This window comes from Delphinapterus leucas, chromosome 5, assembly GCF_059928025.1.
Source record: "Delphinapterus leucas isolate spDelLeu-1000000601 "Yukka" chromosome 5, BTC_Dleu_Yukka2, whole genome shotgun sequence".
Classification (NCBI taxonomy): domain Eukaryota; kingdom Metazoa; phylum Chordata; class Mammalia; order Artiodactyla; family Monodontidae; genus Delphinapterus; species Delphinapterus leucas.
In genome coordinates this window covers 112279422-112423600 of record NC_143133.1, presented here as the reverse complement: position 1 = coordinate 112423600, position 144179 = coordinate 112279422, and the positions used below count along the sequence as shown (strand labels likewise).

Sequence of the window (144179 nt, the reverse complement as noted above, 5' to 3'; positions counted from 1 at the left end):
TGAAATGACTCTTGATCCCTGGTGATTTTGTTTGTCCTGAAATCTACTTTGTCTGAAATTAATTATAGCCTCTCAGTCTTCATAAAATTTATGTTAGCATGGTGTATATTTTTCTATCCTTGTACTTTAATTTACATGTCTTTATTTTTAAAGTGGGTTTCTGGTAGACATTGTATAGTTGGGTCTTGCTTTTAATCCAAGCTGACAATCTTTGCCTTTTAAATTGGGTATTTAGCCTAGTTATACTTAATGTAGTTATCAATATCGTTGGTTTTAAATCTACCATTGTCTTGGTTTGGACTGCTATAACAAAATACTGTAGACTAAGTGACTTACAAGCTACACGAATTTATTTCTCACAGTTCTGGAGGCTGGGAAGTCCAAGATTAAAGTATCTGGTGAGGACCTGCTTCCTGGTTCAAAGACTACTGTCTTTTCACTGTGACCTCACATGGTGGAAGGGGGCAAGGAAGCTGTCTGGGGCCTCTTTTATAAGGACACTAATCACATTTACAAGGGCTCCACCCATATAATCTAATTGATCACCTCCCAAAGGTCTCAACTCTAAATATTATCATATTGGGGATTAAATTGCAATGTATGAATTTTGGGGGGACACAAACATTCAATCTATAGTAACCATGTTCCTATTTGGGGTTTTTTTTTCTCTTTTTTGTTACCTTTTTCTTCTTTTCCTTCCTTCTTTTGGATTGTGTGTATGTGTGTGTGTGTGTGTGTGTGTGTGTGTGTATGTGTGTTTATGGTTTGATTTTATCTCTATTATTGGCTTGTTTTTTCATTTGACTTTTTTCTGGGTTTTGTGGGGGTTTTGCTTTTGTTTTTTGTTTAGTGATTTTTCTGGGATTTACAGTGTACATCTTTCACTTATTAGAGTTTACTTTCAAATATGTAATTTTTATACGTAGTATAAGAACTTTATAGCAGTATATGTCCATTCCACACCTCAACCTTTGTGCTATTATTATAATACATTTCACTTTTTCTTATGTTATAAACCCCACAATACATTACTACTTTTACTAATTATCATTTAAAGAGATTTAAAAATTAGGAAAGAAAGCTAGTATACTTATTCATATATTTGCCATGTCTGGTGTTCTCCATTCATTAATTTGTAAGATCCATATTTCCATCTGAAATAATTTTTCCCTTCTGCTTGAAGGACTTCCTTTCTTATTTCTTGTAGTGATAATGTGTTAGTAATAAATTCTCTCAGATTTTATATATATGAAGTCTTTTGAAAGATCTTTTTGCTGAGCTTGTAATTTTTTTCCTTTGAATACTTTAAAGATGTCAATCGTATTATTTTTTTTTTATGAGAAGACTACTGTTATTCTTTTTTTGCTATAGACTGAATTGTGTGGTTCCCCCACCCTCCAAGTTCATATATTGAAGCCAAATGTCACTGTATTTGAAGATAGAGCATTTAGGAGGTAATTAAGGTTAAATGAGGTCACAGGGGTGGAGTCCTTATCCCACAGGATTGGTGGCATTATAAGAAGAGGGAGATCTCTCCCCTTCCCCACGTGTATGTACAGGGGAATGGCCATGTGAGCACACAGCTAGGAAGCTGTCATCTGCTAATCAGGAAGAGATTCCTCACCAGAGCTCAACTATGCTGGCATATGACCTCAAACTTCCAGCCTCCAGAACTGGGAGAAAATAAATTTCTGCGGTATAAGCTACCTAGTCTATGGCATTTTATTACAGCAGCTAGAGCTGACTAATATATCCTAATTCTTCTATATGTGATATTTCTGTTTTCTCTCTATTAGGAGTTTCCAGAAATTCGATTATGATACGCCTTAATGTAGTTTCCTTCATGTTTTCTGCTTGGGGTTGATTGAGCTTCTTGGATCTTTGGGTTTATACTTTTCATCAAATTTAGAAAATTGTGGCCATTATTTTTTCAAATAACTTTTTTGTTCCCCTCCCCAACCTACCTTTTCTGGGACTTTGATCACAAATATGGTAGGCTGCTTGACCTTGTTCTACAACTTACTGGTGCCCTGTTTGCTTTATTCCAGCCTTTTTTCTCTCTGTTTTATTTGAATAGTTTCTATTTCTAGGTCTCCAAGTTCACTGTTTTCTTTTCTTCTGAAGTATCTAATCTGCTGTTCATTCTGTCCATGTTGTTTTTTGCCTCAGGTATTGTATATTTCGTCTCTAAAAGTTCCATTTGGGTCTTTTTTTATATCTTCCCTTTTTCCCTTCTTATGTTTATGATTTCCTCTACCTTCTTGAATATAGGTAGTGTTTTTATAGATAGTTTGATGTCATTTTCTACTAATTCTATCATCTGTGTAATTATATTTTATAAATATATTTTGTCCAGTTTTATATTTATTTAAGATGGGGAAGTAAATTTGATGCTTATTATACTATTGTGTTTAGAAGCTGAAGTCTCTAATGTTGTTGGGACAACTGTTGAAAGGAGTTATCTGTTTTTTTTGGGTTTTTTTTGGGAGTTATCTGTTTTATGTCCTCAGGGTATGGGCAATAATTAACCAACTAGGAAAATATTAAAACTTATCATTGATTTCATTCCAACTTGGTGAAAACTGATGTTTGCTAGAATTGAGAAAAAGCTATGATTAAATGATTAGAAAGCAGAAATTGATTATGTTTTGAGGGCTCTAAATTTTTGCCTTAAATACAATAAAACATTTTTATATCACCATTCTTCTTCTTATTTTATACACCACCACAGTCACTAAATTCCCATAAGGTTGATGCCATTTCCTACATTTGTACTCTTGTGTGCCTCAGAAATATGCCTGTACTACTAGAAGAAGTCTTACTGGTACACAGAATTGTACATGTTTTCTCCCTAAAACTATCAGGCCTATTTCATTTTTGTAACTGTAGTTTCCCATATTTAAATTCAAGGTGACAGAATATTCCCAGGAAACCACAAATCACTGTTAATGCTTGATGTCTGTTTACAGAGGATTCTATGCCTTTAGAATAAAACTTGCAATCTCATATTTGTAAAAAAAAAAAAAAAGAAGTCTTACTGTTAGCTGCTAGGTGTTCAGATCTTCATTTGCAAATGCCTAGCATAGTTTCCTTACTGAAATCCCACAGATAGAGTTTCCGAACTCTGGTTAGTAGGTATATCCCCAAATTGATAAATGAAAAGAGAGCTGTAAAAATCTTCCCCTTTTGCACAAAGCTCTATTACTTGGTTATTTGAGATTAAAGTACTTGCTTATTACTTGCTATATGGTAACTTCTTTGGGGAAAGGAATATGTCTTGTGCATGGTTGTATCCACAGAGACCACACTGGGCATATGGTAAGTGCTGTGAATATTTGTGGAAATAAGTGACTAGACTGCTGTTTATACTGGATGATGACAAGAAGCACCCTGATTGTTTTGCTATTATCTCTCAGAGTCTACACAGTTGTTAATTCCTACATTTTCAGCTGAGCATCCAGAATATTGAAAGGCAATAAAAATTACAAAGTACAACCTTAGGTATTGAAGGTTATAACCAAAATGTGTTAGGGGCCCTTCTGCAGTGGCCTATGAAAGCCTTGATGCAAAATTTTAAAAGACCAGGTTACTAGCACAAGAATGAATTCCCAGAGGTGAATTCTTACTTAAAAGTAAAACTTGACTCTGGTAGTATGAATTTTCATGGAAGCATACAAATTTAGCTCATCTTAGTTAAGATTATATTCCATAATTGAGTCTTCCTGTTACATTTTGTGATTCTATATTTCACAATTAAATTTTACAGAGGAAGAGGTAGTAAATATTTTGGCACAGTCTTAAAATGTTTGTGGAATTTTACTTGTCAGCAGCTGGCCATTGCTGTGTACTTTGTGTCCTTTGAGCCAAGCCCAAATTTGAAGGAAAATAACAGATGTCAGTTAATTATTTTCCCGCATGCATGTGCGCACGCGTGCGCATGTGTGTGGTGTGGCTGCCTTCAAAAGACATCAAACATAGGCATTGCTCTTTTTTTTTTCAAATTTATTTATTTATTTTTAACATCTTTATTGGAATATAATTGCTTTACAATGGTGTGTTAGTTTCTGCTTTATAACAAAGTGAATCAGTTATACATATACATATGTCCCCATATTTCTTCCCTCTTGCATCTCCCTCCCTCCCACCCTCCCTATCCCACCCCTCTAGGTGGTCACAAAGCACCGAGCTGATCTCCCTGTGCTATGAGGCTGCTTCCCACTAGCTATCTGTTTTACATTTGGTAGTGTATATATGTCCATAGGCATTGTTTATTGATGGTCATCTTGTTTGGTTCCAGACTACTCGATGGAAAATAAAATAAAAAATAAAAAGAATCCTACACAGGGCATTTGGAAAACAGTTTATGACAAAAATTCCAACAGCAATGTTCATCAGTAACCAGACCATACTTTGTATTGCATGCTTTGGGAATAAACAATGAAGCTAGGTAGTTATGTGAATCTTAAATGACTAACATTAATATGCTGGATGACGTAGGCAGTTGGCCAATTGTTCTTTCACTTTTGAAAGCTTGGTTCCACTATATTCTGTAGGTCATAGGTGTAAATAAACAGAATGATTTCTGCATTCAATTTATTACAATTGTCTGTAATTCTAGATTCTACAGTTACATTCATTAGAATAACTATGTAACAAACAGTTATTTTTTCTTTTTCAGTTTTAGAGACTTGCATGGTAAATATGTAACAGATTTTTAAATCAGTATTTCAAATTGGTATTCAAAGACAACTAACTAGCTGATAACTCAACAATACACTTAACTATAATATTTATATACGCAAAGCTACCTTAAGTGATTTGCCACCCTTGATTCACAACTTGAAACAGGGCAGGATCAAGGCTAAATGAGCTATGACTGTGACATGACGAGTTTTATATTTTTCAAGTAAGCATCAGATGTTACTAAAATTAGTGTGTTCTACTTTAAAGTGGGCACCATAAAAGACTACACACTTATTTTAATTGATACCACCATTATTTAATGCATTTTGACACTCCTTCTTTGAAATTGTGTTTTTAAACTACAAAAAAGCAATATTAGTATTATCATCTTACTTTTACCCCAAGTATAAGTACATAGGCTCGTCACTCACACCCATGTATTTAATGTGTTTGGCTATTTTCCTTAACCATATTCGTCTTAAAATTTGGCCACAGTGAGCACATAAAAAGGAATGAACTGCAGATTCCAAAGAAATTTCTATTTAAAAAATTTGAGCACAGACATCATAAGTAAATGTCTTCTCTAGAGAACCCCTTCACACTCTGGATATTTATGTTGTAGTGTCTTTTAAAGTCATATGTTAAATACCAATTAATCAGAAAATATTTATTAAATACGCTAGAAAAATAATATGGCATGCTGTAAAGTATTTGGTCTTTTGAGTCAGATTAACTACTTTGCACCTATTCAGTTATCTTGATAAATTATTTAACCTTCAAATTTCAGTTTCTTAGTTTGTAAAATGAGAGTAATAATGCCCACTTTGCAAGGTTGTCCTGAAGATTAATAAAGATGAATTACTCCAAAACATCTAGAACTCAAAATGTATTATAGGTCAGTTGCTTTAAGAAGGTATCTAATTTTAGCCTCAAAACAACCCTTTCTAGAGATTATGTAATGATCAAGGGATCAATCCAAGAAGAAAATATAACAATAGTAAATATATATACACCCAAATAGGAGTACCTAAATACATAAAGTAAATATTAATAGGCATAAAGGGAGAAATTAATAGCAACACAATGTAACATCCTATCAATGAACAGATCATCCAGACAGAAAATCAATAAGGAAACACTTGCCTTAAGTGACACATTGGATAGGATGGACTTAATAGATTATATGTAGAACATTTCATCCAAAAGCATCAGAACACATTCTTTTCCAGTGCCCATGAAACATTCTCCAGCATAGATCATATGCTAAGCCACAAAACAAGTCTCAGTACATTTTTAAAAAACTGAAATCATATCAAGTATATTTTCTGACCACAATGCTATGAGACTAGAAATCAACTACAAGAAAAAACTGCAAAATACAGAAAAATGTGGAGGCTACACAATATAATACTAAGAAACCAATGGTCACTGAAGAAATCAAAGAAGAAATAGAAAAATACCTGGAGACAAAAGAAAACAAAAATACAATAACCCAAAATCCATGGGATGCAGCAAAAACAGTTCTAAGAGGAAGGTTTATAGTAATACAAGCCTACCTCAGGAAATAAGAAAAATATCAAAAAAATAACCTAACCTGACACTTAAAGGAACTTAAAAGAATAAAACCCAAAGTTAGTAGAAGGAAAGAAATCATAAAGATCAGAGCAGAAATAAATGAAATAGAGCTTAAAAAACAATAGAAAAGTTCAATGAAACTAAGAATGTGTTCTTTGAAAAGATAAACAAAATTGATAAACCTTTAGCCAGATTTATCAAGAAAAAAAGAGAGGGCCTAAATTAATAAAATCTGAATGAAAAAGGAGAAGTTACAATTGACACTCCAGAAATACAAAGGATTATAAGAGATTACTACAAACAACTATCCACCAAAAAAAAAAGGACAACCTACAAGAAATGGGCAAAATCCCAGAAATAAACTATCTCCCAAGACTAAACCAGGAAGAAATAGAAAATATGAAAAGACCAATTACCAGTAATGAAATTGAATCAGTAAGAATAATCATAATAAACCAACTTTCAACAAACAAAAGTCCAGGACCAGATGGCTTCACAGGTGAATTCTACCAAACATTTAGAAAAGAGTTAACACCGATCCTTCTCAAAATATTTCCAAAAATTGCAGAGGAATGAATACTTCCAAAGACCATCATCATCCTGATACCAAAATCAGACAGATATTACAAAAAAGAAAATTACAGGCCAATATCACTAATAAACATAGATTAAAAAATCCTCAGCAAAATATTAGCGAACCAAATCCAACAATACATTACAAGGATCATACATCATGAAAAGTGGAAGTTACCTCAGGGATGAAAGGATGGTTCAATAGCCACAAATCAATGTGATACACTGCATTAACAAATTGAAGAATAAAAATCATACAATCATCTCAACAGATGTAGAAAGATTTTGACAAAATTTAACATCCATTTATGATAAAAACTTTCCACAAAGCAGGTATAGAGGGAACATACCTTAACATAATAAAGGTCATATATAAGTCCACAACTAACATACTCAACAGTGAAAAGCTGAAAGCATTTCCTTTAAGATCAGAATAAGACAAGGATGCCCACTCTTGCCATTTTTATTTAAATAGTATTGGAAATCCTAGCCATAGCAATCAGACAAGAAATAAAAGGAATCCAAATTGGAAAAGAAGAAGTAAAACTGTCACTGTTTGCAAATGACATGATACTATACGTAGAAAATCCTCAAGATGATACCAAAAAACTACTAGAGGTCATCAATGAATTCAGCAAAGTTGCAGGATATAAAATGAATATACAGAAATCTGTGGCATTTCTATACACTAAGAACAAACTATCAGAAAGAGTTATTAAGGAAACAATCCCACTTATCATTGCATCAAAAAAAATACCTATGAATAAATCTAACTAAGGAGGTAAAAAACCTATACTCGGATAACTATAAGAGGCTGATGAAAGAAATTGAAAACAACACAAACAGATGGAAAGATATACCACGTTCATGATTTGGAAGAAGTAATATTGTTACAGTGACCATACTACCCAAGGCCATCTAAAGATTCAATGCTATCTGTATTAAAATACCGACAGCATTTTTCACAGAACTAGAAAAAATAATTCTAAAATTCGTATGGAATAAAAAAGGACCCTAATAGTCAAAGTAATCTTGAGAAAGAAGAACAGAGCTGGGCTTCCCTGGTGGCGCAGTGGTTGAGGGTCCGCCTGCCGATGCAGGGGACGCAGGTTCGTGCCCCGGTCCGCGAAGATCCCACATGCCACAGAGCGGCTAGGCCCGTGAGCCATGGCCGTTGAGCCTGCGCGTCCGGAGCCTGTGCTCCGCAACGGGAGAGGCCACAACAGTGAGAGGCTCGCGTACCGCAAAAAAAAAAAAAACTTTCTTCCTGCTCCTTTTCTAGTCTGTACTCCCCCTTCCCCCAAACACTCACTGAACTGCTTTCTGACACTATGGGTTCATTCATATCTTTTGGAAATTAATACACATGAATATGTATATTATATATATTCTCTGGGGGGGGGAGGGTTGGAGGTCTATTCATGTTGTTGCATGTATAAATAGTTTATTACTTTTTGTTGCAGTGTAGTGCTCCAGTGCATGACTGTACCATAACTTGTTCATCCATTTCCCTTTTCATGGACTCTGTGGTCTTTTCAGCTTTTGGCTATTACAAATAAAGCTGCTATGAACAATTATGTACAAGTGGGCAGAATGCTCTCTCTAAGAATGTCCTCTCATTTCAGAATGGACACACGCTTTCAAGTCTCTTGGATAAATACCTGAGAGTAGAAGAGCTAAATCATATGATAGGTGTCTGTTTAATTTCTAAACTGCTTTGCAAAGTGGTTGTACAATTTTACATTCCCATCAGCAGTCTCTGAGAGTTTCAGTTATTCCCTATCCCCACCAATAGTTTATATGGTCAAACCTCTTAGTTTTAGCTATTCGAAAAGGTGTAAGACTAATAATGATTAACATGATTTCATGTACTTATTTGCCTTATATGTTAAGTGCATCTGTTTCAAATCTGTGCAAATCTTTTGTTCAGTTTTTAATCTGATTGTGTGTTTTCTTACTGTTGAGTCTTGACAGTGCTTTATATATTCTAGTTACAAGTCCTTTATTAGATGTTAGACCCCACAAAGATGCCCATGTCTCAATCCCCAGCATCTGTGAACATATTACCTCCTATGGCAAAAAGGACTTTGCTGATGTGATTAAGGTTAAGGACCTTGAGACAGGGAGCTTACCCTGGATTATCTGGGGGACCACCAGGTACTGTTTCCTCTAATCTTTTCAGGTGGTTCTTTCCCCAGCCTTGGTTGGTTTCCTCACAGGCATTCATGCAGTCTCTGGAGTTTTCTCTCTGCCCCATTTCTCTCTTCTCTGTTTCTCTGTTTTATGAACTCTAACCATCTTGATGTACCTGGACCCTCAATTCCATCTCCTCAGCTCAGAGAGTGCCAGGCTCCACAGACACGGGCTTGCACTTCCTGCTCCGCAACCTGGAATTTCTCTTAAATCAGTAAATCAAGGCAATTGCAAGGCCCACCTTTTTGTTTTCTGTGCTTCAATGACCATCTCCAGCATTCTGAAAAATCACTGTTTCATATATTTTCTCTGTTTTTTTGGTTGTTTCAAGCGGGAGGGAAATTTGATCCCTTTTTCTTCATTTTGGCCAACAGTTGAAATCCAGTTTCTAGTGTTTCAAAGGTGCAGTGTCACAGCAGAACTGCAGCCTACTTCAAAGTGTGTATATTTACCTTATTAGTCCAGAATAACAAAGAGGTACCTTAGATAAGTATATAAACCCCAGCAATTATGTCTTATTCACTGTTGCATACTTAAGCATCTATCACAGTTTCTGGCCCATAGCACATAGTAACTGCTGAATAAATATTTTAAAAATTAACCATGATCAAAGTAAAGTGAAAAGATATTGTAGGAACACTGTATTCAGATGTTGCCTCACTGACTTCTGAATTCTGTTTTTGTATATGCTTGACTGTTAGTCTTTCTTACAGAGCCAGGCTTTCTCCATGTATCAGGGAAGGTATTTCCAAGCAGCTATATTTGCACATCCTTCCAGCTATGTGACTCTAGAGATAGGACCCCTTCTCCTTCAGTTCCAAATGGAAAAATCCTAGGGAAGAACCATAAGCAGCCCAGATTGGATCATATGCCCACCCATTTGCCAAGGGAAAGCAGAATACTGTGTTATTTTTTTAACAAAGCACTTTTCGTATTAAAAAATATGTCATTTACAAAAATTGTAGAAATGTTAGACAAGTAGAAAAAAGAGAATATAAGTATCTCATCATCTCTAGAGAGACAGTATTAAACTTTTAAAACATTCCTTTTGGGAATTCCCTGGCGGTCCAGTGGTTGGACTCCACGGTCTCACTGCTGTGGGCCCAGGTTCAATCCCTGGTGGGGGAACTAAGATCCCACAAATCGCGGGTCGTGGCCTAAATAAATCAATCAAACATTTCCTTCCTTTTTACAGATAATTTTTTTGGAAAGTGGGGGAGGGTCAGCAGGTTATTTAATGTGTCATTTCAGTTTCTGCTTCTGAATGCGTGGTTTCATTCTTTCTGAGGAAGGTTAGATGGAATTGGACCCCATAATTTACCTGTAAACACCATAAGTCTATGCTTTAGTTAAACACTAGAAAATAAGGAAAGAGGAGAGGAACAAGTCAACCTCTTTGCCTGTATTGAGAAATGCTGTCTCTTTAAGAAACTCACAAACTATTTTGTTCCCATTGCCACTCTTGACTCACCTGTGTTAAGAAACACCTGTATACCTTCAGGGTAGTCTCTTCTGAACACTTGTATAAATTAAGATTTGCCTTTAGGGACTCCAAAGTTCTAGGTCAAAAGTTACATTGAAAAGGAGAGTCTCAGCAAATCAGCTCTAGCAATTCTCAAATGGCATATACTTTATGATACAGGTTTTAAAACAAACTCCCCATTTCATCTGGATGAGCCATCCACCAACGTTTTTGAATATCTACTTTGGGCGTAAGACTCTACATGCTGCTTTGGGGAACATAAAGAAAATGGATACGTGATTCTCACTCTTAAAAAGGAAACCAGCCATGTAGCTGGGGAGTCAGGTAAAATGGATTTATCGGCTTTACTGTGAGTGTACTCTTGGAGACAGGCGCTAGGATTTTAAAGCCACACATCCCAGTCTGACAAACATTCAGTTCAACAAACTTGTATTTTATTGCCAATCACCATGTTATTCACTGCACTTTTCACAGAGGGCTAAGATATGACTGGCACAATGTCTCTCCCCCCAGGGCTGTTCCTAGAACATAAAGTACCTCTTAACAGAGGAGATGGAAATCTCATCCAAATCCCTCCAGGTGGGGCTTTACAAAAATGTGTCCCCTTCTGACTGACCAATTAGGAAAAGGTGCCCCTCTGGTTGGACTAAATACAAAAATGTGCCCCTTCTCCTAGAGCCCTGGGCTGAGCAGAGAGGAGGTTGGAATTTGGACACTGCCTGTTCTCCAGTGGTACAATCTACATGAGGAACCTGCAGTTCCTTATTCTTTGCCCCTTACATTTTTAAATAATAAGCAGTCCTAATTCTTTGAACCAGGTAAATAAGGGTCGCTCTTAGAGCTGTAGAACGCTGTTACCTTAAGTTGTTACTGTGACTTCTTGTTAACCCCTTGGATTTCCTTTAGATTCCCCAGCCTTGGTGCTGTGCTTATTATTTCAAGAGAGATAGGTACCTCTTCTTTTTCCACATGTTGTTGGATATGATGGCAGAAGATCTAAAGGGCTTGTCATAAGCATTCCGGGGCAGCTGGAGTAGTTTTTGCCAATACATGCATTTCAATGCTATGACTTATGGGCAAAGACAAGAGGGTTAGAGTATCTTTGAGCAAATACACAATCCTCCAGTGACCCCTCTGGCAATACATCAGAGGTTCTGCAATATAGCTCCAGGCAACAAACTGAGGCCAGCCAGAATTGATGGGGGAGTCTCTGCTGTGCTCAGCTTTTAAAAATACCTGCACTTCAGTGCAGCACAACTGGCTTCTGCTTGAGTGCATGGGCCTGATTGTTATTCAGGCTGGGCAGTCCTCAGGAGTGCTCTGGGGAGATCACTATTGTCTGTAAAACTTTCTTTTGAGTCAGGGTTGTCTCAAGGGTGTAACAAGGGTGTTCCCATAACTGATTCCAAATAAATGAAAGCTTAGTTCTAAGAACATTCAGCCTTTTTACAAGCCTTGTTATAAATTACCTGGGATTTGTCAAGACTACTAATTTTACTAAATTTGTATCTTGAAAATAAATATTGTTTTGTAGTGGTATCATCTTTAGGTAGGAAATAATGGGGTTCCTGGCCTCCTTCAGGTCTGGTATCCAACAGCTTTTTGGAAAGCATGAGATTTTCCCCTCTTTCATCTATACTTGTTTACTCTACTCAAACTTCACTAAATAAATGATAATCTTACCAAATGAGAAAGATAATTTAGGCTCCTAGAAAGAGGATTATGTTGTCTGTTGCTGCAGTATTTGTACTGGTGGGAAGTTGGAGGTAACCTCAGGATCTACTGCTGGGTAGTGAATGTGCACAAAAGAATACTGTGCAGGGGTTAGAAGCAATGACTTACATGTACACGTAGCAACATGAGTGGGCCTAAACCACATACTACTTCATGGAAAAATGAAAAGCAGCGGCATGTATCATCAAAAAGTCTACAGGGCTTCCCTGGTGGCGCAGTGGTTGAGAGTCCACCTGCCGATGCAGGGGATACGGGTTCGTGCCCCAGTCCAGGAAGATCCCACATGCCGCGGAGCGGCTGCGCCCATGAGCCATGGCCGCTGAGCCTGCGCGTCCGGAGCCAGTGCTGCGCAACGGGAGAAAAAAAAAAAAAAAAAAGTAAAAAAAGTCTACAAATAGGGCTTCCCTGGTGGCGCAGTGGTTGGGAGTCCGCCTGCCGATGAAGGGGACGCAGGTTCGTGCCCCGGTCCGGGGATCCCACATGCCGCGGAGCGGCTGGGCCCGTGAGCCATGGCCGCTGAGCCTGCGCGTCCGGAGCCTGTGCTCCGCAATGGGAGAGGCCAGGACAGTGAGAGGCCCACGTACCGCAAAAAAAAAAAAAAAAAGTCTACAAATAATAAATGCTGGAGAAAAAGGAACCCTCCTACACTGCTGGTTGGCATGTAAATTGGTGCAGCCACTATGGAGAACAGTATGGAGATTCCTTAAAAAACTAAAAATAGAGCTACCATATGATCCTGCAATCCCACTCCTGGGCATATATTGGGAAAAAAACATAATTCAAAAAGATACATGCACCCCAATGTTCATTACAGCAGTATTTACAATAGCCAAGACATGGATGCAACCTAAATGTCCATCAACAGATGAATGGATAAAGAAGATGTAGTATATACACACAATGGAATATTACTCAGCCATAAAAACGAATGAAATAATGCCATTTGCAGCAACATGGATGGACCTAGAGATTGTCATACTAAGTGAAGTAAGTCAGAGAGAGAAAGACAAATATCATATGATATCGCTTATATGTGGAATCTAAAAAGATACAAATGAACTTATATCAAAAACAGAAATAGACCCACAGACATAGAAAACAAACCAATGGTTACCAAAGGGGAAAGGGGTTTGGATTTAATACATACACATTACTATATATAAAATAGATAACCTACTGTAGAGCACAGGGAACTATACTCAATATTTTGTAATAACCTATAAGGGAAAAGAATCTAAAAAAGAATATATATATATATTATATAATATATATATAACTGAATCACTTTGTTGTACACCTGAAACTAACACAACATTGTAAGTCAATTATACTTCAATAAAAATATAAAAATTTACAAAAAGAAAAGAAAAGCAGAGGCATGTATAGCACAATAACATTTACATAAATTAAAAATACGTGCATACAAGACAACAATACCTATAATTCAAAAATACATGCAATAAAAAAGATAATATCCCACAGACATTAAGAGGGATGCCTATGAGGACAGGAGAGGAAAGGAATAGGGAATGAGAAAGGATAAATAGCATAAGAGCAGGACCTGGCATTGACCAAAGACTAGCTCAACCTTCTGTTCTTAATGATCAAGAACCATGACATAATGTGATTTCTACTTTTCTCCCCTGGGGAGTTTCAGAAGAATAAGTTGGGATTCCATGAATCTGTATTTAACAAGCATTATCTTTATGTCTTCTGATCAGAAAAGTTTGTGAAACATTGTTCTAATGTCTAGAGCAATCATTGGAGGACAGGATGAGAGCCTCTTATGAAAGGTGAAAATGCTGTAAGGGACAGGCACCCAAGGTAGAGAAGGGAGATATTTTAGTGCACTAGAACATTTGGGGAAGGTGTCAGTCAGGTGCTGGGAGGTCTAATGTTCTTTGTAGGATGCATAGTATGGAGAGTTAGAAAGGGGATATGTTGGCATTCTAGAAAAGGGTATTGAGCCAAGTTTCAGAGGTGGGCGGTACAGAATGAGGCATTTAACGCGAAGGGTGCATTTTGGATTGGCATGAAGAAGACGGGTGAACAAAATGGCTGAGGAAAGATTATGAAGGACTTTGGAAGCCAGGGGGGAGGTTTAGACTGAGCCCAGAAGAACAACAGACCTTAGAGGTCATGTAGAAGAAAGAAATCCAAGAAAGTAGTTTGAGGAAGAGTAGCCAGAGATAGCAGGAAAATGCAGAGGAAGGAATTTCAATAGTGGGTCAACTACTTGGAATGCTGCTGAAATGTTAAGTAGAAGGAGGACTAGAAGGTCTCCGTCAGACCCCAGAGCATGAAGGTCGTTGGAGACGCAGTAAGAACAGTTGTGCTGAAGTGGAAAAGACAGGGAGGAGTGGGTGGAGATGAGTGAGGCTTTGCTCTTGGCAGAGCCCTGGGGAAGTCGCCCAGTGCAGAACCGCTATTCGGTGTGTCCTTCTCTGAGCACCACTGCGCTCAAAGGAAGTAGGACAGGTCTCCAAAGTTCATCCTCACAAGAGAAGTGAATTGAGGCAGAGTGACAGGGAACCGGGGCTGGAGAGAGGCTGACTTGCACGGAGGGCACATGGTGGGAGCAGCACCGTTGCCTGATGGATCCTGAACCTCGGGGCCAGCAAAGCAGTAGGTGGTAGGGAGGCTGGGCCTCTCTGGAGGAAACGTTCTCCAGTGTAGGCCCTGTGGCAGAGACTGCCAGCTATCTTGTTAAAATCCATTCCATCTTTTCCTGCTGGACATACAACTAAACTACCTTTCAGCCTCTTTCAGCTGGTTGTGGTCAATGTGAATGGGAGTTCTTGGGCAACTCCTGCCTCATTTGCTTAGGAGAAAGCTCCTAGCCCTGGATGTCCACCTTTACACCCTTCACACTGCCTGAAATGGCAATGACTAGATTGACTTTGGAAGCCAGACGTTGAAGACGACAGCTCCACTGTGAGCCTGGGCCTCTGGATAATTGCACAGAGCAAAGGTGCCCAGGAGCTCTCATGGTCACCTTGACATTGTTACGTAGGAGAGGAATAAACTGCTTTGTTCTTAAAGACACATTGTTGAGTCTCTTATTACAGCAGCTTGGCGTGTTATGCTAGTAGAAAATTGGCAGCCAGCACATGGTGAGTGTGGTACCACCAAGACAAAGAACTAAAATTCTGTTGCATCGGCTTAACAGGCAGGTTGCAGGTGGTCAGAACATAGATATCGCATTATTCTGTATATGCAATATATGTAATTTAAAAGTTTAAATAGTTTAAGCAGGAGATTTGTTTCTTATCAAGACCTAATTAAAACTGAAGTTCTCTTCTGTTAGTAATGTACTTACTAATATATTTATACAATTTGAAATGGACCATGCAATTTTTTGCTTTTTAATTTGGTACTCATATGTCGTGACCATGAAAATACACTACAGCCTGGACAAACCTTCTCTGGAACTGCACTGCAGTCCAAGGCTCTTCTTCCCTTCTCTTCCCTCTTTTCAATTCCCTTCCCTCCATCTCCTTGCTACCCTCTCTCCTTCCACAGATATCAGACCTGCATCACGGTCTGAAGGCTCTTCCTGCCTTCTCCTGCTACCTCTCCCAATACATCGCATGTACATCTAATCTCATCTTAGCATTCGTTTCCCAGTGGACCTGAACTAAGGCAAGTGATCATGGGAGTGGTCCAAAAACCAGGCAGTGAGATGGAGATTGGGGGCTGGTTTACTCACTGCCCAGCAGGCAAAGACGATATCATCCCAAATGACAGGTGGGGCACCCTGGCCCAGGGTGGAGGCTCAATTGTTAAAGATGTTAGTGGTGATGACCTGGGGAAATGTTCCAATGTAGGGAAACAAATGTGCAGGGCAATGATTCAGACAGGCATGGAATCTGACAGAGCATAGCATACAAGCAAGAGGCCCTCTTCACAGGGAAGGATGTGAGAGTGAACCCATGGTCCACTAGTCCATGCATACCATCATCCAAAAGCAGCCAGCCTTATGGAACACTGGAATAACCTTTTCAAGTTATTCAATGCCAGCTCTAAGACAATACTCTGGAAGGGTTAGGTACCATTCTCCAGGATATAACATATGTATTTAATCAAAGAGCTGTGCTATGTCCCCGCTAGGAAGAAGACATGGTCCTAGAAACCAAGGGGTGGAAGCATAATGACCTTACCATTATTCCCAATGACTCACTTGGGATTTTTTCTTTCTCATCCCCACAATTCTGGGCTCTACAAGGTTGGAAGATCCTAAAAGAGACCACTCTTGGAATCCCACTCTTGTAGGGGACACAGGAAGGTCCTATTGAACTACAAACTTTGACTACCCTGAGTACCCTTCGTACTCCTTTGACTAGGGACTGGCAGGCGATAGGTCATTTGGCAGGTAATTGACCCCAATTAGGAGGAGAGGAAGGCTGCTACACAGTTTGGTAACTGTGATCGGATATATGCAGCAAACCTAGTCTGGGAAAGGTATGATTGCCAAGAGTTCAGACACCTCAGGAATGAAGGTTTGGATAATCGCTATCAGGTAAGCCACAAATATCCGCTGAGGTGCTAGTGGGGAGTGAGGGGCATTGGGAATGGATAGTAGAGCAGGTGGAGGATGAGCCCCATTATGGCCCTGAGTCCCCCCACAGTGATGGAGGCTGTAGTTCATCTCATTAACCAATCACTTCTATGTTTGCCCCAGAAAGAAAGGCTCATGGAAACCTTGGAGGAATTTCTTTCTGAACCTGCACGGAAAAGTAGATCTGTGTGGCACAAGGGGTGACTGTGGCAGTCTGAGAATTTTGCTACAGGGAGCATCAATGACGGACACCCCAGCTCCTGCCCCTCTGGACTCGGCACTATGTTTGTTCTGAGGCAACACTTAGTGCAGACCATTCACAGCCAATGACCGAGCACAGTGAGCCCTAATATGGACTAATTCTGGTGAGATATGGGACTCTTCCAATGGGTGTCTCGGCTTAAGGGCTCCGCATCTGCCTGGCTGAACCTCCTTGGAACTTCACTGGAGTCTGAGAATCTTTCTATCTTCCTTCCTTCCCTCTCTTCTCCCAGAACTACATCACAATCTAAGGCTCTCCCCTCCTTCTCCTGCTCCCCCACCCCCAAATAAATCTTTTCACATCTACCTGGCATCTGTTTCTCAGTGGACCTTAACTACACACAATGGAATAAAACGGATCAAAATTCCTATCTTTGTAAGCCATGCCACAAACTATACAACTATGTGAAGCTGTACATTTTATGCATCTCATCTTCCTGACACATCTGGTCTTGTGGCAGATCTAGAAGTTACGGATGAAAATCACTACCACCCTGGTAAAATGGCCTGAAGATATAAGTATTCCAATGATGAAACAGTTTCTCATATTCATAATAGTCAATGTACATATTGTAAAAGTAATTTGATTATATATTGTAAAAGTAAAAAGCAATTATAGCCCAACATAGTATGGTAGCAATTTTAAAATACATTAAAAATTCTCTTATGTATGCCTTAATTTCTGATTATTTACACTTTCCAGAAATATTGATCATGCCAAAATACAAATATGATGGGAAGTACCCTAGAGAAAACCCAAAATAATTATTTTATTATTCTCTTATACATATCATAGCAAAACTAAAATCTTTCATAATCAAAATCACATGGAGAAAGAAAAGTAACACAATAGACAAGAAAATATAAGTAATGAAAATGACAACAATAAATATAAAGATGACTAGGAGAATGAGAATCCAGACACTCCTAAAGGGAAAAAAAATTGGAAAGAAGATAAAAGTAGTAGTAAAGAAAAAACAATTTCTTAGTTAACAGGGAACATGCAAAGATCAGCAACAGCTTTATTTTGTTGAGAGACATGATCTTTCAATTTGGTGATATAGCGATTAGTTAATCAATAGTGAATGAAATTATTAGAGACACTTCCCCCCCAAAAAAAATCAAGATCCCAATAATATATGTAGACAGTCATATAGGATATACAATGAACAAAAGGAATGCTTCTCAAACAGGTATTTGAAAAAATTTTAGAAGTGATAAAACTGTTGTGAGATGCTGGCTTACTCCAAGACTAAAAATTAAATGTTTTGTTTTGTTCACAAACGTTTTTCAACAATATGGATATACTTATGTCTGACACATTTTTCTGACTGAATGTTATATGGAGAACCCCCTCAAAAGTCATTTGGGTTTCACAGAGCAGAAGAAAGCAAGTTCACCTGGATTGCACATAAATCAAATAAAGATGTACTGAACAGATGAACAGACCAGGAAGAATAGCCAGTAACTGTGGTTATTTAATTTTAAGTGAAAGAAGTTTGCCTTTCAGACATCACGAAGTAACCTGGTGTACTTTGAACAATGGAAATTTCGTGGACTACATTAAACAAATTGCTAAACTCGATCCTTTTTCCCCGTGGTCATATGGAAATGTCAAAATTAAAAACTCAAGTGATCTATTTATCCAAAATAATTTATGAAGAATTCGTAAAAACAGTGTGGAAACATGTACAAAATGAAACAGCAAATTCAATAAATTAACCAGACAACAGATACTATTCCATTCTTGTAGATGCCACAACAGATGTGACAAGTACCAATCAGATGGTAATTGTGTGACACAGTTAAGATGGGAAACCCTAAAAACTATTTTTAATCTTTTTTGCCAACTGAAAATCATCTTTCTGTTATTTTATTCAACAAGGTAGGATTCTGGACGATTATAACCTGCCGTTGAACAACAGCCATTGTCAGTCTTAGGGCAACACTTCTATTAAGCACGACCTAAAACATTAATATGTTTGCATATATGTCGTGTAAGGCTCATTCCTTTTATATCATTTGTGTTTTGCAAAGTTATGTCTTTCCAATTTGCCCCAAAGATGGACTGTTTTAAATATGTAAGCTGTTATGGAACTGTGTTCCCCCCCCCAAATTCATATGTTGAGCCCCTAACCCTCAGAATAAGGCTGTATTTGGAAATAGGGTCTTTAAAGAGGTGATTAAGTTAAAATGAGACTGTTAGGGTGGGCCCTAATCCAACTGACTAACATCTGTATAAGAAGAAGCAATTAGGACACACACACACACACACACACACACACACACACACACACAGAGGGAGGATCACGTGAGGACACAAGGAGAAGACACCATCTGCAAGCAAGGAGAGAGGTCTCATCAGAAACCTTCTCTGCCAACACCTTGATCTTGGACTCCAATACTGTGAGAAAATAAATTCTGTTGTTTCAGCTACCTAGTCTGTGGTATTTTGTTACGGCACCCCTAACAAACTAATGTATATGCTAACCTGGATTTTTCTTTAAAGAAACTAAATGTAATCATATGGTCTACCTCCTATAGGGTTGTTCAAGTCTTGCATTTTAAGGATAACCTATATTTTCAAAGATTTGGAAGAGAGACCTATATCCAAGTCCATTTTCCTTTTTGAAAAATGTTTATTCAAAAAATTGATACAGCCAATTATGCCATTTTAATTGCAATTTGTATAGACATTTGGAACATTAAAAATGCTTGATTTGGGCTTCCCTGGTGGCACAGTAGTTGAGAGTCTGCCTGCCAATGCAGGGGACACGGGTTCGTGCCCCGGTCCGGGAGGATCCCACATGCCGCAGAGTGGCTGGGCCTGTGAGCCATGGCCACTGAGCCTGCGCGAACAGAGCGTGTGCTCCGCAACGGGAGAGGCCACAACAGTGAGAGGGGCCCGCGTACCACAAAAAAAAAAAGCTTGATTTGGACATATACGAAGGGTATTTTCTTTTGTCATCTATAAATTTATATATTTAACAACAGAAGTAAAACTCATTTAAAATTACTAGAATCTCTTACAGTGATAAAGATGAAATCAATAGGAATTATTTTGACATAAAGCAAATTGTAACCAAAAACTTTTCAGGTCATACCAAAACCCATAATGCATTAAGAATTATAGAGCCATTTGTATGTCTCCTTTGGGACAATGTCTATTCAGCTTCTCTGCCCATTATTAAACAAGGTTGTTGGTGGGGGTGGGGGGGGTGGGGGGGCGTTGAATTGGATGAGTTCTTTAAATACTTTGTATATTAACCTCTTATCAGACTTTTTCCAAAGAAGACATACAGATGGCCAACAGGCACATGAAAAGATGTTCAACATCACTAATTATTCGGGAAATGCAAATCAAATCCACAGTGAGATCACCTCATGCCGGTTACAACAGCTATTATCAAAAAGGCAAGGCATAACAAGTGTTAGCAAGGATGTGGAGAAAAGGGAATCTTCATACACCATTGGTGGGAATGTAACTTGGTGCAACCACTATGAAAGACAGTATGGAGATTTCTCAAAAAATTAAGAATAGAACTACCATATGATCCAGCTATCCCACTTCTGGGTATTTATCCAAAGAATACGAAAACACTAATTCAAAAAGAGATATGTACCTCTATGTTCATTGCAGCATTACTTACAATAGCCAAGATATGGAAACAACCAAAGTGCCCATTAACAGATGAACGGATAAAGAAGATATGATATATATAATATATACTATATAAGATATGATATATATTATATATTATATATGCACACACAATGGAATATTACTCAGCCATAAAAAAGAATGAAACCTTGCCATTTGCAACAACATATATAGCTCTTGAGGGTGTTAGGCTAAGTGAAATAAGTCAGAGAAAGACAAATACCATATGATTTCACTTATACATGGAATATAAAAAATGAACAAACCAAACAAAAAACAGGCACACAGATACAGAGAACAGAGTAGTGGTCACCAGGGGGTAAGGGGTAGGGGGTGGGGAAGGCCCAAAGGGGTAAAGGGGATCAACTGTATGGTGACAGGTGGAAACTAAATTTTTGGTGGTGACTACACTGTAGTTTATACAGAAGTAGAAATATAATGTTGTACACATGAAACTTACACAATGTTATAAAACTGTTACCTCAATAAAAGGTAAATTTTTTAAAATAAAATATTTTTTAAAGAAAGAAAAATAGATTCATTTCAAACAGAAATAATGAATAGGTTCTTTGATTGTTTGGAAACACATTAATGAAGATAATGATACATAAAAATACATGGGAAAAATATAAATTCCTGCTGATTTAACAAAATTCTGATATCATCCAAGATACTAATATAAAATTCATATTGCTCTGCCTAAACAAGTACATCACTTTTCAGTGACAAACCACCTACTGAGTGTTGTCAATTCAAAGATTATTGAAAATTTGCCCTGCACTAGAAATCTTGAAATGCTCTGATGTCTTATAGCACATACATGAAAGAAACTGAATTGAGGTTTTCCCAAATTAGTCAACAATAAAAATAGGTGAGACAGTGTTGATAATGAAAAGATGAATAAAATCCACATACACTTAGAAATTAAAAGCAGACTATTAAATCATAGTTCAAGTATCAAAATTAAATTTTAAAACACTTAAAAATGAATAAAACAAACATAACTTGCAGAGTGAGGTAAAAATGACCCTTCAAATGAGGGAGTGTTGTAGAAAAGAAGAGTGATTGAAAATGAATGTGTTAAATGTCCAACTAACAAGTTAGAAAAAACAGGATAAGCCTGCAGGAAGGAGATAATAATGATAAGAGCAGAAATGAACAAATTAGAAAACAATTACAAGAGAGAAAATCAATAAAACCAAAGTTGGTTCTTTAAAAATATTTATTAAAAGGTCAACCTCTTGTAAAATTGAGCAAGGGAGAGAAAGAGAAGGTGCGCCCAAGTGATCAATACTAACATTGAAAAGATTGTATCTCTGTTGTATGCATGGTTATAATATTAAAAGTACTATGAACAAGCTTATATTAATATAAACTTGAAAATAAAGACAAAATGCAGAAATCCTTAAAAAAATATATCCCAAAAAGTGACTCAAAATAAGTATGTACCTATTATATATGCAATAGGCAAGTTTTACCAAACTTTATGAAATAAATAATTCTAGTCTCATACAAACTTAGACAGAAATGTAAAACGGGGGAAAACTTAGGAATGCATTCTATGGGGCCTTTTTTTTTTTTGCAGTACGCGGGCCTTTCACTGTTGTGGCCTCTCCTGTTGCGGAGCACAGGCTCCGGACGCGCAGGCTCAGCGGCCATGGCTCACGCGCCCAGCCGCTCCGTGGCATGTGAGATCTTCCCGGACCGGGGCATGAACCCGTGTCCCCTGCATCGGCAGGCAGACTCTCAACCACTGCGCCACCAGGGAAGCCCTCTATGTGGAATTTTAACTTTGATACTAAAACTAGAAAAGAATGGTATAAGAAAATTATAGGTCAATCTAACTTGGGAACATGATGCAAAATTTTTAAATAAAATATTAGCAAACTGAATCTATCATGTACAGAAAAACAAAATATACCATGACCAAGTTGTATGTTTATCCCAAGAATGCAAGAGTGCTTTAATATTATAAAATCTATATATGTCAGTTACCACATAAAATATATTAAAGGAAAAAAGCCATGTGATCATTTCAACAGATGTAGAATAAAAATTGTATAACAGTATCACTCATTTTTATTAAAATCCCTATCAGATTAGAAACAGAAGAGAATTTTCTCACACGAATAAAGGATAACTACCAAAATTTTGTATAAACTATCAGTTTAAGTGGGAAACATTGAAAATATTCCCTTTAAAATCAGGAACAACACAAAAAGTTCCACTGCTATTCAACATTGTGCTAGAAAACCAAGCCAGTACAATAAATCGAGAGAAAAAAATGGGATACAAGGAATGGAAAGAAAGGAAGAAAAACAGTCATTTTTCACAGATGCTATACAGACATAGAAAACCCAAAAAATCTATAGATAAATTATTGGAATTATGAGTTTGATGAGGTAGCTGGCCAAAAGATCAATACACGAAAATCAATTGCATTTATATATACCAGTCCACAAAGAGCAAATGGACTCTAAATACCCATTTACCATGGCAACAACAAGAACCAAAAATACTGAAGAACAAATCTCACTCCAAAAAATGTTTACAATCCTTATGGATAAACTATAAAATGTTATTGAATGACATTAAAGTACTAAAAAAATAAGATCCCGTATCCATGAACAGGAAGATTCAAATATTCTAAATATGTAAATATGCCCCCAAGTTGATCTATAGTTTCCATTTTTAGCACAATTAAAATCCCTATATTGCTTTTGGTGGAACTCGACGATCTGATTCTAAAATGCATACAGAAGAGCAACATGCTAAGAATCATCAATACTTCTGATGAAGAGGAATGAGGTGGATGTACTTGCCCACCAGATATTAAGACATCATCAAACTTTAATAATTAACACAGTAACGTTTTGGTGCAAGAATAGACCAATTGACCAGTGGAACAGAATAGAGAGTTCAAAAACAGGACATCTGCTACATGGCAGAGGTTCTAAAGCAGTTCTGTGGGGAGAAGATGTGACTGTCAGTAAACACGTTACCTGGTTATCTGTAAGTAAGGCTGGTCATCCATAAATAAAGTTAGATACCTACTGTCTTTGTCTGCTAGGGCTGCCACAAAAAAATACCACAAACTGGGTGGCTTAAACAACAGAAATGTGTTTTCTCACAATTTGGAGTCCAAGATCAAGGGGTCAGCCAGTTTGGTTTCTGATGAGACCCATGCCCCCCCTTGGTTTGCAGGCAACACCTTGTCCCTGTGTCCTCACATGGCCTTTCTTCTGTGTGTGCATGCTCTCCTGGTGTCCCTCCTTCATCTTATAAGGACACCAGTCGTATTGGATTAGGGCCCCACCCTTATGACCTCATTTAACTTTAATTGCTTCCTGAAAGGCCCCATCTCCAACACAGTCACATGGTGTGGCAGGGGAGGCGTTAGGGCTTCAACATATGAATTTGGAGGGGACATAATTCAGTCCATAACACCTTCTATGTACCATTAGAAAGAAAAATCTGTTCCAGATTGATTGAGGACTTAACTGTGAAAAACAAAACTTTAAAACTTATTAAAAGTGAACATAGGTGTGAAGTAACAGTTTTCAGACATTGGACATCAGGCGGCACAGGTCCACCATCCCTGAGAAAATGGAAATTAACAAAGTAAGCCCTGGAACTGTCCCAATATAGTGCCTAAAGAAAGTTTCCAGGTCACAGTGCAGGAAGAAGGAACCCAAACAGAGCTCCTAGAGTTAAGGAGACAGCGTTGAGGATTGAGGGAGGCCAAGGCAGCTGGGATTTATGGGTAGAGTGCCAGAAAGATGGCTGGAAAGAGAGCTCTGGAGATGCACAGAGGTTTCGCCTTGGACATGCAGCTGATTATTGATCAGCTCATGCATGTGCTGAGAACCAGGGAAAGAATACCAGAAAGGAGCAGTTGGAAAAATTCCTGAGATCACACAGGGCAAATGCAGCCCAAATGGAAAAACCTCGTACTATACAGGACAACAGAGTACTCAGAAAAGTACTGCTTCAGTAATGGGGCTAAATTAACCATAGACTAAAGGCTGCTTTGGTCCCACCTAGACAAGCTTAAAGGCAAGCTTTGAAAAGACAAAACTATTTCCAAGTAGCTTAACTGCGTCCCAGAATAAAGTTCAAGACTACCCAAAGGAATATAAAGGTATAATATATCCGGCTTGCACAATATGGAATTCACAATGTCTGGCATCTAATAGCAAATTTCCAGGCATGCAAAGAAGAAAAATATGCCAAAGCAGAAGGAAAATATGATCTATAGTGAGAAGAAAAACCCATTAATAAAAACAGACCCAATGAAATGAAATACAGAATTAGTGGATAAGGATGTTAAAACAGCTATCATAATATATTCCAAATAGTCTAGAAAGTAGAGGAAATCATGAAATGTTAAGAAAAGACATGAAAGAGGTTTTTTTGAAAGACCCAAATAAAACTGCTACAGATCAAAAATACAAAATCTGAGATGAAAAATACACTGGATGGGATTTTAAAACAATAGACATATTTTAAGAAAAGATTAGTAAATTTGAAGACATGGCAATAAAAACTATCCAAAATGCAACACAGAGAGAAAAAAGGCAAAAAACAAACAAACAAAAAACCCCACAGAACATCACAGGTGTGTGACAATATGTAATCAGAGTCCTGCAGGAGAGGAGAGAGGACAGAAAGGGGACCATCAACAGGAATTGAAGAAATAATGGCTGAAATTATCCCAGATTTCATGAACTATATCAAAAACTTATTCCAAATTTAATCCAAATACCTTCAATTTAAGAAACTCATTGTGTCCATGAATGAATGCATGGATAAAGAAAATGTGATGTATTAATACAGTGGAATATTATTCAGCTATGAGGAAGAAGGGAATCCTACCATTTGTGACAACATGGACAAAACTTGAGGATATTATGCTAAGTGAAATAAGACAGAGAAAGACAAATACTGCATGGTATCACTTGTATGTGGAATCTAAAAGAAACCAAAAAAAAAAAAAAAAACCCAAAAAAGAAAAACGAGCTCACAAATATAGAAAATAGATTGGTGGAGGTGGGTAGTGGGCAGAATGGGTGAAGGTGGTCAAAAGGTACAAAACCTTGTTTGTTTTAGAAGCACAAAAATAGATATTTCAAAATTTAAGTCCTGGGAATATAATGTATAGCACAGTGACTATAGTTAATAATACTGTATTGTATATTTGAAAGTTGCTAAGAGTAAATCTTAAAAGTTCTCATCATAAGAAAAAACAGTTGTAATTATGTGTGGTGATGGATAGTAACTAGACTTACTGTGATGATCATTTTGCAATATATACAAATATTGAATCATGCTGTACACCTGCAACTAGTATAATGTTATCTGTCAATTATATCTTAATATTAAAAAAAGGAAACATTCAACAAAGGTTCCAGTGGGTTCTTTCTTGAAACCCTTCAAGACAATCATTAGAAGTTGCAAACACAGAGAACCTGATTTTTTTATGCGTTCATAAAAAGACAGCAGTTCGTAGTTAACTGAGGGCGGGGATATACAGAAGATTGGAAATGGCGGTGTTTCCTCCTTCTTCAGGATAGACTGCAGGTGATTTAATTCCAGATCATTGATGATTTTAGACTTGGAACAACTCCCAGACATCATTTTATCTGTGTCCTCTGGTTACACATATAAGAACTGAGAACCAAGGCGTTGACCAAGTTAAATGACTTGTCCAAGGTGATGTAAAATGTTAGTTACAGAATTGCCACTAGCATTTAAGTTCCTTGATTCCCAGTCTTGAGTACTTTCCAGTAAGTCAGAGAAAAAATCTTTTTCTTTTTCTTTTTTTTTTTTCACTAAATCCCGGTACCCTGGCAAACCACAGGGTACTCCCAATAAACAAACAAATATTTTTGACCGAAATACTTCCAGAGACGAGCCATGAAAATGTGAATATGTTTGGGGGTAAAGAATAGTTTAACTGGAGTGTGAGGTTGATTGAGGAGACATGAGGGAGAAGACATAGTGTGGTTCTCAACTCATGTTCTGGGGACCTGGGGCACTTTCATAGGGTCTGTGAGGTCAAAACTATTCTCCATTCATACTTACATGTTATTTCCCTTCTCACTCTCCTTCTCTCTAAGTATACAGTAGAATTTTCCAGGGGCTACATGACCTGGGATATCACAACAGATTGAATGCAGAAGCAGATAGGAGAATACAGCTGCCTTCTATTAAGTCAGACACTCAAGAGATTTACAAAAATGTGAAACAATGCCACTTTTCTCACTATTTTTTTTTAAAAGTTATTTTTTTCATAAAATGTGTTATGTTAACATTATGTTACCATGTTTGTTACTATTATTTTTACATATATAAGTAAATATTTAAAAATTTTTTCAGTCTTAACTTCCAATAACAATAAATAGTGACAGATGTAGCCCGTGTAAATGAAAGCTCTTTGGGGTTTTCAAGAATTTTTAAGAGTGAAAAGGGATCCTAAAACAAAAAAGCTTGAGAATCACTGTTATAGAGGATTTCTAAAACTACGTTGAAGAATTTGTCTTTCATTCACAGGCAGTGGCTTTCACTGAAGGGTTTTGAACAGGGAAGTACAAGGTTAGAGTTAGGCTTTGGGGAAGACTTATCTGACTTATCTGTGAGTAGATGGACAATAAAGAGGGGGGTGAAGATAAAACAATCAGGAGGCCATAAAGATGCTGCTGAGAAGCAGTGAGATGGTGGGATTAGGTAGAAGAAGCAGGCAAAGGGATATAGCAGTAGGATTCATGAACGAGACAACTGATGGGACGCCAGGGGCACTGGAGAGGAAAATGACCAATGTGTCCCCTAGTTGACCAAGAGAGTGGTGGTACCATTAACAGAAGTAAGGAAGTGGGGAAGAGTCTGTGTTTTTAGGTGGTGTGAGTTTAGGCTCTGACACTTTAGCCCTGGGGCAAAATTGTGAATCTGACGAGCAGATAGCTGGAAATGTGGAACTGGTATTTGAGAGAGGTCAGTTCACGTTGGATATGTGGAGTTGAGTTGTGTTTGAGATTATGAAGACATTCCCCAGGGAGACTCTGGGAGAGATAGAGATCGGGAGCAAAAGACCCAGAGGGGCAACAATAAGGTGAGGGAAGCTCGGATCCTAAAGGCAGAGGAAGAACTTGGATTTTGCAATGTCTCAGAAGCCAGGAAGGGAGTGTTTCCAAAAGAGAGTAAATGGCACCCAGAAGCCTATAGGGTTGGGGGCCTAAGGGAATTTCTCTGATTAAGAGATGTCTCCGGAAATTTGAAATGTAATTTTATTGGAGTGGTGGATGTGGGTCAGATCACAAGAGGATGCGTGTGGGCTGAGAAAGTCTAAAAAGAAGTTTAGCAGCAAGAGAAGAGAGTGAGAGAAGATGGAGCCCACTCAGAGAATGGAGAAACTCTCTGAGGATGAAGATATTCAGAGAAAGAGCAGAGATCCCAGATAAGCTCACTCTTCGGAGTCGGAAAGCAGTCTAAAAAAGAGGAAAAGTATTGATTCGTGTCTAGAAAATGAGTGGCTAGGATGTGAAAAAAGAAAGAATGTGTGACAGTGTCAAAGGCAGCGGAAATCTAGGGATTCTATTCCTGCCAACAACAAAAACAAAACGCAAAAAGCATCTAGGTAGAGAAAAACTTCGGGAGCTTTTACAGTAGTAAACTTTCAAGAGCAGTTTCCTCTGAAAAGTAGGACTTAGGGAGATTTTATTTTTGCATGTTCTTCTGTACAGTTGGAAAGTTTTCAATTTTTAAATTATGAGTTTGTATTTCATTTAAAATTAAAAATATTCATGCCTCATCTAAATGAATGGGGTGTCCTGGATTGTATACTGGGACAGCCAGAGGACATTAGCAGGAAAACTGGTATTTAGTTAAGAGTAACATATTGATGTTGTTTTCTTAATTTGGAAAAATGGACCATGATAATGTAAGATGTTAACATTAAGGGAAACTAGGTGAGGAGTATAGTCGTTCATCAGTATCCCAGGGAGATTGGCTCCAGAACACCTGTGGATACCAAAATCAGCAGATGCTCAAGTTCCTTATATAAAATGACGTAATATTTGCACATAACATGTGCACATCCTCCCATATACTTTAAATCATTTCTAGGTTACTTGTAATACCTCATCTAATGGAAGTACTATGTACATAGTTGCCGGCTTGTGACAAATTCAAGTTTTGCTTTCGGGAAGTTTTTGGAATTTTTTAAAAAATATATTTCCATCCACAGGTGGTTGAATCCACGGTTGCAGAACCCCCAGATTCAATGGGTGAACCATATTATAGGAACTCTCTCTACCATCTCTGCAGCTTTTCTGTAAATCTAAAATTATTCCAAATGAAAGTTTATCTTTCAAAATGAGTTCATGAAACCATGAGTAAACAAATACAACCGAAGCACAGAATTCTGTTAGGAAAATAGTGGCGAATTAAGATGAATGGGTGGGAAAGGGGTCTAATCGTAGAAGACGTTGCATGCCCGGCTAGAGATTTTGGACTTGGATTCTGCGGTCCATGTAATGTCACTGAATGTAGGAGGATGGTGAGGTGTTTGAAGGAGAAAGGAACAGAGCAGAGCCTTGAAATGGGTGCTCTGTCCCCAGAGAGGCTTGAATGTCATCATTAGTTTGTGCTTGTTCAACACCAGGCTCCCTGAAAAGCAATTCAAATAACACAGTAACATTTTCCCTATCATACTTTCCTCAGTTATTAAAATGCTAATGCTGTGTTAAAGGGAACCAGAGAGCACAGAACCTTCCAGAGTCCATGGAGCAAACTCTAAATTAAATGGAACCAGAACACATAGAGCCTTCTGGAGTCCACTGAGCAAACTGAATTAAATGGAACCAGAACTCACCGGGAGGCTCCAGGCTCAAAGAACCTTCAGGAGTCCACCATGCATCTTTCCCCCGTCAGGCTTGGCACTCAGGTTGGTCACCGCCGTTGTGCTGGGCTGTGCTCGGCCGTCCTCGCAGCCTGGCTGCTCTGACCCCTCCTGCAGCCCTGGGGCTGCTGACTCTGCACTGTTTTGCGTTGCTGCCTCTCACTGCAGTGCGGGCAGGAGACGAATTCTCCTCCTCACTGTGGACCACTTGCTGGGCCACTGGCATCACCTGGATCTTGTTACAGTGCCGAATCCTAGCCTTCGGCAGTGGATGGTTAGAGAATCTGCATTTGACAAGGTTTCTCAATACTGCAGCTACATAACCAATCACTCTAGACTGTAGGTGCTAAAAACAGTCAACATTCATGATCTCACGCCCTTTCTTGTTATTTTCATTTATTTTTTTATTGAAGTATAGTTGATTTACAGTGTTGTGCCTATCTCTGCTGTATGGCAAATGACTCAGTTATACACATACAGAAATTCCTTTTTTTACTATTCTTTTCCATTATGGTTTATCCCAGGATATTGAATATAGCTGCCCGTGCTCTACAGTAGGACCTTGTCGTTTACCCATCCTATATGTGTGAGTTTACCTCTGCTCACCCCACACTCCCAATCCTTCCTTCCCACGCCGCCCACCCGTCCACACCCTTTCTGAGGGTCAGGGGGCAGCTTCACTGGACGGCTCCGGCTCAGTCCTTCCTAAGGCTGCAGTAAGACTTGACGGAGGCCTGCCTGGGGCCCGAGGGCCCACCCACTGCCCGGCCAGTTAATGCTGATGTGGCCAGAGGTGACAGCTCCTTGTCATGGGGCCTCTCCAACCCACGGGACAACTCGAGGGTCCTGACAACATGGCAGCTGGGGTCCCACAGCAAGTGGTCCAGGAGAAGCAGGAGGAAGTCCCAGTGCCTCCAAAGTCACCTGTGTCGTTACACAGGTTGGCCTCGCTCAGACGGGGAGGGACAACTGAGGCCCTGACTGCCATCGGGCAGGCTCACTGAGACCGACGTGAGGCTGCCCACCATGCCCGTTACAGTTACGGAAGCACTAGCTTCTCCCCGAGCTCACAGCCCTGATGCATGGAGGCTGGGAAAGTTTTTGAGATTCATTGGTGCTGGTGGCATGGGGCCTCCTCAGGGCAGTGGGCTGCTCGCTCCGGCCAGTCCTGGAAAGGCCTCGCTGGCCCCCTGCTGCAGACGCCCGTCGGATGAACACACTGCAGCTCACTGACCCACTGACACTTGGGGCTAATTGAACACCATGGTGCCCCGTGAGCCCCACTGTCTCCCCAAGGAGTTGAAGCGACTCTCTCTCCCACCAGCATCTCCATTCCTCCACATGCCATCAGCACTTGGTTTTGTCCAATTTCTATTTTTTACCCCTTTGGTGGGTGTGAAATGGATGTCGTAGTTTTCATGTGAATTTCCAAGGTTACTAATAAAGGCTTATTAGCCATTAGTTTGCCGTGAAATGCCCATTTTTCTACTACACTGTTTCTTTCTTGACCATTGGTGTCCTTTGTATATTTTGGATATTAATCCTTTGCAGTTACATGTGTTAGAAAAAAATTCTAATGCTTGGTAAAACTACCGGATTCTGGGGGAGATGCAAATGGCTGATTCACTCTCCCCCAATGAGCGTTCAAGCCCTGAACGATGATTACTTGGCCTCACTCAATAGCCATAGTCTTGGAGCAGACTTTTTATGGAAAATTAGTATTGGAATGGGGTGCCACTTCTACTCTAGAGCCAAGAACAGTCCCTTGGAGGTTATTGCTTCATTGTAGAGAAGGATTTAAAAGACCCTCAAAGTTATGAAAATGTAAGCAAACAGGCAATCCTTGCCAGTGAAAGTTTGGGCGTAGGTGTAGGTGTAGGTGTGGTTATGTAAAATAGGTGTGTATTTGTTGCTTAGCAACATTTGCCTTTCTCCTTTAGGTGCAAGGGGGAGATCCCTTGTTGGGATGTGCTGAGGTGATCCCATGCAGGGGGAGCGAACCAGGCACCGCAGGGAGGCTGGCACTGGGTTCTTCTCCAGCATGGCCCACCTGGCACTGCTCTAAGCATTAGGGGGAAATGGCTGAGCGTGTGAGAAAAGAGAAGTGTTCTCAGAGCTCAGGGGGACGCTGCTGGGGTGATGGGAAGAAAAGAGCTGAATCAATAGGAGTATCTTAGCAACCATGAACAAGTTTCCTACCATCAGAATATGCAAGACCACATGTAATCTCACGTGGCAGAGTCCCAAGCCACGGCATTAGTGAACTGGTCACGTTTCCTGGTTTTCTTTCTCTTCCTGGCTTCTTGCAGTAGCACGGATCTTCTTTGAACTAAGTCCGTAGTATTCCTGCCCAAGGAGGGTGGTTGGGGGAGGCCTTGGGGAATAAGAGGACCTCCCGTCACTGAGGGCAGGTGGGTGCTTGAGCAATACACTGAATAAATAAAAGTGAGGTGATTGTGTTTGTACTCCAAGCTAGTAGCTGTGGATTATTCCAGATACACCGTTGACATGGATTTTTACCAAGTGAGTCATTTCCCTTACGGTCTTTCTCTAAATTTCTTAAATGTATTCCCACAACACCTGCAGTTAAGCCCAGTGTTTCTTGGAATATAAGAAGCAAAGTACACAGCCTACCCCTGAGAAAAATGGACCCCGAGGGTAATAGTGAGGACTTTGAGAAAGGAAATCTGCATGTGCTAGTCTGATTCTTTATGCTTCTTCCTTACGTCCCAGCATGCTGCCTGTTTGAAGCCATCTCACAAGGACATTTGCAGGATCTGCTAGGTTGGCTATTCCACGAAAGCAAGAGTCCTGCTCTGCTTATTGACCTATAAGAGGGACAGGTAGAAGCTCAGTAAATATTTATTGAACAAACAAATGCATCTAGTGAGCTAAGGGGCATGAAAGTATCTAAACACTACAATGTACAATTGAAGATGGATGAGTGTTAATTTCTGTCCATTGAAAACACTACTAGGGAGGGAGAAGTTTCCTCGGGAAGGATTGGTGAGAGGAAGGAACACATTAATACAAACACACTGGGGAGAAAGCTTGTGTGATGGGGGGCTTCAGTCTATGTCCCTCAGAGCTAAACTGAGCCAGAGAACATTCGTTTACTGATGAGTATCCCTACCAAGAGGAAATAGAGAGCCTCAAAGAAGGGGAAGTAAATCTCAATACCCTGGGCCTGATGCCAGATAGTCCAGCACATTAAAGATGACAGACAAAGGAGACAACACCTTAAGACCTATTCCAGACTGTAAATTTTCCTCCCTTTGTGGGTTAGCCGGTGTTCAGTAATGTGTGTCCAGGAAGTAATAGAGAATGTGGGGAAAGATGTTTTCTGCTGTTCTCTCTGTAATTCTAGGAGCCACACTGTGAGGCTTGAGGTCTAAGTCATGTGATGTCTAGACTATGTGAGAAGAAATGGGACGATGGTAAGATGTAACTTATCCAAGGATGCTTGTGGCTGAATGTGTACACGTGTACTAATGGTTTGATTCCCCCCGGAGTGGCTGAAAAGGTCAGGGTAGCCTCTACTTACTGGGAAAGAAGAATATTTTATCTTTGATTTTTAAAAATTTTTTAACTTTGTTAGGAAACTCTATTGTTGCAGGTTTCCTGGGACCTTGTACCATGCTTTTTTCGTTTTGCTAATGTAGAAAATGATCTAGTAAATCATCTGTGTCTTGCTACTTGTAGCATGGGAAGAGTTTTAAAAAATGTAGAATTTTGAAGAGGCACAAGGTTTCTCTGGCCTGAAAAGCTTATACCTAATTCAGACAAAAGGGCTTTCTGCAAAAGTTAGAATTTCAAAGCATGACAGTTTGAAAGACTGAAAGAGCTACAGGTTCCAGAAATCTTGAGTGGAAAAACAAACACATTTTGAAAACTTACTCATGCAGGGCTGGGTTCTCATTACTGTAAAAGTAGAGGTAAGACAGTGGGCAACAAAGTTTTACAATTTATATGCATTTCCTTGTTAGCGAAAGGACCATTTGCTTTATAACTAGGTAAAACATTTCCATGGTTCCAAAACCAAATTCACAAATAGGGTATTTTCAGAGAAATCTAATTTATATCCCTGTTTTTACCACCTTATCCTTTCTCTCTCTTATATGTAACTTAAAAAAACAAAAAAACCCCCAAACTTTTGGTTTATCCTTGCATTATTGCTTTGTTGTGAGGAAATATCTATAAATATATATTCATAGCTCTCCACTTTCTTGAAATAGATATAACATACTATACATAATTTTCTCCACCTTACTACTTATTTATTTATTTTTTGCGGTACATGGGCCTCTCACTGTTGTGGCCTTTCCCGTTGCGGAGCACAGGCTCCGGACGCGCAGACGCAGCGGCCATGACTCACAGGCCCAGCCACTCGGCGGCATGTGGGATCTACCAGGACCGGGGCATGAACCCGTGTCCCCTGCATCGGTAGGCGGACTCTCAACCACTGTGCCACCAGGGAAGCCTACTTATTTATTTCTAAATTTTATTATTTTTTTGGCCACACCGTGTGGCATGCAGAATCTTACTTCCCTGACCAGGGATCGAACCCATGCCCTCTGCAGTGGAAGCGCAGAATCCTAACCACTGGACAACCAGGGAATTCCCTCCACCTTACTTTTTCACTTAACCAGATATCCTGGAGATTTCCCCATGTAGCATATAAAAAGTAGTCCTGATTCCTTAGTTCAGCTCCAAAGTATTCCATTACGTTAATTCAACTAGTCCTTGAAGAACAGATATTTGGGTTGTTTCCGATCTTTTACAAAGCCAAAGTTTTTGAGAATGAAGGAATGACTAGTTGTGTCCAACGAATCTGAGCCATCCAATAGAAGATATTAAAGTATTCACTGGATTTGGCAATATGAAGGTCAATGAAATCTTAACCAGGGCTAAGATGTATACACACAACCTACCCAGCAGCATGCAGAACCTAGCTTAGCAAGGATAGTTTCAATGTCATGGTGCAAACTGAAATCAGATTATAGTGGGTCACTGGGTGAATGTGAGAAAAAGGAGACAACTGGTAGTATAAACTTCTCTTTGAGGAAGTTGGACAAGAAGGGACACAGAAGTGTAACTAGATAAGTATTTGGAAACAAGAGGGGTTTTATTTGGGGGGGGCTCTATTTTATATGTTTATGAACGTTTGTGCAAATATGTTTGTAGAATAGAAGATATCACAGCATGTTTATTGTTTGGGGAAGGAGCCATAAAGAGAAAGAGTTAAAATGAGAGGAAAAGAAGGTGTTGATTGCAGAGAGATGTTGTCATTCTTCATTTTTGAAGAGAAGGCTCTTAAGGTTGTTGGAAGTATGGTTAGAAAATATAACATGTAACAAGCATCTTTTTAAAAATACATTTCCTGAAATTTATAGGAACTCAACTCACCATGAAAAGGCAACTTTCACTGGCCTCATCCTTGTCCCCTTGAAGCTTATCGTATAAGAGGCATTTATCCTTATTACAGCATTCTATCCTTTTTGGTCCATCACTACCACTACTGCCTAGTCCAAGCCACCATCGTCTCTTGGGACCACTGTAGTAGCCTCCAAACTGGCCTACCTGCTTTCACTTGTAACCTTTTTGTGGTTCCCACTTTTCTACAGAGAAGCCAGGAAAATATAACTCAGATCCTGTCCTCCCCTGCTTTAAACCAGTCAATGACTCCTTATGGCAGTTAGAAAAGATTCCAAAGTCCTTATGAGGGTCTGCAAATGATGATCTGTAACTTCTTCAGCCTCCTTCTCATTGTTCATAACTTGGCTCAAAGGCACCTTTTCTGGCTGCCCTGCCTAAAACAGAACACTGCCTACCCCTTAAAGTCACTGTCTGTCACAGCACCCTGTTTGATTGTCCTCATAGCTTAAATGATCACATCTTCACTTATCTTGTGTTCCTTAGTTCATTGTCTCCCCAATTAAAATATGTGCCAACTGAAAGGAAAACTTCTTGTTCACTGTAGTAAACCCAGTGCCTTAAACAATGCCCAGCACACAGTAGCCACTCAATATACATTTGGTAACTGTATTAATATTGTTCTTTGACTTTTGCAAGGACCTGCTATAGTAATCTTCACATCCTTTTACCTCTTGTTTTCTCTCCTCTTATTTTACCCAAAGCATTTCAATTTAACAGTTATGACTTTGGGGAATAAATACAACTGCAGAAACTTTGAAACGGACAAAATTTGAGTTTGAACTCCTTAACAACAAAATGCAAATTTCAGGAGCTTTATGTAGGCAAAGTGGAGTATCCCTGAGTTAACTGGAAAAAAACCTGATCACCTTGTCTCAAGTGGAAAAGTGCAACATGAGCCTTTCTTTTGAAAGATGAGATAACTCAGTGTATATGCTGGTGCAGAGTGGAAGAATCCTTTAGGAAACCAGAAGGGTATTTTTTGTGAGGGAGTGACCCCTTCTATCTAGTCGTACAAATAAATTACAGCCTGTGGCTGTCCCACTATGGTAGTGCCTAAGACTGTCTAATTTGGAGGTAAAGTATTAGCAAGCCAATTTGGCCACAGATCTATGGCTAAATATTCCAAGCTACTTTATAGATAATAAAGATGGTGTTTTGAATTCCATCTGCCTGACTTTGGGGTTTGGTTATTATTTGTTTCCATACTCAGGAGGCAAAGGAAGTGTTATTTGTCAACCATCCTCCCAAAAACTCCTGAACAGACAGTGGCTCAAATGTGGTTGATTCAGTTGGATACCCAAGCCTTAGAGATAGATCACTACTGATCATTGTTTTTATTTTCAAATAAGATTCTTCACCATAACCGCTACAGTCAGGTAACATTAGCTAAAGCAAATCATAAAAAGCAAGATTTTTAAAAGAAAAATGTCTTGTACAAGAAAAAGCTTTATTATGTTTATACAATGGACTCTAAAGGTGATAAAACAACACTAAAAATTCCAGTCATAAAAGATATCATCCAAAGAAATAAAAAGTTAAAGGAAAGTTTAATGCAAAATTTCAAAGGCTTCTCTTTGTCAGTCTTGTTAGTTTATCACAAGAAAAAGATAAAGAAAAATCTAAAGGTACATTTGGCAACTCTAATTTATATGTGACTTTGTTTCTGGTTTTCATTTCTAAATACCCTAAGTTGTATTTTGGAGGTGAAACCCCTTAGATGGGGTCGTGTTCACAAGCCCTTGAGATTTACTTTTCAGTTTCTGGCGCAACTCCTGAAATCATTCTTCTTATTTTATCCCTGCAGAGGGAAGGCACTCTTTGTCCCTTCAGTGCTGTGTTTTCAAGTGTCTGGTTGTGTTCAAAAGAAAAGCAAAACCAAAACAAACCAAAACAAAACCTACCAAGGAGTCTCCTCCTTAAGAGTGAAAAACTATCAATTCCTCCTTATAATCAGGAGAAGAAAATGTTCCACTGTACACTTTTTCCAGGAATACATTTTGGAAGAAGAAATTATTTTAAAGAGATTTTTTATGTCTCAGGAAAGTTATACCTTAACTTAGAAAAGCTGGTCAGTCTTAGCGACAGCTTGATATGACAATTGCCTCAAATACAAAATGCAGGGGCTGTTTCTGCACATGCATGAGTCTTACCAGAACAGAGTATTTTTACGTAAAACTTTTTCAAGTTCCGGGACAGAAATTTGATTGTTTTATGACATCCCTAGCTTAATACCAAAGAACAACTTTTACAATCTCTGGGAAAATACTAAAACCCAATATAAATGGATACGCCTAACATCTTTACAGAACAAAAAGAGGGAGATTGTTAATATACCAAGTACTTCAAAAGATTACCTGCCTAAGTGTTCACAAGCCTCAACCATTATGGTCAGAGATAAATGACAAGTGTAGTAAGGAAGATGAAAAGCCTTCTGTAGCACGGTCTTTTAGCTACTTATCCAATATTCAGTGGTATGGTATATGTCTAACAACTGGCTCTAGGAAAAAAAAAAAAAGAAAGCCTAAACTTTTTGATGTTTGCCAATTTTTGTGCTGTAAATGCTCCCATTGTGACAAATTTCAGGCTACCAATGTGTTTAACAACCACCCTATAAATAGAAAAAACCTGAAAATTTAACCATTGGCTCTCACAAGCCAGAGTGAGCCATTTGGAGCACATCACTGCATTCATCCTCCTCTTCTTCATCACTAGCAGAAATTCCATTTTGTTGCACTGGCAATTTTCTATGATTAAAAAGAAAAGAAAGGCATTTCCTAGTCATTCTTGCAAATAGGCCATAAGACAGCATGTGCTGATGAGAAGTAGGCACAAGTCATGGTGGGAGCTGTGCTAGTGATGTGTTCCTTAAAGGAGCTTCAGACTCAGCTAACCCTTTATACCCTTAACGTTTTCTTTTTCCTGGCTGGAATGCATACATGATGACTGGAGCTGCAGCAGCCATTTTATGATCAACAATTAAGGAGAGAGGACAAGGAACTCACAGAGATCTTGGCCCTGACATCTTTGAGTTGCCTTACCACCTCTGGAGTTCTTATTTCTGATCTTTTTAAAAATAAGAAATAAAATATATTCCTATATTGCTTAAACTGCTGTCATTTAAGTTCTGTGTCAAAGGCAGCCAAAGCCAGTCTTTCACCTTGGGCAAACTCACCAATAGATGCAGACCTAGTAAAGAGAAATTGCTACCAGAAGCAAAACTGTTTAAAATTTTTTTCTGGAAATCACATAGTCATTAAAACTTTAAAAAACTGACCAATCAGGGCTTCCCTGGTGGCACAGTGGTTAAGAATCTGCCCGCCAATGCAAGGAACATGGGTTCGAGCCCTGGCCCAGGAAGATCCCACATGCAGCCGAGCAACTAAGCCCATGCACCCCAACTACTGAGCCTGCGCTCAAAAGCCTGCAAGCCACAACTACTGAGCCCATGTGCCACAACTACTGAAGCCTGCGCGCCTAGAGCCTGTGCTCCACTACAAGGGAAGCCACCGCAATGAGAAGCCCGTGCACCTCAACGAAGAGTAGCCCCCGCTCGCCACGAGAGAAAGCCCGCATGCAGCAGTGAAGACCCAACACAGCCAAAAATAAAAACAAACAAATAAATAAATAAATTTATATATATATAAAAAAATATTTCGTTGGAATGAATCTACCTAAAATACTTGACTCTAGAGGCAGAAACTGTGTTCTCAGCACAGCACTACGAACCACCAGTGAAGAGAATTTTGGCCACTGTTATTGAACACATGCAAGGTACCAGATACTGTGCTAAGCGCTGTAGAGGCATCAGCATACTTGCTGTGTGACCTTGAGCAGCTCGACGTCTTGGTGCTTCATCTATTTATAAGACAGAGATAACATAATAGTTATATAATAGAGGGGTTTTGAAAAATAAAGGAGTTAATAGTATATATGTAAGGTGCTCAAAACAATGCCTGGCAAATAGGAAACACTAAGTATTAGTTATTATTACCAAGATTATTATTCCCCACAAACCCTATTGGTTAGGCACTGCTATTACCAGCAGATGAGGGTAAGAACATCTATCTCATAGGGAGGTTCTGAGACTATGAGATGATTCCTCTCAAGTGTTTAGCATTGTGCCAGGTAAATGCTTAGTGAGCTCTGGCTATTATGAGTTCGATACAGAACAGCAGTCAGATGAAGCCCTTTAGTGAGATCTGTGTCACTAATTTAGTGAAATATTGTGTCAGTGTGGGGAAAAAATTAGCTTTTTTTGTGGGAGAGAAGGCTAGTATTATTCATCCATCCCTATAATGTACTTATGGTGCCTTGTGATATATAATTAATATGTCAAAGGATGAGTGATATTTGACATGCAATAGATAAAAACCAAGTATATGGGGCACGGCAAGAGCTAAGGAACAGAGAACGCCTTGGGATGGGGCTTTGGTATAGAGGAGAGAGAACTCTGGCCCAGGAGACGTGGAGTTGGACCTGATTCTGCCATTTACTAGTTTTTTGACCTTGGGCAAATTACTTAACTTTTCATTTCCCTCATTTGTTAAAATGAGAATTCTGAGTTCAATACATCATCTATCCCAACTTTAAAAAGTAATTCTGTTTGTTTGTTTAATATCTAAGAGGTGATGTTGGACCTTAAAGAATAGGTCAGATTTTGAAAACTGGAGCTTCTGGTTCATACACCAACGTTGAACACAGGATATACTATTTAGATGCTTTGGGGGAATACCATTGCAAATTTGCCCACGTCTGTGTGAGAGTATGAGCGAGACCAGGCAGGAAATGTGAGTCAGGGTCATACTTTGAGAACCTTGGGTACCAGGCCTTGAAGTTAGAAGTTTATTGGGAGGCACTGCTAAGCCATTGAACTTTTCTGAGCAGGGGAATGACATGCTCAAACCACTCCCCTCGGGAGATTATTTCAGCAACGAGAATGATATAAGGGTTACCTGAGGCATGGAGGAGGGTTGCGGGACCACCCTAGAGGTCTAGGCATGAGATCAAAGTAACTAGGAGCGTGGGAAAGGAAGGACATGAGAGGGTTTCAAGAGAGAAGTGAATATCTCACGGAAGGGATGAACCTGTGGAAATTCTCCCATATGATTTAATTGGCAAGGAGTAGATGTGACAGTTCAGCAGTTTAGTGCAGAGCCATTCGTTCCTGGCAGAAACTGGGGGTCTGAACATTTGTTAGGTGAATTTGGAAACAGTTTGAATGGTAGGTAGTAAGCTCACAAAATTGGGGATCAGCCTTGTTAATAATGGTTGAATTAATAGACGTCAGATAAGCAAAAAGAATGCTGTCGATTTATTACAGTTTAGGAGTTCAGTAGCTTGAATATTCACTGTGAGTTTTGGGGAATAACAACATTGAAGTTCTGTGTGGCAGGAAAATGGAGGAGGGAACAGTCCTCAAAGGCTTGTGTCTACATGCTGCAAATACTACCTGACCCTGACTGGAAATGTGATCTCAGAGAATAATTCTAAGCAAGGATTATAGAATGCCCCACAGACTTCAGAAACTGTTGAAATTCATCTAAAATTCTACTGCCACCATGACATTTACCATCAAATGTTCACATAGAACTTTTTACATAGTATACAGACTGTTTTGAAACTCTTAGAAAAAAGGCTAACAACTTTTTGCAAATTCTTAGAATTATAATTAGATCTGAAATTTAGACTTGAGAGTGAGGATAATAATGGGAAAGAACCATTACTGTGAAGTATTGTCTACTTTAAGAAACACACCAATTGGAATTTTCACAGCCATTCTATTAGAGATTTATTCCTTCAGCAAATATTTGAGTGTCTACTGTGATAGGTCTGTGCAAACTTTGGGGATGTAGTGGGAAACAAACTAGATAGAGCTCCCACCTACACACAACTTAGAAGGCTGATAGGGTCTTCCCACGAATAGTCAACAACATGCCTAAATACATCTATAATTACAAACAGTTCAAAGTTCTCTGGAGGAAAGGGTGTGATGAGAGAATAAAGGGATTTCAACATCAAAAATATATAATTCCCCCACCACAGTTATCACAGGAACAACCCCTTTTTTTTTGCCTCCTGCCTTTTTTTTCTTTCTAGTTTTAATGAGATGTAAGTGACATCCAACACTGTATAAGTTTCAGATGTACAGCATAATGACTTGACCTACATACATCATGAAATGATGACCATGATAAGTTTAGTGAACATCCATCCTCTCACCTAGATACAAAATAAAAGGACTACCCCTTTTTAATGTGAAGAATACCACACCAGTGATCCTTGGCAGGCTTGTTCCAGGGAAACTAATTCACTTAAATTCATTTAAGGAGCTGATACACAAACTCTACGTTGCATTTATTTTTCTGAGTAGAACCATCTCTTAAAATAAGTTTTTGGGTTCACAGTTTGCATATATAAAATTTGCAGCCAATTTTAAGGGCTCACCTTATTGTAAATGATTAGTAATTGATTTTGGGCAGGGGGAGACAAACTGCTTAAATAGCATAATTAATTTGCTTTTGGTCCCTTGATACCTCCTTTTCTCTGAGGATCCTGTCCTCCTCCCTAGCTCAGCCCATCCACCTTCTCTGATCACACTGCTAGATCTTGGCATTATCCCACACTGTCCCAGCTCCATGATTTTAATCTCCAGCATCCCATTCTCAGACTGTTCCCCAGCTTTTGGGAGTGGTTCCCTGCTCCAGCAATTCTTGGATTCCCCTCCTCCCACCTTCAATCCTTTGATCTTCTCATCTTTCCATCAGCATCACACTCTCCCGTGTCCTCACCTCTCTGCTTATCACAGTTCCCCAGAGTCACTCCCCTGCCTACACCCTCTGCTCTCTGACCCTCTTTTCCTCCATCACACCCACCTGCAAAACCCCAGCTCTGCCCCTTTAGGCCTACCGAGGCTGGAGGAAAAGCCACAGCCATGCTGACTGGCCTTGCTTTAAATTCATGACCACTAACCTCAAATGGGCACTTAATAGTGCTGCCTGGCAATCCTACCACATTTCCATGGTTCATTTGCTCTCAAACTCTCCCAAAAGATAACCGTTTCATATGTGCTCCTCTCTTTTCCAACCTCCAGCATCTCTTCCACCCTCACCATTTCTCCGGAAGTAGGGTCCATGGCTATTTCACCAAGAAAAGAGAAGCAGAGAGAAGAGAAGGTCCCTGTGTTCCCAGCTCCTCAGCCACCAGCCCTCGTGCATCTGGGCCCACACACTGCCTTCCCTTCTGTGCTAGCTTCTCCCTGCTTCAGGGCTCTGGCCCCCGGCTCTTCTGTGAAAAGGGGAAGAAGACTCAGCCTCAGGGTCTTTGCACTTGGCAGCCCTCCCTGCAAATCATGTGATATGCTCCCTCTTCCTCTAGGACCTCTTGTCAATAAGGTTTTCCCTACCCGCATGGACACAGCAACCGCCCCCATTCCCCATCTCTGTTACCCTTTGGCTTCCAGCCCATCTACAGCCACCTGGCATATTTGTGTATTTATTCATTATTTGTCCCCCCTGAGAGATTTGTATCTGTTTGCACCATATCCCTTGTGACCTGAACAGTGCTAGAGTGATTCATTCACTCATTCCTTTATTCAACAGGTGCCGGACTCTGCTCCAGGCACTGAGGGTACAGCGATGCACAGATCCAGGGAGGAAACAGCCGGTGCACAGGTCCTGAGGTGGGAGGGTGCCCCAGTGGTCCCAGGACTTGTGAGGAGGCCACAGAGACTTGAGGAAAGAGCAAGCGAGAGAGTAGACCAGATCAGAGTGGTAAAGAAAGACGGGAAGGGAAGTTCATGTAGGGTCTTGTACACATTGTGAGAACTTCTATTTTGAGTGAAATGGGGAACCAAGGGAGGATTTTTTTGGATACAGTGATATTAATATGCAACCCACATTCAAGTTTTCACAACTGTCCCAATAATGTCCTTTTGAAAACAGTCCAATTTTCTATTACCATTGAAAGAAATAACTGGCATGAGTGGCAAGATCAAATTTCACAGCATGTGTAGTATTAGTAATTATCATTTGGGGCTACTAGGCTGCACTGGGAAAGGTCATCTATAGATTTTAAAAAATGAACAGTTCTACGTCTTTTTATAGCTTCCCCCCCCATCCAGAATCCAAACAAGGATTAGTTGTCATGTCTTTTTTTGTTTTAAACTGCTTTATTGAAATAAAATTCACACGTCGGACAATTTGACCACAAAGTGTACAATTCGGTGGGCTTTAGTATATCCACAGAGCTGGGCAACCATCACCACAAACTAATTTTAGAACATTTTTGTCACCCCCAAAAGAAACCCCATAACCTTTAGCTATCACCCCACCCCCACCCCAGCCTTTCCAATTCCCCCAAACAAAGGCAACCACCATTCTCCTTTCTGTCTCTATAGGTTTGCCTATTATGGATATTTTGTATAAATGGAAGCTTACAACTTGTGGTCTTTGGTGTCTGGCTTCTTTCACTTAGCATAGTGTTTTCAAATTTCATCCATGTAGCATGTGTCAGTACTTCATTCCTTTTTATGACTGAATCATGTTCCAGTGTATGGATATAGCACATTCTATTTATCAAAGGAGGGTTTGAGCAGAGGAGTGATCTGATGGGAGTGGCATTTAACAAGGCTCACTCCAACTGCTGTTTTGAGGAGCAGAGAATGAATAACTATATCAGAAGTTGATTTTTTGGGAAAATAAGATGAGGCCCAAGAATTGACCTGTAAGTGCTCAAATATTTAATGAAGAAATTAGCAGAAATATTCTGACCTATATATAAATAGTATTTTATGTGTTTTGGGGGACTTGTTGCATTTCCTTAGAATAATTAAACATGGAATGCAGAAATTAAAAAATAGTTAATAAATAAGAATTTTAAATGGAATGTGCACGTGTAAAATTACGTGAAAAATTGGAGAGTACCATTAATTGGAATTTTTAAAAAATATTGCTGGTAATGGTTCTTTTGGTACATGTGAAATGTATTCCTCAGAATAATTATTCGCCTCTAAACATAACTCAACATTATGGTAATTATCCAAGATTTCATGCCAGCTTCCAGAGAGCTGGCCAAGAGAAAAATGAAATCTTATAAAAAAATATTTTCAATGTCTACGCAGATCAGGTATCTGGGAGCTAGTTCAGTTTTATTTTGGGAAGTTGGTGTCATCTAAAAGATTGTAGAAACTGGATCAAAAAAATTTAAAGTTCTATTGTGGCATCTGTCATTATTTGGAGCAGCGAGGTAACCAACTGGAATCATTAGATCCCGGATTGGCATAAAACACACATATTGATTCAGGGTTTGTTACAAGCACATGCAATAGTTACTAGGTTATCCTTTTTGGGTACGTGCAACTTCTGGGGCTTGCAAATCATTGAGGAGTAAGCGAGGGGCAATGAAACTAGACATAAAAAGGCGAGGCTCGAAAGGTAATTGTCAAAACGCACTCCACGTTTATAGAGCGGTTGGGTGGGCCCGGTGGACTTGTTCTAGGAACATTTCAAAAAAATACATTGAACGCGGAACTTCACCGGCAGGCAAGGTACGGAGACCGCTCCCCCGGGATTAAAGGAGGCAGGGGCTGTGGTGTTTTCTCCTTGGAACCAGCGGGGCGTGGGGCTGGAGGCGCGGGAGGCGGCGCGGGAGGCGGCGCGGGCCCAGCGCTCGCGCCGGCGGGGCCGGGAATTTAGAGAGGATCCCTGGTAGCGCAGCCGCGGCGGGAGCGGCGGCGCGCGCAAGTGCGCGTGTGAGCGAGCTAGAGAGCAGGCGGGCGGGCGAGTGCGCCGGGTATTGGCAGCTGAGGAGTGGAGGCTGGGCGGCTCCGACTCCCTGACGCCAGCGCGACCAGATCAATCCAGGCTCCGGGAGCGAGCGAGCGAGCGAGCGGGCGTGCGAGCGAGCGGGCGGGCGGGAGGAGGAAGGAGAGGCCGAGCCGCTGAGCCCGGGCCGACGCGCGGGGAGGGACCCTGCGAGCGCAGCGCCCGGCCGGCCGGACCGGGGCCGCGGGGGACCCCGCTCGCCCGGCCAACTCGTGCGCCCGCGTGGACAGGCGCGCAGCCAACCCGGTAAAACGAAACAGACCCGAACCCAACTTTCCCCTCCGTCGCGTCCTCGCCCTCCCCTCGGCGCTCCGGGCTTCCCAGCGCCGCCGCCGCTGCCGGCTGGGGCGGGCGCGGGCCGGCCGGGTGGCCACGATCGCGCGCGGGGCTGGCGGCGCGGGCTGCGGCGGGGAGGGGCTCTTCCCCGCGTGGGGCGGACCGGGGATTCCCCCCCCCCCCATGATGGCGCCTACCGGCCGCTCGGAGGAGCAAGCCTGCCACCACCTCCTCTCCTCGCGCCTGGCCAGCCGGGCAAGGCTCGGGCCCGTGTGCCCCCCGCGTCTTTGTTGGGTCTGCGGTGGGGAAGCCGCGTTCCTCGGTCCCCGGCCCTGCCTGCGGCCGGCCCTCCGCGGCCACCCTCCCCCTCCGCCCGCCGCCCGTTTCCCTTTCCCTTCCTGCAGCCGAGCCTGGGCCGTCGGCGCGGCCCGCGGGCCCATTGTGTCCCGCGCCTGCCGGGGCGACCCCTGCGGGAGTCGGAGGGCGGTCGCCGGCGCTGCCCTCTCTGTGGAGCGGGGCTGTTGTAAAGGGGACACCCGGTGCCCTGGGTCCTTCTGCGTCCGGGGCGGGCTCCTTCCTGTGCCCCCTACCAGCGTCTTGGGGGTCGAGGTCAAGGAAAGTCCGTACTGAAATTCCCTCTCATTTATTCAAAGGTTTGGCGGCGGCGGCGCGCGTATTTTTTTTTTTTTCTCTTCCGCCTACACTCCCCGGAGTCTCCGAGTGTCGTCTCATTCCTTTCCCTTTCCCGGATTCGATTGCCTTACTGCGTGTGTATTTGTGAGTTCGCTGTGCAGCAACTGTTCATTTACTCTGCGCCCGGTCTTTGTTAGTGTTTCTCGGGGTTGTTTCTGCAGGAAGGGGGGGGTGTTGGGTGTGAGAGAGACAGACGTGGGCTTGTTTTTCTAGTTGCTTAATAAATATGAAGGCTTCCAGGGAGAGCGTTTGCCTGATGTACTTTGGGAAGGGAGGGGGAACAAATGCCTGCCGGATCTTACAACTACAGTAGCTGCGGCTTTTGTTTATTTTGCGGCGCGGACGATGTTTCAGTGCACTTGCAAGGTCCCCGGCCGGGCGCTTCCCTTCTGAAAATCGAGGCGCGTCTCCGAACCCTCTCCCGAGAAAACATCGTTGTTGTGAGTGCTGTGACAGCCGGCCTCTTGCTTTCCCCCTGAGGTTCTCTTGCTGAAATTTCAGAGTAGGTGGAATGATACAGAAGTTGCCTGATCTCTGTATGTGCTTCCTCTTACTGAAACTCCTAGCAAGCAGCTCAATCGCAAAATGCCTTTATTTCAGAACGTTTCTCGCTTTCATTACCTGCCGTGGATAACATGCCTGCATTCAGTAGCACAATGAGAAAACTGTTCTCTGCCCATGTTGATTTTTCATCTTGTTTCTCATTACCTCTTGACGCTTTGTTGGAGGTAGCTGAGCTGTATTGGAACCACGATTTAAAAAGAATCAGGGCAGAATCAATGTGCACTGCCCCGGGATTTTCAATTAGTATAAATATTTTGCATCAGTGTTAATTCTGATGGAGGTGCCAGGCCTAAATATGCTGTAACTGATTTAAATGTTTGTCCTCCCCTCTCTCTCCCTCTTTCCCATTTGCAGTTATTTGATATTTCTGTGCAGGTGGTGTACATTTGTGTAATATTGCAGTTCTTAGGAAACTGTAACCAGGGTCGTGGGAGATGATTTTCTAGAGGTGGGCGATGTCAGAGCCTCTGGAGGATCCAGGCAGGATCAGGTTTCTTCTGAGGGTAGGGATTTGTCCTTGATTTAGTTTTGACCCCTCCAAGCATAGGTATGTAACCAAATACATTTTTCCTTTTTGCAGTATCCTTTGGTTTTATACCCTTGAAGAGCTGATGACCTTTGCATTTTAGAGAAATGACAGTTTTTAAGCAATTTAAAATATGAACTTCTTACACCTCTTGGAATTTAATTTTTTTTCTACTAAGTTCATTAAAGCATTAAGAGGAAGTAAGTCTCATTTTTCCAAATATATTTATTAGTTGAAAACTAAATTGCAGTTTGTAATTTTGATTTCTAGTAAGTCTGGGTTTAGTAACTTGGTTAGAGTGGAAAAAGAATAAACTTGAGTGTAATGAGATGAGTATATTTAAGCTGCAGTCGCCTACATAATCAAGGCCAAGTTGTGTGTGTATAAAAGATCTCATTTGTGTAGTCTTACAAGGCTAATGGAAGCATCATTGAGGCTTTATAAATAATGTAAGTTGTGTATAATGTAGAGTCTCCAGAGACGGCAGAGAAAGCATCATTACCAGCCTTTTCAACCTGCTTGAGATCTTAAATTGATTTACAGCACTGAACTGGTGCAAAATGATACATCAGGATGACATGGGGTCAGCCTGTAAAAGTCTATGATGTCAGCCTATTAGTTCAGTCATCATAATTAAACCATATTACAGGGGCAGCTAAGCAGGAGTCTGGCGTTATCCTTCAGATATGGGTGGTACATGGATTTTGTTTATAGTGGAAAGGCCAAACTGGCAAGGAATGCTAGTGTTTCTGAAAAGGGGAAAGGCTTACAGAACTCTGAATTTCTGAAAAAATTGAAGCTAAATTAAGGCATGTTCAGTCTGCATTGTCTAAGTAGCTTTCCATTTGGTGGTGGAGAAACAGATGCTTTGAGGGTGCCGATAAGGACCCTCAAAGCAGCTCTGATCCATGCACTGAATCATGCTTCATGTGAGCTTGAATTTAACTTGGCCTTAGGGACCTTATAAAATATCAGAGGACCACATATTTCACATCTCTGATCCTTTTATTAACACTGAGTTGCACTGTATTGATGCAAACGCTGATACGTTATTTCTTTAAGCATAGTTACCAGGTCTCCACTGGAAACAGAGATATTTGAATTGAACATATAAACAATTCAGGAAAAGAAGATTCTTAGTTTTTGCTTAAATTTCTGGCAATCCTTATTCAATTTATGGGTCATCTAGGGCTGTGCCGTCCAATTAGGTAGCCATAATCACGTGTGGGTATTTAAGTTGAAATTAATTAAAATTAAATTAAAATAAAAATTCATCTCAGTAGCACTAGCCACAGTTCACGTGCTCAGTAGCTAATGTGGCTAGTGGCTACCACCTTGGAGAATGTATACATAGAACATTCCCGTCATCACAGAAGGTTCTATTGGGCAGTGCTGCTCTAGACCTTTCGCCTCTGCTCATCCACACTTTCTACTCACCTTTCAGCTGCTTCTCTACTTGGTACCTCTGTGGATGAGTTTGTGAGGTCGAAGGGAGAAAGAATATGTCACTTAATTTTGCTGCTTTCTAGCTGCTCTTGTTAAAAGAGTTTGGAAGTGACAGTTGAAGCTACTGCATAAAACAAGGTTGACTTTTCTGTCAATCATATTTATCATTGGTGTCATGGCTTCTAATTTGATTTAGAGCTTTGGGTAGGAGAAATAGTTGTAGCTGATTTTTTTTCTGTGTCCTTGTCTTTAATACTCATATCTCATTTAAGCATCAAAACTTCCCTAAGTACTGTCGTTGTCACCTTTTTACAGGTAAGGAAACTGAGTTCTGAGTGATTCATTGTCTTGCCTCAGGCTACGTTACTAGTGATTATATTCTTAGCCATGAAGTGAACAAGGCAAGCTCACTCTAGAGCCTCACTTTTCTAAAAAATTAATTAATTAATTTTTGTCTGTGTTGGGTCTTCGTTGCTGCACGCGGGCTTTCTCTAGTTGCGGCGAGCAGGGGCTACTCTTCATTGCAGTGCGCGGGCTTCTCATTGCGGTGGCTTCTCTTGTTGCGGAGCACGGGCTCTAGGCGCACGGGCTTCAGGAGTTGCGGTGCGTGGGCTCAGTAGTTGTGGCTCACGGGCTCTAGAGTGCAGGCTCAGTAGTTGTGGTGCAGAGGCTTAGTTGCTCTGCGGCATGTGGGATCTTGTCAGACCTGGGCTCGAACCCGTGTTCCCTGCATTGGCAGGCGGATTCTTAACCACTGCACCACCAGGGAAGTCCCCTCACTTTTATATATATATATATATATATATATATATCTAGAATACCTGAATAATCATTGTTCTGCTGGGCTTTATTATTCTGGTATAGACATGACTTTGCTTTTATTTTTTAGTCTTTTAGACAACTTTGCCTTCTATTGTGCTTTTCTGGGCCATCTTCTGTTGTCTTCCTTTAAGTGCTTAAGAAAGGAAACATAATGTTAACACCTCTCTAAGCAGAACATAATTGGAAGACTAAATCTGACATAAAAGTAATGCATTTCAAAGCCAAATTGGTTTTATCTCTGCTTTTCTGGATAATTCCTGTCACTTTCCCCTTGCTTTTTTCTTGTATTATCACAAGCTGATGGTACTAAAAAAGAAAGTTCTAGTAGTTCAGTTTATCTCATTAAAATTAGTCTTCTTTAGCTGGTAAACACTGCACCTTGAGATGCAAATAGTTCATTGCAAATTCTTTGGAATTTCTTTTTTTACATTTATGTCTATTTTTGTATAGTCTTACAGTTCAGTCATTTTTATTTTTATTTTTTTTCGTCAGGGCTATTTAAGAATTTGATGAAACCCTGGATCCCCTACCACGCTCCCATCCTCCAATCCAAAAATGCTTATATGCCCTGAAGCTTGTGTGTGCACAGAAGTACCCAAATTTCAGGTGAAGGACATCCATGGGACTGCCTTGCCAAGTGTGTTCATAAACACTGATTTGTAATTTCCTTTACAAAGAATAGAGATATTGAGTGTTAAAAGCTACTTTGATGTTCCTATCAAGTTGAGCAATCCGAGGCCCAGGGAAGATAGCGGACTTGCCTGAAGTCACCCATCCAGTGATTGGAGGAGGGAAAGCCTGCACCTGGATCACTGTCATGGTCAAGTTCCCATTTGTTTGTTTTTTCCTTCCTCACTCGCTGTGCTCCTGGGCCTTTGGTCTGAGCATATCCAGTGTTAATTGGGGAGGGGAGGAAAGGAGAATTTTTTGGCATGATGTTAACTTTTTGTACCCAACATTATTTGAGCTGAGTATGAATCAAGTCTGACAACCTCAGATGTTTTTTACAGATTAAAATTGATTTTTTTTTTTTAATTTTAGAGATGGAAAAGAAACGCCTTATGCCTGATTTAGTCAATGGGACCTTACTAGAAAATGGTAGATCCGAGATTCTACGAAGTTCAAATTAAATCGGGCAAGTCTGCTGTACAAATCTCCTCGTTTGGCTCTCAAAAACAAATCATATTCCTAACCAAAAGTCAGAGATTGGGGTATTTAGGGAAGGAGTTAGGAGGTACTAGGGAGAGAATTGGAAAGGTCTAAGGAGAAAAGGGATAATTTAAATATAAAAATTTAGAAATGAAATATAAAGTTATAAAATGACATTGAGGCTGATGAAGTGTTTTGTGTAACTGTACTTCTGTATGTGGTTTTTCTTTTCTTTTTTAAAAACTTACTATTACCGGTTTATTATGAAAGGATATAACTCAGGAACAGCCAGATGGAAGAGATGCACAGGGCAAGGTATGGGGGAAGGGCGCCATGAGCTCCATGCCCTCTCCAGGCACCCCACCCGCATAGCACCTTGATGTGTTCACCAGCCTGGAGGCTCTGGTCTTAATTTTTGGTACCAAGATTAGCAGGAAGTGCTTTGGTAACAAATAGAGGCATCTCCATTTTGCCTCGAATTGAAATCTCTTGACTCTTTATCCCCCTTTTCTGCTATTACGTCGTATTGCAACTATTTAGGCTAATCTGGTGACCTGTCATCTGATTTGCTGCAAAAATACCTGAAGTATTTTTAATACTTCTGGAGTTACTGCCTTTAAAAAAAAAAAAAAAACAAAGTTGCATGAATGTACTTACTTAAAATCTAAGTCAAAATCTTCACTCTGGTGTTCATTATTAAAATAATGTCAGTTTTAGAGAGGTACTACTAGTCCTAGGCAAAAAAGTAACATTTACAGCTATTGCTGGCTGATTTGCAGAAATGAGTGGGCCCTGTAGAACATTCATTTGCATAAGGAAAGCTGTCTTTCAGATGGGAAAAGCCAATCTTTCAAAAACAGTTCAACTCCAATGACTGCATCGGGCTTTTAGGCTGATACTGGGAACTGCAGTATTTGTGCAGTTTAATCTAACATCTTTGTGATTTTTAAAAAATTAATTTATTATTTTATTTTTGGCTGTGTTGGGTCTTCGTTGCTGCGCGCGGGCTTTCTCTAGCTGTGGCGAGCGGGGGCTCCTCTTCGTTGTGGTGCGCGGTCTTCTCATTGCGGTGGCTTCTCGTTGCAGAGCACGGGCTCTAGGTGCGCGGGCTTCAGTAATTGTGGCATGCAGACTCAGTAGTTGTGGCGCATGGGCTTAGTTGCTCCGTGGCATGTGGGATCTTCCTGGACGAGGGCTCGAACCCGTGTCCCCTGCATTGGCAGGTGGATTCTTAACCACTGTGCCACCAGGGAAGCCTCCTGTGATTTTTTAATAAGCTAAAATCAGAACTTTAGAGAACATTCCCTCTTGAAGATAAAGCATCAAACTCTCTAAGGTTTGAGGGAATCCATACCTGGCAATTCTCCCAAATCTCTCTGCTTGGTTCCTAGTGTTCACATAGGAGCGTTATATAGAACCCAGGTCTATGGTTGGTGGATTGATTTCTTAACTAATTTTCTTGAGACAAGCCTGGATTTCAAGGAACACATACAACATACACAGCAGTTACTTATGCATCTATATGCTTTTGAGCTCATGGTGAAAATAAATATTCACTATGTCATGTTTGTGAAAGAGGATAGAGGGGTCTAGCTTTTGATTCAAAAATATATTTATACGTGTAATTTTTTAATGCTTTATTTGTAGTTTCCCCTTAATTTTAGGGCAGCTGTACTATATTTTTTCCTACAATTCCAGATAGTTAGGGTATAGTTACTCAAACTATTCATTCATTTTCCTCTCCGTGTCTATCTTTTGTGGTTTCTTTGCGGTGTGCTTATGCAAAGTGGAAGTATTTCAGACCTTTATAGTTTTTTTTCTTTCAGTTTCGAATACCACAAGAAGAAAAGGGAACTCATTATCTTTCAAGTATTATAATTAGGCATTAAATTAAGTCATTAGTTAGCTAAATGCAAGATCTTTTGTTTAGATTGAAGGAAAACATGTCTTTTTAATGGAGGAGAGGGGTATTAAATATCTCCTTATGTGATAATTTTGATGCAGTGTGGTAATGAGCATATGCTTCACTTAGTGAATCTGTTAGTTCAGAGTGGCTCAGTAATTAGTGAGGAGACCCACAAAAATGAAAAATTAAATGCAACATCACAAGAGTTGTTGCAGGGTAATATAGGGGTAAGTTGTACAGACAGTTCACATGAGGCCCACTGTGATGTGGAAGGATGTGTGGGTTTGCACTGGGAGAAGGAAGAGACATTTGGGCAGAGTAGTGGCGTGGAAGACTCAAGGTAACAGGAGCAGCGCTGTCCGATAGAACTCTCTGCAGTGATGGAAATGCGCTGTATCTGTGCTGTCCAGCACTATAGCCACAAGCCGCGAGTGGCTGTTGTGCATTTAAAATGTGGCTAGTGCAACTGAGGACTGCATTTTAAATTTTCATTAATTTATGTTTAAATAGCCACCTGTTTAACAATGAGCTATCACGTTGGACAGCACAGATCTGGAGGCCAGTCTGCAGCTCTGACTGACCACAGAGGGTATTCCTGATGTGGTCCCGTGTGGTGAGCTGGGAGAGGTGTTTGGAAAGGTTAAGTTGAGGATGAGGGTTTGAGGACCTCAGCGTGCCAGAATGAGGAAGCACTGGGAAGTCACAGAAGGTGTTTGAACTTGCAGTTTGGGTTGGAGAGTGTAGAGTCCATATGCCAGGAGATTGATAAGAAAGCGCTTTGAGTTCTCTCTCTCTGATGGGGTGGGTTTTGTGAGTGAAAAGACACCTGGTGGTTATTTGGCTATAGAGTAATGGGAAAGAGGGGTGTCAGATTATCCTTAAGTTTCCAACCTGAGTGGCTGGAAAATTAATAAAGCCTTTACTTAAGAATAGAGAAGAACTGGTTCTGGAAGGAATAAAAATTGCGTGAATGATAAATTAGAATTGACAGGTTGAATTTAAGGTGGGGTATCTAAGTATTCTACAGGCAAGTTGGAGATACATAACTAAGCTAAAGCCTGGGGGAGGGCTCGGAGCTGTACATAGATGCCAAGTAGTGATCTGTTGGGAATGATGGTGGAACGTCCGGGAATGGATGGGTATTTGGAGAGGATCATGTACAGAGAAACAGAGAGCTGGTGGGTTGAATCTTCCATTGATGCCCACAATTAGGAAGTGGTAGAAAGGAGAGGCATGTTTGAAGTAGACAAAAGAAGGAACTGAAAGAAAGGTGTGGGGTCAGAGGAGAAGTTAAACCAGGAAGCCAAGGGAAGAGAGATTCCAGAGGAAGGTTCAAAGGGGGACATGTTGTATGGTTCAGGGTGAAGGAGAGAAGGTCAGGGTAATCAAGTGAATGCAGCTGAGGTGAAGAGACTGAGTATATTAAGAAATAAGAAACAGAGTCTTCTATGCCCTCGAGTGACTTATGTTTCAAAATTGATGAGACGACTTCTTATTTGAAGGTTGAGGGAAAGAAGTTAATGGACAGAAAGCAATCAGAGATGAGATGATGGAGTTAGTGATCTGGAGCGCAGGTGACAAAATATTAGTCATGGTAAGGAGGGAGATTGTCTGAGAAGGAAGCAGAATGGGGTCCTCAGAGAGGAAAGCGGATGGCACAGAGCTCATGTCAGCTTGCGCTGGTTTTCCCAGTAGTGTCGGAGGCAAGTCCGTCCCTTCATTGGGATGGTGAGCCGGGAGAATCAGAAAATGGTGCTGGAAGTTTAAGAATAATGGAGAAGGTTTGGAAGAACCACTGTAGGTGACGTGCCAGGAAGTCTATGGCGAATTCAGAGGCTGAGCAGTCGGAGGAAGCCTGGGCTGAGGTTTGACGCGGCTGTAGAGTAGACTAGTAATTGCTGCTTTTTAGTGTAACTTGGTGCCTGAAAGTAAGATTGGAGAGGAATGTTGGCAGAGATGATTCTGGCTGACGGATAGAAAACAGGCTAAGAAATGAGGTTCTAGAGTCAGGTTGCCTGGGTTTAAGTCCCAGCCCCCAACACTGACTTGCTTTTTTATAACTTTGGGAAAGCTGCCATTAACTTTTTTTTTTCTAATTTTTTAAAATTGAACTATCGTTGATTTACAATGTTGTGACCATTAACTTTTTTTTTTTGACCAATTAACTTTTTGAACCTCACTTTCCTCATCTGAAAAATAGAGATAATGGTATCAGCCTCAGGATGGATAGAAAGCTGAGATGAGTTATCCTTCCATATTTCATCTAAGATGCTGCTAATCATAGGTGTTATTTCATGTACTACTGAGGAAAAAACCATCATTTAGGCACAACGTACCACTGACTGTAAATTTCCTGGTTAGGAGAGGGTACATCTTGCAGTCAGTGAAGTACAGGATACATAAAGGACTTAGCCTAGGACCTGGCACATAATTAGCATTTGGAAAATGTCAGCTATTTAATATTTGTAAGAGTCAGTGTGATTGTAGAGTCTAGAATGTTAATGAGAGCAATATCGAATCCAACCTAGGTAAGGGGTTACAGGTTATAAGGAGTCTAGTGGATTAAATGAACTGAGAAGGGTTAAGCAATGGGAATCCTGATAATGAAATTGTGGAATATCAAGTTTGGGAATTTGTAGATGGAGCGTTTCCCTGACAATGCCAGCTAAAGTTTTTTAAGAAAAGTGTAGTAATTGAACTAAGAGAAGAATGCCCTTTATTGATTTTAAAAAGCTATTTAAAGTTGCCCAGAGCTTTTAAAAGTAAGTATTGTGAATTTATCTATGGATTTTTCTTACACTATTCATTAGTGTTAAAAAAATTTTTTTTCATTAGAGAATACACACTCAGTGAAGAAAGATTCCGGCATGGATTCTGGTCATAGTGTCAGAAGGAAAGGGGGAGATGGATTCTCGATTATCATTGATTGAGTGAATTGTCATTTTCAAGAGATGGGGGTATGGGGGCGGGGGTAGTACTAATAGCTGCCTGTAGAGCTCTTTTGTTTTTGTTTTTGTTTTGGCCACGCTGTGCGGCATGCGGGATCTTAGTTCCCCCACCAGGGATGGAACCCGTGCCCCCTCCGTTGGGAGTGTGGAGTCTTAACCACTGGACCACCAGGGAAGTCCCTGTAGAGCTCTTTTAAACATGGCTCAGAAAGCAGAAACCATAAAGGAAAAATTTATAGATTTGACAACATTTATGTGACCAAACACACAGTCTTGAATGACCACACACAAAAATACAACCGTTCAAATTTGCAGCAAGTTACTCTTCTTGTAAAAAACTTTTTAAATCAATAGGAAATTCCACCCCTACAGAAAAATTGGTACATGGACCTGGAGAGTATCATACTAGGTGAAGTCAGGCAGACAAAGACAAGTATCATAGGATATCACTTATAGGTGGAATCTAAAAACATGATACAGTGAACTTATTTACAAAAGACTCACAGACGTAGAAAACAAATTTATGGTCACCAAGGGGGAAAGCGGGGGAGGGATGAATTTGGGATTAACAGATACATACTACTCTATGTAAAATAGATAAACTACAAGGACCTACTGTGTAGCACAGGGAACTGTACTTAATATCTTGGAATAACCTATAATGGAAAAGACTCTGAAAAAGAATGTGTGTGTGTGTGTGTGTGTGTGTGTGTGTGTACGTGTACATACACCTGAAACGTAAATCAAGTATGCTTCAATTGAAAAAAAATAAATGAAATTCTGGGCTCCTAAAAAAATTGGTAAAGGACAGGAACAATTCACAAATGAATGAAATGCAAACTACTAATAGACATGAACTGTTCTGCCGTGTCCTGGATGAGACTCTTCACTGGAATGGGGACGATGTCTTCTCTTTTACTTTATTGTATCATTCTTTGTGGACCAGGAAGGATCAGTCTGGGGAAACTGGGCTTTTCTCACTGAAGGAAAGGAAGCCAAAATTTCCCTGCCTCCTAAGAGAAGCTGGGGTCACAAGGAGGTACACAATGAATGTAAGCTGGAGTTATAAGAGACAGGCCATCTCCATCCCATTTCCTTGATGTTGCCCCACTACCCTCATGACATTGGGCTAGGAGTCTCCTCATTGGAATGTGAGGTGTTCCCAGCGCTTTAGGGGCTCTCAGTTCTATGCAGGTTCTCAACCAGCTGGCATGATGGGTGAACTTTTTCTTTTTTTTTTTTTTGCGGTATGCTGGCCTCTCACTGCCGTGGCCTCTCACTGCCGTGGCCTCTCCCGCCGCGGAGCACAGGCTCCGGACGCGCAGGCTCAGCGGCCATGGCTCACGGGCCCAGCCGCTCCGCGGCATGCGGGATCCTCCCGGACCGGGGCACGAACCCGCGTCCCCTGCACCAGCAGGCGGACTCCCAACCTATCAGTGAACTTTTAAGGATACCAGTGCTCCATAGAGCACATCGAAATGGGCCTCTTGCTCTCCCACCTGAGTTGCAGTATTAGATTTGATTTGTAGTGGCGTTTTCTTATTCATATGAGACACAGTGATGGCCTTAGAACATGGTTTTTCTTATTGAGCTAGACTGGTTCATAAGGTATTGAAATAAGAAGCTCTCCCACATAGTAAAACCTCTTATAAAGTGAAGAAAATTTGAAGTTAGGCATTAGCATTTGATTTCCCAGATTGTCTCTTAAGGGTAATAGTTAAGGTCATGGGCATAAGAAAGGCTTCTCATGTGCGGCCCGTAAGGTGGTTATTGGTAGGGTCCTTACCTAACCGAAGTACACTCAGTCTTACCTCAGCCTTGAGTTTTTACCTGGCCACTCGACAGAAGAGGATTCAGCAGCATCTTCTGACCCACCATCTCCTCTCTCTTAAGTGATCTGCAAATATTTCAGAGTTGGGGGAAAAAAAAAGGCTTTTGAATTTCACCCACAGTCTTACCACGAATTTCAGCCACAGGCCAGTTACCCCCGCCTCTTCTTTCATTAAGTCCTTTCAGAGGACGGTGCCTGGGAGTAGGGGGCCGGAACTGGTATGCATTGGTCAGAGCCATCCTTCAAACTCATTAAGCAAAGTTGGGGAGGGAGGATGAATGCTGGCAACACGAGTCTTAATTTTATCAAAAAGGGTCCCTAATTTTATGGGTAGCTTTGTGTGGAAGGGAGTGGTAATGCTACAGTGAGTGTTGCTTTAGGAATTACACCTTTAGCCCTGTGACAGCTCAGCACAGCTGCCTGTACATAGCTTGCCATCCCATCTGTTATGGCTTCCTGTTTTGCTTTGTGTCCGTTGCTGGCTTTGCAGTCTGCATAATTAATAACAACCTCTTTATTTTCCCAGTGTTCATGTTTGTGTGCTCAGGACTTCTATTCAGTTTCTTCAAGCTCGAGAGAACGAGAGAACGTTTGATTGGTTTCAAATGGCCTTCTGTTAAACTGTGAGCAAAATTAATTTGATTACCCTTGAAATGATTGGCATCCAAGCTGTATTTATAGCATTTATTTGCATGGAAACACTGAAGAGTTCTGTCTTGTCATACTGTGCAGGCTGAGATGTTGATCTGTATTCCAGGAAAGCCTCCATTAAAATCGGTGCATCCTCACTGAGCAGTTCTGCTTTTTGTTGAGCCAATATTAATCAATTCAGCAAATGTTTCATGCATCCAGTGCTGGGCTCTTGTTTCGGGGAGGGAGAGAGAAACATCTAAGTCAGTTTTTGCTGTGCAGAAGCAGTCTTACTGGTAAGAGGAGACTATGATTATATGAAAAGCTAAATAACAAGCCATCGTTATTCATGTTATAGCATCTTATTTTGAGTGTATTTCTTCAGTAATTGGGATAGCCTTTCAGAATCAAGGGATTAGGAAAGAAATCTAATGTAGTTGGTAGAGCTCCTGCACTGTGCCCACCTCCAGCTTAGTGGATTCTTTCAGCAAGTTTTTGAGCATCTCTACGTATATTTCTGTTCATAGTGTCTCTTACAGAGCTTGATAAAGTTGGGATAAGGGGTCATAAATGTAGGATTTGCACTGAGATTGTAACTTTGAGGAAAAATGCAAACGTGCTTGTCTAATGCAGCTTCTGTTTTAATAGCTTTTATTACAGTTATCTTATTCATTCTTTAGACTGAGTTCCTTGAGGGTATGTGGACAGTATCTTTACGACCTTGATGTTAGCACAGTGGTTCTCACTTTGCATATCAGAATCCTGTGAATGACAACCACCGCAGAAATGCCAGGGCCCGCCCCTGGGGGGGCTCTGATTCCAGGGTTTCGGTTGGGGAGCTTTTAAAGAAGCACCACAGGTGAGTCTAATGTACAACAGCATTGAGAACTGTCGGCTTGACACATGGTAGTGATGAGTGAATTTTTTCATTTTGATGTGTTTAAAATCATGTCGGGAAGTAGGACGTGTGGTATGCTGTAGGTCTGTTGTGAATATGAACTATGTCTTTGATATCCAGCAGCACTTGGTGCCGGGTGATACCTGTTCTAGGTGCTCCAGACGACCCAGGTAGTTCTGAGGGTTAACTTTTGCTCTCCCTTTTTTAATTTGAGGAGAGAAGAGATAGAAAGAAAGGATATGTGTGTTTGAGAGCTTTCGCTTTTCCCTTCTTGAAGGAGTCAGCAATTTCTTGTGTCCTAGAAGTAGAGCTAATAAATAAAGCTGTTGCGACCTGGGGCACCAAGAGCACAAAGAGAAAAGGAGAGAAGAGTGTTGGCGGAGGTTATCCGGCAGAGTCTGGAGGAGTGTTTGGGTGTCACAGCTGGGGGGAGGGCAGGGCTGTTTCCGCCAGCAAGGTTGCTGCCAAATGTCCTGTAATGCCGAGGTTGAGAAACCCTGGAATAGGGGATAAGGAAGGGGACTGGAAGGCAGATAGGATACTGAAGTGGTCGTGTCACAGATGGCTGTTTCTGCCACACCCGTATGCTGTTTGCTGTGTTATCCCCTCTCCCACATCCTCTAGAGTCAAGAGCACTGTTTTTTGCCCTTATCTGTAGATAGGATTGTGACTGCCAGCTGTGTATGAGCCGTTAAAAATGAACATTTTAATATTTTACCTATAATAAAATATACTTGAAAGAGTCCTTCAGTTATTTTCCATCTGTACATTTGCTTGAATGGGACAGTATTAATTCACACGCAAAAAAATAAGCCAGTAATTTTTGTTCTGTTTTGCTTACGTTTTCAGTAAAGGATACTAAGAACGATCAGTAAAACGGGAAAAAAAAAATTAAAAAAATAAACCCAGTAAAGCAATCAATCAATCCATCTCTGAGAGAACCAGAATAAAAGGAAAATTTCCCATCTTAACAAAGGCTATCTACTAAAATCTTACTTTTTAAACTGCTGTTTCTTACAGCATCATTTATAAAGGAGGAGTTTGAGGCGGCGCAAGTGTCTCCCTTTTAGGAATGGATAAGAAAATACAGTCTATACGTCTTTTTTTTTTTTTTAAACCACTACACAGTAACTGGTAAAAATAAACTAGATTTTAAAAAAAGAACAATCAGTGGGAATGTAAAGAAAATTAATTTCTTAACAGGAGTTTAATTTTAATATTCCACAGCTTCATCATAAGAAAAGAGTATTAAGAGTTGAACACATACGTGGGCTGTTGGTGTGAGGTAATGGTGCCAATTTCCTTGTGTCTTTGTTCAGTTATCGCTTACAACTACTTATCCCTATTCTAGGCTGTTTAGATGAAAATGAATTTAATTTTGTCATCGCTGCCCTGATAAAACTCTTGGTTTTTTCATGTTCTAGGAAAGTGGCAAGATGCCAAGAAGGAAAGCAACAACGAAAACAAAAATAAGTTGGGGAGAGAAGGAACCAGGGGGATTAAAGTAAAACCATAAGCACATCCTTGCTTGTCAGTCCCTCTACTTTATGCATGAGACAAAGGAGGAGGTTATTTAGGAGAAGCAGGGTGGTGGAGGGGTTGCCTTGGCAAGCCCTTAACCTTTCTGCACCACGGTTTCATCATCTCTAAAATAGTCTCTACATCACAGGACTCCCATAAGGATTAAAGAGAGGGAATAGGTATAAAGTGCTCAGCACAGTGTTTGGTGTTTCATTGTGGTGGTGATGGTGATGATGATGACGATATGAGAATGATTTTTTATTCCCTCTGAATACTTGAGCTGTGTTGGAAAGTGACAGAGACCATGGATACACTCTTGTGTGATGTCTCCCATAGAGCCACCTGCGTGACAGCCCTCTCTCCCTTTGAAGTGGGTGGTGAAGAAGCTGAGAGTTTATGGAGTCCTCAAACTGGGGTGTTTCAGACGTTCTGTAAAGACTGTTGCCAATAGAATGAATTTCCAGAGGAGGATAGAGTGATTTATGTGACGAAATATGTTTTTAAGTTTTTATAACATAATAAAACCATTACAGTTAAGTCTCTGTCATCCACGTATAGATTTTCCACAGCAGTATTTGAATCTTGAGCAGGCATTTCTTTAGAATTTACTACATTCTCAGAGTATATAACAGTTTTATGGTTAGTGTAAGCAACATGTGGTAAGGAATTAAAAGCGTTCTTTGATAAAAGCATAATAACATATTCGAAAAGCAATGGTTACGTTTTATTAAGGCTGCTTTGGATTATCCATTCTGTGGTTCGTCCCCACTGATGCAAGTGGTTGACAGTCAGCTGGACTCGTTTGGATTTCCACGTCAGGGTAGGCAGCACAAAGCCCCAGATGCACAGGAGATGTAGTTGTGGTAAAGAAATGGCACAGGTTTTTGGCCTCTGTCCCTTAGATAAACAGCCTGAACACGTCCTGTGACTCTATCACGATCAACCTGATAATGTGGTTCTTCAACCCCCCGCCCCCCATAACGGTGAGCAGGGTGATGCTGGGAACTGTTTCATACCCATTTTCTTCCTACTGCACCTTTGTGTTGGGGATAAGCACTTAAAGTACTGTTCAGTTAAATAGTGAATTGGTGAAGACTAACGCCTCTTAGTAGTTGAACGTACAAAGGAGGAGAACTTGTGTTCTGAAGCCTTCTAAGGGCACTCTGTTTATTAGGTTTTTCCATCTCGATTGGTCAGTAACTTCACTGAGGGGAGGTTAATGGATAGAAACTGGACTGAACAAGTGATCTGAGGCAGAAGAGACCTAGATCGGTGGTGCTGGTCTCACCTAATTCTCCAGGTGATGCTTGCTTGTATCCGCAGCGTGGTTTCCCTAACCCAGTGAAAGACGGAGCATCTGCTGCTTTTCACTCTCAGTTGGAGGGAGCTCTCACTGTTCTGGAAGAGGGCTGCTGTTCAAATTCCTCCTCTGAGGTGGCCAAGCGAATGTAAGTCCAGCTTCGTTTTTGGCAGATTGAGAACAGGATGTCATTGATCATGGAGGAGAGTGAAATCTGGCTGATCTCAATGTTTGTTTTGGTGGTTATGTAAACTTTGATTTTGAGAAGTCATTTTATTCTTCCAGATAACAGATTTACATACTGGAAAAGGGACAGGACCAAATTGCTCTTGAGATATTTGAGTAATACAAAACATTTCTTTGGTAAGAAATTCATGCCCTGAAAAATTGGAAGGAGATTTGAATTGTTAATGGAAAGGGGACTAGGAACTAGAACGGAGAGGAAACTGAATTTTTTGTTATAATATGCCATTTTGTGAAATTGAATTTTTTGATCATGTGGCTGAATTGTATAATAAAAAAGTACATTCCCACCCATATCATATTCACCCAGCATTAGGTCATATGTCCCAACCCCATACATTGGAATACATTTCTCTGAAAATCCTGGTTCAGTGATAATTCCATTCTGGGCAGAGACACTTTCTATTATTTTCTCCTTCGTCAAACGATAATCTTGTCACCTGTTGGTCATAATACTGTCTCCTGGAGCCGTGTAGAATAAATCTCTTACCTACTTTCAGTTTTTATTTGTTTTTATTGTTAGAGTCTTAAAATTGAAAACCGTAATTGGTTGTAAATAAAAATGGTCTGCTTTCCTGAACTCCCCTCCTGCCAGCTCACTCCTAAAGGCAACCACTTGTTCAGATTTGTTTATTTCCTTCCAGGCTTTTAAAGGTGTGCATATATTATACATGTGCAGGTTTCGTTTCTATTTGTGTTTTTAAAATGGGATTGTACTGTGTGTATGGTTCTCTAGCTTTTTTTTTTTTTTTTCTAGCTTTTTTTAACTGAACAATTACAGTATGGTTTTCTTTCCATGTTAGACATGAAAGGCTGTCCTCCCCCCCACCTTTTTTTTGACAGCTACATCATTGTCGGATGTACTATAATTTATTTAATCGTTCCATTATTGTTAGATACCTGGGTTATGTGGAACATGGATGATCTTGAACACAGATCAAATGCATCTGAGGATACTGCTTCCCTTGTAGCTGTTTCTGCGGCTGTTTTCTCTCATCACCCTCATACCACCGGGCCTGCTGGAGGTAGGGGCCTCCTAATTGTCTCCTCCAGACCATTCTCCCACCATCCTCCATGAAAACACCCACCTTTGACCATCCTGTCAGGTTATACCACACTTCCCCTCCTTGTTACTCACTCACTGCCTCACTCCCCACCCTCTACCCTAATTCCTACAGGATTTTAGTGTCTTTATTCCCTTCCTGCTGCTCCTATGATCATTCTCCGTCTACTTCTCCAGTGACCTTTGACCCCAGCTCAGGTACTCAGTCTCATAGGCCCATAATATGGGATTTTGCACTTCTAAAAATTAAACAGATTTCACCAACTTTATGGTTAATTATTTTCCTCATTTACTTAAGCAATAAAGTGTTATTTGTTCATAGCTTACCTTCAGAATATGCAGTAGCTGGGATCTGACCACTTCTACTGGGCTGATCCAAACCTTTATCATCTTTTTTTTTTTTTTTTTTTGCGGTACGCGGGCCTCTCACTGCTGTGGCCTCTCCTGTTGTGGAGCACAGGCTCTGGATGCGCAGGCTCAGCGGCCATGGCTCACGGGCCCAGCCGCTCCGCGGCATGTGGGATCTTCCCGGACCGGGACACGAACCCGCGTCCCCTGCATTGGCAGGCGGACTCTCAACCACTGCGCCACCAGGGAAGCCCCTAAACCTTTACCATCTTGAGCTGTAACAATTGCCATAGCTTCGTAGCTGGTCTCTTTCCTCCTTCCCACTGCTATCACTCCTCCTCCTTCCGTGCCTTCAGACAGTTCTCAGCCCAGCCATACCATAGTCAGCCTGTTAAGCTAGAAGTCAGATCACGTTGGCATCTCTGCTCCCAGCTCGCAGCGGTTCTCGTCTCAGTTCAGAGGGAGAGCTACAGAATCCTTGCGGCGTTCCTGTCTGTCTGCTTCGATCTCCCCTCCCCTCGCTCTCTCCATCCCAGTCACATTGGACTCCTTGCTGCCCCTGGAACATTTCAGGCATATTCTTGCCTCTTGGCCTCTGCCGTTGCTCCCCCTCTGCTTGCGACGTGCTTCCCTAGATATCCACGTGGCTCCGTCCCTCACCTTTTCAGGCTTCTGTTGGAATATCACCTTCTCAGTGAGGCCTTCCCTGACCACAAGAATGTAGGTCTCATGAAGGCATGATCGTTTTTAAAAGGAGAAAAAGCTGTTTCTGTCTCTTGTTCAGCCCTGTGTCCCAGTGCTTAGAATAGTGACTGGCATGTTGTGGGTGTTTGTCGAATGAGTCGAATGACTGTAGTGGTTATCAGCCTTTCTTTTTATCGTTTTCTTTCCTTTTTTTGTACAAAGTTAGAACTTCACTGGACAGACAAAAGCTAGGACACAAACTTTGTTTTTTTTGTATAAACAAAATATTAGAATTAGCTTACTGTGAGCCAGCTCTGTAAATATGTTACATTTTTCAGCATGTTATAATTTTCAAATCAACTTTACGTATCCCTATTTAAGGCTGATGCCAGCCCAGCGGGGGGTAGGTGGTGGAATCAAAATTTCATGGAAGAGCAAATTGAGGCTCAGAGAGGTGTTTTGTTCAGAGAGCAGCTGCTAAGTGGAAAGCTGCTCTTCAGACCTATCTTCTTTCATTCCAAGTGAAGGGCTCCTGCTCTCTCATTTAGAAGCATCTCAAAATGACAGAAACATGGTGGGGGTCTTATTTGAAAGCCTGGAGACTGCCCTGATTGCTTTAGATTTCGCCTGCCTTTTGTTTCCATTTGGAAAGCACATAAAATAAATGGTTCACTTTAAAATTCCTGACAATGACAGAGCAACAAGTTTTATTTCTCTCACCTGTGGAGGAAGTGGCCTCCACCCAGTTTTACTGAATTAGGAGGGAAGTGATTTTTTCAAGTGATAAAAAGAAAGAAAATTCCATGCTCTTCCCAGAGGAGGAGTTCAACAATTGGGAGAATGGCGTGAGACCATATGTTGGTTTGTAAAAGGATATAACTTGTAAAGATGTTTCCTTTGATGCCTGTGATGAATATGGATGTGTTTCCCTTCTAGAGGGTCCTGATTAAATTATTCAGTTAAGCCCGGAGCTGGAGGATCTAAATATAGGGAGAGGGTTCAGGCTGTCCTGCCTTGTGGGTGTCAGCTCACCCCTACAGATGTGCGTGTTTGTTGTCATAAATAACACCTGCCAGATCAGTGGAGAAGGAGAGATGTTCCAAAAAATGAAATACAGCAGAGTATTTTTCTTTTTTAAATAAAAGGGACAGTTTTTTTCCGCCCTTCGGCCTATTCCATTTTCATTTGTGAATTTGGCATTTGAATTACCGATTTTTTTTTTTTTTCTTAACCTGATTCATAGACTTTAGTATCTGTTCTGGTTTCAAGTGTAAATCTGCCACTTACTAGAATATGATCTTGAAACAGTTACTTAACCTCTGATCCTTAGGTTTATTACTAAAACTGAGAGAATGCTATACATCTTGAAAGATTGCTATAAGAAGTCAATACGATCGTGTTTGTAAAAATGACCAATATAATCCTTGCATAAGGTAATAGCTCAATTAAAATAATTTCATTTGTTAACGATTGAATCATTCCTCACTGGTCGCTTATGGGAATTTACCGCATTTAGCATGCTTTGCAATCAGTAAAGTTGCTACACTACGATAACAATGACTCAAAGCGAAGAGTTTTTTCTAAGAGACGACTGTATACTTTTTCCGCTTATAGTCTGTACAGTTGAACTTGCAAATGTCCCTGCTCTGCAGTTCCCAGTGTTTGAGGAGTAAGCACTTGCGAGCCAAATGAGTCTATACAATTTTTGAGTTGAGGTGACTGCAGACGAGATTTATCAGAGTGAGGCCTTTAGGACCTGGATATCTTGAAAGGCTACCACGTGCTGAAGGACAGCTTTCCATTACAAGCATGAATTCGAGAACAGGGATTCAGGGGGATTAAGGAATGTTATACGACTTCTAGAGAAGTGGTAAGGAGATGTAGCAATAAGCCAAGCTTGTTTGTTGACGTTGAGGACAGCAAGAAAACTTTTAAGTGTCTCCAGTCTACTTTAACTAAACAAGTAATCGTCTCGTGAAACAGAACAGAACTGACACTTGTTACTCTATAAGGGAAGCTCTGTGACTAAGAAAAATTGACCAGGTGCCCTGTCAGCAGCCAGAATTTGTCAGGATGGAAGCACTTGTGTATGCAGAGCAGAACCAGAAAGAGCTCTTGTCTTGAAGAATTTTCTAACACAACGAACATATATTAAATAGCATACTTGGTGCAACTAAACGCATAAACTACGGCCCTGTCCTTAGAGACGCATCTAAGTGCGACATCCCTAAATTCCTTGCTTCATTGTCATCAAGGGGATGCTGCTTTTGGTCGAAATGTCACCGCTCACGATGAACTTCCAACTGGTAGGTGGTGAGCGCTTCTTTTTGATTCCTAAGATTCCTACTCACTTAACACTGTTGAGAGACCACATCACGGCAGCCCTTGCCAGCATGTCCCTCAGGTCACACCTGAGAGACTGGTAGACCGGCTGTTAGTGCCTGTGTTTTAAAGGCACCGGTACCTGCGTGACTTCATTATGCAAAATAGCTTTCAACAGCTGGTCCACTCTTCCACCTTCACCCCCTAGTTTCTCCAGACTTGGAAAATTAACCTTGAAAACAATTTTTTAATGAAAAAGAGGCAAACTAGCTATTCTGTGTCATCAAACTGACATTTGGAAAGTTGGGAAATGTTTGGAAGTAACCGAAACAAGGCTTTATAGTAAGAGGCTCAGAACAGTGAAGTCCGCCTTCTGAATGTTTGTGACGGCAGGACTTTGCTGTAAGACCAGCAGAATTCTGCGATTGCCAGTGGATCTTTTTTTTTTTTTTGTAAAAAGTATTATTTAAAAAATGTTTTCTAATTTTTAAATTTTTTTTCAAATTCCTTTCCCATTTAGGTTATTACAGAATATTGAGCACAGTTCCCTCTGCAATACAGTTAGGTCCTTGTAGGTTATCCATTTTAAACACTGCAGTCTGTACATGTCAGTCCCAGACTCCCAATCTGTCCCTACCCGCCAGTGGATCTTCGTATCGCTGTCTTGTGTAGGGACTTGGTTTAAATATATTTTCTTTTTCTGAGGACTCAATCAGAGGAGAGTTCCTGTTAGCCCAACTTCTCAGCAAAGAAGTAGGTAGTTTAAAAAGCGCTTTCAAGTCTGTAAAAGAAATGGAGAGAGGCTTTATTCATCCTCACTTCCTTCTTGTTCTAGGATTTTTTTTTTCCCCTTTGTTTTGGCTAGTGGTGAGCTTTATTTAGCTACATTTGACTCGTTTGAAATTGAGAAACGTTGAGTGAAGGTCCAGGGCTAACTGCTAGTTTAAAACAGGAAAAGGAAATGCAGAGGGACTTCACCTGTTTTCTCCTTCAAGACAAGTATCTCAAAGCCAAATGAGTTCCTAATTGCAGTAACCGGGGAATAGAAACATTTGAACAGGTTATTTGTTGAAACGACATCACAGAATCACAGACCATCGTTGCTTTGGGATATTTTCTGAGACTGAAATAGCTGGAGAAAACCCATCTCCGTTTTTATTTTCCTTGTGATGGCATTATACTTGCATAGCAAATTTTAACTCTTTTTTTCCCCTGTTTCCCCTGGTATGTTAAGTTTCTGACTCTTTTTGATGTTTTAATTTAGCTAAGCATCTCGGGGGAGGCAAGAGTTCTCATCAGGCCTTGAATCCTATCTGAAATCGGATGTTAGGCTAGATGACACATACCTTTCCACAGAACTAATTAATATTGCCGCCAGTCACTTTATACAACACACCTCTGATGTACTTTACACCTCCATGGCATTCTGGTGAGGCATTTGGTGAAATAATTTAGATACAACTACCGAACTACAGAAATCATATAGTGTGCTCGTGATTTCTCTAAAGCCGCACAGTAGCTCTTCTTTAGGAGCTAGAGTCTTACTTTTTCTGTTTCTTCACAAGATCATCTGTTTAAGAAGAGCTAGTGGTGTAAGTCAGGAAATATGCATACAGTTTATTTAGTTACTTGGAAATACTTGTTTCCCCCGCAAAATGGATCAGGCAGTTTTTTACAGAAAGATAATTTTTGTAAAGTTTTCGTTTTTCTTAAGTAACACATCCAATGGTTACTCAGTTCCAAAGCGAAGTTAATCAATACCCCTGCGTTTAGTTCCTTGATTCTTTTGATCTTTATGCCTTGATGTTTTACCATTAGAGTTAAGACAGTAATGAACCAAAGAACAAGAAGTCGGGGGTGGGGGAGAGTTGCTTGCTTCATTGACGGTAGACCATTTATCTCCTTTTTTTTTTAAGGTACTAGCAGGGAGTCTTTGATGTTTTTCCCCCCAGTCACTTTTTTGGAGCCTGTATTTCATGCTGATTTTATTGAATCATTTCATTATTCCCTCAGTATTTAAAGGAATCAGTCGTTTTGTCTAGTTCACTGAATTGCGTGCCAGTGCAGGAACTGTAACAGCACTGGTCTGAAGCTGTAGAGGGCGACTGGCCATTGTCTGTCTCCTCTCCTCCTCCTTCTGTTAAAGGTACTTGGTTTGTAGCACTTGGCAACTCCCCCCTCCCGCCTTTTTATTGTGCTTCAGATACAAATTAGAATAATTTCCTTTTAAAACTTTCATTGGGAATCTGGGATCTGAGGCATGGCAGAGAGTGTATTTTGTTGATATTCACACAGTTGGATAATTACATGTTTCTTTGCTAGATGAAGATGAAGAAAATGCCGTTGTTGTGCAATTGGCTAATGAGGTTTTCTTTCAGTATAGAGCGAGTCTCACAGCAGTTAAAGGTATTTTACAACTTCTTCCTTTTTTCCTTTTAACATTAAGGAATACCACATAAGCTGCAGAATTCAAGAGCCATGCTGAAAGGAGCATTATAAGTATTCTTCTCATTTGGTTCCGGCATTGCTAATAGAAATCCTTCCCGTGGGCGAGACTCCATAGGGAAAGGGCCTGACTTTAGAACCCTGTTTTAACCTGCATTTTTTTTTTTTTTTTTGTGGTACGCGGGCATCTCACTGTTGTGGCCTCTCCCGTTCCGGAGCACAGGCTCCGGACGCGCAGGCTCAGCGGCCATGGCTCACGGGCCCAGCCGCTCCGCGGCATGTGGGATCTTCCCGGACCGGGGCACGAACCCGTGTCCCCTGCATCGGCAGGCGGACTCTCAACCACTGCGCCACCAGGGAAGCCCTAAACTGCATTTTTATTACTTCCCAAATCGGGTCCCATTGTAAATGCAACCTGATTTATAAGTAGACTTTGTATGTGTCTTGAGTTAATGAATTGAGGTTTTGATTTGTTTTGTTTTTTTGTGTGTAATTTACAAATATTTGTGTATAGGGGCTTTTAAAAATTTTCAAAGTAACAGTTTTTTATTAAAGAATGTTTTAAAAGTTTTAACAAGTAGGGGAGAGAGAGAGAGATTATTACCCTTCCAGACCCAGCCACCGTTACATGCTTTGGTATATTTACATAGTTGTTCATGTTATGTATACCGTTATTTTGGTATATTTACATAGTTGTTCATGCTGTATATACCATTTTACATTCTGCTTAAGGTGTTTTCCCAGTTATTTTTATGAACATAATTTTTTAAGGGTTACATAATATCCCGTTGAGTGGATTATACTACATCTTACTTATTTTCCAACTTTTAGATACTTCTTTTTTTCCTTATAATAAAGAATGCTCTAATGAAAATCATTATGCAAAAACTTTTTTACCTTTCCAGTGCAGAGTGTTTCCTTAGAGTAAATTTCTAGAAGTGAAGTTGCCGGAACAAAGATCTTCCTATTTTTTAAGGCTTCTAGGGGGTTCTTTACCAGATAAATGCTTTTGCTTCTTTGTCATTTTGAAATGTTTGTATTTGGAGAAGAGGGAAGGAAATCTCTGTTTGCTGACTCATGTTTTTATTTTGTACTTTAAACTGATAACGCCACTTAGCTTTTGACATAAACTAAAGCAGGAAGTACCAAAAGGGGCAGAAAAAGAATGAGTTGCCTTGCCAAGGCCATAGTGTCATGGACACGTTTGAGTTCCTGATGGGAGGTAGGTTACTTGTTTGACTTGAATATAAAAAAATGCTTAACTCAAGTAGGCAAAAATCAGTCATCAGCCTGTATTTTGTTTCATATGCACATTTATATGCAAGAGTTTGTGATCTTGTCACTTTAAAGTTTTTAGTGGCATCAGAACCCCCAACTGGCCCTGTGGTGTTTGGAGAACGTAGGGTTTTTTTTTCATTTTTTGTTCCCTGTGCGGAGAAGCCTTTTGTATCGAGGATATCACCTTAGCTGTCTTTCTAAAACATAAATCTAATCACACTGATGCCCTGATTTAAAGCCTTCCATTTGTCCACAGGATACGATGTGTGACAGGCCCTTCACAGTCTTGCCCTGCCTTTATCAGCCTTGTATCGTCTACAGCAACCGTGAACCCTAGCATTTCTCTGATGTTGGTGAGAACAAGTAATTTACAAAAGTGGTTTAAAAGTTGAGGCTCTAGAGCCAAACAACATAGGTTCACTCCGGCCCCACCACTTACAACTGTGCGCATGAAACCTCGGACAAGTTATTTAACTTTTCTATTGTATATTTCACTTTCCTTACCTGTAAAATGAGGAAAATAAGAGTGTTCACTAAAGAGGGTTTGTCACAAAGATTAAACTAGTTAGTAGATATAAAGTGCTTGGAACAGTGTCTATCAAGTAACGATCACTCAGAATATTAGCTCTGTTGTTTTGCAAAATTCTACTCATCGTTTAATGCTTGTCTGATAGTTCTTCTTTGGGAAAACTTCCTGAAATCCCTGGAATTAACTGTTCTCTCCTTTTCTGCTTTTATTCGTTATCGTTTATACCTGTCGTATAGCTTTTGCACACTGTTATTGTTGGTTCAGGGTGGGCAAATGCATGGTACATGGGCCGCCTCTTCTAGTCCTGCACTCAGGGTTCACCTTGCTACAGTCCTGGCATTCCTTCCTGCTGAGGTCTGCACTTGGCCCAAGACTCTGCAGTACAGCAGTCCTTTAGCTTGGCGTGCAGGGGAACCAGTTTGCTTCAAGAGAGTTCACTGTTTACACACTGGCTCTTCAGGATGGAGACATCTTTGCTTCCATCCTCTGTGGATACCGTAGGTACTTAGCAGGCACTCAGTGCAGCTTTGCTGAATGAATGTCACTTTGAGCAGCTAAAGCAAAGGTCTGCAATGGTGGTCCTTAATCTCCCCAACTCCCCACATACTTAACCTTCTATAACAAACCCATCAGTGCTAGAGTTTGAAACAGCCCCAGGTGATTTTGATATAAACTCACCCCCTCTATTTGAAAACCATTGACCAAAATATAAAAAAGCAGTTTTTGGAGTTGAAGAAAAGGACATACAGAATAAGAAGAAATGTATTCCTTGTATAAATTGTTGCTAGAGGACAAGGAAAAGAAGTTGTCTTTCTTGTTCTTTGGCACAATTAACCTTTAGTTAAAAGTAAATGATCATTTCAGGAGGTACACTCTGACCAAGTGTGACTTTTGATGGTAGCATAGTTTTATTTTCTCTTTTTCTGTTCAACGAAAGTAACGCCAGCTTCAAAGCACTGGTAAAACTCTTTACTTTACAAAAGGAAACAACGGACCCGCTACAGCCTGTTGAATAAGTAAAGCTCCACACTTGGCCTTCTGATTCCTTCAGGGAGCTAAATCATTCATCAAACATTTATTGAGACTCTGATATGTGCCAGCTACAGGGCTAGGTTCCAAAGTTAGGAAGACAGTAAGATAGAATTCCTGAGTCATTTTCCTCTAGTGAAGAAGTAGCTATAGACATGCACAGCTGTATGTCTATACCACAAAGTAGCTATAGACACGCACAGTTTGCTATGATAGCTGTTCATAATTATTATCCCTTTGAGTTCTGAGGATCAGTAATGATTTCCCCCTTTTATTCCTGTTATTGGTAATTTGCGCCTTCTCTTTTATTGATTTATAGGTTTTTTTAGAGGAATATCTGACTTTATTCGTATTTTCAAAGAGCCAACTTTGATTTTATAGGTTTTCTCTCTTGTATATATATATTTAATTTTTGCTCTCATTTCCTTTTACTGTCTTTAGGTTTAATTTGCTGTTCCTTTTTTTTTCTTTTGACAGATACATAGAAAATTAGTTTTCAGCTTTTTTTCTTTTCTAATATATGCATTTAAGACAACCCATTTCCTGCTAAGCATGGATTGAGCTACATCTTACAAGTTTTGATGTGTCATATTTTTATAATCATTCAGTTTAAAATATTTTCTAATTTCTCCTGTAGTTTCTTTTTTGACCCATGCATTATTTAAAAGTGTAATTATTTTCAATAACAATACTTTTGGCATTTATTCTTAGTTATATTATGATCAAAGGACATATTCTGTATGGTTTTATTCCTTTGATATGTGTTGAGATTTGCTTAATGGCTCATTATATGGTCAGTTTGGATAAGCATTCCATGTGTTTTTGAAAGTATTACGTATGTTATAGTTGTTGGGTGCATACACGAATTGAGTCAAGTTTTTAAACATGCTGTTAATCTTCTATATCTGTTGATTTCTGTTTACTTGTTTAGTCATTTACTGTGTTAATCTCCCACTAAGATTGTTAGTCATTTTAATTCTGTCAGTTTCTGCTTTATGTGTTTTAAAACTGTGATTACTTGGATAAAAAATTGGGACCGTGATGTATTTGTGGTGGATCAACTCTTTTAACATTATGAAATGTCCCTCTTTTATCCTTGGTGATGCTTCTTACTTTACAGCTTCTTTTGCCTGATATGATAGCTGTGTGAGCTTTTTTGGTTAGAATATGAATAGTATATTTCTTTCCATATTTTTTTTTCTTTTGGCCATTCTCTGTCTTTATATTCGACGATATGTGTCTCTTATAAGTACAGTATAGTTAAGTGGTGTCTCCACCCCTACCCCAGTCTTTTGCTTGGCAAATTTAGTCTCTTGATATTTAAGTAATTCTTGAGACTTTGAGGATTAGCTGTGAATCTTACTGTTTTCTATTTTTCCCATCTATTATGTGCTCTTTTTTCCTTTTTCTTAAGTTATTTTGGATTAAACATATTTTAAAAAATAATTCCATATTTTTAACTCCTCTATTACCTTTTTATGGTTTTTAAATTCTTTCAGTTGTTGCTTTATTATGACATGAATTCATAACATATCAACAATACTTTAATGCTTTACCACAACCTGGGTAGACAAGGACCTTAGAAATCTGACTTCATTTACCCCTTCTGCTTTATTTGTTATGCATTTAATTCTGTATTTTAAACACCACAGGACATTCCTATAATTGTTCTGTAAAGTCAGTACCCTTTTGGAGCTCTTCGTTCTTTCCTGCAGTTCCTTGCTTTTCCCTTGTGCCTGAAAATTCCTTCTGGAAGCCAGTTCTCTCAGATTTTGTTTGTTGGAGAGCATATTTATTTCACAGTCATTTTGAATGATTTTTCTCCACTAAGTATAGAATTCTGAGTTTCCAGCTTTTTATTTGTAGGCTAAAGATGTCATTTCACTGTCATCTGGTTTCCATTGTTTCTGTTGAAATGTCAGCTGTCAGCCTTATTGTACTCATTTTGAAAGTATTGTGTCTTTTTAAAGACTTTTGTGGTAGGGTTTCAGCAATTATACTGTGATATGACGCATTAAAACTTGTGGATACCTTTCCATCTCTCCTTCTTTGGATTTGTAGGCCTTCATGAATCTGTGGCTAGACATCTGTTGTCACTTTTGGAATATCTTTGGCCAGTATCTACAAATATTTCCTCTCTCACAGTTTTTCTCTCCTCTTTTCCCATCATCTTGTTCCAGTCTAGTATTAAGACGATTCTATTAAGATGATTCTAGGCTGTGTTTCAGTGTTTGTAAACACTGGTCCATTTCAGTTTTACCCTTGCACACTAGGGCATACCTCTTCAGAGGTCTCAACTGAAAGTCTGGTATGTTTACCAGGCCCTCAACTCCATTTTTCTTTTTTCTTTTTTTTTCGTCTCCTCAGCACTATGAGACTACTGAAATCTCTGTTTGGTTCTTTAGCCTCTTTCTGCTTGGCTACTCACAGCACAGGCATTGGCAACTAAATGCCTTGAGAAGAAAAGCAATGAAGAGTGTTCAGCTTATTATTTCATTGCTTTTCACATCTCTCCAGCATCTTGGCCCCTCATGTCCTGCGTACTTTGGTTGCTCTTTGATACATTTAAAAAGTTGGGGGGTTTTCCCCCTGATTTGTTCATTTGTATTTTATTCAGCTTTTATAGTTACTTTGGGGAGGAGGTTGGTTTGATACCTGCTACTGAATCTTATCCAGACTTGGTACAAAGTTATCATCTTTAATCTTTTTCACTGTTTGTGTTTTTATCTGGTGAAGAGTAACTAGAAAGTTTAAATGAGACAACTTGACAAAAGTATTTGGTACAGTATGTGTTCACGTGCTTCATTCCTTTCATGTAAATAAAAAGCAAATTTGAAAAAGTAGGGGGTAAATTTCCTACCTTACTTGCCTGATAGCCCATAGGCATAGGCTTGTTTACTGGTTTACTGAATAAATACCCTAAAATGTTGCTACATTTACATAGTGTAAATATAACTACCTTTTTTATAGCGTAAGACATACTTGAGGAACAGACCAAAATAGATGTTAAGACTATTGCATTTTTATTTTTTCCTTTTGCTTTCAGTTTTTGTTGATTGAGATGTATTTTGAAATATATATCTTAGAGCCTATAAATGAATCTAAATATAAAACATCACAATATCTGTTGAGAACTTGAACTTTTTTTGCACTAAGGGGTCTGTTGCTTCTATCTCAGAACTCATGTAAACAGTAACATACTCCTTTTTAAAGCTGCATCTCAGTTTATTCATCTATAAAATGGCAATGATGGTACTACCTAGTTGAAAGAATTATTTAAAGGATTAAATACTGTGTTAGTCTGCTTGGGCTGCCATAACAAAATACCACTGACTGAGTGGCTTAAACAGTAAAAATGTATTTCTCACAGTTCTGGAGGCTAGGAAGTCCAAGATGAAGGCTCCGGCCAGTTTGGTTTCTGGTGAGGGCTCTCTTCCAGGTTTGCAGACAGCTGCCTTCTCTCTATGAAGAAGGCCTTTCCTCAGTGGGTGCACATGTAGGGAGGGAGAGAGAAATCTCTCCCTTCTTCTTATAAGGCCACCAATCCAATTAGATCAGGGCCCCATCCTCATTTAATGTTAATTACTTCCTTAGAGGCCCCATATCCAAATACAGTCACACTGGGGGTGAGGGCTTCAACGTTAGTTTTAGGGGGGGACATAATTCAGCCCATAGCATACTGTAATACATAAAAGTGCTTAAAATAGTATCTGGCCCATGGTAATTGTTTAATAAATTGTGATTTTGTGCTAGAGGTGATTTTAAACATCTTTTTCCCTTTTTTCTTTTCTAGGTGCTGACTTTGGGTTACTTTTGAAAACACTAGGAATGGTGATTTCTACTTTTCAGGACCTCAGCACGAAGAAGCTAAGGAGAATCCTATGTAAATAAAGTGAAACCTCTTCTGCTCTTCTTTCACATTTGGGGACGTCTTTCTTTCTCCATCCACAAGGAGTGTACGTGGTGCCATCATGAACGTGACAAGTTTGTTTTCCTTCACAAGTCCAGCTGTGAAGAGACTTCTTGGGTGGAAACAGGGTGATGAAGAAGAAAAATGGGCAGAGAAAGCTGTTGACGCTTTGGTGAAAAAACTGAAGAAAAAGAAAGGTGCCATGGAGGAACTGGAAAAGGCCTTGAGCTGTCCGGGGCAGCCCAGTAACTGTGTCACCATTCCCCGCTCCCTGGACGGCAGGCTGCAAGTTTCCCACCGGAAGGGGCTGCCTCACGTCATTTACTGCCGTGTGTGGCGCTGGCCCGACCTTCAGAGCCACCATGAACTAAAACCACTGGAATGCTGTGAGTTTCCTTTTGGTTCCAAGCAGAAGGAGGTGTGCATCAATCCCTACCACTATAAGCGAGTAGAAAGCCCTGGTAAGTGAGCCCTTTTATGTTGATGCGTTTAGCAGATTTGTATTGTTTCTCAAAATCATTCCTTTCCATGTTTTTAGTTGTAATTTTCAAATATTAGGGGAAAAGTTACATTTGTCCGCCCTTGATATGTCATACGTTCTAACAGCATAGTCTCTAGTTAATCTTATTTCTTAGGAGCAGGGCTGTGAAAACTGTTATCCCGGTACTAATACCTCTAACTTGTAATAAATTGTTTTCTTTCTAAATTTATTCTTTATGTTTCCCTTTGGCTCTGTGCATTTCTCTAGACAAATTTAGCTATGATTTTATTGTGAGGGACAGGAAAGGAAAGAAGCATGGCATTACTGTCTACCTACTTGAGGGCAGTTGCCAGTGACTTGGCAACTTTATCCTTAAAAATAGCAATTTTTATCATCTCCAGTGGAATTTCACTATGGCATATTCCCTGTAGAAGATATGAAGGAATTATGTTCTGCTGTGGAATCATTTGATACTATTACTTTATAAGATATTCTTAGTTTTTACATATATGAGCTTGGCCGGTGGGCAGGGGGAGAAGCACAGTAAAGGATATACTTCAAAATTTACTTGGTTTTGCCCTCAAATTAGAGTCCGCATTCTAGACATTTGCATCAATTGGAAAGTGATCAGGCAATCTCAAGACCCTAAATATCTCATTGTCAGATTGGAACCAATTTTGTTGGTGGATTAGTTATTAATAGCTGTTGGTTACCAAGGGTTCCCAAATGAGGCTGTGCATTAGATTCACGTGGCTCCCCCCCGGAAATTCTGATTCTGGCCTAGCCTGGTAATCCGTGTTTTTAACAGGTACTCCAGGTGGGGCTGATGGGAGCTGTTGGATTGGTGTTTGGGAACTACTAAGCTAGATCCTGTAATAACATGGCTCTCAAATAAAAGGCATTCTGGTTTCTTATGGAATATTGAAGAAGAGTTTTTAAGGACTAGGGAATAATATAATAAACATCTTTGTATCCACCACCCAGTTGCCTTCAGTAACTACTGTCCTGAATTTGATGGTTAAGTTTGAAGTTCATCATTCCCATGCGTGCTTTTATACAGCAATTCTGTATGTGTTTGAATCCTTGACAGTATGTACTGTCAATTTTGTATATTTAAAGGTATTATATAATGATATTGGAGTAACCTTCTACAATTTGCTATATTCATTCAACATCATTGATGTGTGATTTCTATATTACACACTTTAGGATTACCTTGTCAAGGCCTGTGAAAAATCCTCTGGAGATTTTACTGGAATTTCATTGATTTCATTTGGGGAAGGATTGACATAGTTCTCTTCTTGAGCGCAGTATTTTTCTAAATTTATTTAGGTTTTTTTTTTTTTTTTTTTGCGGTACGCGGGCCTCTCACTGTCGTGGCCTCTCCCGCTGCGGAGCACAGGCTCCAGACACGCAGGCTCAGCGGCCATGGCTCACGGGCCCAGCCGCTCCGCGGCATGTGAGATCTTCCCAGACCGGGGCACGAACCCGCGTCCCCTGCATCGGCAGGCGGACTCTCAACCACTGCGCCACCAGGGAAGCCCTATTTAGGTATTTTAAGTTTCTTCCATAAAGTTCTTGCACATCTTTTCTTAGATTTCTAGGTAACTGTTTGGGTTTTATTGTATCCTTTTGAAAGTTACATCTTGTTACAGTTGTTCATGGCTAGGACTATACTTGCTTTTTTCCAGCCATCTTGCAGAATTCTCCTTGTTCTAATCTAGACATTCTTTACTGCTTGTCACACCCACTGTGATGTAAATTTTAGTGTGTAATATGTACAAACAGGATTGCTTAGGTACTTGGTTTTTAGATCCCCATAGTAACTTTAAGAGGTACACGGGGAAGATTCTAATCCCACTTCACAAATGGTAAAACTGAGGTCCCTGTAAATTAAGTGACCTGTGTGTCAGACAGCCAAGGTTCAGTATTGAGAAAACACTGTGGATACATTTTCTCCCGCCACCCCTTCCTCCACTCTGCTCCATTTCATCTCACGCTGCGGCGGCTGGGGACCAGTGCACTACAGAGAGTGTTCTTTGAAGATCCGCGCTGTGGCCATGTAATCTTCCTGCTTCCCATTGCTCTTACACACAGCTCTGTGTTCTGGTCTTCACCCACCTCGCCAGCTTCTTTTCCCACCTTCCATGCTTCTTGTGCTTGAGTCATATGGGGACACTCAGTGCACTCTTCCTCTGTACCTCGTTTCTCCTCCCTCTTTGCCTAGTTCACTCTTCTTTATCCTTCAGGCCTAAGCTTAATGGAGGCCAACTTTGCTGAGAAGCCTTTGTTGATACCTCCCCCCCCGCCCCCCCCCCCGCATGCCTGTCTGTGTCTCCCATAGTAGCAATTTGAATTTCTTCCTGATCTTCTTCACACACTTATATTTGCCACTGTTAGTCTTCCTTGCAGGATAGTAAATCAAGCTCCATGATGGCAAGGACCACGTTTATTATTAACATCTCTACATTTAGTAGTGAGCATGGTTAAATACATTTTTGCTGTTAAATGAAAATACTTCTTTTAGTTTCTCTGTATGGTCTTTTTGTTTGTTTGTTTAGAGATGAGCTTTCAATTTGTTTATGTCCTCCAACCATCATCTTCCCTTTCGTGTCCATTTCATTGCCGTTACTATCTGACATAGATGGAAAGGATTTTTTAAAAGTTAACGCTGAGGTGCTTTTGTTGCTCTTAATAATTTACGTGTAAAAGGCTTGATAGGGAGGAGGTGGGAAACCAGCTAAAACAGGGCATTCTGAGACTCCACAAGTATCATTCCATCCTCCCCCTTAGCCAGGAATCTGGTGAGCCGTGCACAGACCAGTTCTCAAAAACCGTGAGGCCAATATCTGTTGAATTTGAGCATATCAGGATTTTCCTTATATTTTTTATATTGTGAAGTGAAAATATGGTGGGAATGAGTAACTGGACTTCTTCCAGAGACCACCGTGAAGCAGCCCCTGCACCTCATGGGGAGAAGCCCCTCTAAATCAAAGTGCAGTGGGGCCTCAACCCCTCACAATCCCAGAGTTAAGTAGGCATTTTCCTTCTATAATGTAGCATGGCGCACACCTGGTTGTTGTTTCCGTGAAATAGGAAAAAAGGGGTCTGGAAGTCTAAGCTGCGGACACTGCAGCTCAACACTGAATTACTCTCTGAACTCTGTAACTATTTTACCTCAGATAAAGTATTTCAAAGAGCAATTTAACAGTTTAAGCATAAGATAGGTCTCCTAAACTTGTTATTTTCTGCTAAGGCCCCTTTTGGGATCTCTAGAGAAAACTTCCGCAGAAATTGGGAGGGAGTCTCTAGATTTAGAGCAGTGGTTTTCAAAGTGTGTGGTCCTCAGACTAGCAGCATCAGCATCACCTGGGAACTTGGTAGAAACGAATATTGTTAGATCCTTCCCCAGACCTACTGAATCAAACTCTGGGGATGGAGCCAGCAATCTGTTTGGACAAACTCTCCAGGTGATTCTGATTCAGGCTGAAGTGTGAGAACCACTGGTTTAAGGTATCCAGGCAGGTCAAGTCCAGCCGACAAGATGAAGTCTCTTATTGAAAAGAGATGCTAATGAGTTACAGTTTGAAATCCTTCATCATTTTTAACTTAGCATCTTGTTAGGGGTATAAAACTGACTTGCTCTTTCCAGAATTTCCCTTCCTGTTGATATTCATTAAAATTAGCATTCTGATACCATGTGATAAAGGTGTCTTAAAGGGAGTGGAGGAGTGAGGGGAGAAAGGAATGCTTTGTTGTTTGGCCCAGTGGAAGTTTTATAATTGTTCTTTGGGGTATCTTTTACTGTCTCTGTTTCTTTGACCAAAAATAATTTTAATGGATTTAAGTAAACGTAGTTTTTCTTTACCTGTGCCATTAATTTTGTTATAAATAAAAGAGTCTAAACATTGTGGTGGGGAAGAAACCGAAAGTTACAGAAACACTTTGCAACAACTTGTGCTCATCATAGGCAATGATGGGAGAGAGTGTGAGAGGGACGAACCTTCCTTTTGGTGAAAGGTAGTAAAGTACCTTGGCCATTACTGAAAAATGCATCTTTGGGAAAGTAGAAAGTGGTAAGAATTTCTTTTTCTGCAAGTGTGTGTATAGTTACAGGAAAGAGGAAGTGTGTGCAGTTTCTGAAGACCGTGCCCCTGCTGACGATGTAACAGGTGACTGTTTACTTGGACTTTTGGTAGCCTCTAGAGTCCAGGGTACTTATTAGTGGTTGGGTTAAATGGCGGTTTTCTTTTTCTTTACCAAAGCAAATGCTGACAGGGTAAAGTCAGTCATCTCAGTGTGGTATGAGAAGGCTATTCAGTTGCTATCTGCCGCCATTAAAATGTCTTCATGGAGACTTCCTGTCATTTGGCCTTTTTTTTTTTTTTAATGTTTTTCACGTGGTTCCTGAGAATTATCATCTGTACTTTGAACTTCATCCACTTGCAAGGCCATATTGATCCTGAGCTTGAAATTCTGAGATTTCAGTTTGATCTTTAAAGTAATACCCTGCTGTTCACTTCCTGGTGCTTCTTCCATTTTCAACAGCATGGCTCCCAGCTGTTTAAAATACACCTAAAATCCTCTTCACCTGTTGACCGAATGCAAGTTTTGCCCCTTTGGCTGCCTCAGTCACCAGGTAATTCCTGGCTTGGTAAATTTTACCTTAAGAAGAAGGCCTTAAAATCATAGAAATGGAGAATGAGTTGGTGGTTGCTGGGGGCAGGAGGGGAGTAGGTGTGGCTATAAAAGGGCAACATTGGGGAGGGACCCTTGGGTTGATGGAAGTGTTCTGTATCTTGGCTGTGTCAGTGTCGTGATTGTGGTGACGGTCTCTAGTTTTGCAGGATGTTACCATTTGAGGAAACTGGGTAAGAGGGTAGGCAGGATTTCTCTTGTTACTTCTTACAGCTGCATGTGAATCTGCCATTATTTGAATTTTAAAAATGGTGATTCCCTGAAAAAGCAGCTAGTGCAGCCTGCGACTCAGTCACATTGAGTGCTTTTCCTCAACAACCATTGTGTTTTGGCATGTAGCAGAGGTGCTCTATGAGTACTTTTATATTGTCACACAGAATATGAGACGGACATATACTCAAGGATCAAGATTTAATAAAATTAATATTTAAAAATTTAAATCAAAAAATTTTAATGTGTTTCTTCATGTTGTGAATGTGTTTTTACATGAGCCAAGGATGACAAAAACCTCTACCTAACTAAAGTGCCTTTTTTTTTTTAAGTCTTTGTATTACTACATCCATTCGGAGGATGGTGATGGGTGGGGGGACGTATTGACTTTTCCTTCAAGTTTATCTGAGTGGCTGTATCTAGGAGTCTGGTGACTGACGCTGTAAACCAGGTACCAGGATACGATGGTGACAAGTGTTTTGAAGATTTAGGATTAATTAGCAACAATATCAACTATAAAAATTAAAATAAAGCATTATGACCTGTATATTATAGTCAGAGTTCTCCAGAGCAACAGAACCAATAGGATCGATCGATCGATCGATCTATCTATCTATCTATCTATACATACACACACATATATATTATATATATAGATCTTATATATTATATATATATACATATATATATTTTATACCTAGATCCTATATATTTAATAGGATCCTACTAAATTTAAATTAATTTATTAATTATCCTATTAATAAGTCTACTATTGGGATTTCCCTGGCGGTCCAATGGTTAGGACTTGGCGCTTTCCCTGCTGAGGGGCCGGGTTCAATCCCTAGTCGGGGAACTCAGATCCCATAAGCCTCACAGCCCAGCCAAAAAAAAAAAAGAGTTTTTAAAAAAGTCTATTATATATTATAGGTTTATTATGGGAGCTGGCTCATATGAGTATGGAGGCCGAGAGGTCCTATGATCTGCTGTCTGCAAGCTGTAGAACCAGCAAGTCTGATGGTGGAAGTCCCAGTCTTAGTCCAAAGGCCTGGGAAGCAGGAGCACCGTATCCGAGGGCAGGAGAAGATAGGTGATCCAGCCTTTTTGTTCTGTTCAGGTGCTCAGCAATTGGGTGATGTCCACTTACAGTGGTGAGGGTGATCTTCCTTACTCAGTCTACCAATTCAAATGCTTATCTCCTCTGGAGATACCCTCACAGACACAGCCAGAAATATTGTTTTACCAGTTCTCTGAGCGTCCCTCAGACCAGTCAGGTTGACACATAAAATTAACCATCACACCCTGTGTTCATCATCTACATCTAAATTCCTCTTCACTCAGACATCTGGGGCCCATGTACAACTGGGTCTGCCAGAGAAAGATGGGCATGTGAGTACAGCACTGTGCTAAATTGAATGATAGAAGTGTGGACGGGAGATGCAGCCAACTCTTACAAGCCTGAGAGTGGCCCCAGAAAAGCTCGCTGGACTCCAACGCATCTGGACATTGTGTTCCAGCCTGTGTGGTGGTTCAGTAATATAAGTATATAGTATATTTCATCGTACAAAGGATTTAAATTGGTTTATAAGAAGACTTACAGTAAAGTAGAAAGTATAACTAATAAGGTAGGCCAGGGAAAGCAAATTCAAAAGGAAGGTCAAGACTAAGAGGAAAATTAGCACATATGCGTCCCATGACTCACGATGATACCGACGTACTGCTGTGCATAGTTACTTTAAGTTTGTGATCCTAGTCTGGATGGTTCTCTCCTGCTTTTGGTGTGGGAGAGAGATGTGTATGACGTTGAAAAGAAGGAAGAAGGCTTTGAAAGCTGTAAAAGGTAGTTCAGAACATTTGTGCCTGAGGGTGGGTGGTGGGTAGAGCCACCGAGGCAGTTTGCAGAGACTTCCTGCGGGAGGGATCCTTGGGGTGAGGGCAATGTCCCCTGACTTTGCAGTTGCTTTTCCATAGTCCACTCAGGGCCCCGTTCTCCTGTCCATGTGGAAGTTTTGTTGTGCAAGAGCATTTGGTTACTACTTTTGCTTCTGTCCGAGTTCAAGGGACAGCCAAGTGGAGGTGGAGTTTAGATGTTGAACTTATTTCCCAAATATTATGTTGGGCATTTGGCTTGTGTTTGATAATTTCATCAGTGTCATCTCAAATATTATTAGAAACAGATGAAGTAATGTAATCATGTGTGGGATTTTATACTCAGATCTCTTAGTGGATTCCATTTTCTCAAATCCAAGGCAAAATGTGAAGTTTATTATTCCGATCTTTTGTTTCCCCGAGCAACTGTGCCTAGTACATGATTTGGGCAACTGGTTTTGTGTTATTTATTAATTGATGAGCACATGGTACGTTTTAGCAGTTACTATATGTTACTTTTACATAAATTGTAAAAGTACATACATTTCATAAGTTGAAGCAGACATGGAGACCGTAATTCTGTGATTTGTTTCTGGGTAGCATTTCTCTATTGCCAGGTCTACTCCAATCTGAAATTTTAAGACCATACTCCATAGATTATACAAAGTATCTTGCTCATACTTTTGCTTTCCTGACCATGATCCTCCACTTCATTCCTTTCCTATCTCTGCAACATTAGGTGGGCCAGAGAAGATATTTTCAGACCTTCTGGATTCACGTAAAGCTCAGCACCCTTCTCTCTACCCCTGCTAGTTTGTTTATAGGGCTGAAGGAACACTAGCCGGCTGGCAGCTGTTGAAAACAAAGCACACACACACAAAACCATGGCTGATGGAAAAGCAATTTTGAAAACCACAGAAAAACATTTGTTGTAATAGAGTAGTTCACTGATTGCAATTGTGTGGAAATAACGTTTCAAATCAAAAGGGAAAGCCTGGCTCATAACTTCTAAGACTAGCTTTGGGTGAAATAATACGGAGGCCTGTGAGTACTGCTTTTTGGCTTTGTATCCCCTCGTGTGGAAAATCCTCAGTGATGTCTTGTCGGTCGGGGAATGTTCTGTGTGATTGTGGTGGGGAGCCACAGTTGACTTGCCCCAGGTTGGTAGTGCCCTAGGCTCTTGACAGACACGGAAATTGAGAGAAATGGAGGGGAAGTTGGCTTTTGTAATGATCTCAGACTGATTTTCTCGGTTTTACTTTCAGCCTCCTTGGTACTAGCTGTTCAAAGCCTCAAGGAAAAGCCTGGGCATTTCTTTCCCAAAATGTAGGTCCCATCCCCTTGTCTTTTTCCACTTTGAGATGCAAATATTCTCTTGAAAGACCCAGCATCATGCCTGATAATCATGAATTAGCCAAAAGACCTCTGCCCTGTTATTTGGAAGAAGGAGATTTGTTTGGGGAGGAGATGGGGAAACCGAGTGGATATTTATTTAATTTAAAGAGCAGAGCTGGGGGACTTCGGGCAGCTGGAGGCTACCCTGAGCACTGTGTTAAAAATCGCAGAGGGCCTGGAGAAGGGGAGGACTAAAAAACCCCCAAATTTTGTTAATTTGCTAGCTTGGCTGGGGATTCGTTGCTCTCAGATACTGGTCTCAGGACTGGTTGGAAAGGCTGCATGCAGACTTGCTTCCCCTGCGTTTAGTCTGGTCTGGGCTTCCACCGTGTCAACAGCAGCTCTTCCCCGTGGGTGGGAGATGGGGAGGTAACGCTGAACTTGCCACTTACCCATTTCACTTACCTAATTACCAGTGCCTCAACTGGACTTCTCCATTCCCATGACCTTTAGCACCGAAGCCTGCCCGTAACACTCCACCCCGTCTGCTCTTCCTAAAACTGCAATGCAGGGGTTCCCAACCCCCGGACCGTGAACCGTGGTCCGAGGCCTGTTAGGAACCGGGCCGCGCGGCAGGAGGTGAGCAGCGGGCGGGCGAGCGAGGCTTCATCTGACCCGTCGCTCCCCACCGCTCGCATTACCGCTTGAACCATCCCCCTAACCCCCGTCCATGGAAGAACTGTCTTCCACAAAACTGGCCCCTGGTGCCAGAAGGGCTGGGGACAGCTGTGCTGCGAGCCACATGGGTTGTGTAACTAGAAGTAACGGTAATCTTCCCGAGAAAAGAATGAGAATCTGTAAACAGAGACTATGTTTAAATAAAGAGATTTAGGTCCACAAAGGACTGTTTGGCACTTTTTCCCCCGGTTCTTTTTTTTTTTTTTGCGGTACGCGGGCCTCTCACTGTTGTGGCCTCTCCCGTTGCGGAGCACAGGCTCCGGACGCGCAGGCTCAGAGGCCATGCATGGCTCACTGGCCCAGCCGCTCCGCGGCATGTGGGATCTTCCCGGACCGGGGCAGGAACCAGTGTCCCCTGCATCGGCAGGCGGACTCTCAACCACTGCGCTACCAGGGAAGCTCACCCCCCGCTTCTTTAAATGGACATTTTTATACTCTGGCATTTTAGCAGACCTTACAATGGAAGATGAGGTTTACGTTCTACTGCATCACTACGTCAGTTCTAAAACAGCTCCCCGAGATGCTGCTGTTCTTAGTTCCCCACTCTCACATGAAACAAGCCATTTCCTGTCTAAGCGAGAGTGTCTGGCTTACGTAGTCATACGTCACCTGACCACCTCCCACTTGCTCCTGTATGGGATCTTAAGTTAGAAGAAGGCAAAAGGAGAGCCTATGCTTTTTTTTTTATATATAAATTTATTTGTTTTCAGCTGCGTTGGGTCTTCGTTGCTGTGCTCGGGCTTTCTCTAGTTGTGGCGAGTGGGGGGCTCCTCTTCGTTGCGGTGCGCGGGCTTCTCAATGCGGTGGCTTCTCTTGTTGCGGAGCACGGGCTCTAGAGTGCACGGGCTTCAGTAGTTGCAGTGCAGGGGCTCACTAGTTCTGGCTTGCGGGCTCTAGAGCGCAGGCTCAGTAGTTGTGGCGCACGGGCTTAGTTGCTCCACGGCATGTGGGATCTTCCTGGACCAGGGCTCGAACCCGTGTCCCCTGCACTAGCAGGAGGATTCTTAACCACTGCGCCACCAGGGAAGCCCCCAGCCTATGATTTTTTGAGTGGTATTTCGGCAGCTTTTTGTAAACTGAAAGTAAACATATATATGACAACAGAGTGGAATTCCTTTGTATGTTTTTTCCTGTATGTTTCCCTATAAATTCCTGACAATTACATCTGACCAGCTCTGTAGCAGATTCAGCAGTATTTTTTGTGACAGTACCCTTTCTTTGAGCATCTAAAAAGTGTTTCCAGGGTATGGTGGTGTACCGGGACAGGTATTTAAGTACGATGGTCAAGTTGGGAAACAGTTGTGGGTAAACGCTTTTGAAACATCAAACTTAACAGCTTTTAAACAGAAAAAAGAACAGCTGATTTTACAGTGAGTTATTTTTAAAAGAGAAAACTGGTGGGAGCATGTCACAGGGACACAGAGGTCAGCTTGAAGGGGCTGCTTCTAGCTAAATCAGACAATTTGATCAACAAGATATTTAAGGGCAGAAATAAATTAATCAGCCACTGGGGGATAAAAACAGGGATCCATGCTGGTAGCATTCATTCTACTCTTACAGTAGAATGCTGATTGCTGACTGGTAGATGTGGAGTGGAGTTCTTCAGGAAAATCAGGACAAATGGGGACTATTAAAGGAGATACTTCTCTGTAGCTGTAAGGTTAAAATATGGTGGGGCGGAAGCTCAGGTGAGAAGGCCTGGACTAAAATTTTGGCACTTGGTATATTTGACCTTGGGCCAGTTGCTTGTCCTCTTTGAGCTTGTGTTTGCTAACCTGTGAAATGGGGAGCGATGGTATTTACCCTCCAAGGTCATGCTGAGGCTTAAATTAAACAATGCACATGAAAAGGCTTTATGCATTCTGGAAACATAATGTGGCTGAAACAGTGAAACATAGAGCATAACTTTTGTGCACATCTTCTTTAGAATAAAAACAAAATTTGTAATGTTAAGTTTTCACTAAACAGATCTTCAGGAAACTATAATACAGTTGACCCATGCACAACTCGGAGGTTAGAGGCACAAACCCTCCATGCAGTGGAAAATCCACGTGTAAATGTATAGTCGGCCCTCCATATCCATGGTTCTGCATCCTTGGATTCAATCACCTGTGGATCGTGTAGTACTGTAGTACATATTTAGTGGGAAAAAAATCCGTGTATATGGATCTGTGCAGTTCAAACCCATGTTATTCAAGGGCCAATTTTTACAGTATTAATAATAGTAACAATAGAAATTAAAATAGCTACTTTTTATGCTTACTGTGTGCCAGGCACTGTGCTTATGGATTCACGTGTATTCTCATTTCATCCTGACCAAGCTGTGAAAGGTAGAGAGAGGTACCCACCGACAGGGCCACTTAGCTGCAGTTTAAGTAAGTTGTCACATGGCTTGTAAGGGGAGAGGGTGGATTCAAATTGAAGTCTAAATGCAAAGTCCATGCTGCTACCCACCACACTACTGCTTCCCAAAAGAAGTCGTTCCCCCCACCCACCCTGATCAATTTTCTCTCTCTGACAGAGGGAAAAGGTATCCACAATTTTCAGTGGTAGAGCATTTGATCTGAAATACATATGTGCAGCAGTGGCTTGAATTTGGGGTTGCTAATGGTAAATTCTAAAGCACACCTGTGCTTTAGATGCTTCTGGAAGCTTTATTTGTGTTTATTTCCCATTGGTCAATCTTCATCATTAGATAATAAGTGTCTGTTTCCTAGAATATATTTGAACTCTGAAAGAGAACTAATTACATTCAGCTGCAATTAGAAATGAAACCAAGCTGCCTGGTGTGACACCTGGGAATGGCCATTTCCATATCAATGGCGTCTGATAGATGATTAGACGCGCTAGGCCTAGGCCGAGGGCTGACCAGAGCCCAGGAACTTGCTAAAGCTAACTGTGTCACATTGAGAGACACCTGCCTCCCCCCACTGGTTCCTGGTTGTATACTTATCGGCAAGTCACTTAATCTCTCTCTACCTCAGTATCCACCCTAGGTCGGAGTTGTTATGAGGATTAGATGAGTGAACATTTGGTACAGCCCTTGGCATATGTAAGCACAATGTAAATGTTAAATGAAAAGGAAATCTGGGAGAAGTACTACTCTTCCCATTTTACTAGTAAGAAGTTCAGTGTAAAGAGTAAGTTCCCTGTTAATCGTCTAGTAAATAACTGGACAAGACTTCTATCCAGAAGTCCAAAACTAAAGCCTGCCTCTAACTGTTCCTAAACTTCCGGTGTACCTTATGAAGGACTTTTTCCTCTCCTGGTGTTTTTAGCTGACACCCTGAAGTTTTTCTACCTCTAACAAACTATGAAGTCTCCAATAATATAGCATCTTCCTTCTGTGGTAGTTAAGCAAATAAGTATTTGGCAAAGGAAAGGAACCTGGGGTAAGGATGGGAAGGGGACCTGGAGGGAGGAGCCAGCATTTGAGAGGCTGCCACATGCCACCTGCCAGAGCTTGGCCACTAGCCCTGCAGGGGGACAAAGGCCTGTGCTGTCTGATTCATGCCGCTGGGACCCTGGGCTTCTTGGTCCAAAGACAGTGCTTTTTCCTTGGCACCAAGACACCTGACCAGAAAAACTGGACACTTTGTGAATTTTCTTGTCAACTTGGTATAATAAGGCCATGCTGGTCTGTTCTGTATCATTCTAATTTAATCTGCATACCTGAGAACTGGGACTGAAGCTGTATGGAGTTTTAGAGTTGAAAGGGATGATTTCTAGAAATCTGACTAAAGGTGAGAAAATTGAAGTTCAAGCTCCACAGCTAGTTAGAGACGTAGACAGGGCAAGAGGCCTGGGGCTGTGTTGCCCACAAATATGGTAACCCCTCATCTTCCCCACCCAGGCTGCATTCAGCCAGACTCCAGAGGCCTGATTTATTGTGTCTGGGATGACGTACAGGAATCTGCCTTTAAACAAGTGTCTTGCTAAGTCACCGAGGACTATACTTTGAGCAAGACTGGTCTGTATTAATCAGGTTATAATAAGCAATGTAAGAACAGTCATATAATTCACAAACATACATTAATTGAAAAAACACTTATTAGGGATCTATTATATGCCAGGCACTGGATGATACAGCGAAAGAAAACTCAGTTCTGCCCCCAAGGGGCTTATGGTCTGGGTGAGGTAAAGTCAAATTAGCAATAAAATGTTACAGATGCCATGATGATCTAAGCCACAGTGGGGCACAAAGAAAAGAGGAATTCATTTCTCCTGGAGGTGAGTAGGAAAACCAAGAAAGATACCATAAAGGAGATGGCATTAGAACTGAGATGAGAAGGATGTCAAGTGAGCAGAGGTACAGGAGTATGAAACCAGCAGGTAGAAACTGCAGGAAGCTCCGGGTGGCTGGGTGAAGTGACAGGGCAGTTACCCAAAAGATAGGGTGGACCCTGAATCTGCACTAGATCGTGGAGTCTTAAAGGACGTACTGTGGGCACGTAATCTCTCAGATGAGATGTATTTCAAAGGAATCACCCATGGTGTACAAAAAAAGAGAGAATCCCCAGCCTGGAATTATCTAGGAAGTTGGGTTCTCAGAAGTTGATTTCAATTCAGGTTCTTTTTAAGTCAATTTCATGTTGTTTTGCAGATACTTTTATTGAATATAGTTCATTTCTCTGTTTATATTTAAATTGTGTTCCCGTATTCATCTTCTGTTCATGTATTTGTACTCGAGTAATTGATACGTTCCTAGAAAACAAATACTACAAAGTTGCTATCGTTAGGCAAAATCGTCTTAACTTTTAAAAAGATGTTCCCTCAAAAAACTAAACAGAAGAATGGAAAGAGAATTTTAAATCCACAATCTTTTTACAGTTTGGCAGTACTGAGTAACATAGTCTGGTGGTTATTATGTACAGACCTTGATTCAAACCCTGGCCCTCCACTTAGCAGCTGTGTGACCTTGGACGTGTCATGGAGCTGGACTGAGCCTGCTTCCTCATCTGCTGTGAGGGTTCAGGGATCTGTTATAAATTCCGTGTGGGCAGGGACAGTGGCCGTCCCGCTGACGTCTGCACCTGCCATGTCCCACCCAGAGCCTGGCCCTGAGGTCAGTATTCGATGGGCATGTATGTAGTGCCCAGTGAACAGTATCTAATTTTACTTCAAACCGTCCCTTCTGCCGCCTGACCACCAATAAGCACGCAAAAAGATAAAGGGCCACCACTCAGGGATTTGGGGCTATATTTGCATTAAAATTTAACCTCGATTAAAGGTTATGAGAATCTTTTTTTCAGTGTAGTTTCCCTGACATATCCTGAGGTTAGGAGTTTTATTTCATAAATGCATATACTATTAACTTTTAAGTAGTCTTACCCTCTCCTCCACTCTCTCCTGGAAACGCTTCTATTTAGAAGGTCATGAACACACACCATATTTAGGGACATCTGTCTAGTTTAGATATTACACTGGGCACAGCTGCTCTGGCAGCTTGGCTGCCTTCCCCCTTTCCCCTTCCCTCGTGCCACCCCCCACCCGTTTTCAGGTGAGAATTGTGGCCGCTGGACCAGCTCTCAGGCTGTTCTCCCATTAGCCCTGGGCCACCTTCCTGCTCTTGGGTGGCCTCACTGGCTGTCCTGAGACCCGAGTGAGATGTGGTCTGACACTTGTGCACCGCGACGCTCCAGACTTCCACAAGCAGCAGCGGCAGACTCACACAGTTTAGGGCAGGGAGGGCCCTCGGGATTCAGACCCCTTGCTCTTCGGAGTGAGAAGATTGAGACCCTGGGAAATTAAGTGACTTGCTCAAAGTTACAGAACTAATAATTATCATAGCTAGGCTAGAACTCAGGCGTCTCGACTGTTACCTCAATTCATTTTCCAGGTCTTCGGAACTAAGGGACATTTATGTACCACTGGGTCACAGACAGCTTATTTGCCATTATGTCTGTGTGGACAAACATAGGTGACAGCCTGGCAGCTTTGTTATCAGAACTCGCTTGTGTGTTAAAAAAAAAAAAAAAAAATTCTCGTCCACGAGCATTTGGCAGGTCACAACCTCGTCAGCCTTGGTCTGGTCACTAGAATACTTTACACTGATGACTTGGTGATAGAATTTCAAACAATACTTCAAAATCTTGAACATGTTCACAAATCTGGAGGGTGTACAGGAATACTTTTCACAACTCAGCCCCTCTCTGCAGTGTTAGCTGTTTCTTTTTCATTCCTTTTCCTTGTGCCCTGGTAACACAGAAAAGCTGAGTCCAGTAGCAGAATCACAAATGTCTTCTGAAACTCGCTTCCTGAAATGAAAATACCTCCTGAAACTTTCTTAGTTTGGTTTCCTTATTGACTGGAAAAGGGATTTTATTTATTTTTTAACTAAAAGGGACACATAAATACTTTGAAAAGCAGAGATATACATCACTAAGAAAAGGCAGAAATCTGACTTTTTTCCTCCTGGGAGGTCAGGGAAAGAGGGGAAGAAAGCTCCCTCCTTTTAAAGACATACAGCAATTATTAGAGATTTTCAAGTAGGTGGAGGGAGGTGTAGTGAAATTACCTAGGAGCCTTGCCCTCACCCCCTACTAGAACACACCTGAAGAGGTGGTGTGCGACCAGCTCAGGCTTTTTCTGTTTTGTTCTTTAACCAGGGGTACAACTCCTAGAATACAGGAATGACACAGCACAATCTGATTTTTCAGTGATTCAAATCAAAAAGAAATTCATGTGTGTAAAGAAAGTGTTTTAACACTGAGCCCCTCTTTCAAAGGAGATTCTTGTAATTCAAATTAGCCAGTAGGAGCAGCCCTTAAAGGGAAGCCGCAAACTTCTCTCAAGTTGCCAAGTAGGAGTAACCTTATCAGTTGCCGAGGAAAAGGGTCCCCAGAAGCGTCAGTGCTCCCATATTTCTGTTTTCCATAAAATGGAATAGACTGAAACATGGAAAGAACTATGAAGAGGAAGGCATTCCTCACCCTCTCTCCCTTCCTATTTCTGACCTGAGTCAAGCATAGAGTTTGCAAATCCTACTTCTTTCAGCTGGGTAATCACCCTCTCACCCAAGAAATAAGAATTGCACATAGGGGGACTTCCCTGGTGGCTCAGTGGTTAAGAATCTGTCTGCCGATGCAGAGGACACGGGTTCCAGCCCTGGCCCCAGGAAGATCCCACATGCCGCGGAGCAACTAAGTCCGTGAGCCACAGCTACTGAACCCACGTGCTGCAACTACTGAAGCCCACACACTCTAGGGCCCGCGCACTGCCACTACTGAACCCGTGCGCCACAACTACTGAAGCCCGCGCGCCTAGAGCCTATGCTCCAAAACGAAGAGTAGCCCCTGCTCACCGCAACTAGAGAAATCCCGTGCACAGCAACAAAGACCCAACACAGACAAAAAAAAAAAAAGAATTGCACATAGGTTTACTTACACATAGATAATTGGTCTGGATGTTTATTCTTTCCTTTTCCCCCAGTAGAAAACATACCTTAATATTGAAATATTGCTGAAATGAAAGGAACAAGGACTGGGGATGGGGGGTGGGGAAGACAGCTGGGAGGGAAGTGCGCTGTCCTTCAGGATCCCACACAGGCGAGGTGCCTGGGCCTTGTTGTTTTCAAGCAATTTGTGTATATAGGCCTAACCCTGCCTAGCTAGCTCCCCGCCCGCCCCATCTCTTCTCTTCCACATTAATACTTCTTTCTAGGACTAGCAGCTGTTCCACACCCCAGAACCATTTCATTCCTCTCCTTAATTTAATCAGTTATTGTTTATAGTTTGGATGACCATAAAACTTATTGTCTAAACCAGAACACTTTTGAGAGTGACAGACTCACCTATTAATAATTCCATCGGACAACAGGTACAGACTGGGATTGTCCAAGGCAGGTCAGAATATACAGATACTCTACTTATAATCTTCAACTACACAAATTAGTTTTGATAATGATTCATCTCTTAGCATCATCAAGGAGTTAGAAGTGTCTCATAACTGGACTTACTCAGCTGGACTGGAGTTTTCTCCTTTCAATTGAGCGGACCTTTAATTTGTCCAGAAACACTTCTAGACTTTATTCTACTCACCCATCCCTTAAACTGTATCAGACATAATTTAACATTCTTGGAAGTTAGTAATCGAGACAGCAGAACCTCAGTGGTTGACAGTGCTCATTGCCTTTGTCTCAACTCTCGCCCCTTTCTCTGTGACCTTAGGTAAGTTATCCCTCTAGAACTCTTATTTGCAAAGTGTGATAATGTGATCGGCATGGTTCCAGGCTTAAAGTAAATATTAGTGGTGGTAATCTGAATTTTGTAGATTCTGATGATCACCTGAAAACCAATTTGATGAACATCTCCTTGCTTCTACGTAAATGCTCTTAGTTCTAGAGTCTAGCTTTATATCTTATCTGCCTCCCTCCTTGCTGTGACCAGTCTTTTTGCTGTAATTTTCTGAGAAATTAGTCACTTATTAGAATTGTGACGCTGAGTAAATAGGAAATCCACACATTCAAACCACCCCAGCACAGTGTCCCACACCAGCTACTCAAAGCCATAGGTAACATAGCAAGCACATCTTCCTGGAGGATCAGTTTTACTAGATTGTAAATTATTTAAGATATCACTTTTATATTTGATAAATAGTGAAGAGCAGAGTGTAAAATGTATATGAGTTGGTTAAGATAAATCAACATGTCGATGTAATTTCAGTTCCAGTGGTGCTGCTGGGACCCCGGGTGAATTCACTCTCCTCTCTCACTGATGCTTACCTTGGTGGAGAATGTTGAGAAATACTGGGAAAATGTCTTTCAGAAACATTCTATGGGTAATTTGAGAGGGTTTGAAGCACTGGTTGCTGCTATTGTTAGAGGGTTAAGTTGAACTTTAGGTAAATTTGACAGAAATGTCTTCATCCAAGAGTGTATAGGAGGATATCCGTTTATATTTTTTACGTTGCAGTTCTGCTTATTAACTTTGAACAGCCCGTAGAAGACATATGTCTTAAAGATTATCACCCCCTTCAGCATAAGACTTTCTTGCAGCTCTTTCCTTTTGGTATCTTCAGTTGGTTTTCCCTGTAGGATCGGGTGTATCTGTGATAGCAAACTGGAATTCCTTTCCTGAATGGGGATTCTGAATTGGGAGATGTACATCTTATATACAGCCCCAGAAGAAGAGGTGGTAGGATAAAACTGTGTTAGTTGGGGATGTAGTACTGTTGAGAACTCAGAATAATGGTTTGCAAACCTTGAAGATGGGATTGGGAAAGGAATAAATAATAGAAAATTTTAGCCGTTTTTTTAGATTAGCAAAAGACAATTTTAAATTGCCTCTTCACATTCATTTTTTGAACAGCTTTATTGAGGATTAATTGGCTTAGAATATACTGCACATGTTTAAAATGTACAGTATGATTAGTTTTGACATACATGTGAAAGAATCACCACAATCAAGATAATGAACATACTCATCACCCACAAAAGTGTTCTCCTGCACCTTTTCAGTCTCTCCCCCCAGCTCCGACTCTCATCCCCAGGCCACTACTGACCTGCTTTCTGTCACCATACATTGGTTTGCATCTTCTAGATTTTGTTTGCATGGGATCATACAGCGTACACTCTTTTCCTGTCTGCCTTCTCTCAGCATATTATTTTGAGACCGATCCATGTTGCTGTGTGGATCAATATTTCATTCCTTTTTATTACTGAGTAGTATTCCAGTGTATGGATGTACCATATTTGTCTATCTATTCATGTGTTGATGGACACTTGGTTTGTTTCCAGTTTTTGGCTGTCACAAATAAAATATACACATCTTTGTAGATACATGTTTTCATTTCTCTTGGGTAAATACCTAGAAGTAGAATGGCTGGGTCATATGGTAAGTGCTTGTTCAACTTTACAGGAAACTGCCAAAATTGTCCAAAGCGGTTGTGCCATTTTACATTCCAGCCAACAATGTGTGAGAAAATCCCTGCTGCCATTACTTGATATGGTTAAGCCTTTTAATTAAAACATTTTATTGTGGTAAAGTACACATAATGTAATACTTATCATTTTAACCATTTATAAGTGTACAATTTCATGGCATTAAATACATTCACAGTGTTGTGCAACCATCATCCAAAACTTTGTCATCATCCCCAACAAAAACTTGGTTCCCATTAAACAATAACTGCATCTTTTCCCTTTCCCCCAGCCCCTGGTAACCTCTATTCCACTTTTTGTCTGTGAATTTTTCTATTCTAAGTCCCTCATATAGGTAGGATATTTTTCCTTCTGTGTTTGATTTACTTCACTAAGCATAATACTTTTAAGAATTTCTTTGATGAAGGGTGTGTTCACATCTTTTACCTAATTTTTAATTGGATTATTTGGATTTTTATTAATGAGTTTTGAGAGTTCATTATATATTCAGGACACAAGTCCTTTATCAGATATGTGATTGCAAATATTTCCTTTGAGTCTGTGGCTTCAATGTGTTAAGTGTAAGACAATACTTCAAAATAAATATCCTTAAACAAGCATTTGTGGGGAAAAAATCGGAAATTCAGAAACTAAATACAGAAATGGATAAAAATTGGAAGAAAATCAAAGAGAATTCATGGAATTCAGTAAATAAATTTAAAAGAAAAACATTTCATAAATAAAGAATAAATTTCAATGTGCCAAAGAACAGTAGATTTGTATTAAAATGTAGTAAGGTTCATTGAAGAAAGGCAGGAAAAAAACTAAAGGAGTGAATAAGAAATTTAAAATGAGATTAAAAGGGTCTAAGAGAAAGTGATTGGAAAGGACAGCAAAGAAGACCCAAAATATGTATAACTGGAGCTCCAAAGTACCCAGAGCCAGTAGAACAGGGCTAATACTTTAAAACTCTCCAGAAGTTAGAGAAGACCTAAATCTACATATTGAAAGAACTCAGCTTACACTTGGGAAAATTCATCTAAAATGATCAACTCTGAGACATATCCTAGTAAAACTATTAGACTTTAAAGATAAAGGAAAGTCCTCAGGGCTTCCAGGTAAAAAGAGCACATTACTTGTAAAGGCAAGAAAGTAAAGCTAAAATCAAACCTCTCAAAAGCATCATTTAGAAATAGGCAACAGTGAAAAAGCATTTCAAGAAACAAGGAAATCAAGGACAAGCCAAGCTCTCCTTCAAGCATCAGGGCTATAGAAAGTTTTAAATGTGCAACAAGTCAGGGAATGCTGTAACAATGAGCTAGCTCTTCCTGAGGCATCTGCTGGGGTCATTTTATTCAACTAAGATATGACTGGGGAAAGTTTGGCAAAAGGACAGATGGTGAGCATTTAATATATTCAGTCATAGAGATAAGGCTAAAATAAGTGTAGTGATATGGATGAAAGAATAGTATATAAACTTTATTCTGACAAAGTAGAAAGAGTACAACTATAAAAATGGAATAGAAGAATAGGGAAAGGGGGAAAGTAAAATAAGATCATTGATTGTATAGGTGATAGATGAGAATTAAAAGATACCATTTAAAACTGACCGACTAGACGGTATGAGGTTGAGCAAGGAAAAAAACAGAGATGGAAGACCTTAAAAGATACAAATAGAAAAATAACCATAGCACAGCAATATAAAACTATCTTTAGGGTTTCCTTTAAAAAATATCGAAGACAAATAATTACATCACATAAATATAGTAAATATAATATTACAATAACTCTAATAAAAAAATAACATGACAGAGTTGAGACCAAACATCAGTCAAATCAATAAATGTAAATGGACAGGAATTCCCTGGTGGTCCAGTGGTTAGGACTCCACGCTCTCACTGCTGAGGGCCTGGGTTCAATCCCTGGTCGGGATACTAAGATCCCACAGGCCGTGTGGCATGGCCCAAAATAAAAATATACATTTTATATATATATATATATATATATATATATATATAAAAATGGGTTTAATCACCTATTAAAGTTAAAAGGTTTTCAAGTTGGTTCATAAAGCAAAACTTTATGCTGTATTCAGAAGACCCATCGGCACCCCCCTCCCAAGTGATTAAAAAGCTAAAAATCAAGGAACTGGCAAAGGTATATCAGGCACTTGTAAACAACAGGAAATGGGGGATTGTGATTCTAATATCACACAAAATAGAATTCAGAAGACCAAAAAGCACTGACACAGAGAGCACTTTGAAGTGAACATATATGCACCAAACATCACACCAACCTCCTATATAAAGCAGGATATGGCAGGGAAAACGAATAGAAACACACCAATAATGGAAACTTTAATACACCAGTCTAAATACAAGACAGGTCATGTGGGAAAAAACGTAAGTAATCATAGCAGCCAGAGGTGGGGAAACTGCCCACAGGCCAAGTCAAGTCTGTTACTTGTTTTTGTAAATATAGCTTTTTAACACACAGACACATCCACTTGTTTACATATTGTCTATGGCTTTCTTACTACAACAGCAGAGTTGAATAGTTGTGACAGAGGCCCTGTAGTGCACAAAACCTCAAATGTTTACTCTCCGATCCTTTACAAAAGAAGTTCACTGACCCCCGCCCCCCCCCATGCTGGAGACCTAAGCAACATTATTAATTAGGTAGTTTTTATGGAAATGTATTAAACACTGCATCCTAATAATAGAAAATTTACCTTCTTCTCAAGTGTGCAAGGAACACTCACAAAAATGTATAATATTGTAGGTCACAAAGAAAATATCAAGTTCATAAGTTAGAAATACTGCAGTCAGCATTCTTATCACAGTGCCATAAACCTAGAAATTTGAAGCAAATAAGCTCTTCTCTATGGGAATTTTAAAACTTTTCTATTAAATGACCTATTGGCAAATGAAAAAATATAAAGATAAATTACATAATTTCTGGAAAATAATGATCAAACAACTACATGTTAGAATCTGTGGGATGCATTTAAACCAGTGATCAGAGAAAAATTCATAGCGTTGGGAACACCTATATCAGTAAAATGAAAGAAATAAAATTTAAATTCCCAATCAAAAGGCTAGGAAAAGAACACTGAGGTAAGCCAAAGAAAAAGCAAAAGTATGAGGACAAAGATAATAAAGATAAAAGCAAAAAATAATGAAATAGTAAAAAAAAAACAAAAAACAGATCAAGTCAACAAATCCAAATCCTGGTTTGAAAAAAAAACAATCCAAGGGTCAATTTAATAAAGGAAGAAAAAGGTGTTGCAAGAAGGAAGCACAAATATAAAATAAGAAATAAGAGGGAAATAGATATTGATAAAGAGAATACAAAATTTTACTGTAAGGTTACTTAGCATACCTTTATGCAAGTAAATTTTAAAAACCTAGGTGAAATGGATAATTTTCTTGAAGAAAGTATAATTTAACAAAATTATCCTCAGTAGACATAGAAAGCTTACGTTTATTTACAGAGGACAAATAGAGAACGTTTTAAGGAACTACTCCACAGGAAAGCACCAATCCCAGAGAGTTTAAGAGAGGGAGTCTACCAAACATTCAGAGTCTGTTTAGAAACATAAACTGTTTCTGAGCACACAAACATTTATGAAGCAGGTGTAACGGTGACATGACAACCTGCTAAAGCTAGCACACAAAGAAACTTACAGATCAATATAGTTTATGAATATTAATATAAAGATCTGAAATAAAATATTAGTTATAAGACTCTAATGCCCCACATTAAGAAAATAATACATCATCACCAAGCAGGTCTTATGCCAGAATGTAGGGGTAATTCACCATATTAATAAGTGTAAGAAGAAAAATCATAATATCTTTAGAAATGCTGAACAATCTTCTGACAAAAATTCAACACCTATTCCTAGTAAAAACACTCAACTATAGGAATGGATGGATACTTCCTTAACATAATTTATATATGTCAGTCCTAAAGTCAGCATCTTACTTACTGGGGAAACACTAGAGGCATTCTCAACAAGGTCAAGAATAAGTCATGGAAATTCACTATCTCCATTACTTTTTAACATTGTATTGGCACTACTAGCCAGTGCAATCAGACAAGAGAAAACAATTCAAAAGGAAAAAGTAAAACTAGTTGGAGACGTGATCATTTGCTGGAGAACTCACTCTATAATGAGTCAATGATAAAAATAACTCAGACAACAAAAGAATTCAGCCAGGTAGTAATATATAAAATAGCATGGAAATATCAATAACCATATATATAAATAATTACCAGATAGAAGATATAATGGAATAGAAAACTCCATTTAAAATAGCAACGGAAAAGATAAAATACTTAATTTTATAAGAAATGTTTAAAACCTAATGCAGTGTTATAGATTGAATTATGTCCCCCGCAAAATGCATCTGTTGAAGCCCTAATCATAAGTATAATACCTAAGAATGTGACTGTGTTTGGAAGTAGGGTCTTTAGAAAGTTAAAATGAGGCCATTGGTCTGGACCCTAAACTGACTGGTGTCCTTATAAGAAGAGGAGATTAGGACATACAGAGGAACGCCAGGGAAGTAAGCTACGGGAGAACGCAGCAAGAAAGTGGCCATCTGCAAACCAAGAAGAGAGGCCTCAGGAGAAACCAACCTGCCAACACCTTGGTCTCAGATTTCTAGCCACCAGAACTTTGAGTAAATAAATTTCTGTTGTTTAAGTCCCCCAGTTCTGTGGTACTTTGTTATGGGCAGGCCTGGCAAATTAATACAGACAGTAGCTATGGGGCAGTTCTGAAAGATGCAAAAGTAGAGTTGACAGACCTTCCTAGTTCTTGAATAGAATATTTTAACATCATCAACATATTCTTACTAAATTAATGGTTTTTTTTGTTTTTTTTGTTTTATTTTTGCGGTGCGCGGGCCTCACTGTTGTGGCCTCTCCCATTGCGGAGCACAGGTTCCGGATGTGCAGGCTCAGCGGCCATGGCTCACGGGCTCAGCCGCTCCGCGGCATGTGGGATCTTCCCGGACCGGGGCACGAGCCCGTGTCCCCTGCATCGCCAGGCGGACTCAACCACTGCGCCACCAGGGAAGCCCAATTAATGTTTAAATATAATGTGATCCCACTAAAAGTACCAGTAATCTTTTTTTCTGGAGGTCGACAAGGTGATAACCAAAGTTCATATGGAAAAGTCAGCGTATGAGTAAAACACTGAAAAAGAAGAACTGTGAGCGGGGACTAGCCCTACAGATATTAGCATGTACTATAAAGTCTCTATAATTAAAGCAGAGTGATACTGGGGCACAGACTAGAATGGAATGGGATGGAATGTCTAAAGATAGACCCTAACATACATGGACATTTATGAGAAAGGTGGTGTCTCCAACCACTAGGATGGGTGGGCTTTTTTTTTTTTTTTTGGCCTCGCCACGTGGCTTGGAGGATCTTAGTTCTCCCACCAGGGATCGAACCCGCCCCCTGCAATGGAAGCATGGCGTATTAACCACTGGGCCGCCAGGGAATTCCCCAGAGTTGGGCTTTTTAATTAATGGTATTGGGGCAGCTGGGTAACCATTTGGAAAAAGATAAAGTTAGATCTATTCCTCATACTATAAATAAACTGAACTCCAAATGGATCAGAGATTTAAGTAAAATATGAAACTTTATATGCACTGGAAGAATGCATGGATGAATTCCTCCTTACAGTCTGGGTGTAGAAGAAGGCTTTTTATCACTCAAAATCCATATGCCATAAAAGAAAACATTGATAAATTTGACTACCAAAAAATAAAAAATAAACTTGCACATAAGCAGAGCCAAAAGACAAATTGACAGATTGTGATAAGATATTTGTAACGTAATATATCATGGGCTAATGTCATATATATATATATAAATGAAAAATGGGGAGATGAAAAATCGGCAAAGGGCACAAGCAGGCAATTCACCAAAAAAAGATAAAAATACATCTTCTGAAATACATGGAAAGATAATCAACTTTCACCATAATAGAAATATAAATTAGAATTGCACCATAATACCTACCATTTTCCACCCATCAGATTATCAGAAAAATTTTTTAAAAACCTGTCAGCATAGTCTGTTCAGGAGGCTTTGAGGGAAAAGTCACTCTAATTTGTCACTGGTAGCAATGCAAAATGGTACAACCCCTATGTAGGGATACTTGACGATAACAAAATTATACCCGCATTCACCCTTTCACCCAGTATTTCCACTTCTAGGAATTTACCCTGAAGATACACCTTTAACAATACTGCAGTATATGCCTGGAGTTATTCATTGCAATATAGTATGTAATGGTAGAATATTGTAAACTACCTAAGTGCCCAGACATTGGAGATTGGTTGAATAAACTATGGTGCTATTAGCTGTAAAACAAATAAGGTCAATCTCTACAAACTAATATGAAGTTAATCCTAAGATATAGTTGAAAAAGCTAAGTGCAAAGGCTGTATAGGAGGCTGCCTTTCCTTTTAGTAATAAAGATGAAATAAGAAAGCAAACATTTATCTGTTTAATTTCAAGAAGAAACACAGAAAGGATAAAACAGAAAAAAATGAAATTGATTATCCTCTGAGGAGGTTAGATGGGCTGACTGATAAATTGTAATATATACATATGATGAGATGCTACACACATTGGATGAATCAATCATACAGACATAATGTTGAACTTAAGAAGCCAGACACAAGAGTATATACGATTTCATTTATACAAAGATTTCTGCATTTTATTATAGGTGTGTGATACCTCAGTACCTTTTTTAAGTTCATTAAAATATACCTGTACCTATATCAGCAGCAGCAAAATCATCTCATCTTAATAATCAGAGGTGAGAAAAAGGTATCGATCTCGTCAAGTTCATCTATAGAGTGCTGCTTTGTTGTCGTTGGTGGCTCACATCCCAGGTCATGTACAAAAGCTGATTGATCTCACCTGTGGTGTACACTAAGGGCAGCCCGGTGCTTCAGAGCCAGACCACTGCACACCACGCAACAGTTACACAGGAACACGTGTGTGCCTAGTATCAGCCGGAGGTATAGAAATACATTGCCTTCTGCTGCCACTGTCATCTGCAAGCAGTGGGAAGAAGTAAATTCCCAGTTCTAAAACTCTGTTAGGCAGTAAGAGTCTCTAAAACAGGGGCTCCAGTAAGGGGGTGTGGGTGGGAGAGAGGAAGGGAGAGAGAAGAGAGATGGAGAACTGTTTTAAGTTGCTGTCTGGTGCTGTAGTTGGCACGAGGGGTTTAGAAGCCAGTATTTTCCACCTTTTAAAGGCACGGATCAGAATGGAGGCTGTAGCTAGATGACCATAAAAGGCAAGCTGGGAAGCGGTAATTCAGGCTGCAACAGTTGAAAGAAAAAGAAAAGTGTTTGATTGCATAGGTAATTTAAAGATATTGCACTATTTCAGAGCATGTATTTATTTTGGAATATAGATTTCTCTTGGTGTTGGGGGAGCCTTTGTGACAGTTGGGAACTTTGTCGACAACAAAGCAAAGTGGTTTACATTTCAAATGACTACTGAAAGGTAGGAGGAATTAGGCCTTCTTTTCCCTTCCCCCCACTTTTTTCCTTCTTGGGTTTTTTTGGGGGGAGGGCGTTGGGTGTTTTGGAGTGTAATTGATTTACAATGTTGGGTTAGTTTCAGGCATACAACAAAGTAATTCTGATATATATATGTATTTATTCTTTTTCCACTATAGGTAGGAATCATGCTTTTGATGACTTGATTTGGACAGATTCCATCACTGTGTGAAAAAGGAAATACATTTATTCTACTAAAAAGATTTGTTTCTAAGGGATCAAATAGTAGGGGAATCAGCAAATCTTATTGCTACAGGATTACGGAGAAATCTACGATACAGCACATGAGAAATTTTAATACCTTCAAAAACTTTTTTTTTTTCTTAAACAATTTTCAGCTCATAAATTAGTGATAATCCAAGCATTAAGAGTACTTTTTCCTGTAGAAATGGTATCAGTCATGGATAGATTCCCTGGAAAGCCCTCAAAAATCTACTTAATTCCTAATGCCACTAAATATGGTTTCTTTGGGAAAATGTATTCTGAGGCCTAACTCCCAACAACAATAACAGATTTTAAATCTCCTCTTTCCTCCCATGTAGTTTACCAGATGGGTTGTTTTTCTCCTTCCAGCCAAGGCCACAAGAGCAGTAGGATTCCAAGGACCTTGATTATGGGGAGGAGCCATCTGGTGACCCTGGCAAGAAGCTTCTAACCCCAGTTAGGGCTCTGGAAGCCAGCCTGCCCTTCCCTTTATCATTGCCTTTGTAGTGGCTTTGCCCCTGGAGGTTTCTGGAGGTTGAGGACCATGCTAATCATTAACTCCTTAGGTTCCTAACATACGGAGCTTTTAGGAATGGCTTAAGTTGTTTTATTTCCTTCTCTCCTGGTGTGTATGTTTTTTGGCCTTTGTACCTTGAGTATTCATTCAGTTAGCAAAATGTGGATTGTATGACCTGTTTCTTCCTTTGCCTATCAGGTAGTGATAAGGATTACTGAGAAGTGGTAAATACATTAAGATCCTTAGAGGGAAAATGTTCATAAAGTATGACTGCTAGGACACAACATAAAGTCTGTCCCACAAAAAATCATATTTTATCTAATTAACTGTCTTCATTGGCATTTGGATTTTATACAGCTCATCGTCTTTACCCTCTCAACTTTATTTACTACACTTCCTTTGGTTTAAAGTGAGTTAATGTGTCCATTTAAAGCATTTGTGGTGAATAACTCATAGCATTCAATAAATATTATTAACTCTTAAATGTGAAATCTTATCAGCCAGAGATGTAAACTGGAATTGTCAGTGGCAATATATGTTCCTAGTTGTGCTTTGGTTTTTAGTGAATGAAAAAATTAAGAATAAGGGAACCTTAACATTTTTAACCTAAAAGAATGTATTTTGCAGACTTTCCTTGGGTAGTTTGTCAATGCTGCAGGTCCAGGCATAGGCCATCAGTGATTCTAAGGAGACCGTAGAGTTTACTGCATTTATTCCTGAGTGAAAAATGTCTTTTCATTTGAATGGTGCTTTTCAGTTGGCAGCATGACAGTGTTCGAATAATTTGTTGTTACTTACAGATTAGGTTTCAACTTTATTGTGTTTTATTGTGACGTTATTAACGATTTTCATCATTCTCATTTTTGTCCCTCTTTTCTTTTCTTTCCCTTTTTCCAGTTCTTCCTCCAGTACTGGTTCCAAGACACAGTGAATATAATCCTCAGCACAGCCTCTTAGCTCAGTTCCGGAACTTAGGACAAAATGAGCCTCACATGCCACTCAACGCCACTTTCCCGGATTCTTTCCAGCAACCCAGCAGCCATCCGTTTCCTCATTCTCCCAATAGCAGTTACCCAAACTCTCCTGGGAGCAGCAGTAGCACCTACCCTCACTCTCCGACCAGCTCAGACCCAGGAAGCCCCTTTCAGATGCCAGGTAGGTTGCAGTGTTCAGTGATGTTCTGTGGTCAAATCGTCATCACAGTGTTAAGGCGAAGCTGGGTTCCCTGGAATGGAGAAAGTTTCCAGTCCTGGTACGTGGCACTGCGCCTCTAGAACTCAGGATGCAACTTTGAATGAAAGGGGACTTCTAGCCAAGTAAGCCAGTGTTTTATTTGTCTGGCACAGATGCTTGAATACATTTTCATTTTTGATTTTTGAAAGGCTTTAAAACAGCTGCATCCTTCTGGGAGTGGCATAGTTGTTCTAGCCTTTGCGCTTGATAAAAGAACGAGGAAAAAAATAGCATGCTGCACACATTTGCTGTTCCCATGCAAGGAAAAATCCCTGTCGTAAGTGCAGCCTCAGAAAAGATACTTCCTGGGGGATCACACCCCACCACACAACTTAATTAAATTCGTTTAAGTGGTGACATAATCCCAAGAAACATATACTTTAACAACAAAAGACTTGCATCAGGAGTACTGGAAACCATCTGCTTGTTTAACTTTAACAAAGACAAAAAAACCATTATCCTTCATTTTTAGACTTCCCTGGTGGTGTAATGTTTGTCAAATTAAATGATTAATTAGGACATTATATTTTTCGAGTTATAGGTTCATAAGCGAGCACCTCAAAAAATGATTAGTGCCCAATTTCTCGCCAGCAGACCTCACAAAGGATACGCCAAGCAAAGATACACTTGACATCTATTAACGTTGCAGGAAGGGAAAATGAGTGGGCGAGCATGTTTAATGTATCACTTGAAATGTTTTTGGGCAGATTTGAATTCGACAGCAGAGCTGGTGTGTCCTCAAAAATTGAAAAGTGGTCCACACTTGATATTCCTATCTTTTATTTATATATTTATTGCTTTTTTACATTTTTAGCCTATTATTTTGCACTTTTTTTTTTTTTTTTTTTTGCGGTATGCGGGCCTCTCACTGTTGTGGCCTCTCCCGTTGCGGAGCACAGGCTCTGGACGCGCAGGCTCAGCGGCCATGGCTCACGGGCCCAGCCGCTCCGCGGCACGTGGGATCTTCCCGGACTGGGGCACGAACCCGTGTCCCCTGCATCGGCAGGCGGACTCTCAACCACTGCGCCACCAGGGAAGCCCCTGCACTGTTTGTTTTTCAGTCGAAAACAGTTTAAGATGAGGGTGAGGGATAGACTTGTTTCAAAATCAAGCTAGTATCATCTGGTAATCTGCTATCCACCGCACTCCCTCCTTGACCCGCTGGGTTTGAGGAACAGGTTAGCGGTAAGGAGATTGTTTCGGAAGGCTGTGGAGCAGTGGCAGACCCAGGGTGGGCCCAAGAGTGAAAAAACTGAAGATTATTGCTTGAATTTACACCTTGTCCCCAGCTGTCAGGGATTAAGGCACAGGCCAAGTAGAGGAAATATGGAGCAGAGAAAGCTGAAGGGGTGGGAGGAGGACCTTGTGGGGAGAGCAGAGCATCACCCAGAGTATCTGGTGCCTCCCAGGGACGCTGATGCCTTAAGCCGTTGACGAAGTTTTCACCAGCTTGTTTGCAGAAATGGTATTGGATTTGGTCTCAGAGGAGGCTCTTTGTCTTCATTCCTGGCTGGAAGTAAAGCAGAGGCAGTGTTACAGCTGCAGGGAAGAAGCTGAATTTTAAAAAGCTGGAGAAAGGGTGGAAAATACATCCAGATCAGGTCCCCATAGTCCTGTCTTTGTGCTCTGAGGCCTGGCTTGTTAGCACCTGGACGGTAGAAGTGGCCAGGTTGTGATTCAGCTGGAAAGCCAGTCTGGGAAATCTCTTGAGAAACTCTGAAAGAGTAGTGTTCGCTTTTTCTATTTGATGGTTGCCCTGAGTGGTCTAGAGTACCTGTCCAAGCTATTGGTGGTTCTTTGAGGTGAAGCTTTGTTCTCTGCTCTGTTGTATGTGCTAAGTGGTATGAGATGAGCTCACCATAGCCCATGAGGAACTTGTTTTTCCATCACAAAGGATTGTTTGTGGGAAATCCTTATTTAAGAAAGCACAAGACTTGTGTTAGTGTTCTTTGTTTCAAAAATCACACTGTTTGCCTCTTATTTGCCAGTTAGCTGTGAGCTTTCCAGGAGAAACATGTATGCAAATTCTGAAATAGAAGATAGTTGCGACAAACTGATTTCTTTCCTATTATTCTGCTACTAGGGATTTTGAAACTCGCGATTATTATTTTTTTTAATATGGGTACAGAAGATTTTAAAAAAATTTTTATTGGGGTATAGTTTATTTACAACATTGTGTTAGTTTCAGGTGTACAGCAAAGTGAATCTGTTATATATATTTAAGTGGGTAGGGAGAAGGTAGTCCCAGCAGATTTCTTGAAGTCATGGGAAATTCACAGTTGGAGTCAGTAAGTTGGCTGTAATGAAACTCAGTTGGTAAATCCCTAAGAGCCCATAGATTTGATGCAAGAGACCCTGAAGCTCCTTTTCTTAAGAAGTCCTGCGTAGCTTTCGAAGGTTTTCTGTCCACCAGGGAAATGATGAAATGCAGAGGCCCTTTTAAAGTGGGTTGGGTGAAAGCATGTTTAAATGCCCCTCTGATTGTTTTAAAATGGCATGATCCTCGGTAGGCAGACAACTTCTAGAACTGGCATACGGTGCTTTCGTCCCACTGAATCTTCACTGCAATTGTGTAAGATTATTTATTGCATAAGATGGTAGTAATTTTCAAAAAGTGTACACCAAGTCCAGCGCCTGTAGCCTCTAATCTTCCGATGGGGAGGTTGAAATGGCAACTTAATCTCTTAAGAATTTCGGCACCGAAGAGAATATATGTTTTAAGCACATGTGTTTACCAGAGCTTTTTTTCAAATTTTGTAGCCGATACACCTCCACCTGCTTATCTGCCTCCTGAAGATCCCATAACCCAGGATGGCTCTCAGCCCATGGACACAAATATGATGGCGCCTTCACTGCCCTCAGAAATCAACAGAGGAGGTAAAATGAATTGCTGCTTATTCCCTTTCAGAGTCTGAAGTTTATCTGTCCAAGTGTTGCTTTCTCTCACAGATTTTTATGAGTCTTTAAAAAGATAGCTATTTGAAAAAGATAGAGCACTTATAGTAAGAGAAGCTCAATGGAAAGACTTCTTTGGATTACAGATAAGCCTTTTATATAAAGAACAGGCGCACTGATTTAACTAATGAAGGCCTAGATACAATTGTGCAGTCATCTGTTTATAACTTCAATACTCAATACTTTTGAATTGGTGATAAAAGAGTATTTTTATGTGAAAGACAAAGGATGTTGAGGGAGAAAAAAGAATGTAAAACTAGAGTTTTCACTGGTGACTTCCAAAATTTAAAGTTCATATAACAAGGCTTCCCAAAAGGTTCTTTGGTCGTTGGAATAGATATTCATAAGCCCCATCTATTTTTCTAGGCCTCATGCAGCTGAAACAAACTAATAGCTTTTGTTCCCTTCTTGCTCTATTTGTTTGTTTCTTACCTTGTTACAAGAAGGGGTGGGAGGTGCATGTTTTTCCTTTTCTTACCCTGAGGAGCTGACTTCTTTTCCTCTCTAGTAGAGGGTGGGTCCTTGTGATCCCTGGCAGTGTCTGAGAGGAGGATGCCATCATTCTGCCAGGTCTGCAGAGGCTTAAGCGAGCAGGGAACTTGGGTACATAAGCGTTGGGAGAATCCCTGAGCATCTGTAAGAAGTCATGACCACACATTGAATGAAACTGTCCCCAGGTAACCTCCCCTGGAGGAAAGTGCTTCGCTGGCCCACTCAACAGCGGCAGAGATGGATCATTCAATTTGTATTCATTTAATGCAAATTGAAGTTAAAAAGCCATTTCATTACTAGGTATGTCTTATCTCATTCCTATCACTTTTTTAGTGAAGGTCTGGAGATACCTCAGACCTTGTCAGAGTTACTGATCTCTTTTAACTTATTAAAAGTTGTGGATGAACTCAAAGAACCTTCCTTCAGTGTGCAGTGTAATAAATTGGAATTTACACCTTTTTAATCTGTAAACATTTCTTATATCTTTTTTATTGGCTGTGTCTGTCATCTTCTTTATTAGCTCTGTATTTTGATAATCTCTAGAATATACTCTCAAACATAAAATTATGAGTTGACAAAGATTTTGGTTGGGGAAAATAACTCCTGTCTCACACATCCTTGGAATGTGTATTTGGGGAACAGAATAGCAGGAGAGAATGGGCACAGCACTGTGAAACAGTTATAAGCCTGTGGACCTGCAGCCATGGTGGCTAAGCCCAAAATGTCTGATTTCAGGAAACAGACCTTCAATTTGCTTTAAAATTTTTCCTTTAAATGGCTTAAAATTCTTTCCCCATTAGAATAAGTTTACACTTAATATTTTCATGAGGACGGGCTATTGGCCTTGTGGTTGTTATACTTTGGTGGTTTTCCTGGAGCAGGGGTCAGCAGACTGCAGCCCATGGGCCACTTCAGCCTGCTCCCTGTTTTTGTAAATAAAGCTTTATTGGGACACAGCTGTGTTCATTTATTACATATTATCTGTGGCTGCTTTTGCACAGCTAGGGCACAGTTGAATAGGGGCCATAGAGACCACGTGGCTCCCAAGACCTTTTTGGCCTTTTACAGAAAAAACAATTGTCAGCCTCCAACCTGGATGAATAGTCCTGTGAGCAATCCTGATAGCTGGTTCAAGCCCTCTCTTAGACTTCCCTGATGGTCCAGTGGTTAAGACTCCGAGCTTCCAGTGCAGGGCGTGCGCGTTTGATCCGTGGTCGGGGAAGTTCCGCCTGCCGTGCGGCACAGCCGGAAAAAAAAAAAAAAAGCCTTCTCTTTATGATGTTGCAGTCTTCTTTAAGATTTGGCACCTGTAAATCACTAAAACTTTGCTCTTTGAAATACAGCTTATTGACATGGGATAACACTTAGCAAACAGGGAAGATGGTGTATGTTTGTGTTCAGCTTACCTGCTTAAGTGTATAAAGCAGTTACTGTATGTGTGGATTTTCTTAATGATCATTTTCCTTATTTTCTTTACCGAATTCTACAGTGAAGCTCATTTTAATATTCGTGGAGGTTGATGTTAAGAACGCAGAGGTCATTCTCCCTTAGCAGTTAGAGTTCGTGCTTCTAATGTGGATTTTCTCTTTTTTTTCTTTTTTTTAAGATTGTACACTTCATAAACCTCAGATCATTACATATTGGCATACTAGATACATATGGTTTGTATTCCTGGAATTGCTAAAGCACTGGTATAAGAGGTTTTACTACAGAAGGAACTTATCTTTAGAACTTTTTAGTTGCAAATGTTTAGAAGCATGTTCTGTTTGGAGATTTGTTAGTCTTAAGAGATTTGACTTAACAAGCTGCATCCTGTCAGTAAAGCTGGGTAATTTCCATTGTTGGCCCATTCTGGGAATGGAGAGACAAAACACACCTGCTCTGCATGACTTAAAGCAAATATAAGGAAGTTAGCATGAAATCTGGATGAGAGAGATATGATTCATCCTGTAAGAATGGCCAGCTGGCAGGATTTCTTCCTGAGCTTGAGGACTGGAGCAAAGCTGTAGCTGTGAGAGTTATTGGCAACCGAATGTGAAGTAAGGTAACTTCTTATCAATAATTAGAAACTGATTTTCATTGCTTTGAAAAAGCGTCGGCATACTGAGGCGTTGTCCAAAGTAATTCCTCTTTGTGCCAGCACCTTTGGCACATTTCCTGTCCTCTATTGTTCTCTCCGCCCTTGTTTTTTCACTTGCCACTTGTTGCGTCTCTTTAGATGGTGAGCCAGGGTCAGTGGTGGGGTCATTTCCATTTTGGTGAATTACAGAGCGTTCAGCACATGCTGCTCGTGTGCTTGCTTAGCCAGTGTCTTGGTTATCTGATGGCCACTGGAGAAAATATCTTCCAGTGAAAGGTGAATGTCGCACTTAGCAAGGAGTACCTGCTTCTGAGATCAGAGATGAACTCTATACATCATCATAGCAGTGGCTTCTTCACATCTTCATTCCACGACCCTGAGCCAACTTCACCACACAAGTTTCAGTTTTTGAGAGCCCGGGGCACTCACCGTGGTTGACTCTAAGCTTTTCTTTCTTAAAGATGTTCAAGCAGTTGCTTACGAGGAACCAAAACACTGGTGCTCTATTGTCTACTACGAGCTCAATAATCGTGTGGGCGAAGCTTTCCATGCCTCCTCCACGAGCGTGCTGGTGGATGGCTTCACCGATCCTTCCAACAACAAGAACCGTTTCTGCCTTGGGCTGCTCTCCAACGTCAACCGGAATTCCACTATCGAAAACACTAGGCGACATATCGGGAAAGGTGAGCTTTCACTGGAACCTCTCTCAAATGTTTGTCTGTCGCGTCCCTCTTCCCCCAGAACTCACCAGTCATTCCTGGAGTCAATACCAGAGGATATACACTTGCCGGTACGGTTTATAAATATTTTTTCAATTTGTATTATCAGGAAGTTCTTCATTTTCCAATCAGCGATTTTTGCGGTCTCCTGACTCATAATAATTATAGCTGGAATAGTGATTTGCTGTCTGGGGACACCATTCTATCACGTGTTTTGCCAAAGAATGAAATAGCTGTTAAAAAATTCTTTACAACCTAAAACTAAAAGCAAAAAGCAAATGAAAACAAGTAAACTGGATGTATTTCAAATGAATACCATGACCCACTGGGGAAAAAAAAAAAGAACTAATTCAAAATAACTTATGAATATATAGTATTTGGCTATAGAACCTCAGCCTGAGCCAGGTAAGGTAGAGCGACTGCAAACAAATCCTGAACTCTTTTTAATAGACTTGATTATTTAGTGGCAGTATGAAGGAGACAGTTATGAAATTTTAAGATGTATTATAATATTAAGCAAATGACTAAATGTGTGGTTGTTGGGGGTAAACCTGGGTTTTCACTGTGGAATAAGAAGAGACATACAGGGCTTCCCTGGTGGCGCAGTGTTTGAGAGTCCACCTGCCGATGCACGGGACACGGGTTTGTGCCCCGGTCCGGGAAGATCCCACATACCGTGGAGCGGCTAGGCCCGTGAGCCACGGCCGCTGAGCCTGCGCATCTGGAGCCTGTGCTCCGCAACGGGAGAGGCCACAGCAGTGAGAGGCCCACGTACCACACAAAAAAAAAAAAAAAAAAAAAGAAGAGACATACAAGTGTGGAGGAGGGTAAAAAATAAACCCTGTGGAGGTATCAGTGTGAGATCGTGATTTTAATAATGTGTACATGCATGTTTATGTACTCCTGTACACGTGTATGTATGCACGTGTATGAAGGCATATGTGGATGTGTCTCTGCATGCATATAGTTTCTGATCTGTCTGCTGAGAGGGCCAAGAGGCAAAGATACCCAGTAGTAATAAGCACATACAGTGCTCAGACCATCATCTCTTAACTCCATGGCTGCTAAGAGGAACCAGGGCTTTTGGAGAAAGGGCTGACTCCAAGGCTGAGACAGGTAGATGCAAGATGAGCCGAAACGTTCTGTTATGTCCAAAAGTAAACAAATACTTATGCACACGATGGAGGCATTTCCCAGGAGCCAACTTGGAGGGGCTTCCACTGGCCAACTCTGGGATAGTTCGAGCACCAAAATAATTAAATACAGTAGTGAGTTTTAAACCACTGGAAAACCATAGTAATTCATAAGTCCATGCCGATAATAGATAAATAAATGAATGGGGAAGGCTGACTGGTAAATGCAGAGTGAGTTGGTGGAGTTAGAAAGTCCCCATTTTGCAACCATCAGGCAAGAATAGTCAGTGATGCTAAATATAGAGAGAACTTTTTATGAGAATCAGGATATTTTCATGGTCTTTAAGTATCTCCTCCCAGGCTGCCTATTACTGACATGGGAGAATAAAAATCAGTAACTATTTAGTGGAGAAATTGGACAACATCTTGACTAGGCGCCAGTGAGAGGCAGATGGAGGTCGTGAACCTCCAGCTGTGGTGCTCTGAGGAGGGAGTAACGTCACCTACACAGAAATCCAGCTGAGCATGCAGATCTGAATCGAATCTCAGGGTGCCTTCAGACAGAGCCCAGACACAAAGGGTGAGAAGGGACTGTATTCTTCCAAAATACTGATGTCAAAAGACAAAGGTGTGAGAATGTTCCACATTAAAACGGCTAAAGAAACATGACAGCTCTATGTAATAATCTGCCCCTGGACGTGATCCTGCAGCAGACAGGGGAAAAGTACTACAAAGAGCATTATTGGGGTCAGCAGACAGAATTAGAATATGAGTGGTAGATAAGATAGAAGTATTACATCAGTGTTAAATGCAGTGGCATTGCTGATTATGCTGTGGCTTGTAAGAGAAGACCCCTATTCTTAGGAAATGCACACTTAAGTATGTGGGGGTAAAGGACCATGATGAAATGGTTCAGGAGGAAATTATATATGTATCTTATGTTTATAGATAGAGATATCTATCCACCTAAAACAATCCTGTGTCCGAATGTATACATGTATGTACCTATGTGTGTGTATATGAGGGTGTGCGTGGAAGAATAGAGAGGACAGAGGTACCCATGATGAAGCATATGGAGTGAACTGTCCCAGCAGGTGAATCTGGAGAATGGTTGTGTGGGTGTTCTTTGTTCTGTTTTTCTTTGTTGTTTGTTCTATTTCTGTAAGTTTTGAAATTATTTCCAGAGTAAAAGTGTTTTTTAAATGACCTACTATGAAATTTAGAACAAATTAAAAGGTTATTCAATAGGTGCTTAAAAGACATTTGAGATGAAGTTTAACATTGAATCCTGGAAACAAAAACAACAACTCTTAAAACAGGAACTGATAGATAATTCCTTAGTATGCTTAAGGAAAAAAAATAAGCCTAAACTACACATCTAATGATGAAATGTCAGAACTCAGGTTCATATCGTATGGGTATCTTTCTGTGGTCTGTAAACCCCTGAAATTGTATATAAACCCAATTTTGCATACATTTGGAACAGAGGGACATATTTTCACTATATTCTAAAGTTGACCATTACTCCCAGTGTAGTAAAAAGCCATTGTACTCTGGAACATTCCTATTAACAATTAGGAAGAAAATAAGGATTCTGGGAATGCTGTTATTTCAAATTGTTCCAGATGCCTCGACTCTGTTTTTAGAAATTATATATCAGTTTTCTTTAACCTGACAATAACCAGTTAGAAAACACAATGGAGAGGAAAATTACATTCTCAGTAGCAACAGAATGCGTAAATAATCTGAACCAGCAACATATGAGAATTATGTAAAGAAAACCAAATTTCACTGAGAGCGAAAGAAAATTTGAATAATAACTAGGTAGCCCGTGTTCCTTAAAGAAAAGGCTTAATATTGTGAGAACAGTTTAAGGATATTCATTCTTCCTAATTTAATTCATAGTTTAAACAGTCCATGTCAGAATCACAATGTTTTGTTTTTGAAAGTTGGAAGATGTATTCTGCATATTACCCAGAAGGATTAATAAGTGAAAATAGCTAAATTTTTTTAATGGAAGAGTAAAGAAAAAATTCTCAAGGTGACGATTAATGAAAGATTATGAAACTACAATTAAATCGGTGTGTAGAGAGAACAACAGAATAAAGTAAACTCAGACTATACTGTATTTAAAAATTTAATGTATGATAAGTGAAGCATAACAAATTAGTAGTCTTCCAGTGGTCCTGCAATAACAAAGTTAGCTTTGGGGGGAGGCTGGGGGTAGAAACCCTGCCCCATTCCACATATGCAAATGAATTAGTGAGTTGAATTATGTTTTAAGGCAAGCTATTGAAAAGCTAGAAGAACATATATTGATCAAGAGTGGCAGAGAGGACTTCCCTGGTGGTGCAGTGGTTGAGAGTCCGCCTGCTGATGCAGGGGACACGGGTTCGTGCCCCGGTCCGGGAGGATCTCACGTGCTGCGGAACGGCTGAGTCTGCGTGCCATAACTACTCCGCAGTAAGCCCATGCACCGCAATGAAGAGTGGCCCCCGCTCTCTGCAACTGGAGAAAAGCCCGTGCACCGCAGGGAAGACCCAACACAGACAAAAATTAAATAAATTAAAAAAAAAAAAAAGGATGAGATAGACTGGAAAATGCTTTAAAAAAAAAAAAAGAGTGGCAGAGATTTTCTAAGCATAAAAAGCAACAGAAAGATTGCAAGAGATTTGTCTCCTTAAAGATTTCAAATTTCTGTAGGTTAAAGAAAAACGGTACCGTGAACAAAATTAAAAGACAAAGGACTAACGGGGAAACAAATAAGAAATAAATTATTTATATCTTTCCTATATGCACAGCTCATTAAAAAAATAATAAAAATACTAGAACCCCAGAGGAATAAATAAGAAATATGAACAGTAAATCCATAAGAGAAACACAGATGGCTAGTAAACAGAGGAGAGCGTATCAAGGCTTACGTGCAAATTAAAACAATATTGTTTTCCAGCTATAAATTAGGGGAATTTTGTTGTTGTTTTAAACTCAGACTCAGTACTGGCACGGGTGAAGTGAGAAAGGCACTCGTCTGCTGCTGGAGAGGGTGTATATTGATACAAGCGCTCCGGCAAAGTGAATCAAGAGCCTTCGATCCAATGACATAACTTCCAGGAATCGCTCCTAACAATATTATCAAAAATTATGCTGAGACATTCATCATGGCATTGTTATCATAGCAGAAAATTAGTATCAGCAGAATGGTCCAATAATGGGAGAATCCTTTACATAAATTGTTGTAGTCATTCAGTGGTGGAGATATGTTAAATGTTTGCAAAGAAAGTTTAATGATACTCAAGACCGAATATGATGTGTATTCACAGTTACTGCCTCTGGGCCACTAAAGGAGTGATAATGTTTTCTGCTTCTTTATATTTTGCTTTACTTTCTAAATTTTCTAAAATGAAAATTCCTCATTTTTATAATCAGGAAAAAAGTAGCAAACACACACACACCCTTAAATTGTTTTCTCTGCATCAGGCAGAAAAATGGGCTTCTGCTCCAGCGGCCATTTAATTGTTACAGCAGTCTTAGCCATTGTGTATACATATCAACACAGCACATAGTATTTTTTTTTTCATTTCTCTAAAATACTTTAGTTCACTCAAATCACGACAGCCCTGTAGACACAGCCATCAGCTCGACTTGCATTTTTTTCCTTTCTTTCCTTAATATCTTTATGGGAGTATAATCACTTTCCACTGTTGTATTAGTTTCTGCTGTACAACAAAGTGAATCAGCTATACGTATACATATATCCCCATATCCCCTCTCTCTTGAGTCTCCCTCCCACCCTCCCTATCCCACCCCTCTAGGTGGTCACAGAGCACTGAGCTGATCTCCCTGTGCCATGCAGCAGCTTCCCACTAGCCATCCATTTTACATTTGGTAGTGTATATATGTCCATGCCACTCTCTCACTTTGTCCCAGCTTCCCTTTCCCCCCACTGTGTCCTCAAGTCCGTTCTCTACGTCTGCGTCTTTTATTCCTGCCCTGCCCCTAGGTTCATCAGTACTACTGATTTTTTTGGATTCCACATATGAGCACATAGTATTTTGGATGAGACAATAGGTTCTAGCATTGACTAAGCTTTGCCAGAGTTACCTGCAAGGTCCATCACTGAAAGCCACATGGGATGTGACTGTTTGCTGGCTGGCCTATAATGGTGTGGGGTTTTGTCAGAGTGGTTTTTTCCCCTTTCATTTTTTTTTAAAGGCTGGGTAAGGGGCTTCCCTGGTGGCGCAGTGGTTGGGAGTGCGCCTGCCGATGCAGGGGACGTGGGTTCGTGCCGCAGTCCGGGAAGATCCCACATGCCGCGGAGCGGCTGGGCCCGTGAGCCATGGCCACTGAGCCTGCGCGTCCGGAGCCTGCGCTCTGCAACCGGAGAGGCCACAGCAGTGAGAGGCCCGCGTACCGCAAAAAAAAAAAAAAAAAGGCTGGGTAAGATCAATTTCCTATACTCCTGGCACTCTAGGTCTCACAGGAAGAAGTTTGGAGCAGACAATAGTTGAGTGAGATCAGATTCCACACAGTATGAATTACTTTTTCTAGGTTTTTTTCCCCCTGGGCCTTACTTTTTTTTTTTTTTTTTTTTTTTTTTGCGGTACGTGGGCCTCTCACTGCTGTGGCCTCTCCCGTTGCACAGGCTCCGGACACGCAGGCTCAGCAGCCATGGCTCACGGGCCCAGCTGCTCCGCGGCATGTGGGATCCTCCCGGACCGGGGCACGAACCCGCGTCCCCTGTATCGGCAGGCGGACTGTCAACCACTGCGCCACCAGGGAAGCCCTGGACCTTACATCTTACACTTCTCAGCAGTACTTCCTCCACCTGTGGTTTTCTAGTTCTTTTACTCCTCTCGATCCTCCCTTCCCCTACCCTAAAATTTTTTGAAAAGCTTAGCTGTAAAATAAATACAAGAGAGCTTATATAACGAATATGCGTAGGATCCCATGATCAAGTTCAGCTTTATTGTGCCATGTTTTTAAAGTGAGAATTTGCTCTCAATCCATGGCCAAATAGGCATTAAATGCTTTTCAAAATGAAATTGCTGCACTCTGTTACTTATTTTTAAGAGACTTTGTTGTGTTATTTCCTACAACCTTGTAGACGTGCGTGTTGACATATGGACATTGTATTAACTAATACAGTTAACTAAGATTTTATCAATTGTGCAAGACTTGGAGAATGTCTGTTTATCGAATCAACCATGTAAATTTACATTCTGAAGCTACACGGATGCTTTTCAGCTGTGAAAAGCGATAATGACCACACTCTATGCTTTGTCTCCCTGCAGGAGTTCATCTTTATTATGTCGGAGGCGAGGTATATGCTGAATGCCTCAGTGACAGTAGTATCTTTGTGCAGAGTCGGAACTGCAACTACCATCATGGATTTCATCCCACTACTGTTTGCAAGATCCCTAGTGGGTGTAGTTTGAAAATTTTTAACAACCAAGAATTTGCTCAGTTACTGGCACAGTCTGTGAACCATGGCTTCGAGACAGTCTATGAGCTCACAAAAATGTGTACTATTCGCATGAGCTTTGTGAAGGTAAGTGAACTCTGATTCCTCTAGTCAGGGTTTAATGCACTTCCATGTTATATGTAAGTCTATATCCTCTTGATATGTGTCCATAGACACCAACTTATTATCTAGACATTTTTAACCTTTAACAAGGATGTCAACTATGAGGAAAGTATCATTGGAATATAGGAGTGTTTGTGTTAAATGTTAGTAGTAGCAGGCTTTAATAATTTTTCCTTATTCAAGTAGCACTATTTTAGCTATTGTAATACTATTAGAATATGTTATTATGTATATATATATAAAGTATATGCTTTAAATGCATGGTTGTCTTATGAGATCAGTTCTTTTTATTTTTATTTTTTTGTTTATTTATTTTTTGGCTGTGCCACGTGGCTTCAGGGATCTTAGTTCCCTGACTAGGGGTTGAACCTTCACCCTTGGCAGTGAAAGCACAGAGTCCTAACCCCTGGGCCGCCAGGGAATTCCCAGAGATCAGTTCTATAAACGCACCCCTCTTTTTTTTTTAATGCTGTGCTTGTTAGTACTTTTAGGATGGTGACACTTGTTACTTTTGTTTCAACAATAAGCAAGTGGTCTTTTTTGTGTGTGAGAGTAAAAGTTCATCACACTGAGATTTATTTTTGATTGGTCAGTTTTTTAGTGGTTCCAGTAAAGCTTGTAATTTTCTGTTTTTTTTTTTTTTTTTTCCAAACAACAATAATTTATTCTCAGGTACATATGGGTGGGCAAGGGATGCACTGATCTAGTATGAGTGCCACTGGGGGTGGCTCTGTCCCATATGACACTCATCCTTTTTTTTTTTTTAATACATCTTTATTAGAGTATAACTGCTTTACAATGTTGTGTTAGTTTCTGCTATACAACAAAGTGAATCAGCTGTACGTATACATATAGCCCCATATCCCCTTCCTCTTGCGTCTCCCTCCCACCCTCCTTATCCCACCCCTCTAGGTAGTCACAAAGCACCGAGCTGATCTCCTTGTGCTATGCAGCTGTTTCCCACTAGCTATCCATTTACGTTTGGTAGTGTGTATATGGCAAGGCTACTCTCTCACTACATCCCAGCCCCCCCTACCCCCGATTTTCTTATATTCAAGAGTTAATAAGGCCCTTGCCTCAGCGCTAGGATTGTGCTGTGAGGTTCGAGGAGGGTGAAGGTTACAGACATCGCTCACAAGAATTGATCTCTTTTTTGCCTCCTCTTCTGCCTCTGAGAAATAAAAAGTTTTAAGATGCCATCGAAATGGAAAAAAGAAACTCATATGTCTGATTAAATTTATGAGTCAGAAACTTATTCTAGTGGCTGACTGACTTGGCTCTGAATCCTCAAAGATAGATTTTCCTCCTCTGTTACTCTGAGAAACAAAACTAATTATATATTTGGGCGAGGCAATCACCTTTCATATCCTCTCTTCAGAAGCTCACAGAACTCGTTGTTAAACCTGTTCTGTGCTGTATTTATTACAGAGGGTAACTTTGGAACCTTACTTTGTTAATCATCCTTTACGTCAAAGGTATCTTTCCCTGAATATCATTTTTTCCCTACTTCTTTGAGTCACATTAGCAGGTTTTCAGTGTGTTTTCTTGAAACACAATTCAACAGTTTCTTATAGCTGAGTCCAGAACTTTTTAGTATTGAAGGAGGTTTTTTTTACCTTTTCAAGAGGTTTACCTATATGCTATGTACCTATGAGACTACAAAGAGCTTTCTCATCCATTAGTAATGTGCACTGTTTAATTTTTGACTTGGCATTTTGACTGAAATGAATTTTAAAATGAGGACAGTGAGTTGCCAGCATTGTTTGTGTTTGTTGTTTTTATTGATATGGAGGAAAGAAGACCTCTTGAGAGTCAGGAGATCCAGGTTCTAGTTCTGTGTGTGTGTGTGATTAAGGACCCGGGATTCCTTCCTGATCCCCACGCTCATTACTTTTAAAATGGGTGGCTGAGGGCTTCCCTGGTGGCGCAGTGGTTGAGAGTCTGCCTGCCGATGCAGGGGACACGGGTTCGTGCCCCGGTCCAGGAAGATCCCACATGCCGCGGAGCGGCTGGGCCCATGAGCCATGGCCGCTGAGCCTGTGCGTCCGGAGCCTGTCCTCCGCAACGGGAGAGGCCACAACAGTGAGAGGCCCGCGTACAGCAAAAAAAAAAAAAAGGGTGGCTGCAGTTGGGGAACTGTGGTGATCATTACTGAGGTCCCTTGATAAGTCTATTGTTATTGAAGGACCACTCTAGGAGAATTTATGACTCCAATGCTCTAATTGGCTTTCTCCTCAAACTTATTTCTTATGGATCACCCAATCAATTTTAATGATTTTACTTTTACACATTTTTAAGTATTGACTTTTACACAAGTAAAAACCACCGTTACGCTGATAAAAAGTGTTTATAATGCAAAGATGTGCATTAAAAATGTATTAGATTTCATTTATTCAGCGAACATTTTTAGCACCATTCCAGAGAATTAATACAGAGATGAAAAAGCACCTAAAGTCTCTAGCTTCAAGATGCTGATGGCCCAGTCTGTTTTTAATTATAATATAAAGTGGTAAGTATTGGAATGAAGGGTTATACAGGCTATAATGGACATAGCTAGGAAGCTGGATTTGGAGAGTTAAAGACAAACATCTTATTTTAAACCCCCTGCTGACATGACAAAGGGCAGCTACTTTATTATACATTAGCAACAAAAAATTTACACATGGTACAACATTGTTCTTTATTATCATAAGGACTGCATACTTTGCCCTCTCACACTTAGCATCTTAGAGAAAAGATACAGAACGTTTTACTAATATTAATAGCCAATTTTGTACTATTTTTTAAAGGTGATCGTTTTTGGACTTTAATATAAAACACATACTTTATAAATTAGTTGCACAGTAAACTCCGCATATCTGAAAAATCCAAGTCATTTCAGCTGAACAAGTGTTTCTGGAGCTTCTGCTTTGTGCCAGTCACTGTGCTGGATGTTTGAGGTCAAAGATAAATAAGATCTGGTCTCTGCCTTCAAAGAACTTACTATCTAATGTAGGAAACATGCACATAAATCTTCTGATTAAACTTAGCAGTTTGTTGATATATGTACAAATGCATGGATGTTTATACATATGCAGTTCATGTATCACAACTTTCTCTTGAAAGTTCTGATATTCAGATACGTTTCTTGAAATTCCTGGGGTAGGTAGATAGCAGAGATAAATAGAACCTGGCCTTGTCTGACATCCCTCCGGAAACAAGGGTTTATCAGGCCCTTGTATGCCATCATCCACCATACCAGTGAGGTTTTGATCTTTGCAATGGCAAAACTATTTTTCTCTTTTGTACAGGGACTTGCTTCTGTCAGCTTTCATGTCCTAATTCAGTGATCCTGAAGATGCCTGGCAAGCTACGCTCTCGTACAGATGATTCAGGGCAATGGCTAGGTGTTACTAATTGATTCAAGGCAATGGTTAGGTGTTACTAATAGATTTTTGGATACTTACATGCTCCTGCCAGTTTTGCTTAGAGATTGAAAGGTCAAGCTCTGTGTTTATAGAGACTTCAGTGGCTAAATAGGAAGAAACAGAATGTCAGTTTGTCTTACATACCTTTTTCCTTATTTTCTTGATGATGAAATGAGAATTTAACAACATCTGTCACAATATTATCGGTGAGATAATGGGCAATAAAAATGAAACTTAGAAAGTATCTTTATTACAACAGCCTTATAATGTAGTTTGAAACTTTCATTCCCCAAGACCAGTACTTCTTAATCTGGAACCCATGGATGGCCTTTGGGGAGCTGTGAAATTGCCTGCCAAATCATGTGTGCACATTTGTGCACGTTTGTCTTGTGGAGAGAACCAGATCTTTAATCGGAGTGTCTGATTATGTGAGCTCTTTTTACTTCATAAGTTTAACCACTGAGTCAAACAAGTTAAATGACCTCCCATGTTGTTTCTAGGGTTGGGGAGCAGAATACCACCGCCAGGATGTTACTAGCACCCCCTGCTGGATTGAGATCCATCTGCATGGCCCCCTCCAGTGGCTGGATAAAGTTCTTACCCAGATGGGTTCACCTCATAATCCTATTTCATCTGTGTCTTAAAACGTCCTTGGGCTTCTGCCTCTTGAAAACTATTGAGCCTTGCATGTACTTGAAGGATGGATGAGTCAGACACCATCTGAACTGACAAAGGAGCCTTGATAATACTTGACCTCTGTGACCAACTGTTGGATTCAGAAATTTAAAAACCTGGGTAACATACTGTTGATATAAGAACCTGTTTAGTTTACATTGTAACATTCTATTGTAAAATCAACTAAAATGCATACTTGTAGCAGGACTTCGTGTATAGTTAAAGGAGAGATGGCCAAGCCAGGGACAAATCATCTATTGGAAAAACGGTCCTAAGAGATTCTGTTGCGTTTGGCACTTTAAGGTCATCGTTTGGCAGAAGCTGAGCATTGATAGTCTTTCTGACGTGTGTTTTTATCAGGTTTAGAGCCCATGTGGAGTCTTCTCACATGGGTTTTCATAATATTTTAAAACTATTTGTTTAGTAATGGTTTTTGTTTGTTCGTTTTTTTAAGTAAAGGTTAATCTTGGTGATATACATAGTAATCTTTCTAAAATTGTATGCTGACCATAATGCTGTCAGAATAATGTTAGGCATATGCTCTTTGCTAAATATATATGTACAGAATATTTGGAAGTTAAGAATTGATTAGACTAGTGGATTTAGGAGTATTGGAGGGGGCGGGGGGAGAGGGAAATGACAAATGTAGAATATACTGTAAAAATTCAGTTTGTTGCTTTAAAGAAGCAAACTGATGTCTGAATTTTGCTGTGTTTCCATTTTTTAGAGATTTTATCCTACCTTTTTTTTTTTCCATCTTCTGTCCCATCCTCTCCAAAAAACAGTTATGCAGCTGGTTAATTCATATAACTGTGAGAGCAAATGAATAATTCCTACTATTCTGAAATTGACTGCCTGTATGTTTCAGTACCAATTGTATGGAGTGCTTGAATTTAATAAGGAGTTTTTATGGAGTTTACAATACAGAAATAGGCTTTAATTTTCAAGTGAATTGTTTGCCAAACCTAGTAACTCTGTTAAATATTTGGAGGATTTAAGGAACATCTCAGTTTAAATCCATTTCAAACTTTTAAAGTTTTTTTGTACTGTGTTTGGTTTTATTTTTCTTCTGCTAATCTTTTATATTCACTTACGCTCTCGTACATTGAGTACTTTTATTCCAAAACTAGTGGGTTTTCTCTACTGGAAATTTTAAATAAACCTGTCATTATTGCTTACTTTGATTAAAAATTTGTTGTTTCCTTTCTTCACGCACAAGATTTGAAAATTAATAAAGTTCACCACTCTCTTGAGAGATTTTTCTCAAATATTCTTTGCCAAACATAACAAACTAGATGACTGAAAACCTAAATTGCAGAGACAGGGAGACTGAATCATGAAAAGAGCAGAGTCACTTTAAATCAGAAAAGAAAAGACATATGGAACTTTAAAAATTAAGAAAAATCCAACTTGCACAACCTGGAATTCCAGATCTAAACATACAGGCTTTCTCCTGTGAGCAGTGTCTGCAGCGGCCATTACTGGTGGATGCCTCTCGGTCCACCAAAAGTCCCAATTTCTAAACTTCAGATGGGGATGCAAGGATGAATGTGAAAGGATGTAACATTGGGGGAAGAAGGAGAACTAAAACTGCAGCGAGACAGGGTGATCGCTTCTGCCATCTACTTGTGACTGGGATGAGCCCATCCTCTCTCTCTCTCAGCCCCACCTCACCCCCAAAATGGAGTTTGCCCACGAAGGACACAGATTTGGGGAGACTCAGATTCTTCCCTGGCCAAATAGATGCCACTGTTTCTCCTGTACATTTTTGTACGTCTTTCCCAGAGGTATTTATCAGCCCCTTCTATTCCCCAAACTATGACCAAGCAGAAATTTCTGCTGCATCTTGCTGTCTCCAGAAGCATCATGGTGTAAGTATAGAAAGCCCTGAATGGAAGACCTCCGTTATAACACACATTCATGCTTTGCTATAGGGCATTTCACTTCTGTGAACCTCTGTGTCCTCCATCTGTAAAATGGAGATAATGTCGTTGTGTCCTCATCACAGGTTGAGGGGAGGATCTATTGGAAGAAAAATGTGTTTGAATATACCTGGCAAACATAACTGCCATGTAAGTATGGGCTCACTCTTTTCTTTGACGCCCCCCCGCCCCCGCCCCTCCCCCCACCCCCGTACTCTGTTTTCTCACTTACCTGCTATCATTCCTGGCACAGGTGATCTGGAAACACAGTGGTGATTGGTGAGCTGTAATAAAATGAGATTAATAAAACTATCAGGCTTCAGCAATGAAGTATAACTGGAAATTGTCTAAGAATAAAGAACTCAGGTCAGGATTTCTCACCTTGTTCCTAGTGGACAGCTATTTTTTGCTTTCCCCGAGTTCCTGGGGCTGCCTGCTAGGACAGTTATGCAAGGGGTTAAGTGGTGTAGCTATGCTGGCAGCCAGCTTGGAGATCTACCAGGTGAAGCCCCCAGATTGTCCAGGAGATTGAAACGTACTGGGTCCACAACCCTAGGAGTTGGCAGTGTGGCCCTCATACAACTGCAATTATTTGTATTTTTGGTGAAATCCTGGGGCTGTTGTCATCAGCCATAGGAGGTTTTTAAGTCTCCAGGAAGTTTTTAATTAAAGGAATGAAAAAGTCAAAGCAACCATTTGTTTGGATTACTAGAGAAAATTTAAGCTAGTTCAAACAAACAAGGCAATGTGAACTGTTTTATAGTAGACATGTTTTCTGCCCTCAGAAAGCTCTAGGTGGGATGATTAGAAGTGGAGGGTCCTGAAGCCACTGCTTCACTTCACTACTTCATAGAATTAGACCTCCAGCAAGTTTCTGAACTTTTCTGCACGTGTTTCCTCATCTGTCAAAACAGTCAATGGGACTTCCCTGGTGGCTCAGTGGTTAAGAATCCGCCTGCTAATGCAGGGAACAGGGGTTCGAGCCCTGGGCCAGGAAGATCCCACACGCCGTGGAGCACCTAAGCCCGTGCACCACAGCTACTGAGCCTGCGCTCTAGAGCCCGCTAGCCACAACTACTGAGCCCACATGCCTCAACTACTGAAGCCCGTGCGCCTAGAGCCCATGCTCTGCAACAAGAGAAGCCACCGCAATGAGAAGCCCATGCACCGCAACGAAGAGTAGCCCCCGCTCGCTGCAACTAGAGAAAGCCCGCGCACAGCAACGAAGACCCAACACAGCCAAAAGTAAATAAATGGATAAAATTTTTTAAAAATGTAATAATAAAATAAGGCAAAATGAAAAGCATAGAGGAGAACAGAGGAAAGAAAAATGTTCGGACTCGGCTGAGTGGAGATCAATGAAGGTTTTAGAGAGAAAGTGGTGTTTAAGGTTGAACCTTGAAAGATGGAAGCATTTTGAAACTTTGAGGCAAGAGAACAGTCTGAGTAGAAGTGTGTGTGACAGTCACCCAGCATCTGCCCACCAATTTCTAAAGACCCGTCTCCAACCCACAGGGCCACAGTGGGATTTACCATACAGTATAATGTGATGTCCCTTCTGGCTACTGTCACGTGGTCCAGGCAGGGGCCTGTTCTGGGACTGGAAATAGGGAAGAGGCTTTTTCTGTGCCTGGCTGAAGCTATGGTAAACCTTGGGAATTGTTTCCTGCCATCTCTTCTGCTACCTGTGCTGGAGACAAAAAGAGAGGAGCTAACGACATAGAAAAGAATCGTAGAAACCAAGGGGAGCGTGTCAATAAGGAGGATTTAAAGAACGACATGAAGAGAACATGCAGAAAGGTGAGAACTTAGAAAAGGTTTACACTTGGTACTTAGGAAGTCTCTGGCGACCTTAGAAGTTTTGGGGGATGGTGCATAAAGCCAACAGATAAGGGTTAGAGAGAGAGTCTGGACTAAAAAAGTGGAGGCAAAGAGCATTGAATCTAGAAAAGTTGAGTGGTGCGGAGAAGACAAGGAAGTGATTATGGTGGCTGGAGAGAGGACGATATGAGGAAGGCTGTGTTAGAGCTATCGCACGCCTGTGAGATGATGTGTGCCTCTTCGGTGAGGTCATCTACCACAAGAGGATAAGGCTGGGCTGAGGAAGAGTGGAAAGGCCACGGCAGGTGCTGAAGAGAGGACTCAACCAGCAATAAGCTCGAGCCCTGGGAGAGCATCATTGGCAAAGCCGAGGTGGGGGACATGGCCTGGAAGTCGATCCCATCTTCATGGTTCCATAAAGGCTCTGGAGTCGGGGGCAGGATTAGAGAAAAAGACTGTGGTAAAATTCCCAGAGTAGATTATTGACAAGGCAGTCCTGGGGAAACTCAAGGGGACTAATGACCATCAATGGAACGGTGGCCTAGGTGGTCCAGGCTAAGAAGCAAATGAGGAACGAGAAACGAAGCAGGAGTCGCTGGGAAACTGGGATGAGAACAGAGAGCATGTTTGGTGTGAATGACCACAGCCTGCTCTCCTTCCGTCACTCAGAGAAATTTGAAAATGCTGCATCTCAGACAATAAATCCTGAACCAAGGCCCTTCATAAAGGGTGCTTTGTGGGGTAGAGTTGTGAAAGTGGTTGGAGGAAAGAAAATCAAGGAACCAAGAAGTAGGCTGAGAGGAGTTAAGTGTGTCATAGGGAAGAACAAATCTGACTCCATATTGGATCTGTTTCTTTGACTTTGTATTCTGTTGCTGTTGTTAGGAGTTAAGAATGTTGCCTAGAGCCTGAAATATACAGGATAGCTCATCCTCAAGGCTCTGACCTTTAAAGGGATAACACTTTTCTATTCACATAGAGAGAAAAAGTTGCAGAGCAGAGAATAATATTTGTCTTGCTGCAGGTTTATAGGAGCATCGTGACCTGACCTACATGGACAGCTGCAAGAACAAAGGATTCCGGCACCAAGAAGTTTGTAACAACCAGCCACAGCCCCTCCCCTTTGAGTATAAAAGAAGCCTGAGTTCTAACTTGGGGAAGATGGTTCTTTGGGACACTAGTCCACCATCTTCTTGGTCTGCTGGCTTTCCGACTAAAGTCACTATTCCTTGCCCCAGCACCTCGTCTCTCAATTTACTGGCCTGTCGTGGGGTGAGCAATTAAGAGCTTGGACTAGGTAACAAGTGTTTTTGCCCATCATTGTGTCACCAGATAGTGCTTAACCCGTGATAGGTACTCCGTAAAAAAATGAATGAATGAATGATATGGTCAAACAGCATGGATACTGAGGTCATTTAGGGTGATGGAGGAGACAGTGTAGGGGCTTACAGTGGAATTAGGGCAAGGGACCAGCAGAACTACTGTAGTGAGAAAAAAGACTCCAGAAGAACATCAGTCTTCAAGGGAAGACAAATGGGAAAGAAAGCCAGAGAGACTTAGGAGCGTCTATCGATTCATCCCAGGATCCGAGAGGGAGCAAAGTGAAAGGTGAAAAGCTTCCTTCTCCCCAGTGCTTGGCATATTTCATACACACAAATTTACATCATCTGTGTCTTTTAAAGATTCCCTGTGCCTGAGGTTTTGGAAAGGATTTCTGAAGAATTTCTTGCTCAGTTCATAGGGTTCGTGATACAGTTAAATAAAATAGAAACTCAAGAAAGAGGAAACAGGTGTGGGGAGGAGTGACGTTGATGAAGCTCATGGGATAGAATTCTGGGCTCCTGGGAGTCTTATTTCTTGTATTTCAGGTTATAGACTAGTTGCTTCCCCAGATGATACGATGTCAACGATAATGTGCATAATAAGAGCAGGGTCAGCAGGCGGAATGAATGGAAGGCAGTGGGACGGACACAATAGCAGGACAGGAATATGGTGATCCAAGCTGCTCTAGAACGTGAGGGCAGTCTCCTCCACTTCCCAAAGCACACCAGATTTCCAGCAGGCGAAAGAGGAGTAAAGTAGAAGAGCTGCTTGCCCACTGCCAGCTCTAGGGACCATGGGTGTGGAAACTTCAGGTAATTTCTGGGCTGATACAATACCAGCTGAATCATTTAGAGCAGTAGGTTTTTCTTAAAAGAATATGTTTTGTATATTGCCTGCATTGGGTCTACAGTGTTTTCTTACACTAGCAGAACTTATTAAAAAGAAATAATTTGCCCAAGCCTTGCAAGTTATTGTACTAGATTTAGATTTCACTGCTAGGTTTCCCCCAACATAGTAGATGAGCTGTTAGCCTCCATGTTAGTTGATTTATTTGTTCCATATACATTTATTTTTTTCTGGGAGAAGTGGGATTGGAAAAATTGTAGGTGGTTTACTGAAGTCTATTTTTATTGAGTCTGGTGACTTTTATCATTCTTAAATGGTTTTCAAGGCAGTGGTCCCCAAAGAGGGTGCTGTAGGGAATCCTGAGGGCTGCAGTTTCCAAGCAGTGGAACTGAAAACCTCTTCGGCAGATCTGGAAGCTCGGTGCCGGCAACTGAGAGGCCATAATCCACTCCATTTGAAACGTAACATGATATTTAACAGGCAGGGCTGTATTATATTTAAAAGGTCGGGACTGACTTCTCTAAGGAAGACTTTGTGAAAAGCTGACAATGTGTAAATTCCCCCCTTGATCGGAAAACCAAATAAATCCAAGTAACACAGCTCTGCTCCCTTTATCCCTTAACATACAGTAAGTTTTAAAAAGGAAAAAAAGAGAGAAGAAAAAAATTGAAATTGAGCTGCTGTTACCCTTTAGGACTAGATACCCTTTGAGAACCTGAGGAAGAAAAATGTTCTTCTTTCCCTTGGTCTTGGGTCCGAGTCGCCTCCACCTTATTTCCATCCCCTGTGGATGTGATTGTTGAGTCAGGGCACCTGAGTTATAGGGACCTGTTTTTAATGCCGGCTCCATCACTTTCGAGCTGTATCATTTCAGGCAAGTGAATTAATGTCTGAGCTTCAGTCTCACTGTCCGTAAAATGGGAAAATAATAGCCATGTTCTCGTAGGTTGTGTGATTCACACTGAATGCTTGGTGCAGAGCCAGGCACACTGTGAATGCTTAGTGGTGGCTTGGTGGCATTGGTGATGCCGACCCAGTGGGCTTCATAAATGCAGGCCTCTCAATAAAGGGGGGTGGTAGGCTCTTTGGTACCTCTGGGAGTTGGTAGATGACCTGAAACCCGTAAGAATTTTTCAAATCCCCATAACAATAATAAACATTCTAGTAAAGAAAAATGCAGTGAGTTCCGGCAGAGGAAAAGAAAAAAAAAAAAAAGAAATGCCCAGTGTGTAGCATAACTAATGTTAATAAAACATAAATCTTGTCCATTTTCCCCTGATGCTTCCAACAAGAATCCCATCTGTGGAGTCTTTGTTTTGTTTTGTTTTTCTGCATTTTTCTTCTTTTTTTTAATTGAATGAAAGATTCTTTAAATTCTATAGTGCTTTACAATTTTCAAAAGTTTCACACACATGATTTCATATAATCCCATAATGACCCCTTTTCTCCTCCACCCCTATGTTGCCTCTCCCCCCTCCCCACTGGTAACCGCTAGTTTGTTCTCTGTATCTATGAATCTGCTTCTTTTTTGATTTATTCACTAGTTTGTTGTATTTTTTAGATTCCAAATGAGTGATATCCATCTGTGGATTCTTGACTGAAGAAGCTTGAGGTGACTATATGGAAAGTTTTATCCTATTTGCTAAATACTTGTGCTGTCGAGGTGCTTATAAATATTGATTTTCATTTACATCACTCCCTACGTCACCCCTAATTTAGAGACTAACTCTTTGGTAGGACATCTCTTAGCCTGGTGATTTCTAATTCTTAAAACATTTCTTTATTCCTGGTTCCATTTCTACTTGAATGTTTGCCACACCTGATCTCAGACCTGTAACTTTCACCACCAGTCTTAGGCTACTGCTAACTCCAAAGGATTCAAGCCACTCTTCTGTGCTTGCTTTCACCCAGATTCTACTTCATCTGCTGAAAGAACGCACCACTGGGAATTCTCATCCTAGGTACATTCTCATCCTTTGCCACAACTTGAGCCATTGTCCTTCTGTGTAGTGCCACATTCCAGATTCTTGTTTATCCCTTTGTAGGCAATGATTTATTCTGGTAGTGTAATTTTGTCTCCGCTGGTTGGAACACGGAAGGCTCGTGTTCTACTTCTGGAAGGGTATGATTCCTAACTGGGTGAAGTGGCAGCCACTCTGCCCTGGGTGTCTGCCTAAGTACACAGCAGATTCTACCCTTACCAGTCATCAGATATTAATAGCTCACTTGTATCTAGTAAAATCCATTAACTCAGGGCCCTACCAATTTTCCTACCCCACCCCCTTGCTTGCCTAAATATATTTAGAAACTTCAATTAACATAGGTCCTTTTGAGAGGAAGGAGACAAGATTAACCAATTTAACCTTTATAGGATATGTAATTCTACTTAAGCATAAGGCATTAAAGGTAACACCATTAAGAAATGTCTCTGAAGCTAATCCCCGTAGGACACTAAAACGCTTTAAAATTTGAGCCCTTGAGAAGCCAGTCCCGATGGGGTGTGACATTGATCTATGTTTAAAATGGGTGGAGGATTTCTATGTATATATTCCAGCCTCTAGCTTCTGTTTTTGGCGAGACTGGGTGCAGGATGGAGTAAGGGAGAGAGAAAGGCTTTGAGTCAGAGAATGGCGTCCTGATCCTGACCCCAGAGCTCCCTTCGTGGTGACCGCTGTGAAGTTCTCCAGATCCTCTGAGGCCAGATTTTCTCTCTGTGAAGTGGGAAACAAACTCTTCAGGGATGTCGTAAAGATTAGGAATGATTATGTAAAGTGCTGCTTGCCGTACCTGTCACCTGAGTTGATGCCCGATAAACAGTAGTTACCATTATTATGTTTGGTTGAGTCGGCGGGGTGATTTATTTTTTAATTTATTTAGGTTTGTTTGAAAATTCACTGTAACTGCCTTCAAATTCAAAAATAATAAAGTTGTATGGTATGAAAATTGTATATACCTCTCAATAAAGGTAAAAAAAGGAAGATTTTTAAAATTTAGAAAAGGGGATCTATCAAATCCCCTTAGAAAACATTCAAGTGATTTTTCTTTAATAAATTTATTTATTTATTTATTTGGCTGCGTTGGGTCTTCGTTGCTGCGCGCGGGCTTTCTCTAGTTGCGGCGAGCGGGGGCTACTCTTTGTTGCCCTGCGCGGGCTTCTCATTGTGGTGGCCTCTCTTGTTGCGGAGCACGGGCACTAGGGCACACGGGCTTCAGTAGTTGTGGCACACAGTCTCAGTGGTTGTGGCGCACGGGCTTAGTTGCTCCGCGGCATGTGGCACCTTCCCGAACCAGGGCTCGAACCCATGTCCCCTGCGTTGGCAGGCGGATTCTTAACTGCTGTGCCACCAGGGAAGCCCACAAGTGATTTTTAAACCAAAAAATCTCAGGGCCTATTCTGTAGGTGACCAGTAAATATTGATTAATGGACTTCATCTGTAGTTTTTCATGAGAACAGGAGCCCAAGTTGTCCCTTATGTATCCTGCCCTTAATGCAAACATTAATTGCTACTTTTATGATACAAAAGTAGTACTTTGTTATAAACTGCTTTTTAAAATTATTCCTTTAGCATGAATTAGTCATTGCTTGATGACACCAGTCCGGGCTTAAGAGTAAAAATTTTGGACTAATTATATTCATCCATTGAGGGATGAGATGAGGGCCCTTGGATATGAAGCACAAATTATTTCCCAATGCATGGAGTATGGTTGTCATAACAAACTTATAACAGAATAACCAATAACTGACATGGGCCACGTAGGAGGGGTCTTACTCTTCTCATGAGAAAAACTGTGGACGAGGTCCATTAATTTACGGACCACCCACAAACTCGGGAGTGGAATTTCAGTTTTAACATCTCTTTTGTTTCCTAGGAGAATTAGATAGCTTTTGTCTTCTTAATATGTTTTTAAATTTAAAAAACAGTTAAGGTGGAAAAAAACCCATATTATCTGAGAACTTCATTTTAGGGCAGGAGGAAGGGCAATATAAAGTATATTTTTTTAAGGAGGCATTGGGTCTCGAGTTTGAGAGCCAATGTCCTGCATGCACTGGCTTCTGCTTACATCTCCCAGCTCACTTCATCCCACCCCAATCCAAATCCTCAAACACACCAACCTCCTTCCCCCTGAGCTCCTCTGCACCAGCCCCTCCTCTTCCGCGAACGCTCCCTGCCCCAGTCGTTCCTCCCTGCTGTTTGCAGGATGGCGCCTCCTTGAGTTTTACTTCCAGGGTCCTTGCTGACCTCTCTGGCAGGCGTGGCCCCGAGGCACTCGCTGTCACACCACCTACTTGAATTCTCTTTAGCCCTTGTCACCACCTGATTAGGGACCTTTTCTGTCTATGCCACAGTGTATCCTCCGTGCCTTGAACATTGCCTGGGATATGGTAGGGGCCCAGTAAACATTTGTGGAATGAAAGAATGAATAAGATGAGACAAGGTAAAGCATCTTGTTGGTGATATATAAAGAGCATTCATCATTTGATCATATCTAAAACTGTAAGGTTTTGCATTATGAAATAAAATATTAAGACACTTGAACCCATACTGTGGCAGGGATGGCACCCATGCTCACCATTTCAGAGTCTGCAAATTAGCGCTAACTGAAAGTGATGTTAACAATATTTTGCAAGCTCTTTTTTTCCGATTAGGTGTGGTGTTTTAGTTAAACTATTATATATTTGTGGGCATGTGTGTAGGATATAAAAGCTCAGAAAAGTGAGATCTTGTTCAAACTGGGGTTAAAACAAAATGATAATGGATGAACATGAGGTCAGATGACTCCCAGCAAACTATTACTAACAAGCAAATTATCAGCATCAATAATTGGAGTAAAAGCATCGGGCTTAGATGAGTAAAAATGTATCCAGAGAGTATGCAAAGAGAGATGTGTGTGAAGGGTGGTAATTAACTTGCCTCCAGCCTCCCTCACCTCCAATCCATCCTCTACACCCTCTTTCTAAAATACCAATGTTACCTCTCTACTCTGACGGAAATCCTCTGGTAAGTCCTTATTGCCACATATGATGTGCATAATCATGAAAGCAATAAAGTGTCATTATTTGCAGAGCAGGCAAAGATCCTTCATAGTCCGGCTCCTCCCATCCCCTTGTATGTCCCCACACAGGCCCTAAGCTCCAGTCACACGGGAACACTTGTCATCTTCACTCATGACAGTGGCTTGCTCTTACATAGCCCCTCCCTGAGAGGCCCTTCTGCTGCCTGGAAAATCCTAACTCATCATCAAGAAATACTGAGGCATCACCTCTTCTGTGTAGCCTCCCTGATGTCTGTCTCAGGCAGTGTTGGGTGCCCCTCTCTTATTCTCCCATTGCACTACCCTCAACAGACCCCCATTTTAAGCAGTAAACATTCCTAGTGTAATTTTCATCATACTTCTCCACTCATCTAGCTGCTGTTTGCTTACAGGACTGTATCTTACTTACATTAGGCCCCCCGGTGCTACTATCCCCAGGCTTGGAATATAATAGCCGCTCAGTACGTGCTTGTCTGAATGAAAGAATGAATTCACTGAAAGCTTCATAACTCTTCTTGCTGGAGTAAACTGATATCCCAGAAGCTGCTATTTTAAATATCATTTTTATCCTTTGAGAATTGAACACGATTCCCTTGGGAAAGCTCACTGAGGCTGAATGTGAGAGCTGGACTTTCTTTCCTTGGGATTCAAATGTTCCACCTCTTTCGAATATTGTTTAGTAAAAACACGAATGGAGGCAAGTGAATATTTATGTAAAATTCAACAAGCTTTTATGGAGGGTGTCTGTGACCATAACACTATAATGGGGTTTCCAAGAGTGGAGGCTGCGGCCCAGCCTGGTTCACAGCTAAGCTGAGGCGGCCCAGCAGACAGTCACAGGGGAGAGAGCTCGAGGGACCAGGAGATCACGTAGCCCTCAGGCCCTCAGATGGTCCAAGTATGGGCTTTAGGTGTACGGTGATGAACCCCTGAAATCACGTAGAGGATTCTTTGTGTATGCACCAACATATATTTTTCCTGGAAGGGCATATTTTCCCTGGGGGTAGATGGGCTTGTAGATTTCACTACATTCTCAAAACCATCTGTGACCAGTAAAAGGTTAAGATACAGCCCACTATCAACCCCTCTCCCTTTGTGAAATAAACTGAGGCCTGAGCAGTTGGGTGATTTGTCCAAGGCCTCACAGCACCTTGGTGTCATACCTGCATCTAGAACCCAGTCTCTGGGATCTTCCCTCCCCTTAGCCATATTGCCATCCCTTCAGAGAGGCCTGATGCTCTGACAGTTTCCTTAGCAATGCTTCACCAACTGATGGCAGGCTCCCATTTGTCCTAAATTAAATATAATGTCAAGGGGTAGCACTTTAAAACTGGGGGTAAATAATATGTTCATTACATTTGATCTCGTTTTTTCACCAAGATTATATAACTCTACTACCATTAAGTGCTATTGGATACCTCCATTTTTTCCCCACACAAACTTTGGAGGCACTTTTAAATTTCATTTTTATTTGTCCTACAGGTCAGAATGCAAATTTTGTAATAAAATTACTGAGCTGTGTTTGAGCTTTTAAAATTGCAGTTTCATAGGCTCTTGGTTTCTAAAATTGTGATGACTTGCTTTATTTATACATGAGCCAAGCTATTTAACTCTTTTAAAGGGACTATGAATTTTATTACTTGTTTTCTCTGTTGGAAATTACCATGAGAAGTTCCCAGGAAAATTCTTGTTTTGACTCCATTTTTATGCTTTTAGAAAGAGGAGCAACATGGTTCTTTGGCTGGGGATGGTAAAAAAGAGGTTCTGTGTTTCTGTTCCTCGTGGAATGGGACCCGCTTTAGAATTACTGCCCTGGTGCAATTGCTGTCAAAAGCAACAAGAATGGTCTATCGTCACATGCTGGTTTTCTCGGCTTTTTTTTTTTTTATTGAAGTGTAGTTGATTCACAGTGTTGTGTTAATTTCTGCTGTCCAGCAAAGTGATTCAGTTATACATACATGCATATATGTATATACATTCTTTTTTAATATTCTTTTACAGTATGTTTTATCATAGGATATCGAGTATAGCTCCCTGTGCTATACAGGAGGACCTTGTTGTTTATCCATTCTCTATATAACAGCTTACATCTGCTAACCCCAACTTCCCACTCCATCCCTCCCCCAACCCCGTTTCCCTTGGCTTTTAAAATAATACTAAAGAACAGGAGTTCTTCCCGGGTTGCACAACTGCCTGTGGTGATTCTACTGAAAACTTGGAATTATTGCTAAAAAAGTCTCACTCAGAGGGCTCAAATCAATCAGGGGAGGGAGAGAGAGAGGGAGAAAAATCTCCCAGGTACGGAAGAGCTCAATGAGATATGTCCCTATCATTCTTAAACACCTGTCCTCTCTCTCTAGGGATCCCTAAAAATGACTAGATGTTTTGGAAGAAGAAAGACCAGAAAGGAAATGATAGGAACCTTATGTAAGTATGGAGAAATAAAGTTAGCATCACATATGTAAGAGGGACAGCTGCGTGTACATTGGAAATGCAGAACAGAATGGAGTAGAACACGAGGGGGGCCCTGGAAGCCCAGGCCAGGGGCAAAGCCACCCAAGGCAGGAGAGAAACAGGAGCTGAGTTCAGAGCTGACAGCAAAAAGAGGAAAAGGAGAAGACTGTTGTCTGCCCCCAACTCCCTGTTCCACACGGTACGTGCCTCACGAGCCCACCAGGTACCCACAGCCTCAAAGAGACTCAGTTTCCCACTTGCTACCCTGCTTGTTTCAAAACCCCTCTTGCAAGCTTCTTCCTCTAGCTTCTAATCAATCATTCATTCATTCATGTATGCGAGCATTTACCCAGCAAATGTTTACTGAAAATGGCTTCTGGCAAGAGTCAAGATTTCATCTAGCCTTGGAGCAGGGCTGCCGGGAAATTGCAAAGAGGAAGTAAAACCTGGGACAGTTTTAAGGAGAGCCTTAATCACCTGCAGTGTGGGGTGACACGCTAATAGAATTGAGGTCACTACCAAAATGGTCCCCTCTCCCCAGGTTCCTTCACACGGTAGTCCAGTAGTTGTTTGCTCTGAGGTAGCTGTATGTGTGAGCAGATGGCCTGAGAAGCCGGGAGATTGGAGAAACGCCCTCTGACACTGGTTAGGGGTCAGATATTATGTTATTACTACATTATACTTGACTTATTCTCTGGTGTTCTTCCCCATTCTCCAGGCTGGGTGTGTGCACCACCATGCTGAACCTTCACCCCCAAATACCAATCCTCGGGGGCTTCATTGAGGACACAGGCAATAGAAGACTGGGCGGTAATCCTGGATTCCTGTTATAAATACTGTGATCACCACAGTGCTCTCTTGTGTCTAATTTCATCTCTTACAAACCTCACATGGCCCTTTGTTTTGGTCTGAGATTCTGTTTACAGATACAATTGTTTAAATTTTTCATAAAGCTAAAATGTACATGATTAATTAAAAATCAAATAGTCCAGAGGACTCATTATTGCAAAGCAACTATCCTGGACTCTGCCCTCCCCTTTCTTGATTTTGCTGCCCAGTCGTAACCACTGTTCCATCTGTTGTTTTCTTTTGGTTGCCATCTCCACAGCTCTAAATAGTAAGCTTCTACTTCTATGTCTTGATTTATCAATTCTAGACCTCATTTATTGATTCCCTCCCGTTGAAACTGATGTAACTTAGATTGGGACTTGAACCCATGGTCTTTTCATTAGAATCACTCACCTGATGTCTGGACTTGCTGAGGCTCAGGCTCTCTGTGTCGCAGCGCAGAAAGAATTCAGCGAGAGGCAAAGTGATGGATAAGAAGTGATTTATTAGAATAGGATGATTGTGAGGTTTACAAGCAGGCAGATAAGCATTGCACTGCCGCTGAGTACTTAGTGGGTTACATTTTTATAATAAAGGAAGAGAGGGGAGGGAGAGAGGACCTTCTTTGTCTTTCTTTTTTTTTTTGCAGTACGCGGGCCTCTCACTGTTGTGGCCTCTCCCGTTGCGGAGCACAGGCTCCGTACGCACAGGCTCAGCGGCCGTGGCTCACGGGCCCAGCCGTTCTGCGGCATGTGGGATCTTCCCGGACCAAGGCACGAACCCGCGTCCCCTGCATTAGCAGGCGGACTGTCAACCACTGCGCCACCAGGGAAGCCCTGTCTTTCTTGCGTAGACATCATGCTTTCAACATCAGCTCCTCCTCCAGGCTGGGTTTTTTGTCCCTACATGGTCAGGCCAGGACTGTCATGGCACTTTGGAAAAATTATTTCAGGTCTCAGTGCAACGAGCGTCTTTTACTTTGAAATGTCACCTTTCCATAAGTGATTGTTTTTTGTGTGCACAGAGCATGTTCTGGGGGTCATTAACTTGATGACACCACTGGGCAGGTTGTAGGTCTTATTCTCCACTGTTGTCTTATTGTTTTTAGGGCAGTGTGCAAAGAGCATGTCCTAGGGGTCAAAGAGCATGTTTTGGGGGTCATTAAGTTACTGAGCTCACTGGGCAGGATGTAGGCCTCGTGCCACCATTGTTTTATTGTTTGGGGGCACGTCTCGTGCTTCTGTTGTGCGATTTTGTTGCTAATCAAGTTAGCTTTATTTTGTTGTTAAGCAAGCCAATCTGGCTTTGATGCTAAGCGACTTGTTCTGCCTTATGAGTCAAGCCAGCCCACATTGTTTCAGGATTTTTCCATTACTTTCTTGAGTGATCATTAATCTTACTGTGGTCTCCCAAAGCCCCCTAAAATTCCCTCCCTATCTGCAATCCCCTAATGGGGTTTCCAAGGTGACTATTTGATTATCCTACTGAATCCCTCTCACTGCGATAGAGGACTTAGCTAGTCTACATGGCTCCCACATCCCCTTCCTGCCTCCTCCTGTTACTGAGTCCAAGCTTGTACTGCTCGCCCACAGGACAGGCTGATAAATTGAGAGACAAGTTGCTGGGGCAAGGAATAGCGACATTATTGGGAAAGCCAGCAGACCGAGAACATGGTGAAATAGTGTCCCAAAGAACCATCTCGACCAGGTTTGGCTACTAGTTTCTCTTATAGAGCAAAGAGAGGGAAGTGAGGAGGTAAAGTAAACAAGGTGATAAGCTGTTGCAAATGTTTCCTGGCTCTGGTCAGACTCAGGAGGGGATGTATTAATTTCTTCTTTCCTGCAGCCATTCGCAGGTGAGCCTGGTGAGGATGTTTCCTGTGAGCTTAAACAAAGATATTTTAGCTTAATGCTCAGGCACGTGGAGGAAGGGTTCCAGGAGATAGGCCATTATGTATACTTTAAATTATAGGCAACATCCATTTAGTGATTAACTTGTAGCAAAAGCAATAGAATACAAAGGTTAAAGTAAAAGAAATGGATCCAATATGGAGTCAGATTTGTTCTTCCCTGTTACAGTCCCAGTGTAGCAATTTCACGATTCTTGTTTCCTTCACTTTGCACTTAACTTCTCCCAGCCTTGTTACCTGAACCTCTGTTGGTAAAATGTCAAGGCTGATGGCATTTACACTGTGTTCCTTAAACAGAGTCCAGTCTCCTGTGATTTGCCCACAGGTTGATTCTATATGTTCCAAGCCAATAAACAATGTTTACTATCATAACTAGGTAAATAGTATCCATGCAGAGCCAAGTGGTGAGCCTAGATCACCAGGCTTCCTCCAATATCACAACACCTGGAATGGAAAATGTTTCTACAGTCAAGTTCAAATGGATTTTCCTTTTCTGTGTTCTACCGTGTAATCAAAATAACGGTTAATATTAGTTTGCTTTTTACTTGGACCATAACTTTCTTTGTTTTTTTTTTTTAGATAATCAAAATTTTATATTTTTTAATTTTTATTGGAGTATAGTTGATTTACAATGATGTGTTCGTTTCAGGTGCACAGCAAAGCGATTCAGTTATATATATACATATATCCCTTCTTTGTCAGATTCTTTTCCCATATAGGTTAATATAGAAAATTGAGTGTAGTTCCCTGTGCTGTCCAGTAGTAGACCATAACTTTCTGATGATGTGAATTTTTTTCTTGTAGTTTCTGATTCCTTTTCTTCTCTTTTATTTTGCCTACATGGAATGAGGTTTTTGATATGTCAGCTTGTCTAGGCTAGAGTTCTGTTATTCAGACTCTAATCTGGGTGTTGCTCTGAAGGGATTTTGATCATTAAAGTCCCCAATTAGTTGATTCTAAGTAAGGGAGGTTAAAGTGGGTGGGGTGACGTTTCCCTCAGAGAAAAAGAATTTCTTTGGACCTATGGACAACAGGTTCAGTCTGTGCCTATGGTTTCGAGCCTGCCATGATATCTTCTTCCCAATAACCTGGCCTATGGATTTGAGACTTCTGTAACCAGCCCCCCCAATCATGTAAGCCAATTCCTTTGTAATCATTCTATCTATCCATCTCTCTATCTCTCTATCTCTCTATCTATCCATCTCTCTATCTCTCTATCTCTCCATCTATCTATCCATCTCTCTATCTATCTCTCCATCTATCTATCCATCTCTCTATCTCTCTATCTCTATCCATCTCTATCTATCTATCTGTCTAATCTGTCATCTGTCAATCTTCTATCATCTCAAACTCGTTCTGCTTTTCTACTTGAACCCTTCTGTTCCTTTATCACAACTTCAAAATTTACCAGTATTTTCATCAGACCGTTTAGCCCACCAAATTGCCGTGTTTTCTGGAGCCCTCCCTCCTGGAGCTGTTTCGCTCCCCTTCCAATCCACAGACATCACTCTCTAGCTCCTAAGGGACAGCCACTTTCTCAGGACTTCCCCTCACTGCTCTCTCAAGTTGAACTTACGTTTCCTGGATTCATATCATCCTGTCTATTGGTTTATAACCTCAATTTGTTGGAGTTCTACTACAAGTTATTTCCTTTTCAAAAAATGAAGGTAAACTTTGAGAAAATGTTTTACATTTTGCTCTCCCCCTTGATGGACAGTTTGGGTACAGAATTCCAGGTTGAAAATAATTTCCCCCTAAACACTTTGAAAGCACTGATAGAGTTTTTCCTTGTTATCTAGGACTGCTGGTGAGAAACTGGTGCCCGCCTGATTATCAGTCTTTTTTAGATGACCTGTTATTTTTCACCACTGGAAGCCTTTGGAATCTTTTATCTTTTTTTTTTTTTTTGCGGTACGCGGGCCTCTCACTGTTGTGGCCTCTCCCGTTGCGGAGCACAGGCTCCGGACGCGCAGGCTCAGAGGCCATGGCTCACGGGCCCAGCCGCTCCTCGGCATGTGGGATCTTCCCGGACCGGGGCACGAAGCCGCGTCCCCTGCATCGGCAGGCGGACTCTCAACCACTGCGCCATCAGGGAAGCCCTGATCTTATCATTTTGAGGCCTTATTACATAGGCAGGGTTGATTAAATCATTGGCCATTGACAACTGATGCAATCTCTAGCAGTCAAGGGGTGGGCCTGAAAAAAATGATATACTGCCATTTTCAGCAACGTGGATGGACCTAGAGAATGAGGTGAAATGAGTCAGAGAAAGGCAAATACTATATGGTATCACTTACATGTGGACTCTAAAAAAATAATACAAATGAATGTTTCTACAAAACAGAAACAGACTCACAGCTACAGGAAACAAATTTGTGGTTACCAAAGGGGAGAGAGAAGGTGGGGAGGGACAAATTAGGGGTATGGGATTAACAGGTGCAAACTACTGCATATAAAATAAATAAAATAGGTAAGTAACAAGGATATACTGTATAGCACAGGGAATTATACCCATTATCTTATGATAACCTATAATGGAGTATAATCTGCAAAAAAACTGAATCACTGTGCTGTACACCTGAAACTAACACAACATTGTAAATCAACTGCACTTAAACTTTTAAAAAGACACCTTTATCATTCTTATCACTTAGAAAGTACCAGGGGCTTTAAGAGCTCTGTGCCAGAAATGGGGAGGAAAGCCAAATATATATTTCTGATCACAGTATCACAATTCCTTAGGGCCAACCTTCCCCAGGGTGTGTTCCCCAGAACACACGTGCCACAAAATACCCTGTGAAAAAAATAAAGGAGGTCGACTTTAAGACCTACCACAATGTCAGCAACATTTAAGAAAGGACAAACCTGGAGTGGGAGGTACAAACTATCGGGTGTAAGATAGTCTCAAGGATGTATTGTACAACATGGGGAATATAGCTAATACTTTGTAAAACTGTAAATGGAAAGTAACCTTTAAAAATTGTATAAAAATTTTAAAAACAAAGAGAAAGGACTAACCCTTTTGTCAATTCAAAGACCACTTTGGAAAGTTCTGCAGTGGAGAAACCTGCAGCAGCAATTACTTACTGGACCACAGATACCTTTTTTCATGGAACACTTATTAGCATTCCATGGCTCACTCCAGGAGCCTGTCTTCCAGTAAAGGCCTAGGAGATGCTCCTCTTTAAGTCTCAAAGGGCTCTTGTTTCCATTACTGCAGTTGCCTAAAGAAGAAATTCCACAGCCAAAGGAGTTCAGTTGAATATGCTTAATGAGTTAAAGTGCAAAATAAACTATCAAACAAACAGCAACAATTGTGCTTCTGTTGCCTGACATTGCACAGAATTCTCAGTTGGGGAGGAAACCAAACGTTCAGTTTCTCTTTGGACTCCAGAGGAGAGTGGATTCTCCACAGCAAACTACCCGGGGCTCCAACTTTCACCTACGGGCCTTCATTCTTCAAGGCCGCCTCCTCTTGGCCTTTGTCAATCAGTTCTCACTTCCTTTAGACTGTAGCATTGATGCTTCCAAAGGCATCAATAGTGGGAATTTCCAGAGCTGGCTTCCGGCATGCACGGGCTGCTCGTTGGGCGTTTGCTCCACGCAAGACTAACCATGTGCGGTATGTTGAAATGCATTTTTATTCCAGTTTTAAAATAGTAATAAGGGAATTCCCTGGTGGTTCAGTGGTCTTTCACTGTGGTAAAATACACACAACATAATATTTACCATTTTAACCATTTCGAGTGTACAGTTCAGTGGTATTAAGTACATTCGCTTTGTTATGCAACCATCATTACAATCCGCTTCTAGAACTTTTCAATCACCCAACACAGAAACTCTGAAACCTTAAACACCAGCTCTCCACTGCCCTCCCCCCACCCCTGCATCCCTGGTAACTTCTAGTTTACCTTCTGTCTCTATAAATTATTCTAGGTACTTCATATAAGCGTAATCATACAATATTTGTCCTTTTGGCGTCTGGCTTATTTCACTTCACATAATGTTTGCAAGGTTCATCTGAAACAAAATAGTTTCAGCGAATAATAATAATTATTGTATCAGGGAAAGGGACAATACTGTTTGTAATCTTTCACCAAGGTTTCATTAACCCTCTAAAAGAGGGAGCACGGGAGGCACAGGTTAGCGCCCACATCCAGTCAGATTCTTTTTTTTTTTTTGGCCACACTGCGAGGCTTGCAAGATCTCAGTTCCACAGTCAGGGATTGAACCCCGGGCCACGGAAGTGAAAGCTCAGAATCCTAACCATGAGGCCACCAGGGAACGCTCCAGATTTTTTTCTTACTCATTTCTACTGAAATAGAAAATCCTAACCATAATTACTGGTCATCAGAATTTGCAAAATTGTTCATGACCTCTGTCTGATACTTCTAAATCTACGGCTCAAACATATACCCAGAAAGTATGTTGTGGTTTCTCTCTCAGCAGTCAGTCAGTCATCAGGATAAAAAAAAATTTTTAGGATAAAAAAAAAAACACCACCACATGTAATACCTGGAACGTTCTCTGTTGCAACGTCAGAGATGATGATAAATGGAGTAGGTCTCCACTTTGATTTCATTTGGTTCTGCAAAGTGTTTCTCCAGGCTTGGGGACAGCATTTGAATTAGTTTCTTTTATTTATCTTATTTTTACGGATATAACACAGAAGCACATCCCATAATGTCTTGGATTTCTCTGATGAATGAAAAAAATCATGTGTTAAAATCAAACTTGTTGATTAAGATATTTGTACCGTAGTTTGATCTTCTTAAGACATCCTGAGCGCCACAATATTTAAAATGATAAAAATTTATACTCTGACATGATAGACTAAGGCTCTTAAAAACAGAATATATCGTTGAAATATGCTACTTGAAAAAACTACTTAAAAAAATGGCATTACTAGTGTCATGAAGAAATGCTTTTATTGCCTCCCTGATTTTAAAAGCTCGTTTAAACACCTTCATCTTGATAAACAGTTTATTTCTGTGTGGAAAAGAAGGCTTATACTTACTGCCAATTTCTTCACAAAGCATGCTTAAAAGATAAATACTTGGTGACCACAGTTTAAACGTATTAACTACTTTCACCAACTATGTTCTGGGGAGGAAACAAGGGATAAGGATACAAGCATTTTATCCAAATAGGTAAGCACTTCCTCCTTGAATTCATAACTGGTGCTGACATTATCCTTCCAGCCTACATCATGGTTCACAAAATAATTGTCAACTACATGAAAAAATCTCCTCTAGCATGGGGGTGGAGCAATAAACTAACCAGTAGGTCACTGAGCACTTCCCTTTTATATATTTCTGCACATTTCTGCCAAGCATTGACTGATACTCAGGACATCTGATTCTTCCCAAATGTAGGCCAAATATCTACCAGCATGCACTCATGATAGACATGGCCCTTCTTTGCTGAATGCCATTAATATTATACAATGTTCAACAGTCCACTTGGATTATGAAATTCCCAGTAGCTAATTAAAATTTCTTCCTGAGCATGGTAATTATCATTAGCCTTCTAGCTGGATTTGTAAACTTTTTAGCAATATGTGACTTCTATATCTGTTTTTTTGTTTGTTGGTTCGTTGGTGTGTTTTGTTTTGTTTGGTGTACAACTTTGATGAATGTTTCTTTAGTTTTGGTCTCTTCTCCACCTTTAAATGACAAAATTTATCAATTTCATATTAGAAAGCATTATTTTGTGCTTGGTCAGGAAAAACTCAATTGGTTTATCAGAAAGGTCATGATACTTTGAAAGCAATGCAAAAGCCTCTGTGGCTTCTTGCCATTCTTTAACAAAGTTTTGTAAGAGACAATGTAATAGAAACTAGAGGCAAATTGATTGCTGGTCTGATAAAATCCAATTTTCACATATTCATCAAGATTCACTTGTTCTAACGTATACAGCCTCACATTCGATATTTGCTTTGGACTCCTGTTCACTGTTTACATTTACACTGTTGTTCTATTACATTACCACTTTTATCACTACCTTTATATTTTACTTAATTACCTCTAAGCACGCGATTTATTTCAGTGAATTGCCTATCCTAACACACAATAAAAATGTAAAGTTAGATGTAAATAGCATTTAAATATATAAAATTTAATAGTCAAGGCAAAAGTGCACTATTAACTGAATGTTAGTTGAGATGAACAAATTTTAGTGATGATTAAGCGTGCAGCTAGATTCCTATCCAAATGATAAATTAATCTTAACTTTCAGATTTACAAAATGAACATGAACTAAATTGTTTCCTTGCTCTTTCCTTCTATAGATAGCCTGGGAACACTGATGATCCACAGTCCGCCTATGACCAGCAGTTCCCTGTGGGGTGGGATTTCAGGGTGTTGGGAGGGCTGTCTGCCTTCCAGAATAGCTCATCCTCCAACTAGGCTGATATCCAAAGTCCTCAAGTCATTAGTGATTTCTCCTAGGAGCAAGATAGATGCAGCTCATAAAATTCAAGGTGATTTGTATTAAATATCATGAAGCCCACAGCATACAGGTGGGCTATAGGTACAGGTGGGCTATAGATACAGGTGATATATGAAACGGACACAGTCCCTGCCTTCTGTAGCTTATGATTCAGACCTTAAATAAATAAACACATATAAATTGCAAACTACGGATTATGGTAAGTGCTGAAGGAAAAGAAGGATGAGAGAGAGAATAATAAAGGGGTGGGGGGGGACGGGAAGTCTAATTTAAATTGATTGTTCAAGGGCAAATGCTCTGTGAGTTATTCTCTTTGAGATCCTCAAAAAGCAGAATAATCCATGGGTACTTAGTATATGCTCTTTTTTCTAACAACATTTGTGTAGTGTAAGAACACCTCAGAGACAACAGGCTTTGCTCTTTCAATTATTATTATCATTGTTAGTGTTTACTATGTCCCAGGCACTGTTCTAGACTCTGGGTGTAGAGTTGTGACTGAGACAGACAAGGTTTCTGTTCTCATGTGGCTTAGAGTCGAGATGCTCCTCAGAATATGAAAAGATAAAAATA

At 40.7% G+C, this 144179-nt stretch overlaps 1 protein-coding gene across 6 annotated transcripts; it reads left to right on the top strand.

Annotated features, from left to right (window-relative positions):
• Positions 1–44892: 44892 nt before the first annotated feature.
• SMAD1 (SMAD family member 1) lies at positions 44893–122572 on the top strand. Of its 6 annotated transcripts, none has more exons than XM_089912406.1 (8): positions 44893–45120; positions 70024–70120; positions 75119–75696; positions 103642–103899; positions 106738–106854; positions 109966–110187; positions 116648–116904; positions 120848–122572. In XM_089912406.1, the coding sequence occupies exons 3-8, from the start codon at positions 75297–75299 to the stop codon at positions 120989–120991; spliced, it is 1398 nt and encodes a 465-aa protein (XP_089768532.1). In that variant the 5' UTR covers positions 44893–45120; positions 70024–70120; positions 75119–75296; the 3' UTR covers positions 120992–122572. The 6 variants fall into 6 exon arrangements, with proteins under 6 accessions (XP_089768532.1, XP_022455320.1, XP_089768531.1 ...); XM_022599612.3 differs by lacking the exon at positions 70024–70120 and adding an exon at positions 62524–62652; XM_089912405.1 differs by lacking the exon at positions 70024–70120 and adding an exon at positions 57562–57658.
• Positions 122573–144179: the final 21607 nt, after the last annotated feature.

Excerpts from the sequence above, each read along its gene's own strand:
- SMAD1 (XM_022599611.3), top strand. The coding sequence starts at position 75,297 with ATGAACGTGACAAGTTTGTTTTCCTTCACAAGTCCAGCTGTGAAGAGA. Across the intron at positions 75,697-103,641 it reads TAAGCGAGTAGAAAGCCCTG|TTCTTCCTCCAGTACTGGTT; the intron begins GTAAGTGAGCCC and ends CCCTTTTTCCAG. Across the intron at positions 110,188-116,647 it reads TAGGCGACATATCGGGAAAG|GAGTTCATCTTTATTATGTC; the intron begins GTGAGCTTTCAC and ends GTCTCCCTGCAG.